Here is a 144179-nt window from a genome sequence, read left to right on the forward strand (position 1 = left end):
TTTTCTTCAACCCTCATCTTCTCTAAAAAAAAAAAATAGTCCTTGTGGCTCCTTCCTTCATCTTCTTCCCCAAACCATAACCCCTATATCTATATCATCCCAAAATAACTGCAAATCTACTTCATTACCAAACCAATTTTAAATGAATAACGCTAACATAATTTAAATCTAAAATAAAAAAACTTAACATTATTAATCAAATTCACTAAACATCTTTTGCTTTCTTCAATCTTCCTGCTTTATTTGTCCTATATTAATATATATAGATCCACTAAATTGACTAAATTCCAACCTTCAAAGTTCAAACCAACCACCCATCACATGTTTATAAGAAAATACATACATTCATCAAACACTCGGTAAGCTACAACTGCACTAGATCTACTGATCAAAACCATCTGAATCTATTTAATTTAATTTTTAATTAATCAAATTAAATAGAAATAATAAATAATAAATAAATAAATAAATAAACATGTTGATGAATGGAATGACATACTCAGATCTGTTTTAGAGCTGGATTTTACACTCTTACATGGGTTCATGAATTTGTTTATTTAAAACGATTTGCAACTTCGTGGGTTGTTGAATTTGTTTCTTTAACACAAATAAACACCACCCTTCATCACGATCTGGAACATCAAACTTCGTCGGAGACTTGATTTACCGGCGGAGACTTGATTCATCATCGTCGAAGACTTGATTTACCGGCAGCTCTTCAAAACCTCATCATCGATTTAAAGAATGCCTGGGTACCAGTTTTTTTGGGTTGTGAAATTGAAGGTGGGTCCAGGTTACCGATAACATTTTGAGTTGTGAAAATGATTTTTGATGTTATGGTGTTTGTTGTTGATTTTAAATGGTGTTTGTTAAAGGGTGTGTGATGTTAGGCTGTATGGAATGTTGAAATTAGGGTTGCAGATGGAATTGGGGTAGAACAAGTGTATAAGGTTGAAGTTATAAAGGAATTGACGAAATTACCCATCACGCGAGCAGTATATGACCAGTTTAAACTGATCAAACTAACGTCAGTTTGATTGAGTGACTATACGTGTAATATTTTGAAACCACAGTGACTAAAATTGCAAGAAAAAAAGTATAGTGATTAAAGTTGTAAAATTTGACAAACCACAGTGACTATTTGTGTAATTAAGTCATTATAAATTCTAGTTTCTTTATCAAGCTAACTCATAGCACCACTTACGGGTTTTTTCTTTAAAAAAAATATCACTTTATCATGGACTTGATATGTTAACATACATCGGTGAATGTTATTAACATACATCCGGTGAATGTTAACACACATCACATGTGGACTTCATATGTTATCACACATTTGGTGAATGTTATTAACATACATCTGGTGAATGTTAACATACATCAAAACTTAATATGTTATGATATATTTGGTGAATGTTATTAACATACATCTAGTGAATGTTAGCATACATCTATGTTATCATACATCTAGGCTTAATATTTTATCATGAATGTTATTAATATGCATCTGGTGATTGTTAACATACATCTATGTTATCATACATCTAAAATTAATATATTATCATACATCTACTGAATGGTATTAACATACATCTAGCGAATGTTAACATACATCTGAACTTAATATGTTATCATACAGTGAATGTTAATAACATACATCTGGTAAATGTTAATATACATCTAAACTTAATATGTTATGATACATCTGCTGAATGTTATTATCTGGTGAATGTTATTAACATACACTGAGTGAATGTTAACATACATCTCGACTTAATATGTTATCATACATCTGATTAATGTTATTAACATACATCTGGTGAATGTTAACATACATAAGATAAATGTTAACAAAACAAAATAATATCTTACTTTGTCCTAAACATCAACTAACATTACATGTTTACAAGCATGCACAGTGCCACCGGGGACTAAGAATGCACACCACACATACGCTCTGCAGATGTAAATGAAAACCAGTTCGGTTCAGTATCACAAACTTCTTCATCACTTTCCTATTATGATTAGCAATACAAAAAAGCAGGCAGTAACATAACATTTTGGACGAATATCCCGTTGTGAAATCTCTTGATAAATTCATCAATCCCCTAAAAAAAAGAAAGAAAAAATCACATTATTCGGGCTGCTGTGCTTCTTTTGGGATACTTAAAGAACCCAAAAGATAAGTTTATAGAATGTTACGCATATATCCATCATCAAAGATTCACTTTCAAGCATAAATTAGAAGTGTTGGTCAGTTCGTAGAGAGGTATAGAACTTATAGATTTGTGATAAAGTAGACACAAAGATACCTGGTCAGAAACATAAAATATACTGTCATTAAATGCCTTAATTACCTATAAACGATTGTGTTAATTTTAGACCTCGAAGAACTACTAATTTAGTGGTTATACAACTAAATCATTAGGATGTCATTAAATAGTGGGTATACAACTTATGATTTAGGATAAATTCAGTCATTACAAATGTGACTTAGCGCTTAGCCAATGAAGCCATATATTCTATCTATAAGTCAACATACTATTAACAACCAAATCCTTCCTAATCTTTAGAATTGAAGATATCTTTAGAAGATATCCTAGGCATAATATTGTATATTTATTTATATTGATAGCTGTACATCAGGGGGCACGCTTGTATATAGATATTGCCATTGTCAAGGAATAAAGACAGGAATCATATTCTTATAGTCGATTCAAAGGGGAGAGAATGAGAGACCCACAATCTCCAAATGTATTGTCTACTAATTTTGTATGGGGTTACTTAGGGCCATAGGGGTTAGCCTGCCACGTCATGGGGCTTTTATGGTGTTTCTTTGGGACCTAATTTGAATTCTGGATGTCAAGAGTTTTAGTCATTCAATTTGATTTTTGAGGCTGTCATGTTAGTTTTTATATAAATAGAAATAGAAATTAGTTTGTCCGGAGCATCATCGCTCCGGTATACTGTTAGTCTGTAAATAACCAAACTAGTTACACATTTGTTACATCGAATTTATAACAATAATAGAAACATTTGTCACTGTTATTAAATAATAATAGAAACAAATTCTACTGACAAAACTCCATCATTTTCCATCGAATTTAATAGTTACACATTTGTCACTGTTATTAAATAATAATAGAAACAATTCTACTGACAAAACTATATCACTTTATAACAATTCTACGAAGTACATCTCGGAATGAAAGCTTAGAAACAATGGTTAGATCTTAGGGTTTTTATAATATAACACATGTTTCATGGGACTAAAGAGGTACTTAGAACCATATGTTGTGCGAATTACATCTATTAATAGCTGGATTTGGATCTTAAAATTGAGGGTGAGTGGAATCAAAGCAAATCCGCTAATAAGGATTGACATCCATAACGAACCATTTTGGTATAATATGAAAAAGCTGACACTAAAAGCAATCATCATGGTTGTTATAGATAGAAAAAGAAATAATAGACCTATTATCAGCTTTTTGGGCAAGTCTACCAAGAAATCACGTTCATGATAACGAGAGGTGAACACAGATAAGAACACGAGAAGTGAAGCGGCAGATGATAACAAAGAAATGGCATCCACCACTATAAAAAGCTTGAAGGTTTCTTTCGAGTGGAAAAGAGGGATACCGTTTGTTTGGTTATATCCACCTGGAACTGCAAAAGCTGCTGCAAAAACCATGGTGGCAACAAGCGCCGCAACCACCATACATTGACCAGCTATTTCTTTCATCCATCTCTCACTGATAATGCTAAAAACGAACATATATTTCATAGCATTATTCCTCAAGAAAGACAAGCTTTTAGTTGCAATTGTTCTATTTACAAGTGATATTCGTTTAAATAATAAAAGGTGAAGACAAAAGACAGATTCGACGAATTGAAGACGCAAACGACCAAAAAGCTCAAAAGTACAAAATACAATCAAAGAGGTTCCAATTATTGATAAGAAACGTCTCGAAATTACAAGAGTACAAGATTCAAAACGCAAAGTACAAGATATTAAATTGTACGCAAGGACGTTCGAAAATCCGGAACCGGGACCAGAGTCAACTCTCAACGCTCGACGCAACGGACTAAAAATTACAAGTCAACTATGCACATGAATATAATATAATATATAAATAATTCTTAAAAATTATATATATATTATATTATTATTTAAAATCGTCGGCAAACAAAGTGCAAGGCTGAATGAGCTGTAAAAACGAACTCCGCGACTTGCGGAGTTCGAAGGCTAAAAGTACCGCGACTCGCGGAGCCCCAAAAAAATGAAAATGCCTATAAAAGCCAACGCAGTTCGACGAATTTTAATATCAATATATATCCATCCATCTATCTATACTATCTATACGTAATATTTATATTTATAATTTATATTTTAATTTTAATTTTAATCCTAATAATAAGGGTATGTTAGCGAATGTTGTAAGGGTGTAAGTCGAAATTCTGTCCGTGTAACGCTACGCTATTTTTAATCATTGTAAGTTATGTTCAACCTTTTTACATTAATGTCTCGTAGCTAAGTTATTATTATGCTTATTTAAAACGAAGTAATCATGATGTTGGGCTAATTACTAAAATTGGGTAATTGGGCTTTGTACCATAATTGTGGTTTGGACAAAAGAACGACACTTGTGGAAATTAGATTATGGGCTATTAATGGGCTTTATATTAGTTTAACTAAATGATAGTTTGTTAATGTTAATATAAAGATTTATAATTGGACGTACCCATAAATAACCATATACACTCGATCGGACACGATGGGCGGGATATTTATATGTACGAATAATCGTTCATTTAACCGGACACGGGAATGGATTAGTAGCCACTAGAATTATTAAAACAGGGGTGAAATTATGTACAAGGACACTTGGCATAATTGATAACAGAGTATTAAAACCTTGGGTTACACGCAGTCGATAACCTGGTGTAATTATTAAACAAAGTATTAAAATCTTGTTACAGTTTAAGTCCCCAATTAGTTGGAATATTTAACTTCGGGTATAAGGATAATTTGACGAGGACACTCGCACTTTATATTTATGACTGATGGACTGTTATGGACAAAAACCAGACGGACATATTAAATAATCCAGGACAAAGGACAATTAACCCATGGGCATAATGTAGTGACCCGAAATTTTCCATGTTTATATATATTAATTGAGATTGATATTTACATGATTAAATATTTCCAACATGTTAAGCAATCAAGCTTGTTAAGACTTGATTAATTGAAATATGTTTCATATAGACAATTGACCACCCAAGTTGACCGGCGATTCACGAACGTTAAAACTTGTAAAAACGACATGACGATATATATATGGGTATACATATGGTTAACATGAGATTATGATAAGTAAGTATCTCCATAAGTATATTAACAATGAGTTATATACATATAAACAAGACTACTAACTTAAGGATTTCGAAACGAGACATATATGTAACGATTATCGTTGTAACGACGTTTAAATGTATATATATCATATTAAGATATATTAATATATCATAATATCATGATAATATAATAATTTAACATCTCATTAGATATAATAAACAATGGGTTAACAGCATTAATTGAGATCGTTAACTTAAAGGTTTCAAAACAACACTTACATGTAACGACTAACGATGACTTAACGACTCAGTTAAAATGTATATACATGTAGTGTATTTAGATGTATTAAAATACTTTTGGAAGACTTCAAGACATATATCAATACACTCATACTTAACGAAAATGGTTACAGTTACTTTTCCATTCTTTTCTTTCATCAAGAATTCTAGTCGTATTCTTACCCGTATTATACACAGCTTCAAAACGTACTTACTATGAGTATATACCAATAGGAACTAGCATGGGATTCCACTCTTGATTATGTCATGTATGACTAATCAATTTTAACTTCTACCATGAGCTAGTCAACTAACTAGAACTCCTTTTAACCCCACTCACCACTCACCAATTACCACTCATCATTCACTCCATTTCACTTCCAATTCTCTTTCTAATTCTCTCTCAACACACACACACTATTATGAACGTATTTTTCCAGTAGTTAATCATCATCTTCATCAAAAATCACTTCAAGAATCAAGCTATAATCATCATAGGAAGAACACTTCAAGAACACTTCAAAAATCCCTTCAAGTTTACTAATTTACTTCCAAGCTTTCTAATCCATTCCAAGTAATCATCTAAGATCAAGAAACCTTTGTTATATACAGTAGGTTATCTTTCTTATTCAAGGTAATATTCATATTCAAACTTTGATTCAATTTCTATAACTATAAACTATCTTAATTCGAGTAAAAATCTTACTTGAACTTGTTTTTGTGTCATGATCCTACTTCAAGAACTTTCAAGCCATCCAAGATCCTTTAAAGCTAGATCATTTCTTGTCACTTCCAGTAGGTTTACCTACTAAACTTGAGGTAGTAATGATGTTCATAACATCATTCGATTCATATATATAAAACTATCTTATTCGAAGGTTTAAACTCGTAATCACTAGAACATAGTTTAGTTAATTCTAAACTTGTTCGCAAACAAAAGTTAATCCTTCTAACTTGACTTTTAAAATTAACTACACACATGTTCTATATCTATATGATATGCTAACTTAATGATTTAAAACCTGGAAACACGAAAAACACCGTAAAACCGGATTTACGCCGTCGTAGTAACACCGCGGGCTGTTTTGGGTTAGTTAATTAAAAACTATGATAAACTTTGATTTAAAAGTTGTTATTCTGAGAAAATGATTTTTATTATGAACATGAAACTATATCCAAAAATTATGGTTAAACTCAAAGTGGAAGTATGTTTTCTAAAATGGTCATCTAGACGTCGTTCTTTCGACTGAAATGACTACCTTTACAAAAACGACTTGTAACTTATTTTTCCTAATATAAACCTATACTTTTCTGTTTAGATTCATAAAATAGAGTTCAATATGAAACCATAGCAATTTGATTCACTCAAAACGGATTTAAAATGAAGAAGTTATGGGTAAAACAAGATTGGATAATTTTTCTCATTTTAGCTACGTGAAAATTGGTAACAAATCTATTCCAACCATAACTTAATCAACTTGTATTGTATATTATGTAATCTTGAGATACCATAGACACGTATACAATGTTTCGACCTATCATGTCGACACATCTATATATATTTCGGAACAACCATAGACACTCTATATGTGAATGTTGGAGTTAGCTATACAGGGTTGAGGTTGATTCCAAAATATATATAGTTTCAGTTGTGATCAATACTGAGATACGTATACACTGGTTCGTGGATTGATTCAAGATAATATTTATCGATTTATTTCTGTACATCTAACTGTGGACAACTAGTTGTAGGTTACTAACGAGGACAGCTGACTTAATAAACTTAAAACATCAAAATATATTAAAAGTGTTGTAAATATATTTTGAACATACTTTGATATATATGTATATATTGTTATAGGTTCGTGAATCAACCAGTGGCCAAGTCTTACTTGTAACATCCCGCATTTTTCCGTTAAATTATTTTAACGCCCGTCTTTTTCTTTTTAAATAATACCCTTCATATCTAGATTCGTATCCTTTGTTAAGTAACATTTTAAATATTCTCGTTATCGGATTTTTAATATCTCCCGTACTTCCGTGTAATTTAAAATAATTCGTTTGGTCAATTCACGCACCCGCAACCGAACGCGAGGGACTAGTTTCGCCATTGGAGCAAAGATGTGACTAGCTTGACTAGTCAACACCCACCTCCCCATTTTCCTTTTCATTTTCATTTCCATTTTCTTTCTATACTTTCCAATTTTCTCTCAAACACCACTACAAAGAATCATCATCTAAATTCGGATTTGGAAGCTTCAACCAAAACAAAATACATATTTGGAATCCTCTCTTCATCCTCTTCAATTTGATACCAACTTCATCTCATTTGGGTAACTTTCTAAAATCACTAATTTTATGTGTTCTTGAGATTTTTGAGTTATAAAGTTGTTAATTAGTGTCTATGGCTCATTGTGATGTCGTGTATGTAATTTGTATGCTCGATTCGTTATTTTTGGTGTAACTAGTTCAATATGAAAATTACTTGCTAAATCCTTGATTTTGGATGATCAAATGTTGTTAGATTGTTAAAGTGCATGTTTTAAAAGTGTTACTAGTATCATTAGCTTCGTTTTGATGTATAGGTTGATTAAGGAAACTCCAAGAACATGATTAGTGATTTTGTGAACTTGGATTAGGGTTTGATAAGCTTTAGATGAACTTTTGATGCACTAAATGCTATGAAATATTGTAGATAAGAATTTTGTTGCAATGTGTGTATGATTACCTTCGAAACGGCATATCATACATGTAAATTGGTTGCCCGAATCATAAAATGCGTTTTAGAACTTGAAACTTTGATTATGAACGTTTAATGCGGTTTTTGGTTGTTGTTAGTGATGAATTGCTTGATGAAATGTGCTTAGTTGTTTTCCTTGTCAAATTACCTTTCTAATGATATAGGTTATGCGTTTTAAGTGTTTTCGGTGCATGAAATGTGTTATATTGTATTTTGGTTCGTGACTTGGACCATTTTTCTGCAAACTGCATGATTCCCAGGTATTGCGCGCCGCGCATTTACCCGCGCGCCGCGCAGAATCAGAGATCCCAGATGTTTGCCTTCTTGGTTGAGTTCTGACCAGAAATTGCACTTGGGTGCGAGCCGCGCAACCCAGTGCGCGCCGCGCAAAAGCCCCAGGCCACTCTCTTTTGTTTTTAAATGTCACAAAAATGTTTCCGCTTAACTAAAACTCCGTTTAACATGAAACTTGACTATTAGGCTCTTATATGACTTCTCGTCTTGGGAAAATTGTCGGATACCCGACCCGACCCCGTTGACTTTGACTTTGACCAAGTTTGACTTTTAGTCAAACTTAACCAAACGATTATACAATCGTTCTAACATACTTAACTACTTGTATCGTGCATGAAACTTGACAAATTGATTCACATGCTATATTAATCGAGTCGTAACGAGCCATAGGACTAATTGAACATCTTTGACCGTTTGTGTTTACCGTTATTGATACAACCTATATGTTTAGGTCAAGACTAGCTTTGTCTTTGCACGCGTCTACTTGTTGAAGTACTTTATTAACTCTTGCACTCAAGGTGAGATCATAGTCCCACCTTTTCAACAACTTTTATACTTTTAAATCGTGGGCTGAGAAAACATATACTTTGTTACATCTTGTACTACTTACTTTTATGTTTTGAACACAAGTGTGAAAACAAACATTCCACGTGCGAGTTAGAACAAAAATGCCTCAATTCGATTATCATTAGTTACACTTGCAGGGTGTAAGCGAGAACTTATATTGTGTGGCCATACGGGTTTAACAAACCCTCATTCGGACGGTTCGCTACCGTTATGCGGATGAAATATATTTTTGTGTTTTAGTGTGGGTTCTAGCACTGTGTGATGGGGTAACGTTGGTTAAGTTTTGATAATTGAGTGCTCGCGTATAACAACACTTTTGGAATGCAAATGATTTGGATAATCTACGTTATGGAAATACAAAATCTTGTGGTTCAAAAACAACGTTTAATACTTACTAAACCTATGATTTCACCAACGTTTTCGTTGACAGATTCTTCTATGTTTTCTCAGGTTTTGAATGCTTAGTGATACATGCTTCCGCACTCTTTTGATACTTGCTTGGATGTCGAGTATACATGCATTTTGGAGCATCTTTTGAACTTATTTAAACTGTGTCGCATAGTTTTCATTTGTACTTATAACGTTGTAACTTAACTTGTGGTCAATTATCTTTGTAAACTTTGAAACAATCTTTACACTTGAATGGATGCGACATATTTTGGGTCAAACGTCTGTTTTAAAGACTTATGACCAGGTAATGGGACCTACGTAGTCGACGCCGTCACTTGACGATTTGTCGGGGTCGCTACAAGTGGTATCAGAGCCAGGTTGTAGGGATTTAGAGTTCATTTGTGTCCACCCCGAGTCATAGGGTACATAGGTGAATCTAGACTACAACCGGCATATAGACTGAAGTAGGAATTACTTGACTATTTGTGCATTTATACTCGAACTCTTCAATCATATCTAACTCGTATTCGATCTTGATCTTACGTTGATAAATTTTGTTGACGCGCCACCTTGACTTTATGAGGTAATGTTAAATGCACATGAGAATCAGGGTAATATAATTTCCGGGATTATATTACGGTGATTCATATGGACATTCCGACATTATGACATAAAGAATTTAAGGCGAGTCAAGGAAAATTTTCTCTACATCATCATTCCCTATCATGATTAGTATTATTGAGAATACTAATCAACGATATTCTTGTGTCTTGAAGGAACAATGCCTCCCCGTCGCGGACCACGTAATGAAACTTCCGAACAAGCTTTTCAACGCATGATAGCCACCGCCATAGGTGCGGCTATGGCTAGTATCTCCTCCGACATCAATAACAACCACAACCACAACAACCATGGAGCCGGTAATTCAAACGAGGGTTGCTCCTACAAAACTTTCATGGGGTGCAAACCTCACACCTTCGATGGGACCGGAGGACCGGTTGTGCTCACCCGATGGTTTGAGCAAACAGAAGCCGTTTTTAGCATAAGCGGTTGTCGGGACCAAGACAAAGTCAAATATTCCACCCACACTTTTGCCGGTATCGCCCTCACATGGTGGAATACGTATGTGCTGTCGGTGGGTATCGATGAAGCCCACACACTCTCATGGGCCGACTTAAAGAAAAAGATGATCACCGAATACTTCCCGCGCGAAGAGACCCGTAAGCTCGAACACGAACTAAGAACTTTAAAAGCGGTCGGGAATGACCTAAAGGCATATAATCAACGATTTTCTGAGCTATCCTTGATGTGCCCAAACCTCGTGACCCCCGAACCTCTAAGGGTTGAACTTTATATGGATGGTCTTCCCAAGAGCATCAAACAAGGAGTAATGTCATCCAAACCCAGTAATCACCAAGAGGCCCTGAATATGGCCCGTCAATTGATCGAAACGGTAGACGAGATTGAAGTGCCGGCACCTAAAGCCGAGGATGAGTCGGGTGACAACAAAAGAAAATGGGAAGCCCCCCAATCGAGTAACTACAACAACAACTTTTCCAAGGAACCTCTCACCCCCGTCGGCAAGAAAAGTTATGCCGGGACACGACCTTTTTGCAACAAATGCCACAAGCATCATTTTGGTGAATGTGGCAAGCTAATTTGCCATCGGTGCCAAGGTAGTGGTCATATTGCCAAGTATTGTGGAAGTACCGCCCCCGTCACTCAAAAGGGGCCCGACGCACCAAAGCCGAGTATTTGCTACAAATGTGGCCAATCGGGTCATTTTAGGAATGAATGCCCAAAGAATAAAGCAAAAACCAACGCGCGCCGTTGAACTTACAACATCGACACCTAGGATGCCCGCGACGATGATGGACTAGTCACGGGTACGTTTCTTCACAACAAACCGTATATTTCATACTTATTCGATTCGAGTACCGTTAGACGTTTTATAACCAAGGATTTGACTCGTGCTCTTTATATTCCACCTCTTTCCCCCAGATACTACTTAGACGATTTAAGTGACCGACGGAATATATTGTGTGCCTATAAATTTTATCGGAGGATATGCGTTAAGAAATTGGACTCGACACCTATAGAACTAAGGAACTCAAAACCTATTCATTAAGGAGAAATTGTTGCCCTACATTTATGTATAGATTATTGTGAACTAAGTAACTTTCGGTTGGAAACCAATACTCTCTTCCTCGTATCCATTACCTCATGATTATTTGCGTGGATCCCGTGTATTCCAAATCGACCTCCGTTCTGGTTATCATCAATTGGGGGTTAAGGGAGACGATGTCTCCTAAGCCATTTTCCGAGCTCGCAACATTAGTTGTAAATCCCTCTTAGTACCGTTTGATTTATTTAGGACTCCGTCCGTATTCATGAACCTCCTAAACCACGTATGCAACTTATCTAGACAAATCTGTTATCATATTTATAGATGACATCTTAACTTATTCAAGTAAAGAAGGCAAACGAACAACATCATCATCTTACGCTCGAACTTTGAGAAAAGAGCAACTCTATACCAAATTCTCCAAGTGAGAATTTCTGTTGAACGAAGTCCAATTTTCTAGACCATGATGTTAATGGTCAAGGCATTACAATCAATCTCGAAATCAAGCCACATGTAATCAGGAAACTCTACCAACTCGGACTTGTATTCGTAAAAATCTTAGATCTCGTCTGTTATTACCGAAGATTCATTTCTGACTTTTCTCGTGTTACACGACTTTTAAACTCGTTAACTCGCTAAGGAAAACTTTAAACCTCTCCGTGTTCGCACCTTGAACGTGATTCTTCACACCAACATTTCTAGTTAAAAATCGTATAGCAACAGATGGAACTCAAACATGGAAATATTTCTACTTGAACGCCGAAAGGCATACTCCCTCGACTCGAAATCAACGGAACGGAAATTCGTTATTTTACACGAAGAATTCGAATACTAAATTGTGGATCCGATCAATATTCTTGTCATCACGTACCACACTACATACCTCTGTTATTTCACCGTTACCGTCTGATATTACTGGAAATTAAGATAACACACAATCCAACGATACTTCACTCTTCTTTGACTTAACGCCCTTGTATTTCTGATAATCGGCCAACTATTATTTAACCCCGAACTATACAACCACGTGTACTATCTCGTTTCTCTTTCAGACTTCAACTTTTGACAACTAGAGGCACGTTATGGCAACCTCGAGATGCAAGCTCATCCTATTCTAAGTCCTCATTTCACTCCTATCTTTATCGCTCGCATTTCCGTTTAAAGAAACTCCTTGTAACATTTCTCCATGGATAGAGAAATTCATCATATTACATTAGTATTCGCCACGAGGGTGAATAGTCCTAACGAACATTTTTCGAACCCTAACTGACTTGCTCAAACGTATCTTAATAGATTCTATTCCAACACGGTGTATCTTTGTCAATTATTCCGTATCGAAATACTCGTTTCACTTCTAGTTTTACAAGAAACCTTGGAGACCCGCTTAGACATGAGTACCGCGTACCACCCACAAACAGACGAACCGAACAAACGAACGATTTACGTCTTCGAAAGACATGTTTCAAACTTGCATGGTCGCTTTTAGTAGATCCCTCTTACAACAGTAGTTACCACTCGTGTGTTCACACGCACTTTCCGAAACCCTATATGACCGCTAATGTCATACCCCTATTCGTTGGACCAAAGCATGTGGCAAACAAAACACCGAATCTTAACTCATCCAAGAAACAACAATTGAGATAATCCAAGTCCGAGAAGGGCTCGAGACGACCCGTAGTTGCCCAAAAGAGTCATACCAAACTTAGATGAAAACCTCACAAATCCCAGTGTGTAACCGCGTAATATTGAGAAACCGCACCTTGGAAAGGTGTAATCCATTTTGGGAAATCGAGAAAGGCTATATCCGCAATATCGAACCTTTTGAAACCTTGGGGCGTATTGGAACCGCTTCCTACCTGATGATGTAGCGTGAGGGTACGAAATAGTATTATTTTTAATACAAAATACTACAAAATATAACACAAGTTTTATTAATTTACGGATGGGATATACCTAAACCTTGCTACAACACTATAGGCAGTGTACCTAATCGTAGAGTAGTGTAGTTTTTAGTAAGTCCGGTTCGTTCCACAGGGAGCTGGTGAAGTTAACGCTATATTATTAAGTTTATTTGTAAAAATATATATATAAATAAGTAGTAGTATTATTATAAAATGGGGGTTTTACCGTTTAATGACCGGTTTGTCGATTTTAAGCGTAAAAATAAATGACAAAAATTAAAGTGCGTAAAATAAATTGCGATAAATAAAATGACATAAAATAAAATTGCGAGTAATAAAATGACAGTAAATAAAGATACGATGAGAAATATAATAAAAGAATTATGCTTATTTAAACTTCCGTAATCATGATGTTTGACGTGTTGATTTTAATTTATTACCATGGGTTAATTGTCCTTTGTCCTGGTTTATTTGATACGTTTATCTGGTTTTTGTCCATAATAGTCCATCGGTCATAAATATAAAGTGCGAGTATCCTCGTCAAATTACCCTTATACCCGAAGTCAAATATTCCAACTGATTAAGGATTTAAACTATGACGCAGTTATCACTTCTGTCAACAATTACACCAGTTATCACTGTATGTAATCCACCCCTGTTTTAATTAGTTTATGAATATTAATTCATCCACTTGATCAGAATGAATAATCAATTACCCAACCCAATTGATTAATTAAATGATTATAACAGATTCCATATGAACGTCACTAAATAGGACAACCATAATCATTATTAATTATTAGGTTAATTAATTTGAAGATAGGTTCGACAGACTCCAATGAGTTGTCACTCAATTAGACAATACCCCCCATCTATTAATAGTCAATAGTCCAATTTCCACAAGTGTCGGTCTTTTGCCCAAACCTTAATTATGGTACAAAGCCCAATTACCCAATTTTAGTAATTAGCCCAACATCATGATTACTTCGTTTTAAATAAGCATAATAATAACTTAGCTACGAGACATTAATGTAAAAAGGTTGAACATAACTTACAATGATTAAAAATAGCGTAGCGTTACACGGACAGAATTTCGACTTACACACTCAAACGATCTCTATCATAAATCTTATTATTATCATAATTTAAAATTAAAATTAAGATTATTGTTATATCTTATTAAGTTAACATTATGATAGAGATATAGAATATAGATATTGATATTTGATATTAAGGATAGAAAAAAAAAATCGAATAGAAAAAGGTATATCTTCAATCGATCGTTACATAGCCTTTTATAGGCTAAATTAGAAATTGAATTTTCATTTACGACCCCTGAACTATGCTCAATTAACAACTTTTTATTATTTAATATTATTCTTATTATGAATTATTTAAATATTATATTTTATTCTTGTGCATAGTTGACTCATAATTTTTACACCGTTGCGTCGAGCGCTGAAAGTTGGTTCATGCCTCGGTTCCGGATTTTCGAACGTCCTTTCGTATAATTTAATATCTTGTACTTTGCGTTTTGTAACTTGTACTCTTGTCATTTTTAGACGTTCTTCATCAATAATTTGAACCTTTTTGATTGTATCTTGTACTTTTGAGCTTTTTGGACGTTTTGGTCTTTCAAATCTTCGTTTTTGTCTTTAAATCTTCATTTTCGAGCGATTTGCGTCTTTCGTCTTCGCACTTATTTATTTAACTATTACAACTAAAAATAAGGAAATTACATTTAAAAACTTTACATATTGGAACGATATTGCTACTAAATATATGTTCATTTGGAACACTATCAAATATCCCCACACTTGAGCGTTGCTTGTCCTCAAGCAATACAGAACTTGAAATAAAAACATACATGAATCACTTTTTTATTCATCACATTTTGTACATCAGTGATTTTGATATAGCGGTATAAACAATGACAGTAATGATGGTTAAAGGTGGGTGTGTCATCCACAGTTGCCTTGGGTTTAGGTCAACGACACTTGCAATCAAATAGCTGATTTACTTTCGGTTTCCAAAGCAAAGTGCACATTTGAAAGGCGGTTTACAGTCCCACATGACTATAAAAATTTAGATCCTTTAGGAAATAGGATCTTTATGAAAACATTTGATCTTTTGAAAATTCAATCTAGCTTTTACCCTAGATAAGTTTTCTGATTTGATCCACCATTGGTGTTGCAAAATATATTTGTGGATCAATATTTTGGCTAAAAACATTTAGGTTCGTGTAATCCACTGCTATCCCGGTATCGGAAAGCACACATCCAGTTTACTTGTTCCGTATATTACCTTTCGGTAAACTACCGTCCGGTTGTAAAGGAAAGCGATGAACAAGAAACTGTTAAGGCAATGTCCCGTGACATGCAGATGATTATGGTCTTTTAACGTGTCGGATGCTAGAACTATCCTTGGTAGGAGCGATAGTAAAGATCATCCTATGATTTTTCGGTCTGGCACAAGGTCCTGTCTCCGACCATGCTATGCAACCACCGTTCTTACGGTTGACACCCGATTTGGTTCAGGTGACCTAATGAATTCCAGGTGAATTTTTTAGGATTTTACGTTCAATGGTAATGAACGCATTGAAAATGGTTTTCAGAAAACTAATCGGTTTGTATTTTTGATCAAAATATTTTCTCGTTCAAGCTCGAGTTTAGATATCATCGAATTCCATGAGTTTGAATTCTCAATCTTTAAGGTCAATCTCTAGGATTGAGTATTATCAGTCTTAAAAGCTGATTTTTAATCTTTAAGGAGATTATCCTTTCTGGGGATCTGATTCATTAGTCTTATCAAGCTAATTTGCATGGTGCCCCCCCATTGTACGAGATAAATCCTTCTCATGGTTAGGATAAATCTGACCACTTGGCGACCCTGTTTGATGCTGAGGTCCGTGGATTTCCTGCTGATTTTAGAGATGACTTTTCTAGATTTTTCGTCAACCTACAGCTGGTCTAGACGACAACTTCTTGACCTAAATCAAGAAGCGTGTGTCTTTTTCGGAAGACTTTACTTCCTTTTAATGATGGAATTGATTCATCGTGTAGATCCATCTTTCTTACAGTAAATCGGGTAAAACTGATTAGTATCATCCAAAACAAAAGTACCTGCAATAATCTTGTACAAAAATATGTGATAGATAGTTTTTAATTGAATAACTTGGTACATTCTCCCCACACTTAGTTTCTTTCTTTGCCTTTTTATTCTCCTTTATTCCATTTTAAATGAATTCAAGCATTTTAGGTTGTTTCTCAATTTTTGTCCTTTCCGATAATTTCGGTATTATCACCTAGTTTTCACCGTTCATAAATATGTATAAACATGATTTTGACTTCATTTAATTGAAAATTTTTCAAATTTTCACAAAATTTGGCAAATAAACCAAGTATAAACCTGAGAGAATTTATAACCCTTCCCCACACTTAAGATCATGCAATGCCCTCATTTGCATGAAATCAGACTATAATTTAAATTCATGAGGGTGATTAGCATAGAAAAGTGATTAAAAATACCGAGTTTGTAATTACAAAGCTCGTCGAATGATAGATGGCGCGCCTCATCGTTCATTCCTTCATTTATTATATCACATTTGTTATTTTGCATCTTGTCGTCAAAATCAGTACCTTTTGCTGAACTTTAATGACAGTCTTTGAAAGTGCGTTGTTTTACCCTGTTGTTTACATGATAAAATACAAACATATATATATATATATATATTTTTGAAGTTTGGTTTATAACCCCACTTTTCAAAAATTTATAAAGTATAATATTTTTGGCATACTTTAAATCAATAAAATTAAAAATAATGATAACAAAATTTGTCGCCCCGCCCTCGGGTAAAGTAATTTCGGCTTAATGACCTAGTCTTCAACTCACGACGAATTTTAGAAATCAATTTTTTTTAAACTTAATGAAATAAAGTAATTTTTTTTTTTAAAATCACACAAAAACTTAAATTTGAAAAGCATATTAATTTCATATAAAACCTATAAAACAAAAAAAAATCAGAATGGAGGGAGAAAACTAGTTCTTTAGTGTCTGCTAGCGGAAAAGACCAATCGGATTCCATTCTCGGAACTACACGAGAACAGAACAACTAACTCTAGACATCATTTTCTTTTTAGAACACTTGAATCTCCCCACACTTAGGTAGCTGTGGTGTCAAAATTGTGATTAACTTCATCGTCAATTTCTCTTGGTCCATAATCAACTTGCATATCCGTGACTTTTTCTTTAAGCCATTGGTCGGATTCCTGTGTAATATCCACAATTTCAACTAGTTTCTCCTTTTCTTTAGGTGACAGATTGGATACTAATCGGTTACATAACTTAAAGTTCCCCTTGGTTCTAGCATCGCGAATCCGTTTAATAAGTTTTTTCATTGAACTATTAATAACAGGATCATTTAATTTCGTATCAACAACGGGGTTCTTTGTTATCATGTCATCATTAGGTGTTACTTCATTTTCCCCACACTTAGGCGTTTTATTATTGTTAAGCACTGCCGTTGGAGTTGGTAAAACAACATGGTTATTACCAATCGTTTTTGTTGGTTCAACGGTTTTGGTTGGTGGAGATTTAGACTTTTGAATCATAAAGGTGATCGATTTGTCACCACTCTTAAGTGTCATTCTACCGTTTCCTACATCAAAGAACGCTCTGGTGGACGCTAAGAATGGTCGACCTAAAATTAGAGGAATGTTTGGGTCTTCTTCTATGTCTATGACAATGAATTCGACTAGAAACGTTAAATTGCCTACTTGAATGGGTAGGTTGTCAGCAATTCCAACTGGGTGCTTAATGGTTTGATCAAAGAGTCGAACACTCATATCCGTTGGAGTTAACTCACCTACACCTAATCTCTTATATAAGGAAAGAGGCATAACACTCACACTTGCACCTAAATCTGCTAGTGCATCATACATGACACAATCACTAAGTAGACAAGGAACAATAAATTCACCCGGATCACCTATCCTAGGAGGAGGTTTTGGTGGAACTGTCTTCACCGGGTTTACTTTTACGGCTTTTGTTTCTTGCACTTTCTTATTCTTTTTCTTCTTCTTCTTTCCAGAGGTATCACAATCTTTATTACCTATCACTTGCTCATACTCAACTCCTTTTCTTGGAAACGGGATGGGTGGTTTGTATGGTGCCACCACTGGCTTTACATACTCGGGTGGTGGTGGTGGTGTAACTTTTTCATTGTTACTCACATCTAAAACCTTCCCATCTTCTGGAGCTGGTTTTTCAGAATTCGTTGAAACCATGTTAACATTCTCATTCCGAGGATTTACTTCAGTATCACTCGGTAGCTTTCCTTGTTCTCTTTCACTTATTAATCTAACAACAGTACCTACTTGTTTTTCTAGATTCAAAATGGAAGCTTGTTGAGTTCTAAGTGACTGATCAAACCTCTCATTCGTTTGGGTTTGAGATGTAATAAATTGTGTTTGAGATTCAACTAGCTTTGCTATCATTTCTTCTAGATTTGACTTTTTCTCTTCGAGTTGTTGTGGTGGTTTATACAAGCTAGGTCTTTGTTGATTGAAAGTGTTGTTTTGAGTTGGTTGGTTATTCGGACCTTGTTAGTTGTACAAGTTATTTTCGGGTCCTTTTGGATTGTAAAGAATGTATTGATTTCGATTGAAGTTCGGCCTTGGCGGTTGATAATTATTTTGATAATCATTTCCCGGCCTTTGGTTCATATAAGAAACATTCTCTCGTTGTTCCATCGTTGGTTCAACATTACAATCTTTCAATAAGTGTGGTCCACCGCATTGCTCACAACTGATTCGTATTGCGTGAATATCTTTATTCATCTTTTCCATTCGTCTTTCGAAAGCATCTATTTTTGCGGAAACGGAATCAAAGTCATGGCTAGAATCGGCTCTAGCCGCTTTAGATGATCGAAAGATATCTTTTTCTTGGTGCCACTCATGCGAGTGGGAGGCTGTGTTATCAATAATTTTGTAAGCTTCAGTTGCGGTTTTCTTCATAATGGATCCACCAGCTGTTATGTCGATGTCTTTTCGTGTAGCAACGTTGACACCTTGATAGAATATTTGTACTATTTGATAAGTGTCTAAACCGTGTTGAGGACATCCTCTCAACAACTTTCCAAATCTTGTCCACGCCTCATATAGAGTTTCATTTGACTTTTGTGTGAACGTAACAATTTCTCCTTGAAGTCTCACAGCTTTAGATGCCGGAAAGAATTGTTTAAGAAAATTTTCAACTAAAACATCCCATGTGTCAATCGCCCCTTCAGGTAACGATTCTAACCAATCTTTGGCTTCTCCCTTTAAAGTCCAGGGAAACAACATGAGATAGATCTGCTCATCTTCCACTTCTCGGATTTTGAATAGTGTACAAATTCTTTTAAACGTACGAAGGTGTTCATTAGGATCTTCATTCGGTGCACCACTGAATTGGCATTGGTTAGTTACCATGTGTAGAATTTGTCCTTTGATTTCATAATCTGGCGCATTAACTTCTGGCTTAATAATGGCGTGACCTTGGCCCGTGCGTGTGGCTCTCATTCGATCTTCCATACTTAGAGGTTCCGTTACTTCCATAATTGAATTTGTTGAATACGAATCACTAGAGGATTCTGATTTAACGGTTTGTGGTTCAGGAGGAATAATTAGTGGTTCAGGATCTTGGAATTGTCCTTGAATATGCTCCGGGTTCTTAATTGTGAAGTCGGGTTCAAAAAATGGATTATCGGAAATTTGAACTAAAGTACTTGGTCTACTGGATGACGATTCTAAAGAGAAATCAACGGCGGTTATATTTGTTAAATGTCTTGATCTAGTTACAGGTGGTGAACGTACAAAAGGTGGTGAACGTCTTGCTCGGTGCATTCACTGAATATCCTATTAGTTTTTAAAAGGAAAGAAAAATTATAATAAGTTATCCAATCAATAGACTTTTCTGATTTTGCCCACGTTTCGAATAGCCAAAAGATGCAGCAGAGGGGCAGGATTCGTTTGGTCTCAATATAATTGAGGACTGTTTGGCTCCAATAACCCGGTCCACGTACAAATCCAACTATTACTACGAACCAGAAAATTTTGATGTCTATTAATTTAACCACTTAAAATAAATTTTCGTAATTTTAAGAAATTTAGATAAGAAGTAGAATAAAAATCTATGTCCTAAAACTAGAATGGCGAGAAATAAGAGAGAAATAGATTGCGCGCCGAAAAATGTCGAAAAATAAAAGGTCGAAAAATAGGCGTCGAAAAATAAAAATAAGAAAGTAGTGCGAAATACGGCGTCGTAAAATTCTAAAGCACCTAAAACTTAGTCTAAGGAATAATCACTTAAGGGATTTTACGGCAAAGCCTAAAAATTCTAGAAGTAAAAATAACTATGGCAAAACTAAACTTAATACTAAAAGTTGCGACTATAGTCTAAAAATCTAAAGGTAATAAAACTAAAAAAAAAAACATTTTTTTTTATAGACAAAATTTTAAAAATATATATATATTTTTTAATAATTTTTTTTTTTTTTTTTTACGGTTTATTTATTTTTTTTTTTTTTACGTTTTTTTTTTTTTAAATTTTTTAAAAAAAAAACGATTTTTTTTTTACAATTTTTTTTTTTAAAACGAATTTTTTTTTTTTTAAAAAAACGATTTTTTTTTTTTTTTAAAAAAAACGATTTTTTTTTACAAATTAATAATTTTTTTATAATTATAATTTTTTTTTCAAAACTTTTTTTTTTTTTTTTTTAATTCATTTACTATTCATGAATAGTAAATGAAAATAAATTAATTAATTTACTATTCACATGAAAGCGACATGATAGCAATTATTAATTATAAGTTACATAATATACCCCTGAAGTATTTAATAAATACTACTTTTTTAAAATTTACGTATAAATTTTTGATTCTTAAATATTATTATATTATTATATTCTATTTCAATATTATTATATTATTATATTCTATTTCAATATTATTATATTATTATATTTTATTTCAATATTATTATAATTAAAAATATAGCGTTTTAGCGCTCCCCGGCAGCGGCGCCAAAAACTTGATGATGTAGCGTGAGGGTACGAAATAGTATTATTTTTAATACAAAATACTACAAAATATAACACAAGTTTTATTAATTTACGGATGGGATATACCTAAACCTTGCTACAACACTATAGGCAGTGTACCTAATCGTAGAGTAGTGTAGTTTTTAGTAAGTCCGGTTCGTTCCACAGGGAGCTGGTGAAGTTAACGCTATATTATTAAGTTTATTTGTAAAAATATATATATAAATAAGTAGTAGTATTATTATAAAATGGGGGTTTTACCGTTTAATGACCGGTTTGTCGATTTTAAGCGTAAAAATAAATGACAAAAATTAAAGTGCGTAAAATAAATTGCGATAAATAAAATGACATAAAATAAAATTGCGAGTAATAAAATGACAGTAAATAAAGATACGATGAGAAATATAATAAAAGAATTATGCTTATTTAAACTTCCGTAATCATGATGTTTGACGTGTTGATTTTAATTTATTACCATGGGTTAATTGTCCTTTGTCCTGGTTTATTTGATACGTTTATCTGGTTTTTGTCCATAATAGTCCATCGGTCATAAATATAAAGTGCGAGTATCCTCGTCAAATTACCCTTATACCCGAAGTCAAATATTCCAACTGATTAAGGATTTAAACTAAGACGCAGTTATCACTTCTGTCAACAATTACACCAGTTATCACTGTATGTAATCCACCCCTGTTTTAATTAGTTTATGAATATTAATTCATCCACTTGATCAGAATGAATAATCAATTACCCAACCCAATTGATTAATTAAATGATTATAACAGATTCCATATGAACGTCACTAAATAGGACAACCATAATCATTATTAATTATTAGGTTAATTAATTTGAAGATAGGTTCGACAGACTCCAATGAGTTGTCACTCAATTAGACAATACCCCCCATCTATTAATAGTCAATAGTCCAATTTCCACAAGTGTCGGTCTTTTGCCCAAACCTTAATTATGGTACAAAGCCCAATTACCCAATTTTAGTAATTAGCCCAACATCATGATTACTTCGTTTTAAATAAGCATAATAATAACTTAGCTACGAGACATTAATGTAAAAAGGTTGAACATAACTTACAATGATTAAAAATAGCGTAGCGTTACACGGACAGAATTTCGACTTACACACTCAAACGATCTCTATCATAAATCTTATTATTATCATAATTTAAAATTAAAATTAAGATTATTGTTATATCTTATTAAGTTAACATTATGATAGAGATATAGAATATAGATATTGATATTTGATATTAAGGATAGAAAAAAAAAAATCGAATAGAAAAAGGTATATCTTCAATCGATCGTTACATAGCCTTTTATAGGCTAAATTAGAAATTGAATTTTCATTTACGACCCCTGAACTATGCTCAATTAACAACTTTTTATTATTTAATATTATTCTTATTATGAATTATTTAAATATTATATTTTATTCTTGTGCATAGTTGACTCATAATTTTTACACCGTTGCGTCGAGCGCTGAAAGTTGGTTCATGCCTCGGTTCCGGATTTTCGAACGTCCTTTCGTATAATTTAATATCTTGTACTTTGCGTTTTGTAACTTGTACTCTTGTCATTTTTAGACGTTCTTCATCAATAATTTGAACCTTTTTGATTGTATCTTGTACTTTTGAGCTTTTTGGACGTTTTGGTCTTTCAAATCTTCGTTTTTGTCTTTAAATCTTCATTTTCGAGCGATTTGCGTCTTTCGTCTTCGCACTTATTTATTTAACTATTACAACTAAAAATAAGGAAATTACATTTAAAAACTTTACATATTGGAACGATATTGCTACTAAATATATGTTCATTTGGAACACTATCACTACCGTTTAGAACTTCCGACTCAATTAAGTTTCCGTTTACCTTACATTTCGTGTAACAAACATAGAAACGTGTCCTGCGGAACAGGAACGTGCAATTTCTTCTAAATGCACCAACTATTGAAGACAAACTTCTCTTCATAGGAAAACCAGTTGAAACCGGGGATCGTAAAAATCCAAATTCATGAGAACACTCAAGGACGTACCTTCACTTATTCATAGCATTGACATCTCCGGTCTCGAGTGAGAGGTATCGATTATTATTTCCAACTAAATTTCGGGACGAAATTTCTTTTGAGGTGTGGATAATGTAACATCCCGCATTTTTCCGTTAAATTATTTTAACGCCCGTCTTTTTCTTTTTAAATAATACCCTTCATATCTAGATTCGTATCCTTTGTTAAGTAACATTTTAAATATTCTCGTTATCGGATTTTTAATATCTCCCGTACTTCCGTGTAATTTAAAATAATTCGTTTGGTCAATTCACGCACCCGCAACCGAACGCGAGGGACTAGTTTCGCCATTGGAGCAAAGATGTGACTAGCTTGACTAGTCAACACCCACCTCCCCATTTTCCTTTTCATTTTCATTTCCATTTTCTTTCTATACTTTCCAATTTTCTCTCAAACACCACTACAAAGAATCATCATCTAAATTCGGATTTGGAAGCTTCAACCAAAACAAAATATATATTTGGAATCCTCTCTTCATCCTCTTCAATTTGATACCAACTTCATCTCATTTGGGTAACTTTCTAAAATCACTAATTTTATGTGTTCTTGAGATTTTTGAGTTATAAAGTTGTTAATTAGTGTCTATGGCTCATTGTGATGTCGTGTATGTAATTTGTATGCTCGATTCGTTATTTTTGGTGTAACTAGTTCAATATGAAAATTACTTGCTAAATCCTTGATTTTGGATGATCAAATGTTGTTAGATTGTTAAAGTGCATGTTTTAAAAGTGTTACTAGTATCATTAGCTTCGTTTTGATGTATAGGTTGATTAAGGAAACTCCAAGAACATGATTAGTGATTTTGTGAACTTGGATTAGGGTTTGATAAGCTTTAGATGAACTTTTGATGCACTAAATGCTATGAAATATTGTAGATAAGAATTTTGTTGCAATGTGTGTATGATTACCTTCGAAACGGCATATCATACATGTAAATTGGTTGCCCGAATCATAAAATGCGTTTTAGAACTTGAAACTTTGATTATGAACGTTTAATGCGGTTTTTGGTTGTTGTTAGTGATGAATTGCTTGATGAAATGTGCTTAGTTGTTTTCCTTGTCAAATTACCTTTCTAATGATATAGGTTATGCGTTTTAAGTGTTTTCGGTGCATGAAATGTGTTATATTGTATTTTGGTTCGTGACTTGGACCATTTTTCTGCAAACTGCATGATTCCCAGGTATTGCGCGCCGCGCATTTACCCGCGCACCGCGCAGAATCAGAGATCCCAGATGTTTGCCTTCTTGGTTGAGTTCTGACCAGAAATTGCACTTGGGTGCGCGCCGCGCAACCCAGTGCGCGCCGCGCAAAAGCCCCAGGCCACTCTCTTTTGTTTTTAAATGTCACAAAAATGTTTCCGCTTAACTAAAACTCCGTTTAACATGAAACTTGACTATTAGGCTCTTATATGACTTCTCGTCTTGGGAAAATTGTCGGATACCCGACCCGACCCCGTTGACTTTGACTTTGACCAAGTTTAACTTTTAGTCAAACTTAACCAAACGATTATACAATCGTTCTAACATACTTAACTACTTGTATCGTGCATGAAACTTGACAAATTGATTCACATGCTATATTAATCGAGTCGTAACGAGCCATAGGACTAATTGAACATCTTTGACCGTTTGTGTTTACCGTTATTGATACAACCTATATGTTTAGGTCAAGACTAGCTTTGTCTTTGCACGCGTCTACTTGTTGAAGTACTTTATTAACTCTTGCACTCAAGGTGAGATCATAGTCCCACCTTTTCAACAACTTTTATACTTTTAAATCGTGGGCTGAGAAAACATATACTTTGTTACATCTTGTACTACTTACTTTTATGTTTTGAACACAAGTGTGAAAACAAACATTCCACGTGCGAGTTAGAACAAAAATGCCTCAATTCGATTATCATTAGTTACACTTGCAGGGTGTAAGCGAGAACTTATATTGTGTGGCCATACGGGTTTAACAAACCCTCATTCGGACGGTTCGCTACCGTTATGCGGATGAAATATATTTTTGTGTTTTAGTGTGGGTTCTAGCACTGTGTGATGGGGTAACGTTGGTTAAGTTTTGATAATTGAGTGCTCGCGTATAACAACACTTTTGGAATGCAAATGATTTGGATAATCTACGTTATGGAAATACAAAATCTTGTTGTTCAAAAACAACGTTTAATACTTACTAAACCTATGATTTCACCAACGTTTTCGTTGACAGATTCTTCTATGTTTTCTCAGGTTTTGAATGCTTAGTGATACATGCTTCCGCACTCTTTTGATACTTGCTTGGATGTCGAGTATACATGCATTTTGGAGCATCTTTTGAACTTATTTAAACTGTGTCGCATAGTTTTCATTTGTACTTATAACGTTGTAACTTAACTTGTGGTCAATTATCTTTGTAAACTTTGAAACAATCTTTACACTTGAATGGATGCGACATATTTTGGGTCAAACGTCTGTTTTAAAGACTTATGACCAGGTAATGGGACCTACGTAGTCGACGCCGTCACTTGACGATTTGTCGGGGTCGCTACATTACTTCCCGACGAAGTAAAAATCTGTGAAAGTGAGTTATAGTCCCACTTTTAAAATCTAATATTTTTGGGATGAGAATACATGCAGGTTTTATAAATGATTTACAAAATAGACACAAGTACGTGAAACTACATTCTATGGTTGAATTATCGAAATCGAATATGCTCCTTTTTATTAAGTCTGGTAATCTGAGAATTAGGGAACAGACACCCTAATTGACGCGAATCCTAAAGATAGATCTATTGGGCCTAACAAACCCCATCCAAAGTACCGGATGCTTTAGTACTTCGAAATTTATATCATATCCGAAGGGTGTCCCGGAATGATGGGGATATTCTTATATATATGCATCTTGTTAATGTCGGTTACCAGGTGTTCACCATATGCATGATTTTTATCTCTATGTATGGGATGTGTATTGAAATATGAAATCTTGTGGTCTATTGTTACGATTTGATATATATAGGTTAAACCTATAACTCACCAACATTTTTGTTGACGTTTTAAGCATGTTTATTCTCAGGTGATTATTAAGAGCTTCCGCTGTCGCATACTTAAATAAGGACGAGATTTGGAGTCCATGCTTGTATGATATTGTGTAAAAACTGCATTCAAGAAACTTATTTTGTTGTAACATATTTGTATTGTAAACCATTATGTAATGGTCGTGTGTAAACAGGATATTTTAGATTATCATTATTTGATAATCTACGTAAAGCTTTTAAACCTTTATTGATGAATTAAAGGTTATGGTTTGTTTTAAAATGAATGCAGTCTTTGAAAAACGTCTCATATAGAGGTCAAAACCTCGCGACGAAATCAATTAATATGGAACGTTTTTAATCAATAAGAACGGGACATTTCACATAAAACTAAAATCAACACGTCAAACATCATGATTACGGAAGTTTAAATAAGCATAATTCTTTTATTTCATATTTAATTCCCTTTATTTTATATTTAATTGCACTTCTAATTATCGCATTTTATTTTATTGTTATTATATTTAATTGCACTTTTAATTATCGTACTTTTAATTATCGCAAGTTTATTTTATCGCACTTTTATTTATCGCAATTTTATTATCGTTATTTACTTTATGCTTTAAATTAAGTCTTTTATTTATTTAATATTTTACATTTTGTTTTAACTGCGACTAAAGTTTTAAAATCGACAAACCGGTCATTAAACGGTAAAAACCCCCCTTTATAATAATAATATTACTTATATATATTTGTATTTTTATAAAATTAAACTAATATAGCGTTAAGCTTTGATTAAAAGATTTTCCCTGTGGAACGAACCGGACTTACTAAAAACTACACTACTGTACGATTAGGTACACTGCCTATATGTGTTGTAGCAAGGTTTAAGTATATCCATTCTCTAAATAAATAAATATCTTGTGTAAAATTGTATCGTATTTAATAGTATTTCCTTGTAAAATTTAATAGCTATTTTCTATACACCTCGCATAACATCAAGAATTTTTGGCGCCGCTGCCGGGGAACATCTAGCTTAAAAGCCGGAAGCGCAACGCTAATGTAAAAAAAAAAAAAAAAATTTCTTATTAAGTTTTAATTAGTTTTTGTAAAATATATACTTTTTAAAATTTAAAAAATTAAAAAAATTAAAAACCGAAAATATATATATATATATAAATCTATTTTTAAGATTTTTTTTAAAATTATAAAGTATTTCTATTTTTATTTTAGTTTTTAAAACATAAGTTTTTATTTAATTTATATAAATATTTTATATATTTATTAAAACATAAAATTTAAACAGAAAAATAAAAAAAATAAATAAAACAAAATATAAACCTGTCAAACGAAAGCTCATGATCTGAAATTTGAAACCCGTTTCCAGCTTCGAGCACCGCAACTCGCGGAGCCGTCTGACACGGGCCACACAGAAACCCTAACAGCATTTATTACGGTGTAATTATTATTTATTATTATTATTAACCCTAATTACTTAATTATTATTATAATTAGTTTTAAAATTTTAAAATAAATTGTATTTTAAATTTTAATTAGTTTAATTAGTTTATAAAATTAATAGTTTTATAAATTAAATAATATAAAAATAATATTTTTATAAAAATTGTACTTTTTACAACTTTTTGTATATTTTTATATTTTGTCCCTTTTTAATTATTTTAGCGTAATATTTGTATTTTTCGCTCGTATTTAGTTTTAAGATATAGTTTTTACCATAGTTATTTTTTACTTCTATATTTTTAGGCTTTGCCGTAAAATTCCTTAAGTGCTTTTTCTTTAGACTAAGATTTAGGTGCTTAGAATTTTGTGATGCCTTTTTAAGTTTTGGTTTCTTTTTAAGTTATTGCCATTTGGGATATAGTTTTTCTTGTAAGCTTTAATATTTTTAGACACCTTTTACCTATGTATCAATTATCATTCCAATTAGTAATCTCAATTTGCTATTATAATTTTAAGTTAGTGATAGTAATAAGGTTGGGTTAGTCGAGTGTTTTTAAGTTCTATAAGTCACTCTTTTTCTTTCTTATTTTTATTTTTCGATCTTTTTCCGACACGCTCTTTTTCTTTCTTATTTCTCGCTATTCTAGTTTTTAGGACATAGATTTTTATTCTACTTCTTATCTAAATTTCTTAAAATTACGAAAATTTATTTTAAGTGGTTAAATTGATAGACATCAAAATTTTCTGGTTCGTAGTAATAGTTGGATTTGTACGTGGACCGGGTTATTGGAGCCAAACAGTCCTCAATTATATTGAGACCAAACGAATCCTGCCCCTCTGCTGCATCTTTTGGCTATTCGAAACGTGGGCAAAATCAGAAAAGTCTATTAATTGGATAACTTATATAATTTTTCTTTCCTTTTTAAAAAACTAATAGGATATTCAGTGAATGCACCGAGCAAGACGTTCCTTTTGTACGTTCACCACCTGTAACTCGATCAAGACATTTAACAAATATTACCACCGTTGATTTTTCTTTAGAATCGTCATCCAGTCGACCAAGTACTCCAGTTCAAATTTCCGATAATCCATTTTTTGAACCCGACCTCACAATTGAGAATCCGGAGAATATTCAGGGACGATTCATAGATCCTGAACCATTAAATTTTCCTCCGGAACCACCAATCATTCAAATAGAGATTGTTGAGGAACGAACCATTAAATCAGAATCCTCTAGTGATTCCGATTCAACAAATTCAATTATGGAGAATCTGGAACCTTTAAGTATGGAAGACCGAATGAGAGCTAAACGCACTGGCCAAGGTCACGCAATTACTCATCCAGACATTAATGTGCCAGATTATGAAATCAAAGGACAAATTATACACATGGTGACTAATCAATGCCAATTTAGTGGTGCGCCGAAGGAAGATCCAAATGAACATCTTCGTACCTTTAATAGGATCTGCACTCTATTTAAAATAAGAGAAGTGGAGGATGAACAGATATATCTCATGTTATTTCCCTGGACTTTAAAGGGAGAAGCCAAAGATTGGTTGGAATCGTTACCTGAAGGGGCGATTGATACATGGGACGTTTTAGTTGAAAATTTTCTTAAACAATTCTTTCCGGCATCTAAAGCCGTAAGACTTCAAGGAGAAATTGTTACGTTCACACAGAAGCCAAATGAAACTCTATATGAGGCGTGGACAAGATTTGAAAAGTTATTAAGAGGATGTCCGCAACATGGTTTAGACACCTGTTAAATAGTACAAATATTCTACCAAGGATGCGACATCACTACAAGAAAAGACATCGATATAGCAGCTGGTGGTTCCATTATGAAGAAAACCGAAACTGATGCTTATAAAATTATTGATAACACTGCTTCCCACTCACATGAGTGGCACCAAGAAAAAGATATCGTTAGATCATCTAAAGCAGCTAGAGCCGATTCTAGCCATGACTTAGATTCCATTTCCGCAAAGATAGATGCTGTCGAGAGACGAATGGAAAAGATGACTAAGGATATTCACTCAATACGAATTAGTTGTGAGCAGTGTGGAGGACCACATTTGACAAAAGATTGTCTCAGTATTGAATTAACAATGGAACAAAGAGAGAATATTTCATACATAAACCAAAGGCCTGGAAATAATTATCAGAATAATTATCAACCGTCAAGACCAATCTACAATCAAAACCAGAATTATAATCAAAATATTCCATACAACAACCAACAAGGTCCTAGCAATCAACAAGTATCCAATAATACTTACAACCAGCAAAGACCTAATTTTCAAAACAAACCACAGCCCGATGATAAAAAGCCGAATTTAGAAGATATGATGACGAAGCTAGTTGAAACTCAAACGCAGTTTTTCACATCTCAAAAACAAACTAATGAACAAAATGCTCAAGCATTTAGAAATCAACAAGCTTCTATTCAAAACTTGGAACAAGAAGTAAGTAACCTAGCAAGATTAATAGGTGAAAGAAAATCGGGAAGTTTATATAGTGATACAAATGCTAACCCCCGGAATGAAACAGCTAAAGCCATTACCACAAGAAGTGGTACAACACTTAAACCACCTGAAATACCTGTAACTTCTGATAAAGCTATTCCTACTCCACAAGAACCACAACCTGATCAAGATAAGGAAAAAGAATCGGTAGTTGAAAAGGTTAATGAAGATAACACAGTTACGGCTAAACCTTATGTTAAACCATACCAACCACCACTTCCTTACCCGAGTAAAATGAAGAAAGAGAAACTTGAAGCTGAGCAATCCAAATTCTTGGATATGTTTAAACAGATAAATGTAAATCTTCCTTTCATTGATGTGATTTCAGGAATGCCTAGATATGCTAAATTCTTGAAAGATCTAATCTCAAATAGAAAGAAAATGGAAGAACTCTCGGCTGTTACTATGAATGCTAATTGTTCAGCAGTGCTGTTGAATAAGATACCAGAAAAACTATCTGATCCAGGAAGTTTCACAATTCCATGTTTTCTGGGTAGTCTTAGTTCAATAGAAGCATTGGCAGACTTAGGTGCTAGTATAAATTTAATGCCGTATTCACTATACGCTAAACTAGACCTTGGAGAATTGAAACCAACAAGAATAAGCATACAACTAGCCGATCGATCAATAAAATATCCTAGAGGGATAATGGAGAACATGCTAGGTAAAGTTGGTACTTTAGTATTTCCAGTAGATTTTTTTGTTCTGGACATGGAAGAAGATTCTCAAGTTCCTCTCATATTAGGAAGACCATTCTTAAACACGGCTAAAGCAATGATAGACGTGTTCGGTAAGAAATTGACCCTAAGTATAGAGGACGAGAGTGTTACCTTTTCAGTTGATAGAGCAATGCAACAACCACAATCTGCAGATGATACATGTTATTATATTCAAACTATAGATGCACATGCAAAATTATTAGAAGAATTTCCAGAATTACAAGGAACAGGAGAATGTTCTTTAGGATAAGGAACTGAACAAATTGATGAAGTTGAAATGTTAGCTACACTTATAGCTAATGGATATGAACCAACAACAGAAGAAATTCAAATGCTAAAAGAAGAAGACAGATATCGATATAAATCATCAATAGAAGAACCTCCGAAATTAGAGTTAAAGCCACTTCCAAACCATTTGGAATACGCTTATTTACATGGTGAATCTGAATTACCTGTAATAATATCATCTTCTCTTACTGAAAATGAGAAATCACAACTCATTTCTGTATTGAAAGCTCATAAACCAGCTATTGCATGGAAGATTCATGATATTAAAGGAATAAGTCCTTCGTATTGCACACATAAAATTCTTATGGAAGAAGGTCATAAAACGTATGTGCAACGCCAACGAAGACTAAATCCGAATATGCAAGATGTAGTTAAGAAAGAGATTATTAAACTGCTAGATGCAGGTCTAATTTATCCAATCTCTGATAGTCCATGGGTAAGCCCAGTTCAATGCGTGCCTAAGAAGGGTGGCATGACTGTCATTACAAATGAAAAAAATGAGCTTATTCCTACAAGGACTGTAACAGGATGGTGTGTATGTATTGGGAGAAATGTCATTTCATGGTTAAAGAAGGCATCGTTCTTGGTCATAAAATTTCGAAGGAAGGAATTGAAGTGGATAGAGCTAAAGTAGATGTAATTGCTAAACTTCCACATCCCACCAATGTTAGAGGAGTTAGGAGTTTTCTAGGGCATGCCGGTTTTTACCGACGTTTCATAAAAGATTTTTTTAAAATTGCCACTCCTATGAATAAACTCCTAGAAAAGGATGCTCCATTCATCTTTTCAGATGAATGTATCAAATCTTTTAATATTCTTAAAGAAAAACTCACTAATGCGCCAATCATGATAACACCAAATTGGAATCTACCATTTGAACTAATGTGCGATGCAAGTGATTTTGCAATGGGAGCCGTTTTAGGACAAAGGATTGAAAAAAGATTTCAACCTATATATTATGCTAGTAAGACGTTACAAGGAGCACAAACAAATTACACAACTACTGAAAAAGAACTCCTTGCTATTGTCTTTACTTTTGACAAATTTCGATCATATCTCGTTCTAGCAAAAACGGTGGTCTATACCGACCATTCTGCTCTTAGATACCTATTTTCCAAACAAGATGCTAAACCAAGATTAATCCGTTGGATCTTACTCTTACAAGAGTTCAATATTGAAATCCGAGATAAAAGAGGAGCAGAAAATCTCGCCGCTGATCATCTTTCTCATCTTGAAAATCCCGAATTAGAAGTTCTAAATGAATCGGCCATACAAGACAACTTTCCTGATGAATATCTATTGAAGATAGATTGTAATGAAATCCCATGGTTTGTAGACTATGCAAACTACTTAGTTTGTGGATTCCTTGAAAAAGGATTGTCGTACCAAAAACGAAAGAAATTCTTCAGTGATATAAAACACTATTTCTGGGAAGATCCACATTTGTTTAAAAGTTGTCCCGATGGAATAATACGCCGATGTGTATTCGGAGATGAAGCTAGTAAAATTTTAAACCATTGTCACACAGGACCAACAGGAGGGCATTATGGGCCTCAACTAACAGCAAGAAAAGTTTATGAAGCTGGATTCTATTGGCCTAAAATTTACAAAGACGCACACCTTCTTTGCAAATCCTGTGATGCATGTCAAAGGGCCGGAAAAATAAGTCAACGTGATGAAATGCCACAAAATATCATACAAGTATGTGAAGTATTTGACATTTGGGGTATTGACTTTATGGGTCCATTTCCAAAATCTCATAATAATCTCTATATTCTCGTAGCCATTGATTATGTATCTAAATGGGCGGAAGCACAAGCTCTCCCAACTAACGATGCACGAGTTGTAGTCAACTTTTTAAAACGTCTTTTTGCAAGGTTTGGAACACCGAAAGCTTTAATAAGTGATCGGGGAACTCATTTCTGTAATAATCAACTTGAGAAAGTTCTTAAAAGATATGGAGTAACTCATAAAATCTCCACTGCTTATCATCCACAAACAAGTGGACAAGTTGAAAATACCAACCGAGCTTTAAAACGTATTCTAGAAAAAAATGTAGGATCAAATCCGAAGGAATGGTCCATTAAATTGGAGGATGCACTCTGGGCTTTTAGAACAGCCTACAAAACTCCAATTGGAACCACACCTTTTAGACTCGTTTATGGAAAAGCATGTCATCTTCCAGTAAAAATTGAACACAAAGCATTTTGGGCTTTGAAGACATGTAATCTTGATTTACATGAAGCTGGACGTCTACGATTAAGTCAACTAAACGAATTAGAAGAATTAAGACATGAAGCATACGAAAATTCTTTAATCTATAAAGAAAGAACGAAGAAATGGCATGATAAAATAATCAGAAGTTTAAAAGAATTTAAAGAAGGAGACAGAGTTCTTCGTTTCAATTCACGATTCAAGCTATTTCCTGGAAAATTGAAATCAAGATGGTCTGGACCATTCATAGTCAAAAGAGTTTTCCCATACGGAACGATAGAATTAATAAATTCAAATAGGATTGAATTTAAAGTTAATGGTCACAGAGTTAAACACTACATAGATAGTCCAATGGAAGTTGACAACGAAGATAATCACAATTTAGATACCACAGCTAACTAAGTGTGGGGAGAATCAAATCTTTAAAGGATTTTATATATTTCTGTTAGAGTTAGATTGTCTGTTTTCGTGTAGTTCTCGAAAATGGAACCCGAATGGTCTTTCCCTAGCAGACCCTAAAGAACTAGTCTTCTCCCCCCATTCTGAATTTTTATTTTTTTAGGAAATGAAGACTGCCTGTGAACTAAACCATGGTCTAATGCTACACGCTTTGATCACTAAACGTAATAATGACACACTACCGAGTGAAATAGTATGAGTAATCAGAGAAAGATTGGACGAAGTAAGAAAAGAATCCAGATGCGAAGATAATAAGTTACAATTTGGTAAAGGAAAATCAAAATCCGCAGCGAAAAGAAGAGCACGACACCTAGAAAGATGTCACAAATGCGGAAAATGGTCACATGGAGGTAAATGTTCAAATAATCAAACCTATTCAAATACCGAATTTGTTACTTTATGCAGAGACGGACCGTTCATATGTTTAGAAGAAAAAACACTGAATGCTCGAGGTTACGCCTATGTAGCCATGGAAAACCAATTAAACCGAATATCTTATGAATGGGATAGATCATATAACTAAGAATACTATCTCACAGGTAAGTCTGTACAGTTTTTATTTTTATTTTTAACCTTTTGATAATAAACGCTAATTTGTTCGCTATAAAGTATTAAATTGGTATTGAATAAAATTAGGTTTGGCGACCGAAATTATTGATATCATTCAAAAATTTATTACATCACGGCGAAATTTAACGTTTATTCTTAAGGTATAAATATCTTTAATCAATCAACCCAAAATATTTCAAAAATTCGTCATGAGTTAAATTAGGTCATGGAACCGAAATTACTTTACCGAAAAGAGGGGCGCATATTTTTGATAATATTTGATTGATTAAAGTGGGATAAAAAGCCAAAAAGATTTTTAATTTTATTTTTACCATGTTTTTAAAATTAATATATAAATCTTAAATTAATATTGTAAACTTTGTAAAAACAATATATTTAAAATTGTAAACATTTGAAAAATATAATATAAGTTTGGTGTGATTTTATAATATGAATTTTTAAATTAAGTGGTGTGAATTTTTAATTTTTAAAATAAGAATTTTTAATTTTATGCATTTCAAATTTTAAGTTTGGTGTGAATTTTTAATATTAATTTTGAATTTTATGTATTTTTATTTTAAGTTTGGTGTGAATTTAAAAACAAAAATTTACTTTATCTCATTAAGTTAAAAATATGATTTTTAAAATTCGTCGTAAGTTGAAGACTAGGTCGTTGAACCGAAATTGCTTTACCCGAGGGAGGGACGAGAACTTTTATTATCATTATTTTTAATCTTATTGAATTAAAGTATGACAAAAACATTAAAAAACTAAAAAATCTAAGCTTTTAAAACAATCGCTTGAAAAAGACAAATTTTAAAATTTTGTCGAAGGACGGACTAGGACATCGATCCGAAACGACCTCGCCCTAAATAACAAGGGAAACAAAATTTTAAAATTAATTACTTAATTGTTTCATAAGTTAAGGTTTATTAAAAAAAAAAAAAAACAGCACCGCGACTCGCGGAGTTTGCAATGGCAAAATGCCGCGACTCGCGGAGTTCCAAAAATACAGAAAAAAATAAAAGGGCCGAACAGATCAGTCTGCACACTACCACACCCATTTTTCTGCGAAAATACACGAAAAATAACTCCCAAAATCGAATTTTTTCACCGAAAATCATCAAATCTTTTACTAAAATCATGTTGAGAAGGATGCTATCAAGGAATTACTCAAGAAAAACGGTAAATTTCTACACCTAAACACCATTTAATCCGAAAATTAGTGTTCTTGAGCAATTTTATACCCAATTTGATTTTGATGCTTTTTAGTGTAATTATGCTTAAATTGCTTATGTATTATGCTTGTATAACCTAGATTGATGCTATTTAACATGATTAGGAGCCTTAAACTTCAAATTTTGAGTAATCTAGGGTTTGTGTTCTTGAGCAAATTTGGGGCTTTTTGATATAAACAGGTTATGGCTGATTTTTGTCATGAATTGTTGCTAAATTAAGTAGTGTAACATGTTTAGGTAGTTAAATGATCCAAACTTTGAGCCTAAGCATGATTTTGAGAATTAAAGTGGACTTTTTCAAGTCTAAATTCATGAACTTGATTTTTGAGAGATAATGCCATTTGAAACTTGTTTAATTGCTAGTGATGATTATTTTGACATGTTATTTGAGTTGAATGCTTATGGCGAACATTTTCGTATATGCTTATTTGAAAAAGTGTAGATTTGATGAAAATATGAAAATGAGCTTAAGTTTGATATAAATTGATCATGTCATTGTAATTATTTTGATTGATGATTTTGCTGACACTAATGCATATTTGGATGCACAAAAATTGTGTTTGATGTGTTTTGCAGACTGAAAGGGGTGAATCTTCATCCCAAGCTCGCAATGCTCCTGCTGAGAATACGGAACAACAGGAGGTGGATAACTACTACAAACAAGATATACCTCATCCAGTCATGACATTTTTTTATATGCACTTGGAAGATTTGCACCCGAACCTGAGATTTGACAGACTTTGGATAGATTATCCAAAATACCGAAGGGGTTTGCATACTTTTCATTCTAAAGCTGTTGAAGTACCCAGGGTCATAGAATGGGGACCATTAGAAGCTGTAGAATTGGCCGGGCCAATTAGGGAATTACTTGCACAGAGGTATGGTAATTCTACTTTTAACAATTGGGTACGGTTATTCAACATGCGTAGACCTGTATATAAAGTATGGTGTGAAGAATTGTTGTGTAGTATAGAATTAAATGATCGGGTAGATAGTTTAACCGATCGATCTTTTATTAGATTTTTATTAGGAGGTTCGATGCGCCACATGTCTTTACTAGACATGGCTCAGGCTTTACGTATATATACGCCTGAGGAGTTAGCATCTGCCGATTGTAGAGGGTTGATACTAAATGGTAGAAAGATAGACGAAAATTTTGATACGCATGGTGTATGGAGTCAAATGACTAGCCATCACCGATTTAAAGGGGGAAATTACTCTTATTTGGATATAGATAGAGCAGAGTTAAGAGTAATTCATAGGTTTTTAGCTAATTCGATTACACAAAGAGGTAAGAATAGGGAAAAGGTAAATGAACAGGATTTATTTTACCATATGTGTATTCGAGACCCACAAAGCGCTGTAAGTATACCTTATTGTGTGGGTTATTATTTATCAGCTATGGTTAGGGGGATGAGACCGCATAGCATAATAGGAGGTGATATATTTATTACTTTGATTGCTGAATATCTCGGTGTGGATATAAGTCGGGGGGGATTATTAGTCGAAGAACCAGAACCCCGCGATACAATAGGTTTAAATGTATACCATGGTGCGAAGGTTTTGAAGAGGCGAAATAACGCCGCAGTACAATACCATGGTAGACATCCACAGGTTGAGAGAAACCAACAGCCAGGTAATGTGGGAGGGGGAAATGAAATGACAGAAATGCAAAGGTTTATAGCTTCACAAGAGTATGAAAATGCTAGACATCGAGCATTTGAAGATTGGCAAGTTCATCAAAACCAAATCATAGCTTATTGCCAACAAATAGGTAGAAACTATATTCCTACTCAATCGCCCGTATTTCCTCCCTGGTCTATAGAGATCCAACCACCGTATCCTACGTATAACCCAGCCGAAGCATTCTATAACACATACGGTTATGCATGGAACCCCTACTGGTATCAGTATCATCCCTAGTCTACTTAGTTTTATTTATTTTATTATTTGTAATGTTAATACATTTAATACTTATGTTAATATTGTAATAGTTTTTATAATTTTCTAACTTTTATTATTAGATTTTAATAATTTTTGAATGTGGGGTAATATACCAAACTTCAAAAATATGTATATATGTTTGCAGTTTATCTTATATACACAACAGGGTAAAACAACGCATTTTCAAAGACTGGCATTAAGTTCAGCAAAAGCAACTAATTTTGACGACAAGATGCAAAATATATGTGAAATAACAACGAGAAGGAATGAACAAATGATGTGCACCATTTATCATTCAACACAAACAACAATATGTTTGGAAAATTTGGTAAAATTTAATCATTTCTACGCTAATCACCCTCAATAATTTAAAATGTTACTGATTTCTTGCAAATGAGGGCATTGCAAGATCTTAAGTGTGGGAAGGGGTTAAATTCTTTCGGATTTTTAAAATTTTTATCTTAAACACTTGGTTACCATTAAAAATACTAGTAAAGCAGTAGTTGTATTAGAATCTAGTGCTCTCTGATAATAAAGAACAACCCTAGTCTTATATACTGACTACCCAATTCTAGTAAAATTTTTCAAAATTTTCAATTAAATGAACTCAAAATCATGTTTATACATATTTATGAACGATAAAACTAGGTGTTAACACCGAAATTATTGTTACCTTGGAAAGGACATAAATTGAGAAACAAACAAAAATGTTAGAATTCATTTATAATGGAATAGAGGACAATAAAAAGAAAAATAAAAGCCAAGTGTGGAAAAAATTACCAAGTTATCTTAAACATATGTCACATATTTCTGTAACAAATAACTGAAAATACTTTTGCTTTGGACTAAACTAAACTGTTTTACCCGATGAAAAAAAGAAGAGATGGATCTACACGATGAATCAATTCCATCATTAAAAGGAAGTAAAGTCTTCCGAAAAAGAAACGCGCTTCTTGATTTAGGTCTAGAAGTTGTCGTCCTGACCAGCTGTAGGTTGACGAAAAATCTAGAAAAGTCATCTCTAAAATCAGCAGGAAATCCACGGACCTCAGCATTAAACAGGGTCGCCAAGTGGTCAGATTTATCCTAACCATGAGAAGGATTTATCTCGTACAATGAGGGGCACCGTTCAAATTAGCTGGATAAAACTAATGAATCAGATCCCCGGAAAGGATAATCTCCTTAAAAAATCAAAAATCAGCTTTTAAGCCTGATATTACTCAATCCTTGAGATTGACCTTAAAGATTGAGAATTACAAACTCATGGAATTCAATGATATCTAAACTCGAGCCTGAACGAGAAAATATTTTGATCAAATTTACAAACCGATTTGTTTTCTAAAAACCCATTTTCAATGCGTTCATTACCATTGAACGTAAAATCCTAGGAATTCACCTGAAATTCATTAGGTCAACTGAACCAAATCGGGTGTCAACCGTAAGAACGGTGGTTGCATAGCATGGTCAAAGACAGGACCTTGTGCCAGACCGAAAAATCATAAGGGTGAGCTTTACTATTGCTCCTACCAAGGATAGTAATTGCGTCCGACACGTTATAGACCATAATTAAAAGCATGTCAGGGGACATTGCCTTAACAGTTGCTTGTTCAACGCTTTCCTTTACAACCGGACGGTAGTTTACCGAAAGGTAATATACGGGACAAGTAAACTGGACGTGTTGCTTTCCTAATACAAGGTTAGCAAGTGGGTGACACAAAACTATAAGTTTTGAGCTAAAATTTTCAAATATGAAACCCACCAAACCCACAAAAATATTTTGCAAACACCGGTGAAGGGTTATTCAGGAAAACTTATCTAGGGTAAAAACTAGATTTAATTTTCAAAAGATCAAATGTTTTCATAAAGATCCAATTTCCTTAATGGATCTAAATTTTTATAGTCATGTGGGACTGTAAACCATATCGTTACTACCATTGTTTATACCGCCGTATAGAAATCACTGATGTACAAAGTGTGAAGAATAAAGAAGTGATTCTAGTATTTCAAGACTATATTGCTTGAGGACAAGCAACGCTCAAGTGTGAGAATATTTGATAATGCTAAAAACGAACATATATTTCATAGCATTATTCCTCAAGAAAGACAAGCTTTTAGTTGCAATTGTTCTATTTACAAGTGATATTCGTTTAAATAATAAAAGGTGAAGACAAAAGACAGATTCGACGAATTGAAGACGCAAACGACCAAAAAGCTCAAAAGTACAAAATACAATCAAAGAGGTTCCAATTATTGATAAGAAACGTCTCGAAATTACAAGAGTACAAGATTCAAAACGCAAAGTACAAGATATTAAATTGTACGCAAGGACGTTCGAAAATCCAGAACCGGGACCAGAGTCAACTCTCAACGCTCGACGCAACGGACTAAAAATTACAAGTCAACTATGCACATGAATATAATATAATATATAAATAATTCTTAAAAATTATATATATATTATATTATTATTTAAAATCGTCGGCAAACAAAGTGCAAGGCTGAATGAGCTGTAAAAACGAACTCCGCGACTTGCGGAGTTCGAAGGCTAAAAGTACCGCGACTCGCGGAGCCCCAAAAAAATGAAAATGCCTATAAAAGCCAACGCAGTTCGACGAATTTTAATATCAATATATATCCATCCATCTATCTATACGTAATATTTATATTTATAATTTATATTTTAATTTTAATTTTAATTTTAATCCTAATAATAAGGGTATGTTAGCGAATGTTGTAAGGGTGTAAGTCGAAATTCTGTCCGTGTAACGCTACGCTATTTTTAATCATTGTAAGTTATGTTCAACCTTTTTACATTAATGTCTCGTAGCTAAGTTATTATTATGCTTATTTAAAACGAAGTAATCATGATGTTGGGCTAATTACTAAAATTGGGTAATTGGGCTTTGTACCATAATTGTGGTTTGGACAAAAGAACGACACTTGTGAAAATTAGACTATGGGCTATTAATGGGCTTTATATTAGTTTAACTAAATGATAGTTTGTTAATGTTAATATAAAGATTTATAATTGGACGTACCCATAAATAACCATATACACTCGATCGGACACGATGGGCGGGATATTTATATGTACGAATAATCGTTCATTTAACCGGACACGGGAATGGATTAGTAGCCACTAGAATTATTAAAACAGGGGTGAAATTATGTACAAGGACACTTGGCATAATTGATAACAGAGTATTAAAACCTTGGGTTACACGCAGTCGATAACCTGGTGTAATTATTAAACAAAGTATTAAAATCTTGTTACAGTTTAAGTCCCCAATTAGTTGGAATATTTAACTTCGGGTATAAGGATAATTTGACTAGGACACTCGCACTTTATATTTATGACTGATGGACTGTTATGGACAAAAACCAGACGGACATATTAAATAATCCAGGACAAAGGACAATTAACCCATGGGCATAATGTAGTGACCCGAAATTTTCCATGTTTATATATATTAATTGAGATTGATATTTACATGATTAAATGTTTCCAACATGTTAAGCAATCAAACTTGTTAAGACTTGATTAATTGAAATATGTTTCATATAGACAATTGACCACCCAAGTTGACCGGCGATTTTCGAACGTTAAAACTTGTAAAAACGACATGACGATATATATATGGGTATACATATGGTTAACATGAGATTATGATAAGTAAGTATCTCCATAAGTATATTAACAATGAGTTATATACATATAAACAAGACTACTAACTTAAGGATTTCGAAACGAGACATATATGTAACGATTATCGTTGTAACGACATTTAAATGTATATATATCATATTAAGATATATTAATATATTATAATATCATGATAATATAATAATTTAACATCTCATTAGATATAATAAACAATGGGTTAACAACATTAATTGAGATCGTTAACTTAAAGGTTTCAAAACAACACTTACATGTAACGACTAACGATGACTTAACGACTCAGTTAAAATGTATATACATGTAGTGTATTTAGATGTATTAAAATACTTTTGGAAGACTTCAAGACATATATCAAAACACTCATACTTAACGAAAATGGTTACAGTTACTTTTCCATTCTTTTCTTTCATCAAGAATTCTAGTCGTATTCTTACCCGTATTATACACAGCTTCAAAACGTACTTACTATGAGTATATACCAATAGGAACTAGCATGGGATTCCACTCTTGATTATGTCATGTATGACTAATCAATTTTAACTTCTACCATGAGCTAGTCAACTAACTAGAACTCCTTTTAACCCCACTCACCACTCACCAATTACCACTCATCATTCACTCCATTTCACTTCCAATTCTCTTTCTAATTCTCTCTCAACACACACACACTATTATGAATGTATTTTTCCAGTAGTTAATCATCATCTTCATCAAAAATCACTTCAAGAATCAAGCTATAATCATCATAGGAAGAACACTTCAAGAACACTTCAAAAATCCCTTCAAGTTTACTAATTTACTTCCAAGCTTTCTAATCCATTCCAAGTAATCATCTAAGATCAAGAAACCTTTGTTATATACAGTAGGTTATCTTTCTTATTCAAGGTAATATTCATATTCAAACTTTGATTCAATTTCTATAACTATAAACTATCTTAATTCGAGTAAAAATCTTACTTGAACTTGTTTTTGTGTCATGATCCTACTTCAAGAACTTTCAAGCCATCCAAGATCCTTTGAAGCTAGATCATTTCTTGTCACTTCCAGTAGGTTTACCTACTAAACTTGAGGTAGTAATGATGTTCATAACATCATTCGATTCATATATATAAAACTATCTTATTCGAAGGTTTAAACTCGTAATCACTAGAACATAGTTTAGTTAATTCTAAACTTGTTCGCAAACAAAAGTTAATCCTTCTAACTTGACTTTTAAAATTAACTACACACATGTTCTATATCTATATGATATGCTAACTTAATGATTTAAAACCTGGAAACACGAAAAACACCGTAAAACCGGATTTACGCCGTCGCAGTAACACCGCGGGCTGTTTTGGGTTAGTTAATTAAAAACTATGATAAACTTTGATTTAAAAGTTTTTATTCTGAGAAAATGATTTTTATTATGAACATGAAACTATATCCAAAAATTATGGTTAAACTCAAAGTGAAAGTATGTTTTCTAAAATGGTCATCTAGACGTCGTTCTTTCGACTGAAATGACTACCTTTACAAAAACGACTTGTAACTTATTTTTACGACTATAAACCTATACTTTTCTGTTTAGATTCATAAAATAGAGTTCAATATGAAACCATAGCAATTTGATTCACTCAAAACGGATTTAAAATGAAGAAGTTATGGGTAAAACAAGATTGGATAATTTTTCTCATTTTAGCTACGTGAAAATTGGTAACAAATCTATTCCAACCATAACTTAATCAACTTGTATTGTATATTATGTAATCTTGAGATACCATAGACACGTATACAATGTTTCGACCTATCATGTCGACACATCTATATATATTTCGGAACAACCATAGACACTCTATATGTGAATGTTGGAGTTAGCTATACAGGGTTGAGGTTGATTCCAAAATATATATAGTTTGAGTTGTGATCAATACTGAGATACGTATACACTGGTTCGTGGATTGATTCAAGATAATATTTATCGATTTATTTCTGTACATCTAACTGTGGACAACTAGTTGTAGGTTACTAACGAGGACAGCTGACTTAATAAACTTAAAACATCAAAATATATTAAAAGTGTTGTAAATATATTTTGAACATAATTTGATATATATGTATATATTGTTATAGGTTCGTGAATCAACCAGTGGCCAAGTCTTACTTCCCGACGAAGTAAAAATCTGTGAAAGTGAGTTATAGTCCCACTTTTAAAATCTAATATTTTTGGGATGAGAATACATGCAGGTTTTATAAATGATTTACAAAATAGACACAAGTACGTGAAACTACATTCTATGGTTGAATTATCGAAATCGAATATGCTCCTTTTTATTAAGTCTGGTAATCTGAGAATTAGGGAACAGACACCCTAATTGACGCGAATCCTAAAGATAGATCTATTGGGCCTAACAAACCCCATCCAAAGTACCGGATGCTTTAGTACTTCGAAATTTATATCATATCCGAAGGGTGTCCCGGAATGATGGGGATATTCTTATATATATGCATCTTGTTAATGTCGGTTACCAGGTGTTCACCATATGAATGATTTTTATCTCTATGTATGGGATGTGTATTGAAATATGAAATCTTGTGGTCTATTGTTACGATTTGATATATATAGGTTAAACCTATAACTCACCAACATTTTTGTTGACGTTTTAAGCATGTTTATTCTCAGGTGATTATTAAGAGCTTCTGCTGTCGCATACTTAAATAAGGATGAGATTTGGAGTCCATGCTTGTATGATATTGTGTAAAAACTGCATTCAAGAAACTTATTTTGTTGTAACATATTTGTATTGTAAACCATTATGTAATGGTCGTGTGTAAACAGGATATTTTAGATTATCATTATTTGATAATCTACGTAAAGCTTTTAAACCTTTATTGATGAAATAAAGGTTATGGTTTGTTTTAAAATGAATGCAGTCTTTGAAAAACGTCTCATATAGAGGTCAAAACCTCGCGACGAAATCAATTAATATGGAACGTTTTTAATCAATAAGAACGGGACATTTCACATAAAACTAAAATCAACACGTTAAACATCATGATTACGGAAGTTTAAATAAGCATAATTCTTTTATTTCATATTTAATTCCCTTTATTTTATATTTAATTGCACTTCTAATTATCGCATTTTATTTTATTGTTATTATATTTAATTGCACTTTTAATTATCGTACTTTTAATTATCGCAAGTTTATTTTATCGCACTTTTATTTATCGCAATTTCATTATCGTTATTTACTTTATGCTTTAAATTAAGTCTTTTATTTATTTAATATTTTACATTTTGTTTTAACTGCGACTAAAGTTTTAAAATCGACAAATCGGTCATTAAACGGTAAAAACCCCCCTTTATAATAATAATATTACTTATATATATTTGTATTTTTATAAAATTAAACTAATATAGCGTTAAGCTTTGATTAAAAGATTTTCCCTGTGGAACGAACCGGACTTACTAAAAACTACACTACTGTACGATTAGGTACACTGCCTATATGTGTTGTAGCAAGGTTTAAGTATATCCATTCTCTAAATAAATAAATATCTTGTGTAAAATTGTATCGTATTTAATAGTATTTCCTTGTAAAATTTAATAGCTATTTTCTATACACCTCGCATAACATCAAGAATTTTTGGCGCCGCTGCCGGGGAACATCTAGCTTAAAAGCCGGAAGCGCAACGCTAATGTAAAAAAAAAAAAAAAAAATTTCTTATTAAGTTTTAATTAGTTTTTGTAAAATATATACTTTTTAAAATTTAAAAAATTAAAAAAATTAAAAACCGAAAAAATATATATATATATATAAATCTATTTTTAAGATTTTTTTTAAAATTATAAAGTATTTCTATTTTTATTTTAGTTTTTAAAACATAAGTTTTTATTTAATTTATATAAATATTTTATATATTTATTAAAACATAAAATTTAAACAGAAAAATAAAAAAAATAAATAAAACAAAATATAAACCTGTCAAACGAAAGCTCATGATCTGAAATTTGAAACCCGTTTCCAGCTTCGAGCACCGCAACTCGCGGAGCCGTCTGACACGGGCCACACAGAAACCCTAACAGCATTTATTACGGTGTAATTATTATTTATTATTATTATTAACCCTAATTACTTAATTATTATTATAATTAGTTTTAAAATTTTAAAATAAATTGTATTTTAAATTTTAATTAGTTTAATTAGTTTATAAAATTAATAGTTTTATAAATTAAATAATATAAAAATAATATTTTTATAAAAATTGTACTTTTTACAACTTTTTGTATATTTTTATATTTTGTCCCTTTTTAATTATTTTAGCGTAATATTTGTATTTTTCGCTCGTATTTAGTTTTAAGATATAGTTTTTACCATAGTTATTTTTTACTTCTATATTTTTAGGCTTTGCCGTAAAATTCCTTAAGTGCTTTTTCTTTAGACTAAGATTTAGGTGCTTAGAATTTTGTGATGCCTTTTTAAGTTTTGGTTTCTTTTTAAGTTATTGCCATTTGGGATATAGTTTTTCTTGTAAGCTTTAATATTTTTAGACACCTTTTACCTATGTATCAATTATCATTCCAATTAGTAATCTCAATTTGCTATTATAATTTTAAGTTAGTGATAATAATAAGGTTGGGTTAGTCGAGTGTTTTTAAGTTCTATAAGTCACTCTTTTTCTTTCTTATTTTTATTTTTCGATCTTTTTCCGACACGCTCTTTTTCTTTCTTATTTCTCGCTATTCTAGTTTTTAGGACATAGATTTTTATTCTACTTCTTATCTAAATTTCTTAAAATTACGAAAATTTATTTTAAGTGGTTAAATTGATAGACATCAAAATTTTCTGGTTCGTAGTAATAGTTGGATTTGTACGTGGACCGGGTTATTGGAGCCAAACAGTCCTCAATTATATTGAGACCAAACGAATCCTGCCCCTCTGCTGCATCTTTTGGCTATTCGAAACGTGGGCAAAATCAGAAAAGTCTATTAATTGGATAACTTATATAATTTTTCTTTCCTTTTTAAAAAACTAATAGGATATTCAGTGAATGCACCGAGCAAGACGTTCCTTTTGTACGTTCACCACCTGTAACTCGATCAAGACATTTAGCAAATATTACCACCGTTGATTTTTCTTTAGAATCGTCATCCAGTCGACCAAGTACTCCAGTTCAAATTTCCGATAATCCATTTTTTGAACCCGACCTCACAATTGAGAATCCGGAGAATATTCAGGGACGATTCATAGATCCTGAACCATTAAATTTTCCTCCGGAACCACCAATCATTCAAACAGAGATTGTTGAGGAACGAACCATTAAATCAGAATCCTCTAGTGATTCCGATTCAGCAAATTCAATTATGGAGAATCTGGAACCTTTAAGTATGGAAGACCGAATGAGAGCTAAACGCACTGGCCAAGGTCACGCAATTACTCATCCAGACATTAATGTGCCAGATTATGAAATCAAAGGACAAATTCTACACATGGTGACTAATCAATGCCAATTTAGTGGTGTGCCGAAGGAAGATCAAAATGAACATCTTCGTACCTTTAATAGGATCTGCACTCTATTTAAAATAAGAGAAGTGGAGGATGAACAGATATATCTCATGTTATTTCCCTGGACTTTAAAGGGAGAAGCCAAAGATTGGTTGGAATCGTTACCTGAAGGGGCGATTGATACATGGGACGTTTTAGTTGAAAATTTTCTTAAACAATTCTTTCCGGCATCTAAAGCAGTAAGACTTCAAGGAGAAATTGTTACGTTCACACAGAAGCCAAATGAAACTCTATATGAGGCGTGGACAGGATTTGAAAAGTTATTAAGAGGATGTCCGCAACATGGTTTAGACACCTGTTAAATAGTACAAATATTCTACCAAGGATGCGACATCACTACAAGAAAAGACATCGATATAGCAGCTGGTGGTTCCATTATGAAGAAAACCGAAACTGATGCTTATAAAATTATTGATAACACTGCTTCCCACTCACATGAGTGGCACCAAGAAAAAGATATCGTTAGATCATCTAAAGCAGCTAGAGCCGATTCTAGCCATGACTTAGATTCCATTTCCGCAAAGATAGATGCTGTCGAGAGACGAATGGAAAAGATGACTAAGGATATTCACTCAATACGAATTAGTTGTGAGCAGTGTGGAGGACCACATTTGACAAAAGATTGTCTCAGTATTGAATTAACAATGGAACAAAGAGAGAATATTTCATACATAAACCAAAGGCCTGGAAATAATTATCAGAATAATTATCAACCGTCAAGACCGATCTACAATCAAAACCAGAATTATAATCAAAATATTCCATACAACAACCAACAAGGTCCTAGCAATCAACAAGTATCCAATAATACTTACAACCAGCAAAGACCTAATTTTCAAAACAAACCACAGCCCGATGATAAAAAGCCGAATTTAGAAGATATGATGACGAAGCTAGTTGAAACTCAAACGCAGTTTTTCACATCTCAAGAACAAACTAATGAACAAAATGCTCAAGCATTTAGAAATCAACAAGCTTCTATTCAAAACTTGGAACAAGAAGTAAGTAACCTAGCAAGATTAATAGGTGAAAGAAAATCGGGAAGTTTACATAGTGATACAAATGCTAACCCCCGGAATGAAACAGCTAAAGCCATTACCACAAGAAGTGGTACAACACTTAAACCACCTGAAATACCTGTAACTTCTGATAAAGCTATTCCTACTCCACAAGAACCACAACCTGATCAAGATAAGGAAAAAGAATCGGTAGTTGAAAAGGTTAATGAAGATAACACAGTTACGGCTAAACCTTATGTTAAACCATACCAACCACCACTTCCTTACCCGAGTAAAATGAAGAAAGAGAAACTTGAAGCTGAGCAATCCAAATTCTTGGATATGTTTAAACAGATAAATGTAAATCTTCCTTTCATTGATGTGATTTCAGGAATGCCTAGATATGCTAAATTCTTGAAAGATCTAATCTCAAATAGAAAGAAAATGGAAGAACTCTCGGCTGTTACTATGAATGCTAATTGTTCAGCAGTGCTGTTGAATAAGATACCAGAAAAACTATCTGATCCAGGAAGTTTCACAATTCCATGTTTTCTGGGTAGTCTTAGTTCAATAGAAGCATTGGCAGACTTAGGTGCTAGTATAAATTTAATGCCGTATTCACTATACGCTAAACTAGACCTTGGAGAATTGAAACCAACAAGAATAAGCATACAACTAGCCGATCGATCAATAAAATATCCTAGAGGGATAATGGAGAACATGCTAGGTAAAGTTGGTACTTTAGTATTTCCAGTAGATTTTGTTGTTCTGGACATGGAAGAAGATTCTCAAGTTCCTCTCATATTAGGAAGACCATTCTTAAACACGGCTAAAGCAATGATAGACGTGTTCGGTAAGAAATTGACCCTAAGTATAGAGGACGAGAGTGTTACCTTTTCAGTTGATAGAGCAATGCAACAACCACAATCTGCAGATGATACATGTTATTATATTCAAACTATAGATGCACATGCAAAATTATTAGAAGAATTTCCAGAATTACAAGGAACAGGAGAATGTTCTTTAGGAGAAGGAACTGAACAAATTGATGAAGTTGAAATGTTAGCTACACTTATAGCTAATGGATATGAACCAACAACAGAAGAAATTCAAATGCTAAAAGAAGAAGACAGATATCGATATAAATCATCAATAGAAGAACCTCCGAAATTAGAGTTAAAGCCACTTCCAAACCATTTGGAATACGCTTATTTACATGGTGAATCTGAATTACCTGTAATAATATCATCTTCTCTTACTGAAAATGAGAAATCACAACTCATTTCTGTGTTGAAAGCTCATAAACCAGCTATTGCATGGAAGATTCATGATATTAAAGGAATAAGTCCTTCGTATTGCACACATAAAATTCTTATGGAAGAAGGTCATAAAACGTATGTGCAACGCCAACGAAGACTAAATCCGAATATGCAAGATGTAGTTAAGAAAGAGATTATTAAACTGCTAGACGCAGGTCTAATTTATCCAATCTCTGATAGTCCATGGGTAAGCCCAGTTCAATGCGTGCCTAAGAAGGGTGGCATGACTGTCATTACAAATGAAAAAAATGAGCTTATTCCTACAAGGACTGTAACAGGATGGTGTGTATGTATTGGGAGAAATGTCATTTCATGGTTAAAGAAGGCATCGTTCTTGGTCATAAAATTTCGAAGGAAGGAATTGAAGTGGATAGAGCTAAAGTAGATGTAATTGCTAAACTTCCACATCCCACCAATGTTAGAGGAGTTAGGAGTTTTCTAGGGCATGCTGGTTTTTACCGACGTTTCATAAAAGATTTTTTTAAAATTGCCACTCCTATGAATAAACTCCTAGAAAAGGATGCTCCATTCATCTTTTCAGATGAATGTATAAAATCTTTTAATATTCTTAAAGAGAAACTCACTAATGCGCCAATCAAGATAACACCAAATTGGAATCTACCATTTGAACTAATGTGCGATGCAAGTGATTTTGCAATGGGAGCCGTTTTAGGACAAAGGATTGAAAAAAGATTTCAACCTATATATTATGCTAGTAAGACATTACAAGGAGCACAAACAAATTACACAACTACTGAAAAAGAACTCCTTGCTATTGTCTTTGCTTTTGACAAATTTCGATCATATCTCGTTCTAGCAAAAACGGTGGTCTATACCGACCATTCTGCTCTTAGATACCTATTTTCCAAACAAGATGCTAAACCAAGATTAATCCGTTGGATCTTACTCTTACAAGAGTTCGATATTGAAATCCGAGATAAAAGAGGAGCAGAAAATCTCGCCGCTGATCATCTTTCTCATCTTGAAAATCCCGAATTAGAAGTTCTAAATGAATCGGCCATACAAGACAACTTTCCTGATGAATATCTATTGAAGATAGATTATAATGAAATCCCATGGTTTGTAGACTATGCAAACTACTTAGTTTGTGGATTCCTTGAAAAAGGATTGTCGTACCAAAAACGAAAGAAATTCTTCAGTGATATAAAACACTATTTCTGGGAAGATCCACATTTGTTTAAAAGTTGTCCCGATGGAATAATACGCCGATGTGTATTCGGAGATGAAGCTAGTAAAATTTTAAACCATTGTCACACAGGACCAACAGGAGGGCATTATGGGCCTCAACTAACAGCAAGAAAAGTTTATGAAGCTGGATTCTATTGGCCTAAAATTTACAAAGACGCACACCTTCTTTGCAAATCCTGTGATGCATGTCAAAGGGCCGGAAAAATAAGTCAACGTGATGAAATGCCACAAAATGTCATACAAGTATGTGAAGTATTTGACATTTGAGGTATTGACTTTATGGGTCCATTTCCAAAATCTCATAATAATCTCTATATTCTCGTAGCCATTGATTATGTATCTAAATGGGCGGAAGCACAAGCTCTCCCAACTAACGATGCACGAGTTGTAGTCAACTTTTTAAAATGTCTTTTTGCAAGGTTTGGAACACCGAAAGCTTTAATAAGTGATCGGGGAACTCATTTCTGTAATAATCAACTTGAGAAAGTTCTTAAAAGATATGGAGTAACTCATAAAATCTCCACTGCTTATCATCCACAAACAAGTGGACAAGTTGAAAATACCAACCGAGCTTTAAAACGTATTCTAGAAAAAAACGTAGGATCAAATCCGAAGGAATGGTCCATTAAATTGGAGGATGCACTCTGGGCTTTTAGAACAGCCTACAAAACTCCAATTGGAACCACACCTTTTAGACTCGTTTATGGAAAAGCATGTCATCTTCCAGTAAAAATTGAACACAAAGCATTTTGTGCTTTGAAGACATGTAATCTTGATTTACATGAAGCTGGACGTCTACGATTAAGTCAACTAAACGAATTAGAAGAATTAAGACATGAAGCATACGAAAATTCGTTAATCTATAAAGAAAGAACGAAGAAATGGCATGATAAAATAATCAGAAGTTTAAAAGAATTTAAAGAAGGAGACAGAGTTCTTCGTTTCAATTCACGATTCAAGCTATTTCCTGGAAAATTGAAATCAAGATGGTCTGGACCATTCATAGTCAAAAGAGTTTTCCCATACGGAATGATAGAATTAATAAATTCAAATGGGATTGAATTTAAAGTTAATAGTCACAGAGTTAAACACTACATAGATAGTCCAATGGAAGTTGACAACGAAGATAATCACAATTTAGATACCACAGCTAACTAAGTGTGGGGAGAATCAAATCTTTAAAGGATTTTATATATTTCTGTTAGAGTTAGATTGTCTGTTTTCGTGTAGTTCTCGAAAATGGAACCCGAATGGTCTTTCCCTAGCAGACCCTAAAGAACTAGTCTTCTCCCTCCATTCTGAATTTTTATTTTTTTAGGAAATGAAGACTGCCTGTGAACTAAACCATGGTCTAATGCTACACGCTTTGATCACTAAACGTAATAATGACACACTACTGAGTGAAATAGTATCAGTAATCAGAGAAAGATTGGACGAAGTAAGAAAAGAATCCAGATGCGAAGATAATAAGTTACAATTTGGTAAAGGAAAATCAAAATCCGCAGCGAAAAGAAGAGCACGACACCTAGAAAGATGTCACAAATGCGGAAAATGGTCACATGGAGGTAAATGTTCAAATAATCAAACCTATTCAAATACCGAATTTGTTACTTTATGCAGAGACGGACCGTTCATATGTTTAGAAGAAAAAACACTGAATGCTCGAGGTTACGCCTATGTAGCCATGGAAAACCAATTAAACCGAATATCTTATGAATGGGATAGATCATATAACTAAGAATACTATCTTACAGGTAAGTCTGTACAGTTTTTATTTTTATTTTTAACCTTTTGATAATAAACGCTAATTTGTTCGCTATAAATATTAAATTGGTATTGAATAAAATTAGGTTTGGCGACCGAAATTATTGATATCATTCAAAAATTTATTACATCACGGCGAAATTTAACGTTTATTCTTAAGGTATAAATATCTTTAATCAATCAACCCAAAATATTTCAAAAATTCTTCATGAGTTAAATTAGGTCATGGAACCGAAATTACTTTACCGAAAAGAAGGGCGCATATTTTTGATAATATTTGATTGATTAAAGTGGGATAAAAAGCCAAAAAGATTTTTAATTTTATTTTTACCATGTTTTTAAAATTAATATATAAATCTTAAATTAATATTGTAAACTTTGTAAAAACAATATATTTAAAATTGTAAATATTTGAAAAATATAATATAAGTTTGGTGTGATTTTATAATATGAATTTTTAAATTAAGTTTGGTGTGAATTTTTAATTTTTAAAATAAGAATTTTTAATTTTATGCATTTCAAATTTTAAGTTTGGTGTGAATTTTTAATATTAATTTTGAATTTTATGTATTTTTATTTTAAGTTTGGTGTGAATTTAAAAACAAAAATTTACTTTATCTCATTAAGTTAAAAATATGATTTTTAAAATTCGTCGTAAGTTGAAGACTAGGTCGTTGAACCGAAATTGCTTTACCCGAGGGAGGGACGAGAACTTTTATTATCATTATTTTTAATCTTATTGAATTAAAGTATGACAAAAACATTAAAAAACTAAAAAATCTAAGCTTTTAAAACAATCGCTTGAAAAAGACAAATTTTAAAATTTTGTCGAATGACGGACTAGGACATCGATCCGAAACGACCTCGCCCTAAATAACAAGGGAAACAAAATTTTAAAATTAATTACTTAATTGTTTCATAAGTTAAGGTTTATTAAAAAAAAAAAAATAGCACCGCGACTCGCGGAGTTTGCAATGGCAAAATGCCGCGACTCGCGGAGTTCCAAAAATATAGAAAAAAATAAAAGGGCCGAACAGATCAGTCTGCACACTACCACACCCATTTTTCTGCGAAAATACACGAAAAATAACTCCCAAAATCGAATTTTTTCACCGAAAATCATCAAATATTTTACTAAAATCATGTTGAGAAGGATGCTATCAAGGAATTACTCAAGAAAAACGGTAAATTTCTACACCTAAACACCATTTAATCCGAAAATTAGTGTTCTTGAGCAATTTTATACCCAATTTGATTTTGATGCTTTTTAGTGTAATTATGCTTAAATTGCTTATGTATTATGCTTGTATAACCTAGATTGATGCTATTTAACATGATTAGGAGCCTTAAACTTCAAATTTTGAGTAATCTAGGGTTTGTGTTCTTGAGCAAATTTGGGGCTTTTTGATATAAACAGGTTATGGCTGATTTTTGTCATGAATTGTTGCTAAATTAAGTAGTGTAACATGTTTAGGTAGTTAAATGATCCAAACTTTGAGCCTAAGCATGATTTTGAGAATTAAAGTGGACTTTTTCAAGTCTAAATTCATGAACTTGATTTTTGAGAGATAATGCCATTTGAAACTTGTTTAATTGCTAGTGATGATTATTTTGACATGTTATTTGAGTTGAATGCTTATGAACTTGGCGAACATTTTCGTATATGCTTATTTGAAAAAGTGTAGATTTGATGAAAATATGAAAATGAGCTTAAGTTTGATATAAATTGATCATGTCATTGTAATTATTTTGATTGATGATTTTGCTGACACTAATGCATATTTGGATGCACAAAAATTGTGTTTGATGTGTTTTGCAGACTGAAAGGGGTGAATCTTCATCCCAAGCTCGCAATGCTCCTGCTGAGAATACGGAACAACAGGAGGTGGATAACTACTACAAACAAGATATACCTCATCCAGTCATGACATTTTTTGATATGCACTTGGAAGATTTGCACCCGAACCTGAGATTTGACAGACTTTGGATAGATTATCCAAAATACCGAAGGGGTTTGCATACTTTTCATTCTAAAGCTGTTGAAGTACCCAGGGTCATAGAATGGGGACCATTAGAAGCTGTAGAATTGGTCGGGCCAATTAGGGAATTACTTGCACAGAGGTATGGTAATTCTACTTTTAACAATTGGGTACGGTTATTCAACATGCGTAGGCCTGTATATAAAGTATGGTGTGAAGAATTGTTGTGTAGTATAGAATTAAATGATCGGGTAGATAGTTTAACCGATCGATCTTTTATTAGATTTTTATTAGGAGGTTCGATGCGCCACATGTCTTTACTAGACATGGCTCAGGCTTTACGTATATATACGCTTGAGGAGTTAGCATCTGCCGATTGTAGAGGGTTGATACTAAATGGTAGAAAGATAGACGAAAATTTTGATACGCATGGTGTATGGAGTCAAATGACTAGCCATCACCGATTTAAAGGGGGAAATTACTCTTATTTGGATATAGATAGAGCAGAGTTAAGAGTAATTCATAGGTTTTTAGCTAATTCGATTACACAAAGAGGTAAGAATAGGGAAAAGGTAAATGAACAGGATTTATTTTACCATATGTGTATTCGAGACCCACAAAGCGCTGTAAGTATACCTTATTGTGTGGGTTATTATTTATCAGCTATGGTTAGGGGGATGAGACCGCATAGCATAATAGGAGGTGATATATTTATTACTTTGATTGCTGAATATCTCGGTGTGGATATAAGTCGGGGGGGATTATTAGTCGAAGAACCAGAACCCCGCGATACAATAGGTTTAAATGTATACCATGGTGCGAAGGTTTTGAAGAGGCGAAATAACGCCGCAGTACAATACCATGGTAGACATCCACAGGTTGAGAGAAACCAACAGCCAGGTAATGTGGGAGGGGGAAATGAAATGACAGAAATGCAAAGGTTTATAGCTTCACAAGAGTATGAAAATGCTAGACATCGAGCATTTGAAGATTGGCAAGTTCATCAAAACCAAATCATAGCTTATTGCCAACAAATAGGTAGAAACTATATTCCTACTCAATCGCCTGTATTTCCTCCCTGGTCTATAGAGATCCAACCACCGTATCCTACGTATAACCCAGCCGAAGCATTCTATAACACATACGGTTATGCATGGAACCCCTACTGGTATCAGTATCATCCCTAGTCTACTTAGTTTTATTTATTTTATTATTTGTAATGTTAATACATTTAATACTTATGTTAATATTGTAATAGTTTTTATAATTTTCTAACTTTTATTATTAGATTTTAATAATTTTTGAATGTGGGGTAATATACCAAACTTCAAAAATATGTATATATGTTTGCAGTTTATCTTATGTACACAACAGGGTAAAACAACGCATTTTCAAAGACTGGCATTAAGTTCAGCAAAAGCAACTAATTTTGACGACAAGATGCAAAATATATGTGAAATAACAACGAGAAGGAATGAACAAATGATGTGCATCATTTATCATTCAACACAAACAACAATATGTTTGGAAAATTTGGTAAAATTTAATCATTTCTACGCTAATCACCCTCAATAATTTAAAATGTTACTGATTTCTTGCAAATGAGGGCATTGCAAGATCTTAAGTGTGGGAAGGGGTTAAATTCTTTCGGATTTTTAAAATTTTTATCTTAAACACTTGGTTACCATTAAAAATACTAGTAAAGCAGTAGTTGTATTAGAATCTAGTGCTCTCTGATAATAAAGAACAACCCTAGTCTTATATACTGACTACCCAATTCTAGTAAAATTTTTCAAAATTTTCAATTAAATGAACTCAAAATCATGTTTATACATATTTATGAACGATAAAACTAGGTGTTAACACCGAAATTATTGTTACCTTGGAAAGGACATAAATTGAGAAACAAACAAAAATGTTAGAATTCATTTAAAATGGAATAGAGGACAATAAAAAGAAAAATAAAAGCCAAGTGTGGAAAAAATTACCAAGTTATCTTAAACATATGTCACATATTTCTGTAACAAATAACTGAAAATACTTTTGCTTTGGACTAAACTAAACTGTTTTACCCGATGAAAGAAAAGAAGAGATGGATCTACACGATGAATCAATTCCATCATTAAAAGGAAGTAAAGTCTTCCGAAAAAGAAACGCGCTTCTTGATTTAGGTCTAGAAGTTGTCGTCCTGACCAGCTGTAGGTTGACGAAAAACCTAGAAAAGTCATCTCTAAAATCAGCAGGAAATCCACGGACCTCAGCATTAAACAGGGTCACCAAGTGGTCAGATTTATCCTAACCATGAGAAGGATTTATCTCGTACAATGAGGGGCACCGTTCAAATTAGCTGGATAAAACTAATGAATCAGATCCCCGGAAAGGATAATCTCCTTAAAAAATCAAAAATCAGCTTTTAAGCCTGATATTACTCAATCCTTGAGATTGACCTTAAAGATTGAGAATTACAAACTCATGGAATTCAATGATATCTAAACTCGAGCCTGAACGAGAAAATATTTTGATCAAAATTACAAACCGATTTGTTTTCTAAAAACCCATTTTCAATGCGTTCATTACCATTGAACGTAAAATCCTAGGAATTCACCTGGAATTCATTAGGTCAACTGAACCAAATCGGGTGTCAACCGTAAGAACGGTGGTTGCATAGCATGGTCAAAGACAGGACCTTGTGCCAGACCGAAAAATCATAAGGGTGAGCTTTACTATTGCTCCTACCAAGGATAGTAATTGCGTCCGACACGTTATAGACCATAATTAAAAGCATGTCAGGGGACATTGCCTTAACAGTTGCTTGTTCAACGCTTTCCTTTACAACCGGACGGTAGTTTACCGAAAGGTAATATACGGGACAAGTAAACTGGACGTGTTGCTTTCCTAATATAAGGTTAGCAAGTGGGTGACACAAAACCATAAGTTTTGAGCTAAAATTTTCAAATATGAAACCCACCAAACCCACAAAAATATTTTGCAAACACCGGTGAAGGGTTATTCAGGAAAACTTATCTAGGGTAAAAACTAGATTTAATTTTCAAAAGATCAAATGTTTTCATAAAGATCCAATTTCCTTAATGGATCTAAATTTTTATAGTCATGTGGGACTGTAAACCATATCGTTACTACCATTGTTTATACCGCCGTATAGAAATCACTGATGTACAAAGTGTAAAGAATAAAGAAGCGATTCTAGTATTTCAAGACTATATTGCTTGAGGACAAGCAACGCTCAAGTGTGAGAATATTTGATAATGCTAAAAACGAACATATATTTCATAGCATTATTCCTCAAGAAAGACAAGCTTTTAGTTGCAATTGTTCTATTTACAAGTGATATTCGTTTAAATAATAAAAGGTGAAGACAAAAGACAGATTCGACGAATTGAAGACGCAAACGACCAAAAAGCTCAAAAGTACAAAATACAATCAAAGAGGTTCCAATTATTGATAAGAAACGTCTCGAAATTACAAGAGTACAAGATTCAAAACGCAAAGTACAAGATATTAAATTGTACGCAAGGACGTTCGAAAATCCGAAACCGGAACCAGAGTCAACTCTCAACGCTCGACGCAACGGACTAAAAATTACAAGTCAACTATGCACATGAATATAATATAATATATAAATAATTCTTAAAAATTATATATATATTATATTATTATTTAAAATCGTCGGCAAACAAAGAGCCAAGGCTGAATGAGCTGTAAAAACGAACTCCGCGACTTGCGGAGTTCGAAGGCTAAAAGTACCGCGACTCGCGGAGCCCCAAAAAAATGAAAATGCCTATAAAAGCCAACGCAGTTCGACGAATTTTAATATCAATATATATCCATCCATCTATCTATACGTAATATTTATATTTATAATTTATATTTTAATTTTAATTTTAATTTTAATCCTAATAATAAGGGTATGTTAGCGAATGTTGTAAGGGTGTAAGTCGAAATTCTGTCCGTGTAACGCTACGCTATTTTTAATCATTGTAAGTTATGTTCAACCTTTTTACATTAATGTCTCGTAGCTAAGTTATTATTATGCTTATTTAAAACGAAGTAATCATGATGTTGGGCTAATTACTAAAATTGGGTAATTGGGCTTTGTACCATAATTGGGGTTTGGACAAAAGAACGACACTTGTGAAAATTAGACTATGGGCTATTAATGGGCTTTATATTTGTTTAACTAAATGATAGTTTGTTAATGTTAATATAAAGATTTATAATTGGACGTACCCATAAATAACCATATACACTCGATCGGACACGATGGGCGGGATATTTATATGTACGAATAATCGTTCATTTAACCGGACACGGGAATGGATTAATAGCCACTAGAATTATTAAAACAGGGGTGAAATTATGTACAAGGATACTTGGCATAATTGATAACAGAGTATTAAAACCTTGGGTTACACGCAGTCGATAACCTGGTGTAATTATTAAACAAAGTATTAAAATCTTGTTACAGTTTAAGTCCCCAATTAGTTGGAATATTTAACTTCGGGTATAAGGATAATTTGACGAGGACACTCGCACTTTATATTTATGACTGATGGACTGTTATGGACAAAAACCAGACGGACATATTAAATAATCCAGGACAAAGGACAATTAACCCATGGGCATAAAACTAAAATTAACACGTCAAACATCATGATTACGGAAGTTTAAATAAGCATAATTCTTTTATTTCATATTTAATTCCCTTTATTTTATATTTAATTGCACTTCTAATTATCGCATTTTATTTTATTGTTATTATATTTAATTGCACTTTTAATTATCGTACTTTTAATTATCGCAAGTTTATTTTATCGCACTTTTATTTATCGCAATTTCATTATCGTTATTTACTTTATGCTTTAAATTAAGTCTTTTATTTATTTATTATTTTACATTTTGTTTTAACTGCGACTAAAGTTTTAAAATCGACAAACCGGTCAGTAAACGGTAAAAACCCCCCTTTATAATAATAATATTACTTATATATATATTTGTATTTTTATAAAATTAAACTAATATAGCGTTAAACTTTGATTAAAAGATTTTTCCTGTGGAACGAACCGGACTTACTAAAAACTATACTACTGTACGATTAGGTACACTGCCTATAAGTGTTGTAGCAAGGTTTAAGTATATCCATTCTCTAAATAAATAAATATCTTGTGTAAAATTGTATCGTATTTAATAGTATTTCCTTGTAAAATTTAATAGCTATTTTATATACACCTCGCATAACATCACTCACCTTCACGAACCAGGTCTTTATGGTCTTTTGAGAATAACTCATATGGTGTTAGTCCATCTTCATTATTCCGATATCTATAAGAAGGAGGGACCATAGACTCCACTTCCTACAATACAAACAAATTTAACATAAAACTAATAATCACATAATAAAAGAAATATGGGTCATATACTACTCAAGAATCCCAATGTAGAGTAATATATATACATGGAACCACACTAGTTCTCGTTGCATTTGTAAAGCTGCTCCTGAAGTCGCATTCTCAAGTCGATTTCCCTTGGCAATCTTCCCAGCTAAGTGCAACATATTGTTACCTTTGTGGTCTTTGAGAGGAGTTATCATGTCCTTCATTGAGCCTATTTCATACAGTAGGTTGTAGATATCTTCATGGCGATGCTTGACACCAATGTGAAAGATAGTTCGATTCTTATCATTTACCTTCCATATGAGATCAGGATATTGACGGAGTAGCTCAATTAGAAAGCCAACATTGCCTACTTCGGCGGCAATGAAAAGTACCCGAGACGAGTATGTGCTATATCGAGGATTTGAGATTATCCTCTCGCTTTCGTTATCCATATTATAAACACAGTCGCCAATGGCCATTTTTAATTCAAAATTTAAATCATGATCGTCTTGAAATCTCTTGATAACATCCTGGATTTCTTCATGTATGCGTACAATATGTGTAGATATCAGGTTGTCTAGTTCTTTTGCAGGTCCATAAAATGTCTCGTTGTCTTGATTTATCACCGGAAGCGGGACACTTTGGATTATGTTTTGGGTTTCATTGCGCAAATCCTCAACGTATTTAGTAATGAAATTTTGTATCTCGATAGCTTGATTACTCGATTCTAGTGGCCTACTCAGTATGCTGTTGGTTTCAACCATCAATTTTTGACGATGTTCAGATAAAAGTACTTGTAGTCGCGTAACTTGAACGCACCATGCCTTTCTCTGTTTGTTATTCGGTTCAGGTGGCCCCCTAAGTATATTATTAATTTCTCTCTTGGGCTTCTTCACGATGTCCTCCCAAATCTCTCTTAGCAATAACAATGCTTTTGTTTCCTTTTTAGGAGTTCCTATTGTCAAACCAAAGAAAGCAAAAACTGATCAAGACCATAGCTAAAAAGTTAGTGAAAATGACCGTTAACTAAAATAATTTATGACTTGATAAAAGACATACTGAACCCTATTAAGTTTTTAATATATGGTATATTTTCCTACTAGTCATTTTAGATTTAGTATTTTATTTTAATTTTTAATATATAGTATATTTTCCTATCATTTTAGTTTAAGTAATTTATTTATTGTATAATTTATAGAATTTTAAGCACAATCTCTCTCTTTGTGTGAAGATAAATACTACACTCACGTAATCACATATACTGTAGTGTTACTGCACGCTGCGCACTTCTTCAGCGCACCGCGCCGACTTCCTGGCGGGGTTTTGGGGTATTTTAAGGCATTTTAGGTCATTTTTCATTCCATCTTTCACATAGCCGCTACCAGAGCTTTGAGGATGAATTATAGAGGCTTTTGGAGAACTCCGGGGCCATTCAATCAATTCCAATCATAAAGATTCAAGCTTTCATCATCACATCTTTGAAGATTCGCCAATCTCACTAGGTTTAATCTTTTGTTCATCAATAATGGTTATGTCTTTTGATATTTTGATTGTTTCTTTGATCATTATGTTAGGCTAAACTTTTTATGCTTTCTTAGACTCATAACCGAGATGTTTGGATGATTATCTTTTATGTTTCATTGACTTATGCATGTTAGTTTGATGAATTGAATAAAGAACCATTTTGTTTATACTATTGTTCAAGCTAATTGATGTATGTGATTGTCCATTGAGTGAACACTCGTTGGAGTCTGTTGCAAGCATTTTCAATTGTTAAATCTATTGTTATTTGTTTAATTTTGGTTGTCTACTTTGGTGACACGAATTGGAGTCTGGCATAATTAATTCAGCTGGTTATTTGGATTGGGTCAATTGAGCATTATGTGGACCAATGAGATGAATTAACTTGTGCATTGGTTAAAACATGTGTGAATTGTGTTCAGCGAATGCTGACACGATTAGTAATGCTATGAACATAGGTCACAATTTAAATTGTCATTCTTATTGATTTAATAAATCACAAACAAAAGAGGTCTTAGGTGATAGGGAACCCTGCACAGTGTAATCTGAGTTTGCATGTTTGCTCAAGAGAACTCTTGGTGAACTGACTTAGTATGTCACATGCGTAGTCCATTAAACTAGTCTTTATTACATGTCATCCAATATCGAGGGAAAAAGGGTCTAGGGGAACATTTCCATTTTTTCTGATATCAATTCTATCTTTTAACCGTTTTATCAATATAAAACATATAAAACATTGTTTTTATTTTATCATCACTTGAGTCGGCTAATCGTTAAATAGCCAACCCCAAAATTTGTTATTTCCTTTATTTTCTATTTGTATTAGTTTAGTTACATATTGTTAATAATATTGAATTGCGTGAACACTGTCTTTGGAACGATACACAGATTTTACCATTTGTTATACTGCTGCACGATCGAGTGCACTGTCCGTGAGTATGTTTAAATCTGTAAAGCGGAATTTTTCGAATATAAATTATAGACACGATTTTACACATCACTCATCTACTTCGGATTTTGCTCTCTGGGGCCAGTAATTAGTTCATAAATTTGGGCTCATTAATGGCCCAAAAAGTGTCGGTGTAGGTACGCCTATTGTGTCGAGGAATGCAAAAAAGAAAGTAGGAGACGAAGATGGCTACCTTCGGTTACAGGACTATGAAGATGATTTTTTCGATTGGGGTGAGTTACAAAATTCGTATAATGAACATAATGGTGTTGGTGATCCGTCCGGTCTTGCTTTGGATGATGGTCCCTCGATTTCTTCCACTCTCGGATCCTCAAAAAAGTACTCTTTCTTATTAAGAACGGGAAAGATGGTGAATTATATGAGTAATTGGAGGACAAACTTCTCAAGATTTGTAAGAAAGGTAAAAGTGCCTCAAATCGTGTTGGATAAGCTTGGTGATCATTAGTGTTAGTTTTGGTTCGTACTGTTTTGTTGTTGGCTTGTTTGGTTTTTGTTGGTGTTTTGATTGTGGTTTAGGGTTGCTTTTAGTTTGCGGTTCGTTTTGTTGTTAGGGCGTGGCGTCTTTAGATAGCGTCTTTTGGTTAGGTTTCATGTTTGTTATTACGAGGCCTGATGGGGTTTTTTTTTTCCTCTCGGTTTTAAGGCTCTTTCATTTTGATGAAAGTGTCTTAGTTTATAAAAGTTATTGTTATTTTTGGAGGGGAAAAAAAAAAAAGCATCTATCCAATTAAGACATGTAAAATGAAAAACTCCAAAGGACTTTGGAGTTAGGACCCAAAGAAAATATATGCTTACCCAAAATGAAGAATCTCGAGATGATATGGGGTTTTTCTATGTAAAAGGCCTTAGGTTTGCGAGCCAAAACTTGAAGCGTGCTTCCTGTGTTTGCAACTTCAGGCTGCTTTTCCATTATACTTAGTCCGATATCTAAAAGAGATTTAAAATGTCACCAACAAAGCTTTTATGATAAGAGTAACATAGAGAGCATAAAGTATAAGTTTATGTTTACCGAACATGTCGTTGTCCACACATATCTCAAAAAGCCAACCACGGTTTTGATCTGTCCAACAACAATCATCCAGATTGGAATTTTTGTAAATGAACTTGACTGCATCATAATGTCCATATAGGGCAGCCGCACACAATGGCAACATAGTCTCTCCAGCACCAATGATTGTCAGCAAGTCCCTGTTCCTTTTCATCATTATCTTAACGGTTTCAACGTTTCCAGCGGCAGCTGCTAAGTAGAGGGCAGTGTTGTAATTCGCATTTTGCAGCTCCAAGTCTTTGTTAGTCATCATACCAACCAGATTATTCACAAAATCTACCATCAATTTGGGATCACCTTTTGCGGATGCAGCTACATGAAGTGCAGTATCTCCATTTTCAGTTATACTATACCTCACCAACTCTGGTTTCTCAACTAGAACGGCGTTAGCAGCTTTCCAATCACGTTTGATTGATGCTTCGTATAAAGAAACACCAAGTCTGAGGTATTCCAATCTGGGTCCTTTTAAAGTAGTTCCAATTCAAATAGTTAGTATGATATCCTTAGGCTTTGTTCTCAAGTTTAATTTTAGAGAGAATGAGAAATTAAGTGGAAAGAAAGTTTAAAGATTTGGTGTTCCTGAGTTTTAGTTTGGAGAGAAAATGAAGGAATTGAAAGGAATTGAAGTGTTTTTCTCAAATTGGAAGGTTTCATTTCACTTCTCTTCTTTCCAAAAAAAATCTTAATATTCTTTCGGTATAAGTCATAACATTTTATAATTTTCTTTGTTAACATTACGGCCACAGGTACGATAGAAATTATTGATAACATAAATGATAAAAAAAAAATTATGGAGTAATTAACTTGAACTGGATCCTTACAATAAAAAAAAAAAATTATGGAGTAATTACCTTGAACTAGATCCATACAAGGCAGATTAGGTGGAAGTGGATTAGGGATTAGCAGAGTCGTTAGGGGAGTCCTCTCCATCGGTTAAGAAAATTTATACAGATAATAGCAATTTTCTTTGGTGACTGATTTAAAGTAGCTATTATAACTGTTATCAATATGAATGAATCAAAACTGTAAACTGTAAAGCATTGAAATGTGGGTGAGCATATGGATCTGCATTCTATAATAAGGATTTATTTATCTATCGTCTTAATTGCCTAAGTCAACGTCAATGTCTAGTGTGAATGTGTTTTAGTCATCGAGCTACATGATTTAACATGACACATAACAATTGTATATTTGAATATTTATCACGCATGAATAATTTATGTGTTACAGTTGGATTCTTAATAGAAAAACATTTGAAATCCTATACCAATAATGATTTAAATGTTGGAACTTAGTGTAATTCAGGATTTAGTTTACATTTGTAAATGAGTAACGAGGTACGAAGTGTACACCCATTAATAGATAGATTATCCGGACCCAAAAGTGGTTTGTCATTATTTACTAGCATGACTTGGTCTACACGAAATTTGACTAAGTATTTTCGTGCTACGTCTTGTTAGTCGGCTAAAATTTGACTAAGTGTTTGTTGCTCTCTCTTAAAAGGCATCATAAGAAAGTGTGGAAGAGGCATCACAAGTTTGGTGCTCCCTCTTAAGAGGCAACACAAGAAAGTGTTGAAGAGGCCGCACAAATTTGGTGCTACCTGAAGAGGCAGCACAAGAGGCATCACAGAAAAGCTTCAAGTGGCAGCACGAAAAATCCTTTAGAGGCAGCATGAAAAAGACGTTAAAATTCACTAAGTGTTGCTGTTTGTGCTACCTCTAAAACGGGAGCACAAGAGGCAGCAAGGATTTCCTGCTCCTTCTTAGAGCCAGCAAGAAAAACATTTAGCACGAATTTTAAGATTTGGCGTGTTGTCCAAGTATTAGTAATATACATAAGAATTATTCTTGTAAGAGGGCATTTAACCATGACAAACTTTCTCACCATGACTAACTGTCACATCAGCGCAACATCAGGGCAACATCAACACTTTTTCGCCAGGACTAACACATGACTAAACACTCACAACCATGACATACTTCCTCCATATTTATAATTCTTTTTTTATATTATCTTTTTTAAATTATAAAATCAAATAATTATTAAAATTAAAAATACTTATTTGAATAAAACTAAAATGTCATTAAAAATTAAAAACATTTCATCAATTTAAAATACGACATACTAATTAAAATATTACAATAATTAAAATACAACATTAATTAAAGGGGGATGATTCTCACACACACTTTTTTGATCCTCACACACCTATTTTAACATTTTACTCTTCTAATAATACTCAATTGGTGTGTGAGGATCAAAAAAGTGTGTGTGAGAATCATCCCCCTTAATTAAAATACTAGAAAATAACTATTCATTTTCATCCGACTCCTCCAATTGCTTCCCATATCTTTTTTCAATTTCCCCCGAGCCCTCATTAGCAACGCGTATTCGTCGAGAGGCAAGTCACGTGAAATCGTTTTGAAAAGAATCTTTAAACGTTTAAACATTGTATGCATCTCTCTTTCCTCACGTAGTTTTTCCATGGTATTTATTGTTTCCCGTTGTGAAACTTCGGTGGATAGAGCTATATTTAATCGTGATTCATCGGGCGACATACGTCTCGCAACATCGAAAGAGTACGATTCCCTTTGACTTTTAGCTTGACTTGGTGGACATAGGATTGTGTCTTGATCATTAATTTTTTTTCAAATTGACTCGAGTCCGGGTTCGTGTCTGTGTTCGGGGTGGAAGTTTCATCTCCGAAATTAATTGGAAGATCTACGGCTTGTTTTCTTTTGTTAGTTTACTAAATACTTTCATCGGTTAAAAACTTCGGGCAATCTTCTAGAACTCGTCACACATCCTCATAATTACAAGGCCTTTTGGTTTGTTTCTTGAACATTTTACGTGCATTGTTCATAAAAACTCCTCCCCCCATCCGCGCATCTACTTTGCCAATATGCTGAAAGCTTTGAGTGTATTGGAATAATTTTTTTTAACATCCTTTCCCATCTTACTCCATTTCTCCCTAATTTGATCCGGAAATCTTTTCTCCGGAACTAGCAAAATATATTGTCTTCGTACTTCACCCCAATAAATGAATCCTTCGTTCGTGAGTTTCCTGTATCCAGATGTTCGGAAATATAAGCCTAACGCTCGACCAAAATTCTACTTTACGTCTCGGACCACGCAAGTTTCGAACTGTAAGATCCTGAATTTTGTGCATCAGAAAATGTTCCTGAAAGTGTCAGTAAATGTGAGCATCAGAAAGCGCCACTAAAAGTCAACCTAACAATTATGCATTTTCATAATTTACATCAGAATCAGGATTAGTCAGAATCAGTCCCTGAACTTCAGAATCTGTTTAGACACTCGTGCGCGCCACGCACATTCAAGGGAGCGCGCTGCGCACACTGCCGGCGACAGTTTTCTGCCTTTTTCTATTTTGAGTTAAATGAGGGGCTTTTTGGTCTTTTCACTTGAGGGCGGATCTGTAGCCTTATTAGCAGATTTGGATCTAATTATGGATCACTTTCACATCCACAACTCTCTCATCTTCAAACCCTAGAGAGAGGAAACGTTTTAGAGAGAGAAAGCTCCATTTGGAGAAGAAGGAGGTTGACTCGGGTTAAGGTGCAAGAGTTAAGGTTGTTCACCTCGTTCACGGCTACATTTTGGTAGTGTTGGTAAGCTCTAACTCCAAATTTAATTGTTAAAATTCTTGTTCATGTTTAGGGTTTGAGCTTGCTAGGGTTCTAAACCCCATTTCTCATGAAATTAGGGGTTTTGTTGTATTGCTAGTGTAAGTAAAACCCGATTATTGTGGGTTTAGGGTTTGATGACGAAATTGGAAGTATTCGTCATGGTTTGGGTGTTAATTCACTAGATTGTATGTGTGTGGGTGTTTTAGATGTTTGTAAGAACATGTTTGTTGGTCAAATGGGTGTTAACCTTGATTTGGTGTCAAAATAAGTTTTGAGTCAAGTTTTGGTAAATCGAGTATGTAAATACTTGATTTAGGTGTTAAATGATGTTTTGGAAATATAATCACTAGTCGTTAGTGATTTTGGGACTAAGGTCAAAATGGGTTGACTTTGATTGGGTCGAATTTGGTAATGACACTAGTTTTGGTTAAATGGATGTTAAACACTTTTGTTAAGTGTTAAATGGCGTTTTTGAATGAATGTAATCGTGGGAAGTGATTTTGGGTTAAAATGGTATTTTAACATAAGTCAAACTTGGTCAAACGCAATATGGGTTAATATTGCACGTGTTGGAGTTTTGGTGTAAATGATGTTTGAAATGATTACTACCTAAGTAGTAATTTAGTGTTAAGACCTAGGTTTGGTCTAATTGGTGTAAAGTGTGATTTGGGTTAAATTGTACCTTGTTGTGTTGGTTTGAATTACCACCCTACCTGTTATATATAAAAAAAAAAATTTGTTTCGTATTCGGTTGGATAACGGGTTGAGTCGTTACATGTAACACCCCAGCTTAACATGACCACAATATTGTCCGCTTTGCCCGCAGGCGCACGACTTTTTCTTGGCGACCACACACGAGAAGCACTTTCCCAGGAGGTCACCCATCCTGGTAGTGCTCTCACCCGAGCACGCTTAACCACAACGTACTCGCATTTCTACTCAACCTGTGATCTCAAAACGCGTTGTGTCATTTAAGCGTGAGTATTACCTTATAATCCCATGATCACTCATGTCAGTGGGCGATGTAGGATTCGCCTAAGGTGTTACATTCACCCCCCTCAGGGACTCATCGTCCTCGATGAGGTTTGCCCCACCACCCCCAACGGCACATGAGTGGCTCTGATACCATTCTGTAACACCCCAGCTTAACATGACTACAATATTGTCCGCTTTACCCGCAGGCGCACGGCTTTTTCTTGGCGACCACACACGAGAAGCACTTTCCCAGGAGGTCACCCATCCTGGTAGTGCTCTCACCCGAGCACGCTTAACCACAACGTACTCGCATTTCTACTCAGCCTGTGATCCCAAAACCCGTTGTGTCATTTAAGCGTGAGTATTACCTTATAATCCCATGATCACTCATGTCAGTGGGCGATGTAGGATTCGCCTAAGGTGTTACATTACAAGTGGTATCAGAGCATAGTCTAAGGGAATTAGGTAACCTTGGAATAGGTGCCTAGTCTTAGACTTATTGGCGGTTATGCATTATTTGCGTGACTTGTAGGAATACGGGTCGGATTGAGATTTGTTAGTGCCTTAGAGTAGGTGTGATAGTGCTCTAAATGAACATATAGTTAGGCGCAATATCCTTCCAATATGTAAAGCTTTTAGTTGCAAATGTTCTATTTTTATGTAATATTCGTTTAAATAAATAAGTGCGAAGACAAAAGAAGAAAATGACGATTTGAAGATGCAAATGACCAAAAAGCTCAAATGTACAAGATATAATTCAAGTGGTTCAATTTATTGATGATAAAGGTCTAAAAATTACATGAGTACAAGCCGCGAAACGCAAAGTACAAGATATCTACGCGTACGAAAGGACGTTCGAAAATCTGGAACCGAGACATAAACCGAGCATCAACGCACGAGGCAACAGAGCTAAAATTACAAGTCTACTATGCACATGAATATAATATAATATATATATATAATTATATAAAATTATATATATTATATTATATTATTAAATAAAACGTCTACTAGAAGCCATGCAATCGCATGACCCTCAGGATCATGTCACATCTATAAAAGCCAGCGAATTCTGCTCGAATGATACACACTCTTCACTCTTTCTTTCTTCCTCTGTAAAGAAACATATATATTTATATTTATAATATTAAGTTTAAATTAAGTTTAATAATAATTGGGTTAATATAAGAAATGTTTTAAGATTTTGTAAGTTGGAACTCTGTCCGTGTAACGCTACGCGATTAAATACCACTGTAAGCTATGTTCTTCCTTTCTAAATTAATGTCTCGTAACTAAGTTATTATTATGCTTATTTGAGCCGAAGTAATCGTGATGTTGGGCTAAATATTAAGACGGGGTTATTGGATTTTGTATCATAATTTGGGTTTGGACAAAAGACCGACACTTGTGGACATTGGACTAATGACTATTAATAGATGGGGGGTGTTGTCTAATAGAATGACAACTATTTGGACTCTGTCGAACCTATCTTCAAATTAGTTAATCTAATAATTATTAAATGATTATGAATGTTCTATTTAGTGACGTTTATACGACATCTGTTAAATCATTTAATTAATCATTCGGGTTGGGTAATTGATTATTCAAACTGATCAAGTGGGTAAATTAATATTCATATCTCATTAAAACAGGGTTGGATTACATACAAGGATAATTGGTGTAATTGTTAACAAAGTATTAAAACTTTGTTACAGTTAGAATCCCTAATTAGTTGGAATATTTGACTTCGGGAATAAGGTTAATTTTACGAGCATTTTATAATTATGACTGATGGACTATTATGGGCAAAACCCAGATATGTATCAAATAAACCAGGACAAAGGACAATTAACCCAGAGTAATAAATTAAAATCAAAATGTCAAACATCATGGTTACGGAAGTTTAAATAAGCATAATTGTTTTATTATATTTCTCATCGTAATTTTATTTACAGTCATTTTATTTATTGTCATTTTAATACTGTTATTTATTTTACGCACTTTAATTATTGTCATTTACCTTTACGCTTAAAATATAAAATCGACAAACCGGTCATTAAACGGTAAAACCCCCCTTTTATAATAATAACACTTATATGTATGTATGTATGTATGTATGTATGTGTATATATATATATATATATATATATATATATATATATATATATATATATATATATATATATATATATATATATATATATATATATATATATTCACTACATTAGCAATAAACTTACCAACAACCCGAACGCTCGAACAAGAGCTAAGAACTTTAAAGGTGGTCGGAAACGGTTTTATTATTTCCCCCACCGGTTCTATTTCTTCATCCGGTTCCGATTCTTCTTCCGGTTTCGATTCTTCTTCCTGATCGTACATTCTATCGCTAGGTTGAGATTTTCGGTATACTTCAATTACAGCTACTTCCTAGTGAAATCTTTGAAGAAGTTGTATATAAATTGACAACCATATGATAGTTGTAAACAAGTTGTCAATTATATGGTAGTTGTAACACAAGTAATTGAAACTACATTCTATGGTTGAATTATCGAAATCGAATATGCCCCAAAATATAGTACGTAATCACTAGCTCCCTGTGGAACGAACCGGACTTACTAAAAACTACACTTCTCTACGATTAGGTACACTGCCTATAGTGTTGTAGCAGAGTTTAAGTATATCGAATCTGTAAATAAATTAATTAAAACTTGTGTAATTTGTATCGTATTTCGTAGTAAAAATAATAGTATTGAAGAGAGAAGAGAAATGAAGTGGAAAGAAAGTTTAAAGATTTGGTGTTCCTGAGTTTTAGTTTGGAGAGAAAATGAAGGAATTGAAGAGATTATTCAGTGTAATTTTCCTTCAAGTGTTTTTCTCAAATTGGAAGATTTCATTTCACTTCTCTTCTTTCCAAAAAAAAATCTTAATATTCTTTCTGTATAAGTCATAACATTTTATAATTTTCTTTGTTAACATTACGGCCACAGGTACGATAGAAATTATTGATAACATAAATGATAAAAAAAATTTATGGAGTAATTAACTTGAACTGGATCCATACAATAAAACAAAAAAATTGTGGAGTAATTACCTTGAACTAGATCCATACAAGGCAGATTAGGTGGAAGTGGATTAGGGATTGGCAGAGTCGTTAGGGGAGTCCTCTCCATCGGTTAAGAAAATTTAAACAGAAAATAGCAATTTTCTTTGGTGACTGATTTAAAGTAGCTATTTATATATACTAACAGCCACCATCTTTTTGGTCGTTTAGGGCCAACAAAGAAAAAAAACGACACACAAAAAAACAAATGGAAAAAAACAACTTTGACCCCCCAAGTTCTAACAATATGCAACTTAACCCCACAAAACAGGGGTACAAAAAGTCAAATCCTTATTTTAATTAATAACCTCCACCCGCTTTTTCATATACACATATCTTCCCGCTCGGTGCCAGTTAAATTTTTCCGAGACCACCGTTCAGCTTTAAAAAATCTCAAGAACCCAACGGAACTAACTACACGCGAAACGGACATCGTTAAAAAACACTAAATAACGGGCCCTATATTCTCGCTCGGTGCGAGTTAAATTTTTCCGAGACCACCGTTCAACTCGAAACAATTTTACGAACACAACGCGACTAACTATACGCGAAACGGACATCGTTAAAAAAGCTTTACATACATATACATACACGTCCAACAAACAACCCAACCTACTAGATATATTAGGTACCAAACAACGTATATCCAAATTCGACCGCGCGTCGAATACAACCGCAGCAACGCGCGGTCGAATTTTCTCTAGTTATAACTGTTATCAATATGAATGAATCAAAACTGTTAACTGTAAAGCATTGAAATGTGAGTGAGCATATGGATCTGCATTCTATAATAAGGATTTATTTATCTATCGTCTTAATTGCCTAAGTCAACGTCGATGTCTAGTGTGAATGTGTTTTAGTCATCGAGCTACATGATTTAACATGACACATAACAATTGTATATTCGAATATTTATCACGCATGAATAATTTATGTGCTACTGTTGGATTCTTAATAGAAAAACATTTGAAATCCTATACCAATAATGATTTAAATGTTGGAACTTAGTGTAATTCAGGATTTAGTCTACATTTGTAAATGAGTAACGAGGTATGAAGTGTACACCCATTAATTGATAGATTATCCGGACCCAAAAGTAGTTTGTCATTATTTACTAACATGACTTGGTCTACACGAAATTTGACTAAGTATTTTCGTGTTATGTCTTGTTAGTCGGCTAAAATTTGACAAAGTGTTTGTTGCTCTCTCTTAAAAGGCATCAGAAGAAAGCGTGGAAGAGGCATCACAAGTTTGGTGCTCCCTCTTAAGAGGCAACACAAGAAAGTGTTGAAGAGGCAGCACAAGTTTGGTGCTACCTGAAGAGGCAGCACAAGAGGCATCACAGAAAAGCTTTAAGTGGCAGCACGAAAAATCCTTTAGAGGCAGCATGAAAAAGACGTTAAAATTCACTAAGTGTTGCTGTTTGTGCTACCTCTAAAACGGGAGCATAAGAGGAAGCAAGGATTTCCTGCTTCTTCTTAGAGCCAGCAAGAAAAACATTTAGCACGAATTTTAAGATTTAGCGTGTTGTCCAACTATTAGTGATATACATAAGAATTATTCTTGTAAGAGGGCATTCAACCATGACAAACTTTCTCACCATAACTAACTGTCGCATCAGCGCAACATCAGGGCAACATCAACACTTCTTCGCCAGGACTAACATATGACTAAACACTCACAAACATGACATACTTCCTCCATATTTTTAATTCTTTTTTTATATTATCTTTTTTAAATTATAAAATCAAATAATTATTAAAATCAAAAATACTTATTTGAATAAAACTAAAATGTCATTAAAAATTAAAAACATATCATCAATTTAAAATACGACATACTAATTAAAATATTACAATAATTAAAATACCACATTAATTAGAATACTTGAAAATAACTATTCGTTTTCATCCGACTCCTCCAATTGCTTCCCATATCTTTTTTCAATTTCCCCCGAGCCCTCATTAGCAACGCGTATTCGTCGGGAGGCAAGTCACGTGAAATCGTTTTGAAAAGAATCTTTAAACGTTTAAACATTTTATGCATCTCTCTTTCCTCACGTAGTTTCCATGGTATTTATTGTTTCCCGTTGTGAAACTTCGATGGATAGAGCTATCTTTAATCGTGATTCATCGGGCGACATACGTCTCGCAACATCGGAAGAGTACGATTCCCTTTGACTTTTAGCTTGACTTGGTGGACATCGGATTGTGTCTTGATCATTAATTTTTTTTCAAATTGACTCGAGTCCGGGTTCGTGTCTGTGTTCGAGGTGGAAGTTTCATCTCCCAAATTAATTGGAAGATCTACGGCTTGTTTTCTTTTGTTAGTTTACTAAATACATTCATCGGTTAAAAACTTCGGGCAATCTTCTAGAACTCGTCACACATCCTCATAATTAAAAGGCCTTTTGGTTTGTTTCTTGAACATTTTACGTGCATTGTTCATAAGAACTCCTTGTAAAGACCCGTCCTAATCCATAAGAATGAATACAATAACATATGATTACATTGCGAGGTATTTGACCTCTATATGATACATTTTACAAACATTGCATTTGTTTTAAAAGACAAATTTTCATTACATCGAAAGTTGACAGGCATGCATACCATTTCATAATACCCAACTATAAATGATCTAATCTGTCATTTACTTAATCATAATCTTTACTGAACTCAACGACTTGAATGCAACGTCTTTTGAAATATACCATGAATGATTCTAAGTAATATCTTTAAAATGAGCAAATGCACAGCGGAAGATTTCTTTCAATCCTGAGAATAAACATGCTTTAAAGTGTCAACCAAAAGGTTGGTGAGTTCATTAGTTTATCATAATCGATCATTTTCATCATTTTAATAGACCACAAGATTTTCATTTCCATTTCTCATAAATATACGTCCCATGCATAGAGACAAAAATCATTCATATAGATTGAACACCTGATAATCGACATTTACAAGATGCATATAGAATATCCCCATCATTCCGGGACTCCCTTCGGACATGATAAATTTCGATGTACTAAAGCATCCGCAACAACGGATGGGGTTTGTGTAACATCCCGTTTTTCATCATACATGTCCGAGGTACGTAATTGATCTTTATAATGTTCATACTTGGTTGTATAATTGTATAAAGATGCTTGTACGATGCGTGTATGAAGGGTACCAAGCATGCACGTGTTGCTTGTTCGAATGTCGAAGAAAACTGGACGTTGGTTGAGTTACAAGGTGTGTACGTACCTTTTTGAACCCAAATAAAGTTTGAGTTGATGTTTTAAAACCTTACCATTAGAAAGGAAATCTTATTACATTTCCAACGATATTTGGTTCATTGAAAACAGAGTTACGGTCAAAAAGTTACGACCAAAACAAGTTCAAAAACCGGGAAAAAAATGTGCCAGGCGCAAATTGCAGCTGTCAGGCGCAATTTGCGGCTGGCTGGGGGTCAAAAATTCGTTCAGGACCCAAATGGGCGCATTTGGGCGGCCGTTTTTGCTGCCTGGGCGTAAATTGCAGCCAGCAGGCGCAATTTGCGGCTGGGGACGGGATTTTGATGATTTTCTTGTTATTTTGAGTTTTAAATCAAGGGTAATTCCGTCTTTTCACGTATAGATCTGATGGGAGCATTAAATCTTCACTACTTATCTATTTTAATCATTTCTTTTTCATTTTCTTTCTCCATTTTACTCTCAAACATAAAAACCAAATTGATTCCAAGTGAGTTTTGAGAGTGAAGGATTAAGGGTTGATCTTTGGAGCGAGAATTAAAGTTGTTCCTTGCATCTCTAGCTACACGTTGATAGTCTCGGTAAGTTCTAACTCTAAGTTTTGAGTTTTTATTGGTTAATGACTAGGGTTTTGGGTACTAGAGATTTGTAAGACCCATTTGGTGGTAAAATGGGCGAGTTTGGGTTATGTGTTGTAATGAAACCCTAATAGCCACAATCTAGGGTTTTGGCCTTGTGATTTGAGGTTGTAAGTGTCAATTGGTGTTGTTAGCCACTAATGCACTTTAAGAATTATGAAAGAGGTGTTAATGGGTAAGTTTGACTTGATTGTGAGTTAAGTGTTATAAAATGGGTCAAAATGTACTAGTTGACCTAATTAGATGAAATAGGTATGGATTACCCTAAGTTTTGTGTTAATTGAAGTTAATAGACTTTAATTCACTAGTCTTAGTGATTAAAGTCGAGTCTTGGCCATTTATGGGCGGTTGTGAGTAGTTGAGTCATTTAATGCAAATTGGGTCATTAAATGCTCAAGTGGGAGTATTGTGGTTAATCCCACTAGTTGTGAAATTGAATGTGCACTTAATGATTTAGGTACATTGCGTTGAAGCTCGGAAGTGCTAAATCATCATCCTTGTGACAAGGTGAGTGGAATAATTATGCGTTCATGTATATGGCGTGTTTATTTTTGAATGTTATGGTATGAACCACGTGCCGGTAGTGCCATAACAAGTGTGGGATAAGATGTGAACCACGAGCCGGTAGCATTGAGTGTGAACCACGAGCCGGTAGCACTATAAACTAAGATGTGAACCATGAGCCGGTAGCATCGAGTGTGAACCACGAACCGGTAGCACTATAAACGAGTATGACTCAAAAGCGTATGGTGTGAACCACGAGCCGGTAGCACCATAGCGTTATTGGTTAACCATATTGAGATTGTTGTTTTGTTTAGCATATGATTGATAATGCTAAAAACGAACATATATTTCATAGCATTATTCCTCAAGAAAGACAAGCTTTTAGTTGCAATTGTTCTATTTACAAGTGATATTCGTTTAAATAATAAAAGGTGAAGACAAAAGACAGATTCGACGAATTAAAGACGCAAACGACCAAAAAGCTCAAAAGAACAAAAGACAATCAAAGAGGTTCCAATTATTGATAAGAAACGTCTCGAAATTACAAGAGTACAAGATTCAAAACGCAAAGTACAAAATATAAAATTGTACGCAAGGACGTTCGAAAATTCGGAACCGGGACCAGAGTCAACTCTTAACGCTCGACGCAACGGACTAAAAATTACAAGTTAACTATGTATATAAATATAATATAATATATAATTAATTATATTAATTATATATATATTATATTTATAAATAAAAAACCGTCGGCAGAGAAAAACTCCAAGGACTGAGCTGTAAAAGTAACCTCCGCGACTCGCGGAGTTTGAAGAGGTTTTCACCGCGAGTCGCGGAGCCCCAAATTTCAACTCTGCCTATAAAGCAAACCGAATTCTGATCAAAAATTCATCATCTTTTTCTTCTCTTATCATACGTAAAATTTATATATATATATATATATATAATTTTAATTCTAATAATAAGGGTATGTTAGCGAATGTTGTAAGGGTGTAAGTCGAAATTTTGTCCGTGTAACGCTATGCTATTTTTAATCATTGTAAGTTATGTTCAACCTTTTTATATTAATGTCTCGTAGCTAAGTTATTATTATGCTTATTTAAAACGAAGTAATCATGATGTTGGGCTAATTACTAAAATTGGGTAATTGGGCTTTGTACCATAATTGGGGTTTGGACAAAAGAACGACACTTGTGGAAATTAGACTATGGGCTATTAATGGGCTTTATATTTGTTTAACTAAATGAAAGTTTGTTAATGTTAATATAAAGATTTACAATTGGGCGTCCCTATAAATTACCATATACACTCGATCGGACACGATGGGCGGGGTATTTATATGTACGAATAATCGTTCATTTAACCGGACACGGGAATGGATTAATAGCCACTAGAATAATTAAAACAGGGGTGAAATTACATTCAAGGGTAATTGGTGTAATTGTTAACAAAGTAGTAAAACCTTGGTTTACACGCAGTCGATAACCTGGTGTATTCATTAAACAAAGTATTAAAACCTTGTTACAATTCGAATCCCCAATTAGTTGGAATATTTAACTTCGGGTATAATAATAATTTGACGAGGACACTCGCACTTTATATTTATGACTGATGGACTGTTATGGACAAAAACCAGACGGACATATTAAATAATCCAGGACAAAGGACAATTAACCCATGGGCATAAAACTAAAATCAACACGTCAAACATCATGATTACGGAAGTTTAAATAAGCATAATTCTTTTATTTTATATTTAATTTCCTTTATTTTATATTTAATTGCATTTTTAATTATCGCAATTTTATTTTATCGCATTTTTATTATTCGCAATTTCATTATCGTTATTTACTTTACGCTTTAATTTAAGTCTTGTATTTATTTTATATTTTACATTAGATTTTAACTGCGACTAAAGTCTTAAAATCGACAAACCGGTCATTAAACGGTAAAAACCCCCCTTTATAATAATAATATTACTTATATATATATTTGTATTTTTAATAAAAGTAAACTAATATAGCGTTGAGCTTTGTTTAAAGATTTCCCTGTGGAACGAACCGGACTTACTAAAAACTACACTACTGTACGATTAGGTACACTGCCTATAAGTGTTGTAGCAAGGTTTAAGTATATCCATTCTATAAATAAATAAATATCTTGTGTAAAATTGTATCGTATTTAATAGTATTTCCTGCTAAAATTAATAACTATTTTATATACACCTCGCATAACATCAAGTATTTTTGGCGCCGCTGCCGGGGACTATCTTAAAAGCCGGAAGCGCAACGCTAATATAAAAAAAAAAAAATATTTTTTGTTTACTTTTATTAAAATTCGTTTTGTAAAAATACGTTTTAAATATTCGAAAAATATAAAAAGAAAAACAAAAATATAAGTATTTTTAAGATTTTGTTAAATATTTAAGTTTTATAAGTTTCTTTATTTTTATTTTAGTTTATAAAAATATAAGTTTTATTTTAAAATCTTTTATTTATTTAAAAACAGAAAACAGAAAATAAAAAAAAAAATAAATAAAGAAAAACGCGTAAAAATTCAAACCTGTCAGCTGAATTCTGGAACCCCGCAACTCGCGGGGTTTGATGCTTTAATTGCCGCGACTCGCGGAGCCTTTCTGACAGGCGACAAAAAACCCTAAACCAGCATTAATTACGGGTTTTAATTAATTATTATTATTATTTAAACCTAATTATTATTATTATTATTATTAGTTTTATTTTTATTTTTACTTTTTATTTAATTTATGTATTTAGTATTAATTAGTTTTATTAAATTGTAAAATTAATAGTTTTATTAAATAAATAATATAAAAATAATATTTTTATAAAAATTGTACTTTTTACAACTTTTTGTATATTTTTATATTTTGTCCCTTTTTAATCGTTGTAGCATAACTTTTGTATTTTTAGCTCATATTTAATTTTAAACTTAGTTTTTGCTATAGTTATTTTTACTCCTAGATTTTTAGGCTTTGCCGTAGAATTCCTTAAGTGCTTTTTCTTTAGACTAAGATTTAGGTGCTTTAGAATTTTGCGACGCCTTTTTAAGTTTTAGTTTCTTTTTAAGTTATTTCCATTTGGGATTTAGTTTTTCCTGTAAGCTTTAATATTTTTAGACTTTTACTATGTACCAATTGTCATTCCAATTAGTAATTTCAATTTGCGATTATAATTTTAAGTTAGTTGTAGTAATAAGATTAGGTTAGTTAAGTATTTTTAAGTTTTTATAAGTTTCTTTTATTTTTCCGTCACCTTTTATTTTTCAACCATTTTTTCTTTTTCGACCTTTTGCGACGAACTCTTTTTCTCTCTTATTTCTCGCCATTCTAGTTTTTAGGACTTAGAATTTTTTCTACTTCTTATCTAAATTTCTTAAAATTACGAAAATTTATTTTGAGTGGTTAAATTGATAGACATCAAAATTTTCTGGTTAGTAGTAATAGTTGGATTTGTACGTGGACCGGGTTATTGGAGCCAAACAGTCCTCAATTATATTGAGACCAAACGAATCCTGCCCCTCTGCTGCATCTTTTGGCTATTCGAAACGTGGGCAAAATCAGAAAAGTCTATTGATTGGATAACTTATTATAATTTTTCTTTCCTTTTTAAAACTAATAGGATATTCAGTGAATGCACCGAGCAAGACGTTCATCACCTTTTGTACGTTCACCACCTGTAACTCAATCAAGACATCGTTTAACAAATATAACCGCCGTTGATTTTTCTTTAGAATCGTCATCCAGTCGACCAAGTACTTCAGTTCAAATTTCCGATAATCCATTTTTTGAACCCAACATCACAATTGAGAATCCAGAGAATATTCAGGAACGGTTCGTAGATCCTGAACCATTAAACTTTCCTCCGGAACCACCAATCATTCAAACAGAGATTGTTGAGGAACGAACCATTAAATCAGAATCATCTTGTGATACCGATTCAACAAATTCAATTATGGAGAATCTGGAACCTTTAAGTATGGAAGACCGAATGAGAGCTAAATGCACTGGCCAAGGTCACGCAATTATTCATCCAGACATTAATGCGCCAGATTATGAAATCAAAGGACAAATTCTACACATGGTGACTAATCAATGCCAATTTAGTGGTGCGCCGAAGGAATATCCAAATGAACATCTACGTACCTTTAATAGGATCTGCACACTATTTAAAATCCGAGAAGTGGAGGATGAACAAATCTATCTCATGTTATTTCCCTGGACTTTAAAGGGAGAAGCCAAAGATTGGTTGGAATCGTTACCTGAAGGGGCGATTGATACATGGGACGTTTTAATTGACAAATTTCTTAAACAATTCTTTCCTGCATCTAAAGCCGTAAGACTTCAAGCAGAAATTGTTACGTTCACACAGAAACCAAATGAAACTCTATATGAGGCGTGGACAAGATATGGAAAGTTATTAAGAGGATGTCCGCAACATGGTTTAGACACCTGTCAAATAGTACAAATATTCTACCAAGGATGCGACATCACTACAAGGAAAGACATAGATATAGCAGCTGGTGGTTCTATTATGAAGAAAACCGAAACTGATGCTTACAAAATTATTGATAACACTGCTTCCCACTCACATGAGTGGCACCAAGAAAAAGACATCATTAGATCATCTAAAGCAGCTAGAGCCGATTCTAGCCATGACTTAGATTCCATTTCCGCAAAGATAGATGCTGTGGAGAGACGAATGGAAAAGATGACTAAGGATATTCACTCAATACGAATTAGTTGTGAGCAGTGTGGAGGACCACATTTGACAAAAGATTGTCTCAGTATTGAATTAACAATGGAACAAAGAGAGAATATTTCATACATAAACCAAAGGCCTGGAAATAATTATCAGAATAATTATCAACCGCCAAGACCGATTTACAATCAAAACCAGAATTATAACCGAAATATTCCATACAACAACCAACAAGGTCCTAGCAATCAACAAGTATCCAATAATACTTATAATCAGCAAAGACCGAATTTTCAAAACAAACCACCACAACAAACCGATGATAAAAAGCCGAATTTAGAAGATATGATGATGAAGCTAGTTGAAACTCAAACGCAGTTTTTCACATCTCAGAAACAAACCAATGAACAAAATGCTCAAGCATTTAGAAATCAACAAGCTTCTATTCAAAATCTGGAACAAGAAGTAAGTAACCTAGCAAGATTAATAGGTGAAAGAAAACCGGGAAGTCTACCTAGTGATACAAATGCTAACCCCCAGAATGAAACAGCTAAAGCTATTACCACAAGAAGTGGTACAACACTTATACCACCTGAAATACCTGTAACTTCTGATGAAACTATTCCTACTCCACAAGAACCACAACCTGATCAAGATAAGGAAAAAGAACCGGTAGTTGAAAAGGTTAATGAAGATAACACAGTTAAGGATAAACCTTATGTTAAACCATACCAACCACCACTTCCTTACCCGAGTAAAATGAAGAAAGAAAAACTTGAAGCCGAGCAATCCAAATTCTTGGATATGTTTAAACAGATAAATGTAAATCTTCCTTTCATTGATGTGATTTCAGGAATGCCAAGATATGCTAAATTCTTGAAAGATCTAATCTCAAATAGAAAGAAAATGGAAGAACTCTCAGCTGTTACTATGAATGCTAATTGTTCAGCAGTGCTGTTGAATAAGATACCAGAAAAATTATCTGATCCAGGAAGTTTCACAATTCCATGTTTTCTGGGTAGTCTTAGTTCAATAGAAGCATTGGCTGACTTAGGTGCTAGTATAAATCTAATGCCGTATTCACTATACGCTAAACTAGACCTTGGAGAATTAAAACCAACCAGAATAAGCATACAACTAGCCGATAGATCAATAAAATATCCTAGAGGGATAATGGAGAACATGCTAGTTAAAGTTGGTACTTTAGTATTTCCAGTAGATTTTGTTGTTCTGGACATGGAAGAAGATTCTCAAGTTCCTCTCATATTAGGAAGACCATTCTTAAACACGGCTAAAGCAATGATAGACGTGTTCGGTAAGAAACTGACCCTAAGTATAGAGGATGAGAGTGTTACCTTTTCAGTTGATAGAGCAATGCAACAACCACAATCTGCAGATGATACATGTTATTATATTCAAACTATAGATGCACATGCAGAATTATTAGAAGAATTTCCAGAATTACAAGGAACAGGAGAATGTTCTTTAGGAGAAGGTAATGAACCAATTGATGAAGCTGAAATGTTAGCTACACTTATAGCTAATGGATATGAACCAACAACAGAAGAAATTCAAATGCTAAAAGAAGAAGACAGATATCGATATAAATCATCGATAGAAGAACCTCCGAAATTAGAGTTAAAGCCACTTCCAAACCATTTGGAATACGCTTATTTACATGGTGAATCTGAATTACCTGTAATAATATCGTCTTCTCTTACTGAAAATGAGAAATCACAACTCATTTCTGTGTTGAAAGCTCATAAACCAGCCATTGCATGGAAGATTCATGATATTAAAGGAATAAGTCCTTCGTATTACACACATAAAATCCTTATGGAAGAAGGTCATAAAACGCATGTGCAACGCCAACGAAGACTAAATCCTAATATGCAAGATGTAGTTAAGAAAGAGATTATTAAACTGCTAGATGCAGGTTTGATATATCCAATTTCTGATAGTCCATGGGTAAGCCCAGTTCAATGTGTACCTAAGAAGGGTGGCATGACTGTCATTACAAATGAGAAAAATGAGCTTATTCCTACTAGGACTGTAACAGGATGGCGTGTATGTATTGATTATAGAAAATTAAATGACGCCACCAGAAAAGATCACTTTCCCTAACCTTTCATAGATCAAATGTTGGAAAGATTAGCCGGAAATAGTTACTATTGTTTTCTAGATGGATTTTCCGGATATTTTCAAATTCCAATAGCACCCGAAGACCAAGAGAAAACCACATTCACGTGCCCTTATGGTACTTTTGCTTACAAAAGAATGCCATTTGGACTTTGCAACGCCCCTGCAACCTTTCAAAGGTGTATGATGGCGATTTTTCATGACATGATAGAAGAATGCATGGAAGTATTCATGGATAACTTTTCAGTCTTCGGTGATACATTTAAATCATGTCTAGTTAATTTGGAACGAATGCTAATTAGATGCGAAAAATCAAATCTAGTACTTAATTGGGAGAAATGCCATTTCATGGTTAAAGAAGGCATCGTTCTTGGACATAAAATTTCAAAAGAAGGAATTGAAGTGGATAGAGCTAAAGTAGATGTAATTGCTAAACTTCCACATCCCACCAATGTTAGAGGAGTTAGGAGTTTTCTAGGGCATGCCGGTTTTTACCGACGTTTCATAAAAGATTTTTCTAAAATTGCCACTCCTATGAATAAACTCCTAGAAAAGGATGCTCCATTCATCTTTTCAGATGAGTGTATCAAATCTTTTAATATTCTTAAAGAGAAACTCACTAATGCACCGATCATGATAACACCAAATTGGAATCTACCATTTGAACTAATGTGCGATGCAAGTGATTTTGCAATGGGAGCCGTTTTAGGACAAAGGATTGAAAAACGATTTCAACCTATATATTATGCTAGTAAGACGTTACAAGGAGCACAAACGAACTATACAACTACTGAAAAGGAACTCCTTGCTATTGTCTTTGCTTTTGACAAATTTTGTTCATATCTCGTTCTAGCAAAAACGGTGGTCTATACCGACCATTCTGCTCTTAGATACCTATTTTCAAAACAAGATGCTAAACCAAGATTAATCCGTTGGATCTTACTCTTACAAGAGTTTGATATTGAAATCCGAGATAAAAGAGGAGCAGAAAATCTCGCCGCTGATCATCTTTCTCGTCTTGAAAATCCCGAATTAGAAGTTCTAAATGAATCAGCCATACAAGACAACTTTCCTGATGAATATCTATTGAAGATAGATTATAAAGAAATCCCATGGTTTGCAGACTATGCAAACTACTTAGTTTGTGGACTCCTTGAAAAAGGATTATCGTACCAAAGACGAAAGAAATTCTTCAGTGATATAAAACACTATTTCTGGGAAGATCCACATCTGTTTAAAAGTTGTCCCGATGGAATAATACGCCGATGTGTATTTGGAGATGAAGCTAGTAAAATTTTAAACCATTGTCACACAGGACCAACAGGAGGGCATTATGGGCCTCAACTAACAGCAAGAAAAGTTTATGATGCTGGATTCTATTGGCCAACAATTTACAAAGACGCACACCTTCTTTGCAAATCCTGTGATGCATGTCAAAGGGCCGGAAAAATAAGTCAACGTGATGAAATGCCACAAAATGTCATCCAAGTATGTGAAGTATTTGACATTTGGGGTATTGACTTTATGGGTCCATTTCTAAAATCTCATAATAATCTATATATACTCGTAGCCATTGATTATGTATCTAAATGGGCGGAAGCACAAGCTCTCCCAACTAACGATGCACGAGTTGTAGTCAACTTTTTAAAACGTCTTTTTGCAAGGTTTGGAACACCGAAAGCTTTAATAAGTGATCGGGGTACTCATTTCTGTAATAATCAACTTGAGAAAGTTCTCAAACGTTATGGAGTAACTCATAAAATCTCAACCGCTTATCATCCACAAACAAGTGGACAAGTTGAAAATACGAACCGAGCATTAAAGAGAATTCTAGAGAAAACCGTAGGATCAAATCCGAAGGAATGGTCCATGAAATTGGAGGATGCACTCTGGGCTTTTAGAACAGCCTACAAAACTCCAATTGGAACCACACCTTTTAAACTCGTTTATGGAAAAGCATGTCATCTTCCAGTAGAAATTGAACACAAAGCATTTTGGGCTTTGAAGACATGTAATCTTGATTTACATGAAGCCGGACGTCTACGATTAAGTCAACTAAATGAATTAGAAGAATTAAGACATGAAGCATACGATAATTCGTTAATCTATAAAGAAAGAACGAAGAAATGGCATGATAAAAGAATCAGAAGTTCAAAAGAATTTAAAGAAGGAGACAGAGTTCTTCTTTTCAATTCACGATTCAAGCTATTTCCTGGAAAATTGAAATCAAGATGGTCTGGACCATTCATAGTCAAAAGAGTTTTCCCATACGGAATGGTAGAATTGATAAATTCAAATGGGATTGAATTTAAAGTTAATGGTCACAGAGTTAAACATTACATACATGGTCCGATGGAAGTCGACAACGAAGTTAATCACAATTTCGACACCACAGCTAACTAAGTGTGGGGAGAATCAAGTCTTTAAAGGATAATATGTATTTCTGTTAGAGTTAGATTGTCTGTTTTCGTGTAGTTCTCGAAAATGGAACCCGAATGGTCTTTCCCTAGCAGACCCTAAAGAACTAGTCTTCTCCCCCCATTCTGAATTTTTATTTTTTTTAGGTTTTTACGAAATGAAGACTGCCTGTGAACTAAACCATGGTCTAATGCTACACGCTTTGATCACCAAACGTAATAATGACATACTACCGAGTGAAATAGTATCAGTAATCAGAGAAAGAATGAACGGAGTTAGAAAAGAATCCAGATGCGAAGATAATAAGTTACAATTTGGTAAAGGAAAATCAAAATCCGCAGCGAAAAGAAGAGCACGACACCTAGAAAGATGTCACAAATGCGGAAAATGGTCACATGGAGGTAAATGTTCAAATAATCAAACCTATTCAAATACCGAATTTGTTACTTTATGCAGAGACGGACCGTTCATATGTTTAGAAGAAAAGACACTGAATGCTCGAGGTTACGCCTATGTAGCCATGGAAAATCAATTAAACCGACTATCTTATGAATGGGATAGATCATATAACTAAGAAATCTATTCCACAGGTATGTCTGTACAGTTTTTATTTTTATTTTTATTTTTAACCTTTTGATAATAAACGCTAATTTGTTCGCTAAAAAGTATTAAATTGGTATTGAATAAAATTAGGTTTGGCGACCGAAATTATTGATATCATTCAAAAATTTATTACATCACTGCGAAATTTAACGTTTATTCTTAAGGTATAAATATCTTTAATCAATCAACACAAAATATTTCAAAAATTCGTCATGAGTTAAATTAGGTCTTGGAACCGAAATTACTTTACCGAAAAGAGGGGCGCATATTTTTGATAATATTTGATTGATTAAAGTGGGATAAAAAGACAAAAAGATTTTTAATTTTATTTTTACCATGTTTTTAAAATTAATATTTAAATCTTAAATTAATATTGTAAACTTTATAAAAATATATATTTAAAATTGTAAATATTTGAAAAAATTAATATAAGTTTGATATAAATTTATAAATTTTTAAATTAAAGTTGGTGTGAATTTTTAATTTTTAAAATATAAATTTTTAATTTTATGCATTTCAAATTTTAAGTTTGGTGTGAATTTTTAATATTAATTTTGAATTTTATATTTAAGTTGTGTGAATTTAAAAACAAAAATTTACTTTATCTCATTAAGTTAAGAATATGATTTTTAAAATTCGTCGTAAGTTGAAGACTAGGTCTTTGAACCGAAATTGCTTTACCCGAGGGAGGGACGAGAACTTTTATTATCATTATTTTTAATCTTATTGATTTAAAGTATGCCAAAAAAATTAAAAAACCCAAAAATCTTAGCTTTTAAAACAATCGCTACAAAAAGACAAATTTTAAAATTTTGTCAAAGGACGGACTAGGACATCGATCCGAAACGACCTCGTCCTAAATAACAAGGGAAACAAAATTTTAAAATTAATTACTTAATTGTTTTAATAAGTTAATGATTATATAAAAAAAAAAATAAAAAAATATACCAAACTCCGCGAGTCGCGGAGTTTGGAGCTTAAATCTCCGCGAGTCGCGGAGAGACTAAAAACCGGAAAAAAATATAACTGCAGAACAGATCAGTCCCCAACCCAAAACAACAAAAACACAGCGAATTCTGCACCCGAAAACCACCCCCAAAAATCCCAATTTTTAACCGTTAATCACCAAATTTTTTGCTAAAATCATGTTGAGAAGGATGCTATCTAAGAATTACTCAAGAAAAACGGTAAATTTCTACACCTAAACACCATTTAATTCGAAATTTGGTGTTCTTGAGCAAATTTTTCCCCAATTTGATTTTGATGCTTTTTAGTGTAATTAGGCTTAAATTGTTTATGTATTATGCTTGTATAACCTAGATTGATGCTGTTTAACATGATTAGAAGCCTTAAACTTCAAATTTTGAATAATCTAGGGTTTGTGTTCTTGAGCAAATTTGGGGCTTTTTGATATAAACAGGTTATGGCCGATTTTTGTCATGAATTGTTGCTAAATTAAGTAGTGTAACATGTTTAGGTAGTTAAATGATCCAAACTTTGAGCCTAAACATGATTTTGAGAATTAAAGTGGACTTTTTCAAGTCTAAAATTCATGAACTTGATTTTTGAAAGATAATGCCATTTGAGACTTGTTTAATTGCTAGTAATGATTATTTTGACATGTTATTTGAGTTGAATGCTTATGAACTTGGCGAACATTTTCGTATATGCTTATTTGAAAAAGTGTAGATTTGATAAAAATGTGAAAATAAGCTTAAGTTTGATATAAATTGATAATGTCATTGTAATTATTTTGATTGATGATTTTGCTGACACTAATGCATATTTGGATGCACAAAAATTGTGTTTGATGTGTTTTGCAGAATGAAAGGGGTGAATCTTCATCCCAAGCCCGCAATGCTCCTGCTGAGAATTTGGAACAACAGGAGGTGGATAACTACTACAAGCAGGATGTACCTCATCCAGTCATGACCTTTTCCGATATGCACTTGGAAGAATTGCACCCGAACCTGAGATTTGACAGACTTTGGATAGATTATCCAAAATATCAACGGGGTTTGCATACTCTTCACTCTAAGGTTGTTGAGGTACCGAGGGTCATAGAATGGGGACCCTTAGAAGCTGTAGAATTGGCCGGGCCAATTAGGGAATTACTTGTACAGAGGTATGGTAATTCTTCTTTTAATGACTGGGTATGTTTATTCACCATACGTAGACCTGTATATAAAGTATGGTGTGAAGAATTGTTATGTAGTATAGAGTTGAATGATCGGGTAGCTAGTTTAACCGATCGTTCTTTTATTAGATTTTTGTTAGGCGGTTCGATGCGCCACATGTCTTTACTGGACATGGCTCAGGCTTTACGTATATATACGCCTGAGGAGTTAGCGTCTGCCGATTGTAGAGGATTGATACTAAACGGTAGAAAGATAGATGAGAATTTTGATACACACGGTGTGTGGAGTCAAATGACAAGCCATCACCATTTCAAAGGGGGAAATTACTCTTATTTGGATATAGATAGAGCCGAATTAAGAGTGATACATAGGTTTTTAGCTAATTCGATTACACAAAGGGGTAAGAACAAAGAAAAAGTAAATGAACAGGATTTGTTTTACCATATGTGTATTCGAGACCCACAAAGCGCTGTAAGTATACCATATTGTGTGGGTTATTATTTATCAGCTATGGTTCGGGGGATGCGACCACATAGCATAATAGGAGGTGGTATTTTTATTACTTTGATTGGTGAATATCTCGGTGTGGATATAAGTCGGGGGGGATTATTACTAGAAGAGCCGGAACCCCGCGATACTATAGGTTTAAATGTATACCATGGTGCGAAAGTTTTGAAGAGGCGAAATAACGCCGCAGTACGATACCATGGTAGACATCCACAGGTGGAGAGAAACCAGCAGCAAGGTAATGTAGGAGGGGGGAATGAGATGCAAGAAATGCATAGGTTTATAGCTTCTCAGGAATACGAAAATGCTAGACAGAGAGCATTTGAAGATTGGCAAGTTCATCAAAACCAAATCATAGCTCATTGCCAACATATAGGTAGAAACTATATTCCTACACCGAAACCCATCTTCCCTCCTTGGTCTATAGAGATGCAGCCACCATATCCTACGTATGACCCTGCCGAAGCATTCTATAGCACTTATGGTTATGCCTGGAACCCCTATTGGTACCAATATCATCCTTAGTTTACTTATTATTTTTTATTATTTTGTAATTTGTAATTATTGATACGTTTAATACTTTTGTTAATATTGTAATCATTTTTATAATTATCTAACTTTTATTCTTAGATTTTAATAATTTTTGAATGTGGGGTAATATACCAAACTTCAAAAATATGTATATATGTTTGCAGTTTATCTTATGTACACAACAGGGTAAAACAACGCATTTTCAAAGACTGGCATTAAGTTCAGCAAAAGCAACTAATTTTGACGACAAGATGCAAAATATATGTGAAATAACAACAAGACGGAATGAACAAATGATGTACACCATTTATCATTCAACAAACAAACGCCAATATATTTGGAAACTTTGGTAAAAATTTAATCATTTTCACACAAATCACCCTCAATAATTTAAATTGTTACTGATTTCTTGCAAATGAGGGCATTGCAAGATCTTAAGTGTGGGAAGGGGTTAAATTCTTTCGGATTTTAAAATTTTTTACTTTATACACTTGGTTACCATTAAAAATACTAGTAAAGCAGTAGTTGTATTAGAATCTAGTGCTCTCTGATAAAAAAGAACAGCCCTAGTCTTATATACTGACTACCCAATTCTAGTAAAATTTTTTAATTAAATGAATTCAAATCATGTTTATACATATTTATGAACGATAAAACTAGGTTTTAACACCGAAATTATTGTTATCTCAGAAAGAACATAAATTAAGAAACAAACTAAAATGTCAAATTCATTTAAAATGGAATAGAGGACGATAAAAAGAAAAATAAAAAGCCAAGTGTGGAAAATTTACCAAGTTATTTTAAACATATGTCACATATATCTGTAACAAATAACTGAAAATACTTTTGCTTTGGACTAAACTAAACTGTTTTACCCGATGAAAGAAAAGAAGAGATGGATCTACACGATGAATCAATTCCATCATTAAAAGGAAGTAAAGTCTTCCGAAAAAGACACGCGCTTCTTGATTTAGGTCATGAAGTTGTCGTCCAGACCAGCTGTAGGTTGACGAAAAATCTAGAAAAGTCATCACTAAAATCAGCAGGAAATCCACGGACCTCAGCATTAAACAGGGTCGCCAAGTGGTCAGATTTATCCTAACCATGAGAAGGATTTATCTCGTACAATGGGGGGGCACCATGCAAATTAGCTGGATAAGACTAATGAATCAGATCCCCAGAAAGGATAATCTCCTTAAAGATTAAAAATCAGCTTTTAAGACTGATATTACTCAATCCTAGAGATTGACCTTAAAGATTGAGAATTACAAACTCATGGAATTCGATGATATCTAAACTCGAGCTTAAACGAGAAAATATTTTGATCAAAATTATAAACCGATTTGTTTTCTGAAAACCCTATTTTCAATGCGTTCATTACCATTGAACGTAAAATCCTAGGAATTCACCTGGAATTCATTAGGTCACCTGAACTAAATCGGGTGTCAACCGTAAGAACGGTGGTTGCATAGCATGGTCAAAGACAGGACCTTGTGCCAGGCCGAAAAATTATAAGGGTGAGCTTTACTATTGCTCCTACCAAGGATAGTAATTGCGTCCGACACGTTATAGACCATAATCAAAAGCATGTCACGGGACATTGCCTTAACAGTTGCTTGTTCAACGCTTTCCTTTCAACCGAACGGTAGTTTGCCGAAAGGTAATATACGGAACAAGTAAACTGGACGTGTTGCTTTCCTAATACAAGGTTAGCAAATGGGTGACACAAAACCATAAGTTTTGAGCTAAAATTTTCAAATCTGAAACCCACCAAACCCACAAAAATATTTTGCAAACACCGGTAAAGGGTTATCCCGGAAAACTTATCTAGGGTAAAAACTAGATTTAATTTTCAAAAGATCAAATGTTTTCATAAAGATCCAATTTCCTTAATGGATCTAAATTTTTATAGTCATGTGGGACTGTAAACCATATCGTTACTACCATTGTTTATACCGCCGTATAGAAATCAATGATGTACAAAGTGTGAAGAATAAAGAAGTGATTCTAGTATTTCAAGACGATATTGCTTGAGGACAAGCAACGCTCAAGTGTGGGAATATTTGATAATGCTAAAAACGAACATATATTTCATAGCATTATTCCTCAAGAAAGACAAGCTTTTAGTTGCAATTGTTCTATTTACAAGTGATATTCGTTTAAATAATAAAAGGTGAAGACAAAAGACAGATTCGACGAATTAAAGACGCAAACGACCAAAAAGCTCAAAAGAACAAAAGACAATCAAAGAGGTTCCAATTATTGATAAGAAACGTCTCGAAATTACAAGAGTACAAGATTCAAAACGCAAAGTACAAAATATAAAATTGTACGCAAGGACGTTCGAAAATCCGGAACCGGGACCAGAGTCAACTCTTAACGCTCGACGCAACGGACTAAAAATTACAAGTTAACTACGTATATAAATATAATATAATATATAATTAATTATATTAATTATATATATATATATTATATTTATAAATAAAAAACCGTCGGCAGAGAAAAACTCCAAGGACTGAGCTGTAAAAGTAACCTCCGCGACTCGCGGAGTTTGAAAAGGTTTTCACCGTGAGTCGCGGAGCCCCAAATTTCAACTCTGCCTATAAAGCAAACCGAATTCTGATCAAAAATTCATCATCTTTTTCTTCTCTTATCATACGTAAAATTTATATATATATATATATATAATTTATATTTTAATTTTAATTCTAATAATAAGGGTATGTTAGCGAATGTTGTAAGGGTGTAAGTCGAAATTCTGTCCGTGTAACGCTACGCTATTTTTAATCATTGTAAGTTATGTTCAACCTTTTTATATTAATGTCTCGTAGCTAAGTTATTATTATGCTTATTTAAAACGAAGTAATCATGATGTTGGGCTAATTACTAAAATTGGGTAATTGGGCTTTGTACCATAATTGGGATTTGGACAAAAGAACGACACTTGTGGAAATTAGACTATGGGCTATTAATGGGCTTTATATTTGTTTAACTAAATGAAAGTTTGTTAATGTTAATATAAAGATTTACAATTGGGCGTCCCTATAAATTACCATATACACTCGATCGGACACGATGGGCGGGGTATTTATATGTACGAATAATCGTTCATTTAACCGGACACGGGAATGGATTAATAGCCACTAGAATAATTAAAACAGGGGTGAAATTACATTCAAGGGTAATTGGTGTAATTGTTAACAAAGTAGTAAAACCTTGGTTTACACGCAGTCGATAACCTGGTGTATTCATTAAACAAAGTATTAAAACCTTGTTACAATTCGAATCCCCAATTAGTTGGAATATTTAACTTCGGGTATAATAATAATTTGACGAGGACACTCGCACTTTATATTTATGACTGATGGACTGTTATGGACAAAAACCAGACGGACATATTAAATAATCCAGGACAAAGGACAATTAACCCATGGGCATAAAACTAAAATCAACACGTCAAACATCATGATTACGGAAGTTTAAATAAGCATAATTCTTTTATTTTATATTTAATTTCCTTTATTTTATATTTAATTGCATTTTTAATTATCGCAATTTTATTTTATCGCATTTTTATTATTCGCAATTTCATTATCGTTATTTACTTTACGCTTTAATTTAAGTCTTGTATTTATTTTATATTTTACATTAGGTTTTAACTGCGACTAAAGTCTTAAAATCGACAAACCGGTCATTAAACGGTAAAAACCCCCCTTTATAATAATAATATTACTTATATATATATTTGTATTTTTAATAAAAGTAAACTAATATAGCGTTGAGCTTTGTTTAAAGATTTCCCTGTGGAACGAACCGGACTTACTAAAAACTACACTACTGTACGATTAGGTACACTGCCTATAAGTGTTGTAGCAAGGTTTAAGTATATCCATTCTATAAATAAATAAATATCTTGTGTAAAATTGTATCGTATTTAATAGTATTTTCTGCTAAAATTAATAACTATTTTATATACACCTCGCATAACATCAATGATACATATATTGAGTTAAGTATATGCTAATGAAGTGGTGTGATAATGTACGACTTGTTAGTGTTACGGGTATGTTGACATGCTATTTGAGTTACAAGTTCGTATGAGGTATTTGGTATTGTGATTGCAAATGGACAGGTTATATATATGTATGTATAATTGTTGCACTCACTAAGCATTGCTTACCCTATCGTTGTTTACCATTTTATAGGTTCCGGCTTGGACAAGGGTAAGGGCATACGGTTGGATTAGTTGTCTCCCGTTTATGTTGACAGGGGGTGCTTTTGGTGTTAGCTTTTGGAAGCTGGCCTAACGTTTTGGGTAGTTTAGCCCTAAACCATGCTCGGGTGTCGTTTGGATTATAAACTATCGTTGTAGTGGGTCCAACTTGTATTGAACTTAATTAATGGCCTTCGTGCTTTTTGTAAACATTTAAATTGTTGAACGTTTAAATGGAACTCGTGGAAATGGTTTACATATTTAATTGGCGCGTAAATGTGTATTGTATAAAAAAAAATTATCGTATGGAATACGGGAAGGGATGTTTCAAGTGGTATCAGAGCATGGTTCAAGGGATTTAGGCGACTTGAGATAGGTGCCTAGACTTGGACTTTATTGTGTGAGCGCTTTATGCGGGACTTGTAGGACTTTGGGTCTAATCGGGAATTGTTAGTGCTATGGTTTATGTGAACTAACCTTGTGCTAATTGTTTTGCATTGTGTTTAGAAATCATCAAGCAAGATGGACGTTGTACTAGCGAGTTAATGGGACGTGCTCGCGTAACAACGATTAGCTACCGTTGTTACGGGTGCAAATCGTGTCAAACGAGTAATGTACGATGATTGTTGAGCAAGATGGGGTAGTGTGGTACGTGTAGTGACCCGAACTTTTACATATTTATATATATTAATTGAGATTGATATTTACATGATTAAATGTTTCCAACATGTTAAGCAATCAAACTTGTTAAGACTTGATTAATTGAAATATGTTTCATATAGACAATTGACCACCCAAGTTGACCGGTGATTCACGAACGTTAAAACTTGTAAAAACTATATGATGACATATATATGTATATATATATATAGTTAACATGATACTACGATAAGTAAACATATCATTAAGTATATTAATAATGAACTACATATGTAAAAACAAGACTACCAACTTAATGATTTTTAAACGAGACATATATGTAACGATTATCGTTGTAAAGACATTTAATGTATATATATCATATTAAGAGATATTCATACATGATAATATCATGATAATATAATAATTTAAAATCTCATTTGATATTATAAACATTGGGTTAACAACATTTAACAAGATCGTTAACCTAAATGTTTCAAAACAACACTTACATGTAATGACTAACGATGACTTAACGAGTCAGTTAAAATGTATATACATGTAGTGTTTTAATATGTATTTATACACTTTTAAAAGACTGCAATACACTTATCAAAATACTTCTACTTAACAAAAATGCTTACAATTACATCCTCGTTCAGTTTCATCAACAATTCTACTCGTATGCACCCGTATTCGTACTCGTACAATACACAGCTTTTAGATGTATGTACTATTGGTATGTACACTCCAATGATCAGCTCTTAGCAGCCCATGTGAGTCACCTAACACATGTGGGAACCATCATTTGGCAACTAGCATGAAATATCTCATAAAATTACAAAAATATGAGTAATCATTCATGACTTATTTACATGAAAACAAAATTACATATCCTTTATATCTAATCCATACACCAACGACCAAAAAAACCTACAAACACTTTCATTCTTCAATTTTCTTCATCTAATTGATCTCTCTCAAGTTCTATCTTCAAGTTCTAAGTGTTCTTCATATATTCTACAAGTTCTAGTTACATAAAATCAAGAATACTTTCAAGTTTGCTAGCTCACTTCCAATCTTGTAAGGTGATCATCCAACCTCAAGAAATCTTTGTTTCTTACAGTAGGTTATCATTCTAATACAAGGTAATAATCATATTCAAACTTTGGTTCAATTTCTATAACTATAACAATCTTATTTCAAGTGATGATCTTACTTGAACTTGTTTTCGTGTCATGATTCTGCTTCAAGAACTTCGAGCCATTCAAGGATCCGTTGAAGCTAGATCCATTTTTCTCTTTTCCAGTAGGTTTATCCAAGGAACTTAAGGTAGTAATGATGTTCATAACATCATTCGATTCATACATATAAAGCTATCTTATTCGAAGGTTTAAACTTGTAATCACTAGAACATAGTTTAGTTAATTCTAAACTTGTTCGCAAACAAAAGTTAATCCTTCTAACTTGACTTTTAAAATCAACTAAACACATGTTCTATATCTATATGATATGCTAACTTAATGATTTAAAACCTGAAAACACGAAAAACACCGTAAAACCGGATTTACGCCATCGTAGTAACACCGCGGGCTGTTTTGGGTTAGTTAATTAAAAAGTATGATAAACTTTGATTTAAAAGTTGTTATTCTGAGAAAATGATTTTTATTATGAACATGAAACTATATCCAAAAATTATGGTTAAACTCAAAGTGGAAGTATGTTTTCTAAAATGGTCATCTAGACGTCGTTCTTTCGACTGAAATGACTACCTTTACAAAAACGACTTGTAACTTATTTTTCCGACTATAAACCTATACTTTTTCTGTTTAGATTCATAAAATAGAGTTCAATATGAAACCATAGCAATTTGATTCACTCAAAACGGATTTAAAATGAAGAAGTTATGGGTAAAACAAGATTGGATAATTTTTCTCATTTTAGCTACGTGAAAATTGGTAACAAATCTATTCTAACCATAACTTAATCAACTTGTATCGTATATTATGTAATCTTGAGATACCATAGACACGTATACAATGTTTCGACCTATCATGTTGACACATCTATATATATTTTGAAACAACCATAGACACTCTATATGTGAATGTTGGAGTTAGCTATACAGGGTTGAGGTTGATTCCAAAATATATATAGTTTGAGTTGTGATCAATACTGAGATACGTATACACTGGGTCGTGGATTGATTCAAGATAATATTTATCGATTTATTTCTGTACATCTAACTGTGGACAACTAGTTGTAGGTTACTAACGAGGACAGCTGACTTAATAAACTTAAAACATCAAAATATATTAAAAGTGTTGTAAATATATTTTGAACATACTTTGATATATATGTATATATTGTTATAGGTTCGTGAATCAACCAGTGGCCAAGTCTTACTTCCCGACGAAGTAAAAATCTGTGAAAGTGAGTTATAGTCCCACTTTTAAAATCTAATATTTTTGGGATGAGAATACATGCAGGTTTTATAAATGATTTACAAAATAGACACAAGTACGTGAAACTACATTCTATGGTTGAATTATCGAAATCGAATATGCCCCTTTTTATTAAGTCTGGTAATCTAAGAATTAGGGAACAGACACCCTAATTGACGCGAATCCTAAAGATAGATCTATTGGGCCTAACAAACCCCATCCAAAGTACCGGATGCTTTAGTACTTCGAAATTTATATCATATCCGAAGGGTGTCCCGGAATGATGGGGATATTCTTATATATGCATCTTGTTAATGTCGGTTACCAGGTGTTCACCATATGAATGATTTTTATCTCTATGTATGGGATGTGTATTGAAATATGAAATCTTGTGGTCTATTATTATGATTTGATATATATAGGTTAAACCTATAACTCACCAACATTTTTGTTGACGTTTTAAGCATGTTTATTCTCAGGTGATTATTAAGAGCTTCCGCTGTCGCATACTTAAATAAGGACGAGATTTGGAGTCCATGCTTGTATGATATTGTGTAAAAACTGCATTCAAGAAACTTATTTTGTTGTAACATATTTGTATTGTAAACCATTATGTAATGGTCGTGTGTAAACAGAATATTTTAGATTATCATTATTTGATAATCTATGTAAAGCTTTTTAAACCTTTATTGATGAAATAAAGGTTATGGTTTGTTTTAAAATGAATGCAGTCTTTGAAAAACATCTCATATAGAGGTTAAAACCTCGCAACGAAATCAATTAATATGGAACGTTTTTAATCAATAAGAACGGGACATTTCAGTACGCATGTATATACTTACGTGTTATGTCTTTTCGTTACATGGTTTAACCTATTCCATTTTATAGAATGAAGATGAGAAATGGTCCCGATCATGATAACGGAAGTACGAGTGAGGATATTGAACTCACGGCCAAGGTTGAGGCCATCTTTAAAAGGCTAAAGAAGGATTTTCTTGACGATGTCCGAAAGGTCTTCCAAGAGTCGGTCGATGGACAAATGACCGAATTGATCAACGATCGAATGAAAGCCACAATAGAGGAGGCTTTAGAGGCTAGAAACATTTATCCTCGAGGAGAAGGGGGTGAAGGAAATGGTGGGGGTGGAAGGCGGGACTTCCACTACAAAAATTTCAAGGATACTCAACCTCCGATGTTTAATGGGGTGAGGGATCCATTGAAAAGCACTTGTTGGATTTCCGATATCGAGGGAGCTTTCCGTACCGCGGAATGTCCTCCCGAAAAGAAGACAAGATATGGGTCTAGCATGCTACGTGAGGAAGGCAAGTTGTGGTGGGATGAAAAAATCAATTTATATGGTGAAGAGCAATGCATGAGCTTAACATGGGAGGAGTTTAAGAAGGAATTCTTCCAAGAATACCGAACTTCTTCCGACCTTGATAGAATCCGGGACGAGTTGCATCATTTGCAACAAGGTTCAATGAACTTGGTTACTCTCAAGTCTACCTTTTTGGTAAAGACTCGCTTTTGCCCGGAATATGTTGGTGACGATCACAAGCTAATGAAAGATTTCTACCGTACTTTGAACGACGAGTTCAAGGGTAAGATTAGTCGGGGAATGGCTAAGACTTTTGAAGAGCTATACGAGTTGGCTCGGGGTTTTGAACCGGAGGTTCCAAGAAAAAGCGATTTCACTTTTTCTAAAAGAAAGTTTGAAGGTTCGAGTCATTCGAATTTTTCAAATAAAAAGAACAAGAAAGGCTCCGAGAGTGTTAATAGTGTAAAGAAGGGTGCTTCTGGGGGTTTCGGGCCCACGTGTTATAATTGTAATCAAAGGGGACACATGGCCCGTGATTGCACCAAGGCGTCGACCAAAGTCACTTGCTTTAATTGTGGTACAGAGGGGCACAAGAGGCCGGAATGCCCCGATTTGAATAACGATCATGCTAAGAAGTTAGAGAAGGCGGCGGGCACGGCTAGGGGTCGCAACTATTTGATGACCAATGACGAATCCAAACAATCAAACGAAGTAGTCTCAGGTACTTTCATGGTTAATTCTAATTCGGCAAGGATACTTTTTGATAGTGGTGCTAACTTGTCGTTCGTGTCACCAAAATTTGTGCCTAAACTTAATAAACCATTAGCTAAGTTGAGTCGTCCGGTAGAAGTAGAAATAGCGGACGGCAAGACGGTGTTAGTGGTTGATGTGTGTAATAATTGTGATGTTGTTTTTGGTGCCGAAAACTTTAAGATTGATCTTATCTCGATGACTTTGGGAGATTTTGATATCATTGTTGGTATGGATTGGCTCGATCATAATAGAGCTGATATTGCATGCCATGAAAAATCTATTCGTGTGAAAACTCCAAGTGGGGGAGAGCTAATTATTCATGGCGATAAGCGAAGAAGACTTGTGCCGATATGTTCTTTTGCACGGGCACGTCGTTTTCTTGTTAGAGGTGGCATGGCTTTTCTTGCCCATGTTGTTGATACTCACGATGAGTCACCACCCATTCGTGAAATTTCGGTGGTTAGTGAATTCGAAGATGTTTTTCCGAACGAGTTACCGGGTGTTCAGGCGGAAAGACAAGTTGAATTCCGCATTGAGTTGGTTCCGGGAGCTACTCCCATTGCTAAAACTTCTTATCGTTTAGCACCAACGGAAATGCAAGAGTTGTTAAATCAAACCCAAGAGTTGCTCGAGAAGGGTTTTATTCGATCGAGTGCTTCGCCATGGGGTGCTCTGGTTTTATTCGTGAAAAAGAAGGATGTTAGTATGCGGATGTGCATCGATTACAGGGAGTTGAATAAAGTGACGATCAAGAATCGTTATCCATTGCCTAGGATTGACGATTTGGTTGATCAACTCCAAGGTGCGACATATTTCTCTAAGATCGACCTACGGTCTGGCTATCACCAAATGCGGGTCCGTGAGGAAGATATCGAAAAAACGGATTTTCGAACGCGTTATGGGCATTTTGAGTTCGTAGTTATGCCTTTTGGTCTTACGAATGCACCGGCGGCATTCATGGATCTTATGAACCGGGTGTGCCAACCCATGTTGGACAAGTCGGTAATTGTGTTCATTGACGACATACTTGTTTATTCAAAGAGTATGAACGAACATGAACATCATTTGCGTGAAGTATTGAAGACATTACGAAAGGAGAAGTTGTATGCTAAGTTCTCCAAATGTGAATTTTGGCTAAGGGAAGTTCAATTCCTTGGTCATATTGTGAACAAGGAGGGTATTCAAGTAGATCCGGGGAAGATAGAGACGGTGAAGAGTTGGAGACAACCGACTACACCTACGGAGGTCCGAAGTTTTCTCGGATTGGCCGGTTATTATCGTCGGTTTATCCAAGATTTTCTAAGATCGCTTCCTCATTGACGAAATTGACGAGGAAGAACGTGAGGTTTGTTTAGGAGAACGAGCAAGAAATTGCTTTTCAATTGTTAAAGGAGAAGTTATGTCAAGCTTCAGTGTTAGTTTTGCCGGAAGGGATGGAAGACATGACAGTTTATTGTGATGCCTCATTAAATGGACTCGGGTGTGTTCTTATGCAAAGGGGTAAAGTCATCGCTTATGCCTCTCGACAGTTAAAGGAACACGAGACGAGATATCCGACTCATGATCTTGAGTTGGCGGCGGTTGTGCATGCGTTGAAAATTTGGCGCCATTACTTGTATGGTATCAAGTGTACGATTTATTCGGATCATAAGAGTTTGAAACATCTCTTTAATCAACGAGATTTGAATTATCGTCAACGTAGGTGGATGGATGTGGTAAAAGACTATGATTGTGAGATACTTTATGATAAGGCTAAAAAGGAACATATATTTCATAGCATTATCCCCCAAGAAAGACAAGATTTTAGTTGCAATTGTTCCATTTTCAAGTGATATTCGTTTATATTAAATAAGTGCGAAGACAAAAGGCAGATTCGACAAATTGAAGACAAAAAGGTCCAAAAAGCTCAAAAGTACAAGATACAATTAAAAAGGTTCAAATTATTGATGAAGAACGTCTAAAAATGACAAGAGTACAAGTTACAAAACGCAAAGTACACGATATAAAATAGTACGCAAGGACGTTCGAAAATCCGGAACCGGGACATGAGTCAACTCTCAACGCTCGACGCAACGGTGTAAAAATTACGAGTCAACTATGCACAAGAATAAAATATAATATTTAAATAATTCATAATAAGAATAATATTAAATAATAAAAAGTTGTTAATTTAGCATAGTTCAGGGGTCGTAAATGAAAATTCAATTTCATATTTTGCCTATAAAAGGCAATGATTATCGATCAATTTAAAAGCATCCCTTTTTCTATCCTAAAAATCTATTATCAATATCAATATCTAAAAATCTCTATCATAATGTTAATGTAATAAGATATAACAATAATCTTAATTTTAATTTTAAATTATGATAATAATAAGATTTATGATAGAGATCGTTTGAGTGTGTAAGTCGAAATTCTGTCCGTGTAACGCTACGCTATTTTTAATCATTGTAAGTTATGTTCAACCTTTTTATATTAATGTCTCGTAGCTAAGTTATTATTATGCTTATTTAAAACGAAGTAATCATGATGTTGGGCTAATTACTAAAATTGGGTAATTGGGCTTTGTACCATAATTAAGGTTTGGGCAAAAGACCGACACTTGTGGAAATTGGACTATTGACTATTAATAGATGGGGGGTATTGTCTAATTGAGTGACAACTCATTCGAGTCTGTCGAACCTATCTTCAAATTAATTATCCTAATAATTAATAATGATTATGGTTGTCCTATTTAGTGACGTTCATATGGAATCTATTATAATCATTTAATTAATTATTCGGGTTGGGTAATTGATTATTCAAACTGATCAAGTGGGTAAATTAATATTCATATCTAATCAAAACAGGGGTAGATTACATACAGTGATAACTGGTGTAATTGTTGACAGAAGTGATAACTGCGTCACAGTTTAAATCCTTAATTAGTTGGAATATTTGACTTCGGGTATAAGGGTAATTTGACGAGGACACTCGCACTTTATATTTATGACCGATGGACTATTATGGATAAAAACCAGATAGGTATCAAATAAACCATGACAAAGGACAATTAACCCGAGTAACAATTAATTAAAATCAAAACGTCAAACATCATGATTACGGAAGTTTAAATAAGCATAATCCTTTTATTTCATATTCTATCGCAATTTTATTTATTGTTATTTTATTTATCGTCATTTATTTATTTTACGCACTTTAATTATTGTCATTTATCTTTACGCTTAAAAATATAAAATCGACAAACCGGTCATTAAACGGTAAAAACCCCCCTTTTATAATAATATTACTACTTATATATATATATATATATATATATTTATATAAATATAGTTTTATAAAAATATAGTACGTAATCACTAGCTCCCTGTGGAACGAACCGGACTTACTAAAAACTACACTACTCTACGATTAGGTACACTGCCTATAGTGTTGTAGCAAGGTTTAGGTATATCCCATCCGTAAATTAATAAAACTTGTGTCATATTTTGTAGTATTTCCTAGTAAAAATAATACTATTTCGTACCCTTACGCTACATCATCAAGTTTTTGGCGCCGCTGCCGGGGAGCGCTAAAACGCTATATTTTTAATTATAATAATATTGAAATAAAATATAATAATATAATAATATTGAAATAGAATATAATAATATAATAATATTTTAGAATCAAAATTTGATACGTAAAATTTTAAAAAGTCGTATTTATTAAATACTTCAGGGGTATATTATGTAACTTGTAATTAATAATTTCTATCATATCGCTTTCATGTGAATAGTAAATTAATTAATTTCTTTTCATTTACTATTCATGAATAGTAAATGAATTAAAAAAAAAGTTTTGAAAAAAAATAATAATTATAAAAAAATTATTAATTTGTAAAAAAAAAAACGTAAAAAAAAAAACGTAAAAAAAAAAAACGTAAAAAAAAAAAATTTATTAAAAAAAAATATATTTTTTTAAGATTTTGTCTATAAAAAAAATGTTTTTTTTTTAGTTTTATTACCTTTAGATTTTTAGACTATAGTTACAATTTTTAGTATTAAGTTTAGTTTTGCATAGTTATTTTTATTTCTAGAATTTTTAGGCTTTGCCGTAAAATCCCTTAAGTGCTTATTCCTTAGACTAAGTTTTAGGTGCTTTAGAATTTTACGACGCCGTATTTCGCACTACTTTCTTATTTTTATTTTTCGACGCCTATTTTTCGACCTTTTTATTTTTCGACACTTTTCGACGCGCAATCTTTTTCTCTCTTATTTCTCGCCATTCTAGTTTTTAGGACTTAGAATTTTTTCTACTTCTTCTCTAAATTTCTTAAAATTACGAAAATTTATTTTAAGTGGTTAAATTGATAGACATCAAAATTTTCTGGTTCGTAGTAATAGTTGGATTTGTACGTGGACCGGGTTATTGGAGCCAAACAGTACTCAATTATATTGAGACCAAACGAATCCTGCCCCTCTGCTGCATCTTTTGGCTATTCGAAACGTGGGCAAAATCAGAAAAGTCTATTAATTGGATAACTTATTATAATTTTTCTTTCCTTTTTAAAAACTAATAGGATATTCAGTGAATGCACCGAGCAAAACGTTCACCACCTTTCATACGTTCACCACCTGTAACTCGATCAAGACATTTAGCAAATATTGTCGCCGTTGATTTTTCTTTAGAATCATCATCCAGTCGAACAAATACTCCAATTCAAATTTCCGACAATCCATCTTTTGAACCCGACTTCACAATTAAGAACCCGGAGCATATTCAAGGACAATTCCAAGATCCTGAACCACTAATTATTCCTCCTGAGCCACAAACCATTAAATCAGAATCCTCTAGTGATTCGTATTCAACAAATTCAATTATGGAAGTAACGGAACCTCTAAGTATGGAAGATCGAATGAGAGCCACACGCACGGGCCAAGGTCACGCCATTATTAAGCCAGAAGTTAATGCGCCAGATTATGAAATCAAAGGACAAATTCTACACATGGTAACTAACCAATGCCAATTCAGTGGTGCACCGAATGAAGATCCTAAAGAACACCTTCGTACGTTTAAAAGAATTTGTACACTATTCAAAATCCGAGAAGTGGAAGATGAACAAATCTATCTCATGTTATTTCCCTGGACTTTAAAGGGAGAAGCCAAAGATTGGTTAGAATCGTTACCTGAAGGGGCGATTGACACATGGGATGTTTTAGTTGAAAAATTTCTTAAACGATTCTTTCCGGCATCCAAAGCCGTGAGACTTCAAGGAGAAATTGTTACGTTCGCGCAAAATCCAAATGAAACATTATATGAGGCGTGGACAAGATTCGGAAGGATGTTGAGAGGATGTCCTCAACACGGATTAGATACTTTTCAAATAGTACAAATCTTCTATAAAGGCGTAGACATCGCCACACGAAAAGACATCGACATAACAGCCGGTGGATCTATTATGAAGAAAACCGCAACTGAAGCTTACAAAATTATTGATAACACAGCCTCCCACTCGCATGAGTGGCACCAAGAAAAAGATATTTTTCGTTCATCTAAAGTGGCTAGAGCCGATTCTAGCCATGACTTTGATTCCGTTTCCGCAAAAATAGATGCTTTCGAAAGACGAATGGAAAAGATGAATAAAGATATTCACGCAATACGAATTAGTTGTGAGCAATGCGGTGGACCACACTTATTGAAAGATTGTCACATTGAACTAACGATGGAACAACGAGAGAATGTTTCCTATATGAACCAAAGGCCGGAAAATAATTATCAGAATAATTATCAACCGCCAAAGCTAAACTTTAATCGAAATCAAAACATTCTTTACAATCCAAATGGACCCAACAACAACTCGTACAACCAACAAGGTCCGAATAACCAACCAACTCAAAACAACACTTTCAATCAACAAAGACCTGGCTTATATAAACCACAACAACAAACCGAAGAGAAAAAGTCAAATATGGAAGACGTGGTATTCAAGCTAGTTGAATCTCAAACACAATTTATTGAAACTCAAACCCAAACGAACGAGAGATTTAATCAGTCATTAAGAACTCAACAAGCTTCCATTTTGAATCTAGAAAAACACGTAGGTACTCTTGCTAGCATGATGAGTGAGAGGGAACAAGGAAAGCTACCGAGTAATACTGAAGTAAATCCTCGGAAAGAGAATGTTAATATGGTGTCAACAAATTCTGAAAAACCAGCTCCAGAAGTTGGGGAGGTTTTAGATATGAGTAACAATGAAGAAGTTACAACACCACCACCACCCGAGTATGTAAAGCCAGTGGTGGCACCATACAAACCACCCATCCCGTTTCCAAGAAAAGGAGTTGAGTATGAGCAAGTAATAAGTAATAAAGATTGTGATACTTCTGGAAAGAAGAAGAAGAAAAAGAATAAGAAAGTACAAGAAACAAAAGTCGTAGAAGTAAACCCGGTGAAGACAGTTCCACCAAAACCTCCTCCTAGGGTAGGTGATCCGGGTGAATTTATTGTTCCTTGTCTACTTAGTGATTGTGTCATGTATGATGCACTAGCAGATTTAGGTGCAAGTGTAAGTGTTATGCCTCTTTCCTTATATAAGAGATTAGGTGTAGGTAAGTTAAGTCCAACGGATATGAGTGTTCGACTCTTTGATCAAACCATTAAGCACCCAGTTGGAATTGCTGACAACCTACCCGTTCAAGTAGGCAATTTAACCTTTCTAGTCGAATTTATTGTCATTGACATAGAAGAGGACCCAAACATTCCTCTAATTTTAGGTCGGCCATTCTTAGCGTCCACCAAGGCGTTATTTGATGTAGGAAATGGAAGAATGACACTTAAAAGTGGTGACAAATCGATCACCTTTATGATTCGAAAGTCTAAATCTCCAAAAGCCAAAACCGTTGAACCAGTAAAAACAATTGGTAAGAACCATGTGCTTTTACCAACTCCAACGGTAATACTTAGCAATAATGAAACGCCTAAGTGTGGGGAAAATGAAGTAACACCTAATGATGACATGATAACAAAGAACCCCGTTGTTGATACGAAATTAAATGATCCCGTTATTAATAGTTCAATGAAGAAACTTATTAAACGGATTCGCGATGCTAGAACCAAGGGGAACTTTAAGTTATGTAACCGGTTAGTATCCAATCTATCACCTAAAGAAAAGGAGAAACTAGTTGAAATTGTGGATATTACACAGGAATCCGACCAATGGCTTAAAGAAAAAGTCACGGATATGCAAGTTGATTATGGACCAAGAGAAATTAACGATGAAGTTAATCACAATTTTGACACCACGGCTACCTAAGTGTGGGGAGATTCAACTGTTCTAAAAAGAAAATGCTATCTAAAGTTATTTGTTCTGTTCTCGTGTAGTTCCGAGAATGGAATCCGATTGGTCTTTTCCGCTAGCAGACACTAAAGAACTAGTTTTCTCCCTCCATTCTGAATTTTTATTTTTTAGGTTTTAATTAATATGCCTTTTAAATTTAAGTTTTGTGTGATTTTAAAAACAAAATTTACTTTAATTCATTAAGTTTAAAAAATGATTTTTAAAATTCGTCGTAAGTTGAACACTAGGTCATTGAACCGAAATTGGTTTACCCAAGGACGGGGCGATAAATTTTGTTATCATTATTTTTTTAATTTTATTGATCTAAAGTATGCAAAAAAAAAAATATATATATATATATATATATTATATTTTATAAATTTTTAAACGTGGGATAATATATCAAACTTTAAAAATATGTATATATATGTTTGTATTTTATGTTATGTACAAAATAGGGTAAAACAGCGCACTTTCAAAGACTGTCATGAAGTTCAGCAAAAGCTACTAATTTTGACGACAAGACGCAAAATATCAAATGTGATATAAAACAACATGTTTGCAAACTCGGTATTTCCAATAACTTTTCTACACTAATCACCCTCATGAATTTATAATTAGAGTCTGATTTCATGCAAATGAGGGCATTGCATGATCTTAAGTGTGGGGAAGGGTTATAAATTCTCTCGGGTTTACACTTGGTTTATTTGCCAAATTTTGCGAAAATTTGAAAAATTTTAAACTAAATGAAATCAAAATCATGTTTATACATATTTATGAACGATGAAAACAAGGTGATAATACCGAAATTATCGTTACCTCGAAAAGGACATAAATTGAGAAACACCCTAAAACGCTTGAATTCATTTAAAATGAAATAGAAGAAAATAAAAAGGCAAAGAAAGAAACTAAGTGTGGGAAGAATGTACCAAGTTATTCAATTTAAAACATATATCACATATTTTTGTACAAGATTATTGCAGGTACTTTTGCTTTGGACGATACTAATCTGTTTTACCCGGTTTACTGTAATACATTTGAAAGAAAGATGGATCTACACGATGAATCAATTCCATCATTAAAAGGAAGTAAAGTCTTCCGAAAAAGACACGCGCTTCTTGATTTAGGTCAAGAAGTTGTCGTCCAGACCAGCTGTAGGTTGACGAAAAATCTAGAAAATTCATCTCTAAAATCAGCAGGAAATCCACGGACCTCAGCATCAAACAGGGTCGCCAAGTGGTCAGATTTATCCTAACCATGAGAAGGATTTATCTCGTACAATGGGGAGGCACCGTGCAAATTAGCTTGATAAGACTAATGAATCAGATCCCCAGAAAAGGATAATCTCCTTAAAGATTAAAAATCAGGTTTTAAGACTGATAATACTCAATCCTAGAGATTGACCTTAAAGATTGAGAATTCAAACTCATGGAATTCGATGATATCTAAACTCGAGCATGAACGAGAAAATATTTTGATCAAAAATACAAACCGATTTGTTTTCTGAAAAACCATTTTCAATGCGTTCATTACCATTGAACGTAAAATCCCAAGAAATTCACCTGGAATTCATTAGGTCACCTGAACCAAATCGGGTGTCAACCGTAAGAACGGTGGTTGCATAGCATGGTCGGAGATAGGACCTTGTGCCAGACCGAAAAATTATAGGATGATCTTTACTATCGCTCCTACCAAGGATAGTTCTAGCATCCGACACGTTAATAAGACCATAATCATCTGCATGTCACGGGACATTGCCTTAACAGTTTCTTGTTCATCGCTTTCCTTTACAACCGGACGGTAGTTTGCCGAAAGGTAATATACGGGACAAGTAAACTGGACGTGTTGCTTTCCTAATACAAGGTTAGCAAGTGGGTAACACAAAACCACAAGTGTTTAGCTAAAATTTTCAAATCTGAAACCCACACAACCCACAAAAATATTTTGCAAACACCGGTGAAGGGTTATTCCGGAAAACTTATCTAGGGTAAAATCTAGATTGAATTTTCAAAAGATCAAATGTTTTCATAAAGATCCAATTTCCTTAAGGATCTACATTTTTATAGTCATGTGGGACTGTAAACCGCCTTTCAAATGTGCACTTTGCTTTGGAAACCGAAAGTAAATCGGCTATTTGATTGCAAGTGTCGTTGACCTGAACCCGAGGCAACTGTGGATGGCACAACCACCTTCAACCATGGTTCTATCGTTACTATCATTGTTTATACCGCTCTATCAAAATCACTGATGTACAAAGTGTGAAGAATAAAGAAGTGATTCTAGTATTTCAAGACTATATTGCTTGAGGACAAGCAACGCTCAAGTGTGGGGATATTGATAAGGCTAAAAAGGAACATATATTTCATAGCATTATCCCCCAAGAAAGACAAGATTTTAGTTGCAATTGTTCCATTTTCAAGTGATATTCGTTTATATTAAATAAGTGCGAAGACAAAAGGCAGATTCGACAAATTGAAGACAAAAAGGTCCAAAAAGCTCAAAAGTACAAGATACAATTAAAAAGGTTCAAATTATTGATGAAGAACGTCTAAAAATGACAAGAGTACAAGTTACAAAACGCAAAGTACACGATATAAAATAGTACGCAAGGACGTTCGAAAATCCGGAACCGGGACATGAGTCAACTCTCAACGCTCGACGCAACGATGTAAAAATTACGAGTCAACTATGCACAAGAATAAAATATAATATTTAAATAATTCATAATAAGAATAATATTAAATAATAAAAAGTTGTTAATTTAGCATAGTTCAGGGGTCGTAAATGAAAATTCAATTTCATATTTTGCCTATAAAAGGCGATGATTATCGATCAATTTAAAAGCATCCCTTTTTCTATCCTAAAAATCTATTATCAATATCAATATCTAAAAATCTCTATCATAATGTTAATGTAATAAGATATAACAATAATCTTAATTTTAATTTTAAATTATGATAATAATAAGATTTATGATAGAGATCGTTTGAGTGTGTAAGTCGAAATTCTGTCCGTGTAACGCTATGCTATTTTTAATCATTGTAAGTTATGTTCAACCTTTTTATATTAATGTCTCGTAGCTAAGTTATTATTATGCTTATTTAAAACGAAGTAATCATGATGTTGGGCTAATTACTAAAATTGGGTAATTGGGCTTTGTACCATAATTAAGGTTTGGGCAAAAGACCGACACTTGTGGAAATTAGACTATTGACTATTAATAGATGGGGGGTATTGTCTAATTGAGTGACAACTCATTGGAGTCTGTCGAACCTATCTTCAAATTAATTATCCTAATAATTAATAATGATTATGGTTGTCCTATTTAGTGACGTTCATATGGAATCTATTATAATCATTTAATTAATTATTCGGGTTGGGTAATTGATTATTCAAACTGATCAAGTGGGTAAATTAATATTCATATCTAATCAAAACAGGGGTAGATTACATACAGTGATAACTGGTGTAATTGTTGACAGAAGTGATAACTGCGTCACAGTTTAAATCCTTAATTAGTTGGAATATTTGACTTCGGGTATAAGGGTAATTTGACGAGGACACTCGCACTTTATATTTATGACCGATGGACTATTATGGATAAAAACCAGATAGGTATCAAATAAACCATGACAAAGGACAATTAACCCGAGTAACAATTAATTAAAATCAAAACGTCAAACATCATGATTACGGAAGTTTAAATAAGCATAATCCTTTTATTTCATATTCTATCGCAATTTTATTTATTGTTATTTTATTTATCGTCATTTATTTATTTTACGCACTTTAATTATTGTCATTTATCTTTACGCTTAAAAATATAAAATCGACAAACCGGTCATTAAACGGTAAAAACCCCCCTTTTATAATAATATTACTACTTATATATATATATTTATATAAATATAGTTTTATAAAAATATAGTACGTAATCACTAGCTCCCTGTGGAACGAACCGGACTTACTAAAAACTACACTACTCTACGATTAGGTACACTGCCTATAGTGTTGTAGCAAGGTTTAGGTATATCCCATCCGTAAATTAATAAAACTTGTGTCATATTTTGTAGTATTTCCTAGTAAAAATAATACTATTTCGTACCCTTACGCTACATCATCACTTTATCATCCGGGCAAGGCGAATGTGGTCGCGGATGCGTTAAGTCGAAAGATTCATCACCCGACGTTATGATTGGGATTGTTACGTATGATTATTACTAACGATTTTCTTGAAAAACTCGGCGTGATTCAAATAGAGGCTTACATTCACAACAAGCATGCGGAGCAAATTGTAGGACAATCGGAGTTCATTACTATGGGCTCGCGGGGTTTGCTGTCTTTTCAAGGAAGAGTGTGGGTGCCTAAGATGGGTGATTATCGACAAGTGCTACTTGATGAAGCACATAAGTCAAAGTATTCCATTCATCCGGGCACAACGAAAATGTATCTTGATTTAAGGAAAGATTATTGGTGGCCGGGCATGAAACGTGATGTTGTGAAGTATGTTGAGCAATGCGTCACGTGTTTGCAAGTTAAGGCCGAGCACCAAAAGCCGTATGGTAAGTTACAACCGTTAGAAATCCTGAAATGGAAATGGGAGCACATTACCATGGATTTCATCACAAAGTTACCTAAAACGGCGAGAACCCAATTCGATTCGATTTGGGTTATAGTTGATCGATTGACGAAAAGTGCTTTGTTTCTTCCCATTAAGGAAGCGATATCGTCGGAGACCTTGGCTAAGTTGTTTATCAAGAAAGTCATCTCTTGACACGGTGTTCCTATATCTATTGTAACATCCCGCCTTTTTCCGTTAAATTTATTTTTAACACCGTCTTTTTTTTTTATAATATCTTTCGCTATTTAAATTCCCAATTTCCGTTGACTAACGTTTATAATATTCTCGTTATTTAATTATAACATCACTCGTCTACTCGAGCGTTTTTAAAATATTCGTTTGGTTAAATCCCGCACCCGCTTCTAAACTCGAGGGACTAAAATTGACACGGGGCAAACTATTTGACTAGGTCAACTAGTCCACCCCAATCACCACCATTCAATCCCTCCATCTCCCTCTCTTTCTCTCTAGCAAGAACACACACACAAACACCCAATTCAATCATTCATCATCTAAATTCGATCTAGGAGGCTTACAACAAAACAAATTACATATTTGGAATCCTCTCTTCATCCTCTACAATTTGATACCAACTTCATCTCGTTTGGGTAACATTTCTAAAACACTAAATTTCTCTAAATTCGTGTTTTTGACTTGAAATTGTGTTAGTTAGTGTCTATGGCTCGTGTGTAACATGAATATATGTTTTGTTTGCTCGATTTGTGGTTTGGAGTAACTAGTTTGAGTTTTTGAAATGGGTTTGCTAAATCTTTGATTTTGGATGAGTTAATGTTGTTAAATTGTTAAAGTTCATGTTTTAATTGTGTTACTAGTATCACTAGCTTCGTTTTGATGCGTAGGTTGATTAAGAAAACTTCAAAAACCCGATTAAGAATTTTGTGATATTTGACTAGGGTTTGATAGACTTTGAAATGAACTTTTGATGCGTCGAATGCTTGTTAATGTTGATAGTAAGTGTTTAGATGCAATGTATGCTTAATTACCTTCGAAACGGCATATCGTATGTGTAAATTGGATTCCCGAATCATAAAATACGTTTTACGAACTTGAAACTTTGAAAATAAACCTTTCTTGATCAATTGACGAGTTTTCGGTTATTGTAAATGATGTTTTTGATTGATGATATGTGGTTAGTTGTATTCCTCGTCAAAATACCTTTTCGACGATATATGATAGGCATTATAAGTGTTTGCGGGTCAAGAGTTGGGTTGGAAAATGTTTTGGTTCGTGCATACTTTGAAAAACTGACCAGAAATCTCTGCCCAGATGGTGGCGCGGCGCGCCCCATCCCCGCGCGGCGCGCGGATTGGCCTGGCCAGATTCTGCTCACTTTGTCACTTTTCACGCGAAATGTTTGACTAGCTATCGACCTCCGATTCACATGAAACTTGTTTTAATATACTTGTATATGAATATTTAGCATAGAAAAATAGTTCGGGACCCGACCCGAACGCGTTGACTTTTTCGTTGACTTTGACCAAGTTTGACTTTTAGTCAAACTTAACCAAACTTTTATACAATCATTCTAACATGCTTTTATACTTGTTTCTTGTATGAAACTTGACAACGTGATTCACATGCTATACTTAATCGAGTCGTAACGAGCCATAGGACTAATTGAACACATTTCACCCGACCTTGTGTCGTAACCGGTTAATTGATATAACTTACTTGTTTAGGTCAAGGCTAAGCAACTTTCATGCACACGTTTACTTTGTGAAGTACATTTATACTCGTGCACTCGAGGTGAGATCATAGTCCCACCTTTTCAACAACTTTTTATACTTTTAAATTGTGGGCTGAGAAACATATACTTTGTTACATTTTATACTACTTACTTTTATACTTTGAACACAAGTACAAGGAAAACAAACATTCCACAGCGAGTTAGAACAAAAATCCTCAATTCGATTATCATTAGTTACACTTGCAGGGTGTAAGCGAGAACTTATATTGTGTGGCCATACGGGTTTGACAAACCCTCATTACGGACGGTTCGCTACCGTCTACGGATGAAATATATTTTCGGGAAACATTGTATGTTCTAACACTATTGTGATGGGGTTCTATGGAAGGAAACGTTAAGTCTTGATAATTGGGTGCTCGCGAACAATACTTTTGGAATGCAAACGATTTTGATAATCAACTATGGGAATACTAAATCTTGTGGTTCAAAAACAACGTTTACAAATACACCTATGATTTCACCAACGTTTTTCGTTGACAGTTTTCTATATGTTTCTCAGGTTCATACTCGGCTACTTGATACATGCTTCCGCACACTTTGATTACTTGCTTGAGGTCAAGCATACATGCATACGCTAGGGATAGCATTTTTGGATTCAAACTTTTGTCTACTTACTTACGCTATTTATAGCAACTGTGTTTTTCAACTTATATTATGTCGCAAGTTATTTCATTCATACTTTATAACTTTGTAATCTTAAACTTGTTGTCGAATTGTTTGTAAAGTAAACTTTGCAAGTCTTGTACGTTTCAAATGAATGCGACATAATTTTGGTCAAACGAGTCTCATATAGGGACTACGACCACGCAACGGGACCTAAGTTAACGGCGCCGTCAATAACGGTTTTGGTCGGGTCGTTACAAGTGGTATCAGAGCGTTGGTTGTAGGGAACTAGGACGTGCATTAGTGTGTCTAACAGAGTCGTTAGGACGCATTAGTGAGTCTAGACTACAACCGGATAGTTAGCATTTGCATTCTGACATACATTTGCTATAGATAGCACTTACTTGACTACTTGTGCATTATACTTGAATCATTCTTAGGCAAACTTTTTAATGGTACCCAACCTTCATCATACGAACTCGTATTCTGCCACCTTGGTTCGGGAACTCTGACTCCTTGGTTGTTATTCCCCCCGTCTCATCTTACTATCCATGAATATTGTAAAGTCACTGTCACTACTCTAGATGAGTATCGTCATCACCATTTATCGCTACGGTTGCGTGCTACTCGTTATCATGACTCGTTACTCTTTTCATACCTGAATACCTTATTGTCTGACTCGAACCACATTGACGTGAACAATCATTTATACACTTCCCACGGGGAAACGCTTCTTTAGAGTTGTAGAAACTCTTTCGATTTAATACGAGTCACGTTTGAGACGTCGTTACATTTTGTTCATTTTAGATTTTCGCGATTACACGAACTTGAATCTATAGAGTGATGTGGGAATGGAAGTATGAGTTAGCGTAATATAACGACACTCGATCAACGTGGTTATATTACGGTAAGACATACCAAAGTTCTAGTGACGCGTGATGGTGGTTAGACTCGATCAACCTAAACACCACCATGTGCCATGTACATGACTTCATCTTTTCAGGTTTGGACATCCGAAAACTCCGAGAATATTTATAACAACCATACCGGGGACACACCTTCAATTATTGTCAAATTATATTTATGCTTCCGAATGAATTACCGATTCCATTCGACTTCAACCGTATGTCACACGGGTATACTAGCTCGTCCTCGCGCAGTCTTATTGACTAACTACAATTTACTCGTTATGCTCACATCGGGGCGGAAACTTCTCTTGCATCACCCTCGTACTTCCAGTTCAGGAGGTCCTTATTCTAAATTCTCAATGGAGAGCGACTCTTCACGTCATACAAGTATTCGCCGCGAGGGTGGATAGTCCTAACAATCGTTTTCAAAACCCGATAAGAACTTGCCCCGACGAACGTTTTTGGAAACCGATAAATCTTCCGCGACGCGAATTTTCTTGAGAAACTTGTCCTAGCTAACGTTTTCAATTCCTAGCAAACTTGTTCAATATGCCTTAGGGAAATGTACCCCGTTTCGGATCGAGATCCTCGTTTCACTTCTAGATTTTGGAGTACCTTACAAAAAGCCTCGGGACCGCGTATAGACATGAGTACCGCGTACCATCCACAACCCGACGGACCGAACAAACATACGATTTAAGTCTTGAAAACCATAATACGAATTTGTATTACCAACTTCAAATTTACTTGAGAAAAGTATTTTCCTTTAGCTTAATCCTCGTACTACAATGATTTTCATTCGAGTTTTAACGTCACACCTTTTGAAACCACATGTGACCGGAAACATCATCCTCCTTTTTGTCAAAACCAAGTAAACGATGATCAATTCACCGGGGCCGAGGTTATTCATGAGCAACCGAGAAAATTTATTCATATTCGGGTAAAACCCTACGCGACTCGTAATCACCAAGAGCTACGCCGATGTTAGACGTAAACATTTCAAATTCCACGTGGGAAACCGCGTCACGTTAAGAGTCGCACCTTGGAAAGGTGCAATCCGTTTCGGGAAAACGTAGGAAGCTAAATCCGCGATATTTTGATCCTTTAAATTCTTGGGGTGTTTTGGACCCGTCGCTAGCCGTTTAGACTTTTCTGACTCATTTTGGGTCTCCGTTATCCTACATTCGATGTATCAACTCAAAGACGTGTTTTGCGAAACGAGAACTTGTTATCTTCTTTGATGAACTCACTATCGACGATAAGCCTCACTTCCTAGGAGGACCGGAAACCATAAAATCATGGAACCAAACCTTAAGACAACATACGACCCCGACCTTCAGGTTCGTTGAAATACCCTAGAACGTACTTCTCCCTCATTCGTAGAATTGGCAACGCAAGATCTCGAGGAAGATTCAACAACTACTACTTCCAACTAAATTTCGGGACGAAATTTCTTTTAAGGTGTAGGTAATGTAACATCCCGCCTTTTTCCGTTAAATTTATTTTTAACACCGTCTTTTTTTTATAATATCTTTCGCTATTTAAATTCCCAATTTCCGTTGACTAACGTTTATAATATTCTCGTTATTTAATTATAACATCACTCGTCTACTCGAGCGTTTTTAAAATATTCGTTTGGTTAAATCCCGCACCCGCTTCTAAACTCGAGGGACTAAAATTGACACGGGGCAAACTAGTTGACTAGGTCAACTAGTCCACCCCAATCACCACCATTCAATCCCTCCATCTCCCTCTCTTTCTCTCTAGCAAGAACACACACACAAACACCCAATTCAATCATTCATCATCTAAATTCGATCTAGGAGGCTTACAACAAAACAAATTACATATTTGGAATCCTCTCTTCATCCTCTACAATTTGATACCAACTTCATCTCGTTTGGGTAACATTTCTAAAACACTAAATTTCTCTAAATTCGTGTTTTTGACTTGAAATTGTGTTAGTTAGTGTCTATGGCTCGTGTGTAACATGAATATATGTTTTGTTTGCTCGATTTGTGGTTTGGAGTAACTAGTTTGAGTTTTTGAAATGGGTTTGCTAAATCTTTGATTTTGGATGAGTTAATGTTGTTAAATTGTTAAAGTTCATGTTTTAATTGTGTTACTAGTATCACTAGCTTCGTTTTGATGCGTAGGTTGATTAAGAAAACTTCAAAAACCCGATTAAGGATTTTGTGATATTTGACTAGGGTTTGATAGACTTTGAAATGAACTTTTGATGCGTCGAATGCTTGTTAATGTTGATAGTAAGTGTTTAGATGCAATGTATGCTTAATTACCTTCGAAACGGCATATCGTATGTGTAAATTGGATTCCCGAATCATAAAATACGTTTTACGAACTTGAAACTTTGAAAATAAACCTTTCTTGATCAATTGACGAGTTTTCGGTTATTGTAAATGATGTTTTTGATTGATGATATATGGTTAGTTGTATTCCTCGTCAAAATACCTTTTCGACGATATATGATAGGCATTATAAGTGTTTGCGGGTCAAGAGTTGGGTTGGAAAATGTTTTGGTTCGTGCATACTTTGAAAAATTGACCAGAAATCTCTGCCCAGATGGTGGCGCGGCGCGCCCCATCCCCGCGCGGCGCGCGGATTGGCCTGGCCAGATTCTGCTCACTTTGTCACTTTTCACGCGAAATGTTTGACTAGCTATCGACCTCCGATTCACATGAAACTTGTTTTAATATACTTGTATATGAATATTTAGCATAGAAAAATAGTTCGGGACCCGACCCGAACGCGTTGACTTTTTCGTTGACTTTGACCAAGTTTGACTTTTAGTCAAACTTAACCAAACTTTTATACAATCATTCTAACATGCTTTTATACTTGTTTCTTGTATGAAACTTGACAACGTGATTCACATGCTATACTTAATCGAGTCGTAACGAGCCATAGGACTAATTGAACACATTTCACCCGACCTTGTGTCGTAACCGGTTAATTGATATAACTTACTTGTTTAGGTCAAGGCTAAGCAACTTTCATGCACACGTTTACTTTGTGAAGTACATTTATACTCGTGCACTCGAGGTGAGATCATAGTCCCACCTTTTCAACAACTTTTTATACTTTTAAATTGTGGGCTGAGAAACATATACTTTGTTACATTTTGTACTACTTACTTTTATACTTTGAACACAAGTACAAGGAAAACAAACATTCCACAGCGAGTTAGAACAAAAATCCTCAATTCGATTATCATTAGTTACACTTGCAGGGTGTAAGCGAGAACTTATATTGTGTGGCCATACGGGTTTGACAAACCCTCATTACGGACGGTTCGCTACCGTCTACGGATGAAATATATTTTCGGGAAACAGTGTATGTTCTAACACTATTGTGATGGGGTTCTATGGAAGGAAACGTCAAGTCTTGATAATTGGGTGCTCGCGAACAATACTTTTGGAATGCAAACGATTTTGATAATCAACTATGGGAATACTAAATCTTGTGGTTCAAAAACAACGTTTACAAATACACCTATGATTTCACCAACGTTTTTCGTTGACAGTTTTCTATATGTTTCTCAGGTTCATACTCGGCTACTTGATACATGCTTCCGCACACTTTGATTACTTGCTTGAGGTCAAGCATACATGCATACGCTAGGGATAGCATTTTTGGATTCAAACTTTTGTCTACTTACTTACGCTATTTATAGCAACTGTGTTTTTCAACTTATATTATGTCGCAAGTTATTTCATTCATACTTTATAACTTTGTAATCTTAAACTTGTTGTCGAATTGTTTGTAAACTAAACTTTGCAAGTCTTGTACGTTTCAAATGAATGCGACATAATTTTGGTCAAACGAGTCTCATATAGGGACTACGACCACGCAACGGGACCTAAGTTAACGGCGCCGTCAATAACGGTTTTGGTCGGGTCGTTACATCTATTATTTCGGATCGAGATACTCGCTTTACATCTCGGTTTTGGGAAAAGTTTCACGAAGATATGGGTACGCAATTGAAATTGAGCACGGCGTATCATCCTCAAACGGACGGTCAAACCGAACGTACGAATCAAACTTTGGAAGATATGTTACGTGCATGCATTATTGATTTCGATGGTAGTTGGGATGAGCATTTGCCTTTGGTGGAATTCTCGTACAATAATAGTTATCATGCTAGTATCGGGATGCCGCCATATGAGATGCTTTATGGGCGTAGATGTCGAACCCCGATTTGTTGGGGTGAAGTGGGACAAAAGAAAATCGGGAGTACCGATTTGGTTTTAGAGACTAATAGCAAGATTGATGTGATTCGAGAGCATTTGAAAAAGGCTCAAGATAGGCAAAAGTTGTATGCCGACAAACGTCGACGAATGATCGAATTTCAAGAAGGTGACATGGTGATGCTTAAGGTTTCGCCATGGAAAGGTATTATTCGATTCCGAAAACGAGGAAAGTTAGCTCCCCGGTTTATTGGACCATTTAAGGTTTTTGCTCGTGTTGGTGAAGTCGCGTATCGTTTGGAATTACCCGAAGAGCTTGCGGGAATCCAAAATACATTTCATGTTTCCCATCTCCGTAAGTGTCTTGCGGATGATTCATCTTGGGTGCCATTAGACGAGATCGAGCTAAACAATAAGTTAGAATATATTGAGGAACCGATTGCCATACTTGATGAGAAAGTCAAGAGGTTGAGACATAAAGAGGTTAGGACTTTTAAAGTTCAATGGTGTCATACTAAGGGTTCCGAGTTTACTTGGGAGCCCGAAGAGTTTGTGTTGGTTTATCTTCCTTCTTGTCATGCGGCTTGGATCGCGAGGACGCGCTCCGATTCAAGTGGGGGAGAGTTGTAACATCCCGTTTTTCATCATACATGTCCGAGGTACGTAATTGATCTTTATAATGTTCATACTTGGTTGTATAATTGTATAAAGATGCTTGTACGATGCGTGTATGAAGGGTACCAAGCATGCACGTGTTGCTTGTTCGAATGTCGAAGAAAACTGGACGTTGGTTAAGTTACAAGATGTGTACGTACCTTTTTGACCCCAAATAAAGTTTTAGTTGATGTTTTAAAACCTTAAAATTAGAAAGGAAATCTTATTATGTTTCCAACGATATTTGGTTCATCGAAAACGGAGTTACGGTCAAAAAGTTACGACCAAAACAAGTTCAAAAACCGGGAAAAAAATGTGCCAGGCGCAAATTGCGGCTGTCAGGCGCAATTTGCGGCTGGCTGGGGGTCAAAAATTCGTTCAGGACCCAAATGGGCGCATTTGGGCGGCCGTTTTTGCGGCCTGGGCGTAAATTGCGGCCAGCAGGCGCAATTTGCGACTGGGGACGGGATTTTGATGATTTTCTTGATATTTTGAGTTTTAAATCAAGGGTAATTCCGTCTTTTCACGTATAGATCTGATGGGAGCATTAAATCTCCACCACTTATCCATTTTAATCATTTCTTTTTCATTTTCTTTCTCCATTTTACTCTCAAACATAAAAACCCAATTGATTCCAAGTGAGTTTTGAGAGTGAAGGATTAAGGGTTGATCTTTGGAGCGAGAATTAAAGTTGTTCCTTGCATCTCTAGCTACACGTTGATAGTCTCGGTAAGTTCTAACTCTAAGTTTTGAGTTTTTATTGGTTAATGACTAGGGTTTTGGGTACTAGAGATTTGTAAGACCCATTTGGTGGTAAAATGGGCGAGTTTGGGTTATGTGTTGTAATGAAACCCTAATAGCCACAATCTAGGGTTTTGGTCTTGTGATTTGAGGTTGTAAGTGTCAATTGGTGTTGTTAGCACTAATGCACTTTAAGAATTATGAAAGAGGTGTTAATGGGTAAGTTTGACTTGATTGTGAGTTAAGTGTTATAAAATGGGTCAAAATGTACTAGTTGACCTAATTAGATGAAATGGGTATGGATTACCCTAAGTTTTGTGTTAATTGAAGTTAATAGACTTTAATTCACTAGTCTTAGTGATTAAAGTCGAGTCTTGGCCATTTATGGGCGGTTGTGAGTAGTTGAGTCATTTAATGCAAATTGGGTCATTAAATGCTCAAGTGGGAGTATTGTGGTTAATCCCACTAGTTGTGAAATTGAATGTGCACTTAATGATTTAGGTACATTGCGTTGAAGCTCGGAAGTGCTAAATCATCATCCTTGTGACAAGGTGAGTGGAATAATTATGCGTTCATGTATATGGCGTTTTTATTTGTGAATGTTATGGTATGAACCACGTACCGGTAGTGCCATAACAAGTATGGGATAAGATATGAACCACGAGCCGGTAGCATCGAGTGTGAACCACGAGCCGGTAGCACTATAAAGTAAGATGTGAACCACGAGCCGGTATCATCGAGTGTGAACCACGAGCCGGTAGCACTATAAACTAGTATGACTCAAAAGCGTATGGTGTGAACCACGAGGCGGTAGCACCATAGCGTTATTGGTTAACCATATTGAGATTGTTGTTTTGTTTAGCATATGATATATATATTGAGTTAAGTATATGCTAATGAAGTGGTGTGATAATGTACGACTTGTTAGTGTTACGGGTATGTTGACATGCTATTTGAGTTACAAGTTCGTATGAGGTATTTGGTATTGTGATTGCAAATGGACAGGTTATATATATGTATGTATAATTGTTGCACTCACTAAGCATTGGTTACCCTCTCACTGTTTACCATTTTATAGGTTCCGGCTTGGACAAGGGTAAGGGCGTACGGTTGGATTAGTTGTCTCCCGTTTATGTTGACAGGGGGTGCTTTTGGTGTTAGCTTTTGGAAGTTGGCCTAACGTTTTGGGTAGTTTAGCCCCAAACCATGCTCGGGTGTCGTTTGGATTATAAACTATCGTTGTAGTGGGTCCAACTTGTATTGAACTTAATTAATGGCCTTCGTGCCTTTTGTAAACATTTAAATTGTTGAACGTTTAAATGGAACTCGTGGAAATGGTTTACATATTTAATTGGCGCGTAAATGTGTATTGTATAAAAAAAAATTATCGTATGGAATACGGGAAAGGATGTTTCAGTTTGTTAGGCCCAATAGATCTATCTTTAGGATTCACGACAAATAGGGTTTCTGTTCCCTAATTCTTAGATTACCAGACTAAAAAGGGTGATATTCGATTCGATAATCCAACCATAGAATGTAGTTTCGATTACTTGTGTCTATTTTGTAAAACATTTATAAAAGCAGCGCATGTATTCTCAGTCCCAAAAATATATATTGCAAAAGCATTTAAAAAGGGAGCAAATGAAACTCACAATACTGTATTTTGTAGTAAAAATACATATGACGACATTGAACAAGTGTAGGATTGGCCTCGGATTCACGAACCTATATCATTTATATATATTAAAACATAAAATGAACATATAATGGTATTCAACCCAATTTTATATATATATTAGTTATATAATATATTACTTATTTAAATAGTAACGTATTTATTATTTCAAATGTTATATATATATATATATATATATATATATATATATATATATATATATATATATATATATATATATATATATATATGTTATTTTTATACTAAAATAGTAAATTAGATGTACTTATGATATATGTAATAATTCTATTGTTATACAAATATCTTTTGTATGTAAAAATAATAATCATAATAGTACTAAAATAATGATAATAATAATAATATAGTTGTTATAATACTAGTAAAAATGATAATAATAATAATAATAATAATAATAATAATAATAATAATAATAATAATAATAATAATAATAATAATAATGTTAAAATTAATAATATAAATGTTAAAATAATAATTTCATATATCTTTATACTTATCCTTAAGACTTTTAAACTTTGTAGTAGTAATTAATATCTTACATTATTTTTATTTTAATATCAGGATTTATATTATGTTTATAATCTAACTATAATTTTGTTAACCTCTAACTAATACTTTTAAATTCTAAGGTCATCATATTAATATTAAAACTATCTTACTTAATAATAATAACGATAATGATAATAATAATAATAATAAATATAAATATAATAACGATAATGGTTTTACTCACAATGATACTACTAATAATAATCCAAATGATAATGCTAATAATAATACTTAATGATTTTTCCAGTAATAATAATGGTAATACTATAATTTATATTAATGATAATAGTAAAAATCATGTTATTAGTCTTAGTAATAATATTAAGTAATTTTAATAATAATAATAATAATAATAATAATAATAATAATAATAATAATAGTAATAATAATAATAATAATAATAATAATAATAATAATAATAATAATAATAATAATAATAATAAAGAGTACAACCTTTGAAGAAAAGGGCTTTAAAAAAAAATAAAACCGTCACTGGGTGGACTCGAACCCGCGACCTCTCGCTCATTGGAAACACGCTCAAACCATTACTCTAACTGTTACTTTCTGAAATAACCCGCCCTTTAAATCGTTTTAACCCTAAATATCATTTTATCATTTTCATCATTCTCGCTATCATTTACCATTGCCATCATATCTTTATTAACATCATCCCACTATCATCATCATCATCATTCATCATGGTTTCATTCATCACTGTGAAGCATCATCATCATCATAAATTCACAATCATCGATCAACATCATCGTCATCACTCATTACAACCGTGTTTATTAACTCTATCATCCTAATAAGTATCATTCATCTTATACGTATCATCTTCAATAAATAACCAAGTGGGTTTTTGCTATGTCCAAGAAAAATAATTAAACCCAAAATGAAGAAACCTCATGTTCGAAAATAGGGAGTAGAAATAGCGGTAAACGGTTTCCCTGTGTAAAACCCGAATAAAGGAAAAATGATGGCCCAACTAGAATTATTTCGGCCCAACATCTCAGCCCTAGTATTCTTCGGCCCAGCATAAAAATTCCAATAAAGAAATAAAACAGCTCGATCACTTATATCAGGTGGGGTTCGGTTTCCTTGTCATACCCGAACAGAAACACATATACTAATAATAGTTACTTGACATTTAAAATTAACAAGTGGTTGAGGTGGGGTATATGTCGGCCAAAGGAAAAAGAAGAATTAAAATGTGCAATCTTCATCAACAATCATTTCATCATCATCTTTATTTATTATTTCCTCATCACCTTCCATCATTGTTATTCATTGTTCTTTGTTCTTAGCTTCGTAAATCAGAAACAGATACTGCAATTGCAGTAGCAGCGTATCAGTATGCAGTAGCATGATGAATATGGTGATCGAAGTGATGGTGTTTGGCGATGGTGGTGGTGATCGTGAAGTGGTTTAGGGTGGTGGGTTGAAGGTTCACGATGGTGGTAGTCGATAATAGTAAATAGGGAAGAGATTAGGGGATGGTTTGTTACAGCATAGTAGCAGCAATCTCTTACAATTATAGTGGCTGTTTTGGATCTGTAAATCGTACCGCAGTAACAAAAACAAAGTGCAGCTGTAATAACAGTGATCCCCAGTGGTGTTTCAGTGGTGGTTCACGTCGGGAGGTGGTGTTGTCGAGTGGTTTAATAGTTATGGATGGCCAAGGTGATTGATCAAGAAAATGAGGAGGGTGATGGTGTTCTTGATTCACTCGAATAGAAACAAAGGCAAGAAGTTAACAACAAGTGTTGTGGATGTTTTTATTTATATAGTGTGCTCGATATAAAACAGAGACATAAGGGTCGATGATGGAGTTGTGGTGACTTCGGCCATTAAAGGAGACCGAATAGGAATACGAAGGCAATAGTAGGTAGTGGGTGTTGATGGTTATCGGTGGCTTCATGAAAGTGGTGATGGCTTGTTCACATCGGCATGAAACAAAGGAACCGGAAGAGCTGCAGTTGTATAGATGGTTTCGGTGGTCTTGTGATTTAATCATTACATAGCAGCGATAATAGTAGTAATTTGGTAGTAAATTGAGTGCATGTATGTGTGTATAATGCAAAATAAGAAGTAATATATTACTCATGTGTGTTGTGATATGCATATGTATATATTATAGATATTTAGAAATCAATCAGAAACAAATCAGAAATAGTAAATGATAGAAAATAATAATAATATAATCATAATAATTAAACATAACATGTGATTGAACTTTAAGAAATAGTAAATCCAAATTAAATAGTTCAGTAGCCGGGTTGTGATCACATGCAAACATATATATATCTCCCAACTACATTTACTTTATATTATAAATAATACAACATGATTATTACTTAAGTCAAAAGAAACAGAATTTAACAAAAGTGTACATCCCACTAGTTTTGTTCTCACTCTACCGACACTTATTCACGGATAGTAATTCGTGCTCCGTTGTTCATCAGTAGCAGATAAAAAGTATTCCGAAAAATCCCATATTTTTAAATTATCTATATTTATTTATTTTGGTCATTATGGTATAAAATTCGATCCTTAACTTATTAAATAAAAAATTACATCAACTGTCCCTTTCAATTCTGGGTAAAATATAAAAAGTGTTAAAACTTAACAAATAGTTCCTAAATACATTTTTAATAAGCCTAAAATTTATAGAACACATTTTCGTATCACCGTTTATTTTAAAATTACATAAGTTTGAATTTAACTTGCTTAATATCAATCAAAACATTCAACGAGTAATACAATCATTTAATATTTATTTTTAATATACTTTATTTATATATATAGATATATTTTAAATAATAATTACAATAATATCCTATTTATTTTATTAATAACAATAACATATAATACTTCAAATTATATTTCAAATTATTATATATATATATATATATATATATATATATATATATATATACACACACATCTATTTACAATTAATTGTTCGTGAGTCATCGAAACTGATCGAGGTTAAATGAATGTAATGAAAACAGTTCAAAAAACTTTGAGACTCACCTTTACAGACTTTGCTTATCGTCTCGAAATCATATAAGAATTAAGTTTAAATTTGGTCGAAAATTTCCGGGTCGTCACAGTACCTACCCGTTAAAGAAATTTCGTCCCCAAAATTTGATCGAGGTCATCATGGTTATCAATAAGAGTGTTTTCATGACTCATATGAGTTGGAAATTTGAGTTTTATCATTAATGAGTAATATGGATAAAACAATTTGATTTTTGTGAAGAGTACGAGTGGAGTTATCACAAAAGAGTGAAATGAGTAATTGTAGGTTCGTCTTAACCAGTGACGTTGTTAGGGTAAATTTTTGGAATTCAATGGATTTAAATGAAAATCTTGGAAATCTATAAGATCCGATTCTTCGGGATTTAAGGAAATTAGGATCCTCTTTAATTAAATGCGATAATCTGTTTTGATTGCTCTGTCAGATATTTCGCTATAAATCAACCTCTTCCGTTTCCTTGCAACTCACACCTTCTATTCTTTCTCCTTAATTCATACTTTAAAGCATTCATCAATATGCTTCATCCAGTTCTGCTTCTTGATATACTCCTAACCTTCATATCTGTCATTCTTCATTTTCATCTACCACCGAAAGAATCTATTTACATCTACTATACTCTTAGTTTTATAATGTTTTTAGTTCTCATGTGTCTTTATATTGCTACATGCATCGATATATGGTTTGTAATTTCTGAGTTGTTGTTGGGCTTTGTATCTTCCCTTATATTTCAAGGTCCCTGCTTTTATCTTCTATAATCATTATCATCCACAGTTAATGCTCTCTCCTATTTGCTGCGATTTATACCCCCATTTCTATTTCAGAGATTCATTCTTTTATTTTCTCTTCCAGACTTTAAATCAAGCGAATAATGATCCAGAATTCGTAGGTATGAATTTCGGAATGAAAATAATTAATATTCTAAGAAATAAATTATAATGGCAAAATCTTGATTTGTCAAATTACCAGAATATCCTGGAAAGACCGATTCATCAAGAAAATATTTTCTTGATATTTTTATAGATTAAATAGAATTCAATAGTCGTGTAACATGGCATATGATGACGTTATGATCTTTGAATCATCACGTTCCATTTAGAAACTCAGCATGACTTACTGTAATATAATCACGTTGATCAAGTGTCATTATATTATACTAATTCATGCTTCAGTTCCTAACACTACTTCAAAAACATTCATATTTTTAAACTTGAAGGTTTCAGAATTTAGAAATTAAAATAGTTTCTTTTATGATGTAACACAGATAGCGCGAAGAGGTAAGTGATTTCGGATAACAATAGTTATGAAGATTTCTTCAGAAACATCGGAGATATTTATAATGAAAGATATGATGATATCTTAGAATTTCTAATATCAGAGGATGATGAAGAATATTGTCTACAAGAGTTTAGGGTCAGGAGCAAGGTATTCGTTAATGACTTCAGCAGATACTGAATCATTTAGATTCTTTGAAGGCAGGTTTAGTCTTTGTGATTTGTCCACAGCCTCCTTCATACTTTGCTCAATCCATTTTTCCAGTTCCAAACCTTCTCTTTTTCTGAGCTTTGCCAACACACTATTCTTTATCATCAAACTTTTTACTGTTAAGGTCGTTTACAGTTTTTGGTGCTTCATTAGCATTTTTCAAAATTTCGAGAACTAGTTCGCAGTTTAGGGTGTTTTTCAGAAACTTCACATTCGAAGTATGTAAGTCTTGAAGATAGAAATTATATATACACATATAATTGTTGTCGTAGACATGCTGCGAGATTTCAAAATACTGATTGCTGATTCCCGATGATTTGTATGGCAATTCTTGTTACAAGATGCAGATGAATAAATGATGGGGTTTTGATAAATATAATGATTTTTCATAAAAATCAAAGATCAGTGGAGTTGTTGGTAAGTTTATTGCTAATGTGGTGGAACATAAACGGTTCCCCGATAACAATGGCGAAAGGGCAACGTATATATCGAGGTTATAATAAGATGTTTCAACTGAAAAGTCAGAGTTGACTTGCTGGAGCTGTGACAAAACTGGCTACTTTGAAAAGGAATCGCAAAGTTATTTTTGCTAATAAATGCCAAAGAATCTGACGCGGATACGTGTTTAAACTTTTACTTTGGTTTCAAGAGTTTTTCAAGTACATAACTGTGGGTAACATGTGGTTGGATCATCATCTCGATTGTTCATTATTTGAAGTTTCTTCAGGAATTTCGAAGGCTTTAAACACAGTTTATAATCATACGATGTTCTAGGAGTTTGAATGATACAAGTATTTTATGAATAGAAATGTTGTTTTATCACAGTTTTGAAGTCAAAGTATAGCTTTGAAAGATGTAGGAATCTAACAGTGGTGATACCGGATATATCTCGAATTGAATTTTAAGGTGTCAAAATCAGAATATGTAACTGGTTTTGAATGAGTATGGTTGTTTTGATTTCTATAAACAAATGTATATAGTTGTGAAAGTAGGGAGTATAGTGGATGATTTGCTGAATCGGAATCGAAGTATGTAACATATTAATTGTGAATTTATATATCTCTCGGGTATTACCTACCCTTTAAAAATTTTCACAATTAATATTTTGTATAAAAGAATTTTTATTACAGTCCTTATGAAAATATATGTGTGTGTATATTTTCTTCAGATGTAGTATAGATTAATGAGTTAATATTAAATTAAACTCATTTGATTTACGATTCAAACTAGAATTGAATAATCCCTAAAATTACATAACTTTTACGAAGTATTTCTTCAATGAAATTGAAATTATGAATCAAAACTTTGTTTTTTGTTGATGCTTGATGTTGGTGTTCGTGGAATTCTTGTGAACTTTGCAAGATATGAATAATATTTTCTAGAAAGTTTTGAGTATATCGAAAGTGTAAAATCAAACATGTAATTGAATAATACACTTGAATTATTATGAAATGAGATTCATTGAGTTGGAACAGAGATTGTGGTTAACGATAGTTAAGTCGTTAATCAAAGGATTATTGCATATTAGTAATATGAATTTAACTGAGTAGTATCTACCCATTTTCAATTCATACATAATAGCTTAGTACGAAAAGATTTATGATGGTTTCAAAATTTATATATATATATATATAAGATATACATATAAACTCTTCAGAGGAATTGAGTTAATACTTCATAATTCATTGATACAATATATTTGTTGTTGATTCGTAATAATGTCCACGGTGATTCTTGAACTGGCAGAGCTTGTGATGTTATAGATGCTGCTGATTCTGACGATGCTGACGGCACTGACTGTGCTAATGATGCTAACGGTACTGTTGATGCTGTTGGTAAAACAAGTCTAGCTTGTAAATCACGCACCATTCTTGTCAGGGTTTCTATTCTTCTTTCTATTATTTTGGTTCACTCATATGATTTATGGTTAGGGTTAGAATAGATAACCTCTAAGACTTTGGAGATTACATAATCGTCGTGAAATGTTTCTCCAATGAAGTTATGAATTAATACTTCATCGGTCAGTGTTGTTGATACTCCTTGTTATCTACGGTGCGTATGACGTTGATGTTCGAGGTACAGATTGTGATGTTGAGGTGTGAGATGCGGATGTTGTTGTTGGTGGTAATGGTTCTGTTGATGTTGGTGATGGTGGTACTGTTGATGCCGGTGTTGCTGCTGGTGCTTGTAACCTTCGCACCATATTCTCCAAAGCTACTACTCGAGCGCGAAGCTCGTTGACTGCTGCTAGTACACCGGGATGATTAGCGGTTGGAACAAGCGAATGAACAAGATCTAGAAGTTTAGATAATATATAATCGTGGCGGGATACTCAGGAAATGAGGGTGTAAATGGTGTTTCGGACTGGTTCGCCGGTAAGTGCTTCAGGTTCTTCGCCGAGAGGGAAATTTGGTGGGTGGAAGGGATTGCCTTCTTCTTGCTTCCATCGACTGAGTCAGCTACGAACCCATCCCTAATCCATCCAGAATAGATAATGGCTAATAGGTTGATCCATTCCTGTTACACTGCTTTCGGAGCTCAGAAGGATTTACATATCGAAATAGCTGTCGGAATCTGATGAACTCGAACTAGTTGAGGGGTTCATCTCGTACGATTTAGGGGTCTAAATTGTGAAATGAATTTGATTATAGGACCTAGTTTGGTATTCTTCAATACACATTTCACATATGTATATATAATACCTAGATCCATAAGTTACGGAGAAATTTTCGAAAGATGTCAGACAGAATTTACTATAATAGATATGTAAAGATATGAAATTGTCTATACATTATCTATGCAATGAATGCAGTAAGACGCGTTTGGACTTAAGATGATAAGCATGGTTTCTGACAAGATATGATAAGAAAAACTTTTTGACATGTAAGTAAGGTCGAAGTCCAGACTCACTAATGCATCCTAACAACTATCATTTAGACACACTAATGCAGACCTGGTTCGCTAAGACCACCGCTCTGATACCACATGTAAAGACCCGTCCTAATCCATAAGAACGAATACAATAACATATGATTACATTGCGAGGTATTTGACCTCTATATGATACATTTTACAAACATTGCATTCTTTTTAAAAGATAAACTTTCATTACATCGAAAGTTGACAGGCATGTATACCATTTAATAATATCCAACTATAAATGATCTAATCTGTGATTTACTTAATCATAATCTTTACTGAACTCAACATCTTGAATGCAACGTCTTTTGAAATATGCCATGAATGATTTCAAGTAATATCTTTAAAATGAGCAAATGCACAGCAGAAGATTTCTTTCAATCCTGAGAATAAACATGCTTTAAAGTGTCAACCAAAAGGTTGGTGAGTTTATTAGTTTATCATAATCGATCATTTTCATCATTTTAATAGACCACAAGATTTTCATTTCCATTTCTCATAAATATACGTCCCATGCATAGAGATAAAAATCATTCATATGGATTGAACACCTGATAATCGACATTTACAAGATGCATATAGAATATCCCCATCATTCCGGGACTCCCTTCGGACATGATAAATTTCTAAGTACTAAAGCATCCGCAACAATGGATGGGGTTTGTTAGGCCCAATAGATCTATCTTTAGGATTCGCGTCAATTAGAGTTTCTGTTCCCTAATTCTTAGATTACCAGACTAAAAAGGGTGATATTCGATTCAATAATCCAACCATAGAATGTAGTTTCGATTACTTGTGTCTATTTCGTAAAAAAATTATAAAAACAGCGCATGTATTCCCAGTCCCAAAAATATATATTGCAAAAGCATTTAAAAAGGGAGCAAATGAAACTCACAATACTGTATTTTGTAGTAAAAATACATATGACGACATTTAACAAGTGTAGGGTTGGCCTCAGATTCACGAACCTATATCATTTATATATATTAAAACATATAATGAACATATAATGGTATTCAACCCAATTATATATATATATATTAGTTATATAATATATTACTTATTTAAATAGTAACGTATTTATTATTCCAAATGTTATATATATCTATATATGTTATTTTTATACTAAAATAGTAAATTAGATGTACTTATGATATATGTAATAATTCTATTGTTATACAAATTTCTTTTGTATGTAAAAATAATAATCATAATAGTACTAAAATAATGATAATAATAATAATATATTTGTTATAATAATAATAATTATACTAGTAAAAATGATAATAATAATAATAATAATAATAATAATAATAATAATAATAATAATAATAATGTTAAAATAAATAATATAAATGTTAAAATAATAATTTCATATATCTTTATACTTATCCTTAAGACTTTTAAACTTTGTAGTAGTAATTAATATCTTACATTATTTTTATTTTAATATCAGGATTTATATTATGTTTATAATCTAACTATAATTTTGTTAACCTCTAACTAATACTTTTAAATTCTAAGGTCATCATATTAATATTAAAACTATCTTACTTAATAATAATAACGATAATGATAATAATAATAATAATAATAATAATAATAATAATAATAATAATGATAAATATAATAACGATAATGGTTTTACTCACAATGATACTACTAATAATAACCTAAATGATAATGCTAATAATAATACTTATTGAGTTTTCCAGTAATAATAATGGTAATAATATAATTTATATTAATGATAATAGTAAAAATCATGTTATTAGTCTTAGTAATAATATTAAGTAATTTTAATTATAATAATAATAATAATAAAAATAATAATAATAAAAATAATAATAATAATAATAATAATAATAATAATAATAATAATAATAATAATAATAATAATAATAATAATAATAATAATAAAAGAGTACAACCTTTGAAGAAAAGGACTTTAAAAAAAAAAACGTCACTGCCCGGACCCGCGACCTCTCGCTCATTGGAAACACGCTCAAACCATTACTCTAACTGTTACTTTCTGAAATAATCCGCCCTTTAAATCGTTTTAACCCTAAATATCAGTTTATCATTTTCATCATTCTCGCTATCATTTACCATTGCCATCATATCTTTATTAACATCATCCCACTATCATCATCATCATCATCATTCATCATGGTTTCATTCATCACTGTGAACCATCATCATCATCATCATAAATTCACAATCATCGATCATCATCATCTTCATCACTCATTACAACCGTGTTTATCAACTCTATCATCCTAATAAGTATCATTCATCTTATACGTATCATCTTCAATGAATAACCAAGTGGGTTTTTTCTATGTCCATGAAAAATAACTAAACCCAAAATGAAGAAACCCCATGTTCGAAAATAAGAAGTAGAAATAGCGGTAAACGGTTTCCCTGTGTAAAACCCGAATAAAGGAAAAATGACGGCCCAACTAGAATTATTTCGGCCCAACATCTCAGCCCTAGTATTCTTCGGCCTAGCATAAAAATTCTAATAAAGAAATAAAACAGCTCGATCACTTATATCAGGTGGGTTTCGATTTCCTTGTCATACCCGAACAGAAACACATATACTAATAATAGTTACTTGACATTTAAAATTAACAAGTGGTTGAGGTGGGGTATATGTCGGCCAAAGGAAAAAGAAGAATTAAAACGTGCAATCATCATCAACAATCATTTCGTCATCATCTTTATTTATTAGTTCCTTATCACCTTTCATCATTGTTATTCATTGTTCTTTGTTCTTAGCTTCGAAAATCAGAAACAGATACTGCAATTGCAGTAGCAGCGTATCAGTATGCAGTAGCATGATGAATATGGTGATCGAAGTGATGGTGTTTGGCGATGGTGGTGGTGATCGTAAAGTAGTATAGGGTGGTGGGTTGAAGGTTCACGATGGTGGTAGTCGATAATAGTAAATAGGGAAGAGATTAGGGGATGGTTTGTTACAGCATAGTAGCAGCACTCTCTTACGGTTATAGTGGCTGTTTTGGATCTGTAAATCGTACAGCAGTAACAAAAACAAAGTGCAGCTGTAATAGCAGTGATCCCCGGTGGTGTTTCAGTGGTGGTTCACGTCGGGAGGTGGTGTTGTCGAGTGGTTTAATAGTTATGGATGGCCAAGGTGATTGATCAAGAAAATGAGGATGGTGATGGTGTTCTTGATTCACTCGAATAGAAACAAAGGTAAGAAGTTAACAACAAGTGTTGTGGATGTTTTTATGGATATAGTGTGCTCGATATAAAACAGAGACATAAGGGTCGATGATGGAGTTGTGGTGACTTCAGCCATTAAAGGAGACCGAATAGGAACACGAAGGTAATAGTAGGTAGTGGGTGTTGATGGTTATCGGTGGCTTCATGAAAGTGGTGATGGCTTGTTCACATCGGCATGAAATAAAGGAACCGGAAGAGCTGCAGTTGTATTGATGGTTTCGGTGGTCTTGTGATTTAATCATTACATAGCAGCGATAATAGTAGTAATTTGGTAGTAAATTGAGTGCATGTATGTGTGTATAATGCAAAATAAGAAGTAATATATTACTCATGTGTGTTGTGATATGCATATGTATATATTAAAGATATTTAGAAATCAATCAGAAACAAATCAGAAATAGTAAATGATAGAAAATAATAATAATATAATCATAATAATTAAACATAACATGTGATTGAAACTTTAAGAAATAGTAAATCCAAATTAAATAGTTCAGCAGCCGGGTTGTGATCACATGCAAACATATATATATCTCCCAACTATATTTACTTTATATTATAAATAATACAACATGATTATTACTTAAGTAAAAAAAACGGAATTTAACAAAAGTGTACAACCCACTAGTTTTGTTCTCACTCTACTGACACTTATTCACGGATAGTAATTCGTGCTCCGTTGTTCATCAGTAGCGGATAAAATATATTCCGAAAAATCCCATATTTTTAAAGTAACTATATTTATTTACTTTGGTCATTATGGTATAAAATTCAATCCTTAATTTATTAAATAAAAAATTACATCAACTGTCCCTCTCAATTCTGGGTGAAATATAAAAAGTGTTAAAACTTAACAAATAGTTCCTAAATATATTTTTAATAAGCCTAAAATTTATAAAACACATTTTCGTATCACCGTTTATTTTAAAATTACATAAGTTTGAATTTAACTTGCTTAATATCAATCGAAACATTAAACGAGTAATACAATCATTTAATATTTATTTTTAATATACTTTATTTATATATATAGATATATTTTAAATAATAATTATTATAATATCCTATTTATTTTATTAATAACAATAACATATAATACTTAAAATTATATTTCAAATTATTATTATTATATATATATATACACACACACACACATACACACACACACACACACATCTATTTACAATTAATTGTTCGTGAATCGTCGAAACTGGTCGAGGTTAAGTGAATGTAATGAAAACAGTTCAAAATTTTTTGAGACTCACCTTACAGACTTTGCTTATCGTGTCGAAATCATATAAGAATTAAGTTTAAATTTGGTCGGAAATTTCCGGGTCGTCACACTCCTCCCCCCTCCGCGCATCTACTTTACCAATATGCTAAAAGCTTTGAGTGTATTGGAATAAATTTTTTTTAACATCCTTTCCCATCTTACTCCATTTATCCCTAATTTGATCCAGACTTTTTTCTCCGGAACTAGCAAAATATATTGTCTTCATACTTCACCCCAATAAATGAATCCTTCGTTCGTGAGTTTCCCGTATCGAGATGTTCGGAAATATAAGCCTAACACTCGACCAAAATTCTACTTTCCGTCTCGGACCACGAAAGTTTCGAACTGTAAGATCCTGAATTTTGTGCATCAGAAAATGTTCCTGAAAGTGTCAGTAAATGTGTGCATCAGAAAGCGCCACTAAAAGTGCATTTTCAGAATTTATATCATAATCAGGATTAGTCAGAATCAGTCCATGAACTTCAGAATCTGTTTAGACACTCGTGCGCGCCGCGCACATTCAAGGGAGCGTGCCGGGCACACTGCCATCGACAGTTTTCTGCCTTTTTCTATTTTGAGTTAAATGAGGGCTTTTTGGTCTTTTCACTTGAGGACGGATCTGTAGCCTTATTGGCAGATTTGGATCCAATTATGGTTCACTTTCACATCCACAACTCTCTCATCTTCAAACCCTAGAGAGAGGAAGAGTTTTAGTGAGGGAAAACTCCATTTGGTGAAGAAGGAGGTTGACTCGGGTTAAGGTGCAAGAGTTAAGGTTGTTCACCTCGTTCACGACTATATTTTGGTAGTGTCGGTAAGCTTTAACTCCGAATTTAATTGTTAAGATTCTTGTTCATGTTTAGGGTTTGAGCTTGCTAGGGTTCTAAACCTCATTTCTCATGAAATTGGGGGTTTTGTTGTATTGCTAGTGTAAGTAAACCCGATTATTGTGGGTTTAGGGTTTGATGATGAAATTGGAAGTATTCATCATGGTTTGGGTGTTAATTCACTAGATTGTATTTGTGTGGGTGTTTTAGATGTTCGTAAGAACATGTTTGTTGGTCAAATGGGTGTTAACCTTGATTTGGTGTCAAAATAAGTTTTGAGTCAAGTTTCAGTAAATCAAGTATGTAAATACTTGATTTAGGTGTTAAATGATGTTTTGGAACTATAATCACTAGTCGTTAGTGATTTTGAGCGTTTTTGGACTAAGGTCAAAATGGGTTGACTTTGATTGGGTCGAATTTGGTAATGACACTAGTTGAAATGTCCCGTTCTTATTGATTAAAAACGTTCCATATTAATTGATTTCGTTGCGAGGTTTTGACCTCTATATGATACGTTTTTTCAAAGAGTGCATTCATTTTAAAACAAACAATAACCTTTATTTTATCAATAAAGGTTTAAAAAGCTTTACGTAGATTATCAAATAATGATAATCTAAAATATCCTGTAAACACACGACCATTACATAATGGTTTACAATACAAATATGTTACAACAATATAAGTTTCTTGAATGCAGTTTTTACACAATATCATACAAGCATGGACTCCAAATCTCGTCCTTATTTAAGTATGCGACAGCGGAAGCTCTTAATAATCACCTGAGAATAAACATGCTTAAAACGTCAACAAAAATGTTGGTGAGTTATAGGTTTAACCTATATATATCAAATCATAATAATAGACCACAAGATTTCATATTTCAATACACATCCCATACATAGAGATAAAAATCATTCATATGGTGAACACCTGGTAACCGACATTAACAAGATGCATATATAAGAATATCCCCATCATTCCGGGACACCCTTCGGATATGATATAAATTTCGAAGTACTAAAGCATCCGGTACTTTGGATGGGGTTTGTTAGGCCCAATAGATCTATCTTTAGGATTCACGTCAATTAGGGTGTCTGTTCCCTAATTCTTAGATTACAGACTTAATAAAAAGGGGCATATTCGATTTCGATAATTCAACCATAGAATGTAGTTTCACGTACTTGTGTCTATTTTGTAGATCATTTATAAAACCTGCATGTATTCTCATCCCAAAAATATTAGATTTTAAAAGTGGGACTATAACTCACTTTCACAGATTTTTACTTCGTCGGGAAGTAAGACTTGGCCACTGGTTGATTCACGAACCTATAACAATATATACATATATATCAAAGTATGTTCAAAATATATTTACAACACTTTTAATATATTTTGATGTTTTAAGTTTATTAAGTCAGCTGTCCTAGTTAGTAACCTACAACTAGTTGTCCACAGTTAGATGTACAGAAATAAATCGATAAATATTATCTTGAATCAATCCACGACCCAGTGTATACGTATCTCAGTATTGATCACAACTCAAACTATATATATTTTGGAATCAACCTCAACCCTGTATAGCTAACTCCAACATTCACATATAGAGTGTCTATGGTTGTTCCGAAATATATATAGATGTGTCGACATGATAGGTCGAAACATTGTATACGTGTCTATGGTATCTCAAGATTACATAATATACAATACAAGTTGATTAAGTTATGGTTGGAATAGATTTGTTACCAATTTTCACGTAGCTAAAATGAGAAAAATTATCCAATCTTGTTTTACCCATAACTTCTTCATTTTAAATCCGTTTTGAGTGAATCAAATTGCTATGGTTTCATATTGAACTCTATTTTATGAATCTAAACATAAAAAGTATAGATGTATAGTCGGAAAAATAAGTTACAAGTTGTTTTTGTAAAGGTAGTCATTTCAGTCGAAAGAACGACGTCTAGATGATCATTTTAGAAAACATACTTCCACTTTGAGTTTAACCATAATTTTTGGATATAGTTTCATGTTCATAATAAAAATCATTTTCTCAGAATAACAACTTTTAAATCAAAGTTTATCATAGTTTTTAATTAACTAACCCAAAACAGCCCGCGGTGTTACTACGACGGCGTAAATCCGGTTTTATGGTGTTTTTCGTGTTTTCAGGTTTTAAATCATTAAGTTAGCATATAATATAGATATAGAACATGTGTTTAGCTGATTTTAAAAGTCAAGTTAGAAGGATTAACTTTTGTTTGCGAACAAGTTTAGAATTAACTAAACTATGTTATAGTGATTACAAGTTTAAACCTTAGAATAAGATAGCTTTATATGTATGAATCGAATGATGTTATGAACATCATTACTACCTTAAGTTCCTTGGATAAACCTACTGGAAAAGAGAAAAATGGATCTAGCTTCAACGGATCCTTGGATGGCTCGAAGTTCTTGAAGCAGAATCATGACACGAAAACAAGTTCAAGTAAGATCATCACTTGAAATAAGATTGTTATAGTTATAGAAATTGAACCAAAGTTTGAATATGATTATTACCTTGTATTAGAATGATAACCTACTGTAAGAAATAAAGATTTCTTGAGGTTGGATGATCACCTTACAAGATTGGAAGTGAGCTAGCAAACTTGAAAGTATTCTTGATTTTATGTAACTAGAACTTGTAGAATTTATGAAGAACACTTAGAACTTGAAGATAGAACTTGAGAGAGATCAATTAGATGAAGAAAATTGAAGAATGAAAGTGTTTGTAGGTGTTTTTGGTCGTTGGTGTATGGATTAGATATAAAGGATATGTAATTTTGTTTTCATGTAAATAAGTCATGAATGATTACTCATATTTTTGTAATTTTATGAGATATTTCATGCTAGTTGCCAAATGATGGTTCCCACATGTGTTAGGTGAGTCACATGGGCTGCTAAGAGCTGATCATTGGAGTGTATATACTAATAGTACATACATCTAAAAGCTGTGTATTGTACGAGTACGAATGCGGGTGCATACGAGTAGAATTGTTGATGAAACTGAACGAGGATGTAATTGTAAGCATTTTTTGTTAAGTAGAAGTATTTTGATAAGTGTATTGAAGTCTTTCAAAAGTGTATAAATACATATTAAAACACTACATGTATATACATTTTAACTGAGTCGTTAAGTCATCGTTAGTCGTTACATGTAAGTGTTGTTTTGAAACCTTTAGGTTAACGATCTTGTTAAATGTTGTTAACCCAATGTTTATAATATCAAATGAGATTTTAAATTATTATATTATCATGATATTATCATGTATGAATATCTCTTAATATGATATATATACATTAAATGTCTTTACAACGATAATCGTTACATATATGTCTCGTTTAAAAATCATTAAGTTAGTAGTCTTGTTTTTACATATGTAGTTCATTGTTAATATACTTAATGATATGTTTACTTATCATAGTATGATGTTAACTATATATATATCCATATATATGTCATCATATAGTTTTTACAAGTTTTAACGTTCGTGAATCACCGGTCAACTTGGGTGGTCAATTGCCTATATGAAACATATTTCAATTAATCAAGTCTTAACAAGTTTGATTGCTTAACATGTTGGAAACATTTAATCATGTAAATATCAATCTAAATTAATATATATAAACATGGAAAGTTCGGGTCACTACAGTACCTACCCGTTAAATAAATTTCGTCCCGAAATTTTAAGCTGTTGAAGGTGTTGACGAATCTTCTGGAAATAGATGCGGGTATTTCTTCTTCTTTAAGCTGTTGAAGGTGTTGAAGGTGAACTCGGGTCCTCTATGAGCATTCCGTTGAACCTTAACCATTGGTATCTTGTTTTGCTTAAGTCTTTTAACCTCACGATCCATTATTTCAACGGGTTCTTCAATGAATTAAAGTTTTGCGTTGATTTGGATTTCATCTAACGGAATAGTGAGATCTTCTTTAGCAAAACATTTCTTCAAATTCGAGACGTGGAAAGTGTTATGTACAGCCGCGAGTTGTTGAGTTAACTCAAGTCGGTAAGCTACTGGTCCGACACGATCAATAATCTTGAATGGTCCAATATACCTTGGATTTAATTTCCCTCGTTTACCAAATCGAACAACGCCTTTCCAAGGTGCAACTTTAAGCATGACCATCTCTCCAATTTCAAATTCTATATCTTTTCTTTTAATGTCAGCGTAGCTCTTTTGTCGACTTTGGGCGGTTTTCAACCGTTGTTGAATTTGGATGATCTTCTCGGTAGTTTCTTGTATAATCTCCGGACCCGTAATCTGTCTATCCCCCACTTCACTCCAACAAATCGGAGACCTGCACTTTCTACCATAAAGTGCTTCAAACAGTGCCATCTCAATGCTTGAATGGTAGCTGTTGTTGTAGGAAAATTCTGCTAACGGTAGATGTCGATCCCAACTGTTTCCGAAATCAATAACACATGCTCGTAGCATGTCTTCAAGCGTTTGTATCGTCCTTTCGCACTGCCCATCAGTTTGTGGATGATAGGCAGTACTCATGTCTAGACGAGTTCCTAATGCTTGCTGTAATGTTTGCCAGAATCTTGAAATAAATCTGCCATCCCTATCAGAAATAATAGAGATTGATATTCCATGTCTGGAGACGACTTCCTTCAAATACAGTTGTGCTAACTTCTCCATCTTGTCATCTTCTCTTATTGGCAGGAAGTGTGCTGATTTGGTGAGACGATCAACTATTACCCAAATAGTATCAAAACCACTTGTAGTCCTTGGCAATTTAGTGATGAAATCCATGGTAATGTTTTCCCATTTCCATTCCGAGATTTCGGGTTGTTGAAGTAGACCTGATGGTTTCTAATGCTCAGCTTTGACCTTAGAACACGTCAAACATTCTCCTACATATTTATCAACATCAGCTTTCCTACCCGGCCACCAAAAATGTTTCTTGAGATCCTTGTACATCTTCCCCGTTCCAGGATGTATTGAGTATCTGGTTTTATGAGCTTCTCTAAGTACCATTTCTCTCATATCTCCAAATTTTGGTACCCAAATCCTTTCAGCCCTATACCGGGTTCCGTCTTCCCGAATATTAAGATGCTTCTCCGATCCTTTGGGTATTTCATCCTTTAAATTTCCCTCTTTTAAAACTCCTTGTTGCGCCTCCTTTATTTGAGTAGTAAGGTTATTATGAATCATTATATTCATAGATTTTACTCGAATGGGTTCTCTGTCCTTCCTGCTCAAGGCATCGGCTACCACATTTGCCTTCCCCGGGTGGTAACGAATCTCAAAGTCGTAATCATTCAACAATTCAATCCACCTACGCTGCCTCATATTCAGTTGTTTCTGATTAAATATGTGTTGAAGACTTTTGTGGTCGGTATATATAATACTTTTGACCCCATATAAGTAGTGCCTCCAAGTCTTTAATGCAAAAACAACCGCGCCTAATTCCAAATCATGCGTCGTATAATTTTGTTCGTGAATCTTCAATTATCTAGAAGCATAAGCAATCACCTTCGTTCGTTGCATTAATACACAACCGAGACCTTGCTTTGATGGATCACAATAAATCACAAAATCATCATTCCCTTCAGGCAATGACAATATAGGTGCCGTAGTTAGCTTTTTCTTCAATAACTGAAACGCTTTCTCTTGTTCATCATTCCATTCAAATTTCTTCCCTTTATGCGTTAATGCAGTCAAGGGTTTTGCTATTCTGGAAAAGTCTTGGATGAACCTTCTGTAGTAACCAGCTAGTCCTAAAAACTGGCGTATGTGTTTCGGAGTTTTCGGGGTTTCCCACTTTTCAACAGTTTCTATCTTTGCCGGATCCACCTTAATACCTTCTTTATTCACTATGTGACCGAGGAATTGAACTTCTTCTAACCAAAATGCCTACTTTGAAAACTTAGCGTACAATTCTTCCTTCCTTAATACTTCTAACACCTTTCTCAAATGTTCACCATGTTCTTGGTCATTCTTTGAGTAAATAAGTATGTCATCAATGAAAACAATGACAAACTTGTCAAGGTATGGTCCACACACTCGGTTCATAAGGTCCATGAACACAGCTGGTGCATTAGTTAAACCAAATGGCATGACCATAAACTCGTAATGACCGTAATGTGTTCTGAAAGCAGTCTTTGGAATATCATCTTCTTTCACCCGCATTTGATGATACCCGAAACGTAAGTCAATCTTTGAATAAACAGACGAGCCTTGTAGTTGATCAAATAAGTCGTTGATTCTCGGTAGTGGGTAGCGGTTCTTGATGGTAAGTTTGTTCAACTCTCGGTAGTCGATACACAACCTGAATGTACCAACTTTCTTCTTGACAAACAAAACAGGAGCTCCCCACGGTGATGTGCTTGGTCGAATGAAACCACGCTCTAAAAGTTCTTGTAATTGGCTTTGCAGTTCTTTCATCTCGCTGGGTGCGAGTCTGTAAGGAGCACGAGCTATTGGTGCAGCTCCTGGTACAAGATCTATTTGAAATTCAACGGATCGATGTGGGGGTAATCCCGGTAATTCTTTCGGAAATACATCGGGAAATTCTTTTGCAATGGGAACATCATTGATGCTCTTTTGTTCAGTTTGTACTTTCTCGACATGTGCTAGAACAGCATAGCAACCTTTTCTTATTAGTTTTTGTTCCTTCAAATTACTAATAAGATGTAGCTTCGTGTTGCCCTTTTCTCCGTACACCATTAAGGGTTTTCCTTTTTCTCGTATAATGCGAATTGCATTTTTGTAACAAATGATCTCTGCTTTCACTTCTTTCAACCAGTCCATACCGATTATCACATCAAAACTCCCTAACTCTACTGGTATCAAATCAATCTTAAATGTTTCGTTAACCAGTTTAATTTCTCGATTCCGACATATATTATCTGCTGAAATTAATTTACCATTTGCTAATTCGAGTAAAAATTTACTATCCAAAGGCATCAATGGACAACTTAATTTAGCACAAAAATCTCTACTCATATAGCTTCTATCCGCACCCGAATCAAATAAAACGTAAGAAGATTTATTTTCAATAAGAAATGTACCCGTAACAAGCTCCGGGTCTTCCTGTGCCTCTGCCGCATTAATATTGAAAACTCTTTCGCGGCCTTGTCCATTCGTGTTCTCCTGGTTCGGGAAATTTCTAATAATGTGGCCCGGTTTTCCACATTTATAACAAACTACATTGGCATAACTTGCTCCGACACTACTTGCTCCGCCATTACTCGTTCCGACACCATTTGTTCCTTTCGTTCTATTAACCCTTGGTCCGTAGACCTCACACTTCGCCGCGCTATGACCATTTCTTTTACACTTGTTGCAAAATTTGGTGCAGAACCCCGAGTGATACTTTTCACACCTTTGGCATAGCTGCTTCTGATTGTTGTTGTTGTTGCGGTTATTATTGTTGTTGGGATGATTGTTGTAGTTGCTGTTATTGTTGTTGTTGTTGTTGTTGTTGTTGTTGTTGTTGTTGTTGTTGGGCCGTTTGTTGTAGTTGCGATTGATGTTGCGATTGTTAGGATAATTGTTGCGATTATTGTTGTAATTGCTGTTGTTGTTGTATTGGTGATTCTTATCACCGTTTTCCTCCCACTTTCTTTTGACTTGCTTCACATTGGCCTCTTCAGCAGTCTGTTCTTTAATTCTTTCTTCAATCTGGTTCACTATTTTGTGAGCCATTCTACATGCCTGTTGTATGGAGGCGGGCTCGTGTGAACTTATATCTTCTTGGATTCTTTCCAGTAATCCTTTCACAAACGCGTCGATCTTCTCTTCCTCATCTTCGAATGCTCCTGGACACAATAGGTACAATTCTGTGAATCGTCTTTCGTACGTGGTAATATCAAATCCTTGGGTTCGTAACCCTCTAAGTTCTGTCTTGAGCTTATTGACCTCGGTTCTGGGACGGTACTTCTCGTTCATCAAGTGCTTGAATGCTGACCACGGTAGTGCGTACGCATCGTCTTGTCCCACTTGCTCTAGATAGGTATTCCACCATGTTAACGCAGAACCTGTGAAGGTATGCGTAGCGTACTTCACTTTGTCTTCTTTAGTACACTTACTTATGGCAAACACCGATTCGACCTTCTCGGTCCACCGTTTCAATCCGATTGGTCCTTCGGTTCCATCAAATTCCAAAGGTTTGCAGGCAATGAATTCTTTGTAGGTGCATCCTACACGATTCCCTGTACTGCTAGATCCAAGGTTATTGTTGGTATGTAGCGCAGCCTGTACTGCGGCTATGTTTGAAGCTAGAAAAGTACGAAATTCCTCTTCATTCATATTCACGGTGTGTCGAGTAGTAGGTGCCATTTCCTTCAAAATAGTCAAATGGAACAAGTTAATCATACAGAATATTAAGAGTAGTTAATAGTATTTCGTAGCATAATATGAACTCATTTATTAAAGATTTTTCTTCATATTAGCGTTTTATAAGTTTAAATTCGGGTAGTACCTACCCGTTAAGTTCATACTTAGTAGCTAATATACAATTCAACTACTACAATTCTATATGAAAAACTGATTATAATAATATTTCGCGTTCAAACTTTTATACAATATTTTACATACTTACAATACCGCTTATTTTACATAAAGCATGAAATATAGCACACAATAACTTTGATACAAGATAGTTGTGAAGATAATTCTAGCTAGTACACAAGTCGTTCAGCAAAGGCAATAAAGACACGTAATTCATACGTCCAGAAACAAGTCATGCATTCTGGTTTTACTAGGACTACTTCCCATCCTTGGTCTTGTGGAACATAACCGTTATGGCCGTTGATAAGACAGCGTGTTGTAACGTCGTCAAAGGGACGAGGGTTACGTAATGACCAACAGTCTCGTAATAACCTAAAAACCTCATTTCTTACCCCAATTACCGACTCCGTCACTTGTGGGAATGTTTTGTTTAATAGCTGTAGCCCGATGTTCTTTTTCTCACTTTGGTGAGAAGCGAACATTACTAACCCGTAAGCATAGCATGCTTCTTTATGTTGCATGTTAGCCGCTTTCTCTAAATCACGAAGTCCAATATTCGGATATATTGAGTCAAAATAATTTCTTAACCCATTGCGTAAAATAGCATTTGGGTTCCCCGCAATATATGCGTCAAAGTAAACACATCGTAACTTATGGATTTCCCAATGTGATATCCCCCATCTTTCGAACGAAAGCCTTTTATAAACCAAGGCATTCTTGGAACGTTCTTCGAATGTCTTACAAACTGATCTCGCCTTAAATAGTTGTGCCGAAGAATTCTGACCGACTCTAGACAAGATTTCATCAATCATGTCTCCGGGTAGGTCTCTTAAAATATTGGGTTGTCTATCCATTTTGTGTTTTTATACTGTAAAATAGACAAGAGTTAGATTCATAAAAAAAATACTTATTAATACAAGCAATTGTTACATATATCATAAAGCATAAGCACACTATATTACATATATTACACCACACGAATACAACTATCTTATTCCAACTCGCTTGTTTCTTCTTCTTCAGTTTTGGTTCGTTTTGCCAAGTTTCTAGGGATATATGATGTTCCCCTAATACGAGCCGTCGTTTTCCACATTGGTTTAGAAAAACCTGGTGGTTTAGAGGTTCCCGGGTCATTGTTACAACTTAAGGACTTCGGGGGTTGACGATACATATAAAGTTCATCGGGGTTGGAATTAGATTTCTCTATTTTTATGCCCTTTCCCTTATTATTTTCTTTTGCCTTTTTAAATTCAGTTGGGGTAATTTCTATAACATCATCGAAATTCTTGTCGGAATCCGATTCATCGGAGAATTGGTAATCCTCCCAATATTTTGCTTCCTTGGCGGAAACACCATTGACCATAATTAACCTTGGTCGGTTGGTTGAGGATTTTCTTTTACTTAACCATTTTATTATTTCCCCCACCGGTTCTATTTCTTCATCCGGTTCCGATTCTTCTTTCGGTTCCGATTCTTCTTCCGGTTCCGACTCTTCTTCCGGTTCCTCTTCGGGAACTTGTGAATCAGTCCACAAATCATTCCAATTTACATTTGACTCTTCATTATTATTAGGTGAGTCAATGGGACTTGTTCTAGAGGTAGACATCTATCACATAATATCAAACGCGTTAAGAGATTAATA

General features: G+C 33.9%; 1 protein-coding gene and 1 non-coding gene across 2 annotated transcripts; both read right to left on the reverse strand.

Moving 5' to 3' along the window:
• Nucleotides 1-1835: 1835 nt before the first annotated feature.
• On the reverse strand, nucleotides 1836-64682 carry LOC139862514 (uncharacterized). The gene is made up of 6 exons (XM_071851127.1): nucleotides 64499-64682; nucleotides 63609-64109; nucleotides 63395-63526; nucleotides 60189-61063; nucleotides 59982-60087; nucleotides 1836-2108 (listed from the first exon to the last, which is right to left on the reverse strand). The coding sequence occupies exons 1-6, from the start codon at nucleotides 64575-64577 to the stop codon at nucleotides 2101-2103; spliced, it is 1701 nt and encodes a 566-aa protein (XP_071707228.1). The 5' UTR covers nucleotides 64578-64682; the 3' UTR covers nucleotides 1836-2100.
• Nucleotides 29926-30032, reverse strand: LOC139865117 (small nucleolar RNA R71). Its single transcript, XR_011764643.1, has one exon. It is a non-coding gene; the product is annotated as a small nucleolar RNA R71 (small nucleolar RNA).
• Nucleotides 64683-144179: the final 79497 nt, after the last annotated feature.

The sequence above is a fragment of the Rutidosis leptorrhynchoides genome, chromosome 8, assembly GCF_046630445.1.
Source record: "Rutidosis leptorrhynchoides isolate AG116_Rl617_1_P2 chromosome 8, CSIRO_AGI_Rlap_v1, whole genome shotgun sequence".
Classification (NCBI taxonomy): domain Eukaryota; kingdom Viridiplantae; phylum Streptophyta; class Magnoliopsida; order Asterales; family Asteraceae; genus Rutidosis; species Rutidosis leptorrhynchoides.

Coding starts and splice junctions, on each gene's coding strand:
- LOC139862514 (XM_071851127.1), bottom strand. CDS start 64,577: ATGGAGAGGACTCCCCTAACGACTCTGCTAATCCCTAATCCACTTCCA. Junction 63,527..63,608: donor TGTGGACAACGACATGTTCG/GTAAACATAAAC, acceptor AATCTCTTTTAG/ATATCGGACTAAGTATAATG. Junction 60,088..60,188: donor GAGAACTAGTGTGGTTCCAT/GTATATATATTA, acceptor TTTGTATTGTAG/GAAGTGGAGTCTATGGTCCC.